A 104,269-nucleotide genomic window follows, 5' to 3' on the forward strand; every position below is an offset into this window, starting at 1 on the left:
ATGCAGGACCATACCAGACAGACATAAAGAATAAAATAAAACAGAGAACATCACTGGTTAATTATTTTCAGTTCAATACTTAAAATCAGCAAGTACCTGCCGCATTTTGCTGTCCCATAAACAGTACAAACCTTACATGAAGATAAAACAGCAGTACTAGAGCACCCTCTTAGCAGCGGGGTTCTTTAAAATTAAGATCTTAACTTTAAACAGGCTGTATAAGGTATTAAGATCGTTTAAATATTTTTTTACGGAGGCATTTAATCCAGACACTTTTATCAAACGACGCAGAAGTCAAAACATTCGGAAGAGTGAAAAAGATCTATTGTTTGCGCATGTGTACCTGAAATAATGGCGAGACCACGTACGTGCGCATGCAAATAACGTTTGTTTATGTTTATTTTGTTGCTTTGAAACTGTCTATAGCTAACACTTTTTAAAATTCTTATCCCAGTTCATTTCTCTTCACCTGCCTTTTTCTAGGAAGTTGGTAATCCGGGGTTAAAAGCAGTCTCATTGAGTTTTGAAAATTAATAATGCAGGATTAATCACAGTGTAAAAGACAAGATCAGATAAGACCTTTGGCATGGCAAACTGGCATGGCAAACTGTTTGTCCTGTGTAAGTTACCGTAGTGCTTCGAAAGGGAGGGGGAGTGAGTAGTTGGTTGCAATTTGCAACCTCGCCACTAGATGCCGCTAAAATATTCACATTGCTCCTTTAATTATGTTTTTTTTATTCTAAAGAGGCCCCAATCAAAGCTGTTCAAACAAAATGTATATGATTTAGAGAAATATTTGAGCAATCTTGGACTTAATTATATTTGATTGTGTACATGTACATATTAATATATAAACAAACAATTAAAATCATTTTTACAAATGAGGGCAAAACAAAGTGTTGCAACATTTATTTGTAAACAAAAGCAGCAAACACAGTGGGTAAAAATAAAAGTGTGAATGAAAATTTTAATTAACCATTATAAATTGATTGTTTACAGTGCATTAACAAGTCACAAAAGGCAATAATTTGACAGGACATCGTGTGATTAAATATACAATATGATTTTTCAATGTGTGGCCAATATTACTACACCTAAACTTGACCTTAGTCCCAACCCCAGCTCGTTCAAACGGTGTCTCAATAGTGCATGCTGGGATTTGTTTTTTTTTGTCTCATTGAACAGGAATTTATCAAAAAGAAAACTCATTATCTTAAACATCTTCAAGATAATTCTGTGCATATTCAAATATCATTAACCATATTTGAATTTGTTCTAAAACTTTGGATTTGCATCATTATTGTTTGTAGCATCAAACCTTCTTGTCACACCACTCAATCTTAAAAAAGCAGGAAAATTTAAATAGCAAATAAATCAGCAAAAAAGCATTATTATTTTAAATCATATTCAATCATAATTACATCTTGTTCGTGTATAAAACAAAGAACACATGCTTAATTAGACACATTTTAAATAATAATAATATAAAACATTTCTAAAACATTTTTAATTAAAAAAAATTGCATAGTGCTGAGGTGTAAAACACTTCCCGGAAGGTTGTATTAATGGCCAAAATAAACAGACTCGAGTAAACAGACTTGAGATTATGAGAATGAACCCCATGTGTTTCCGAAAAGTGTTTTTTAAACGACGCCATAAAATTAGTTCATATGTAAATGTTAGTGAGGTGAACCTTTGTAGTTGACACCTCAATGAGTGGATTGCGAGTTTTTTACATTTTTGATCTCCAGTTCGAGTTGTGTTATCCTAACGTCCTTCTGGTTAAGCAGCTCCCTCAACCTTCGGATCTCGTCCTGGTGCTTATAAAACACTTGCCGGAGCTATATCCAAAAACAGATACATCAACTTAGATAAACATGGACATTGTATTACTGACAAGAACATTAAGGAAAGAAAGATCACACTTCTACATACTATATTAAAACCTTTTTTCACTGAAATGCTGATTATATGTAGCATACCTCATTCTCTGTTTTTGGCGGGGAGCACTGCGTACTATCCAGTTTTCCGTTGCTGACGTTGGCTGTAGATCTGCTGTTTTCATCTGGGGATGGAGGCAGTGAGGTGGAGAAGGATTTGTGTTGCTCGTTGTTTTCTTTAGTATTCAGCTGTTCCTGAAATTGGTGCGGCAAACCTGGTCGACTCTGAGAATCATGCGTCTCGATCGAGCTCAACTCTGCATAGTCCAGTTTACTTCCAGGCTTCAGTGACATCATCACCGGACCTTCATGAAATAAGTGAATAATCAAGAAATTATAACATATATAAATTATTATATATATATATATAATATATAAGAAATATAAACATAACAAAAACAACAATAACAATGCAAATACATGGAGCTTTTATTTACTTTTTTTTCTGATTGCTCCACACATACGCAAGTCTCTGCGTAAAAGTTTCGCATTCTGAAAGTCTAGTGTGACCGTGATATGATTCTGTTCTAAAATGCTTTTTAAATGTTGTGGTGCATGTGTGAAACACAATTTATCTTTATCTAACCTTTATTTAGACCACGGAGCCACTCGTCTGCTGTCAGGGCAGGCCTGTTCCCGGCTGTCATAGGGTAAATGTCCTCTTGATAAGACTCTGACTGCAGAAAAAAAAAACATCATTTTTAAACACTTGCCAGATTATTAGGGACCCTATAATCAGAGTGAGTGCACATTCTGTAACCAATGTGAAAACCCTTCTCTCTATCAACCAATTAACAAACCTAAAGTATCATATGTATTCGAATGGCATTATACCCTTCTTGGCACAATCATGGATAGAGGTTCAATGAGACTTTTGATTGTCACTAGCTTGTAGAATCTGAACACTTCACAGGAACACACATCCAGTCCTCGCTTTGGCATTACACCTAAAAAAAAAAAAACACACTCTTGATTGCAAAATCCACATCATGTGCAAAACCATTTCACAGAAATTTTAACATGCAAAGAAAGTATTTGGACACTTAAGCCAAATAGCCACTTAATTTAATGTCTTTAGTAATACAAGGACATTTAAGTTTGTAAATGCTTTTTTGGGCCTTTGTAAACATGTCAAATGAGAATGTTCAGTTCACTCAAAATGTATGTGACACATATGTGACCCTGGACCACAAAACCAGTCATAAGTAACACGGGTATATTTGTAGCAATAGCCAACAATACATTGTATTTGTCGAAATTATCGAGTTTCTTTTTATGCCCAAAATCATTACGATATTAAGTAAAGGTCCTCTATTTAGATATTTTGTTAATTTCGCTAATTAATATGGCTGGAAACATGCCTACAAATTTCGCTTGCCGCTGCCAGCTCTTTGGGAATTACCCATTAAAGTTTGGTGAATATTCACCTCAGGTTCATGACTGGTTTTGTGGTCCACATTTGAACGGCCACATATTCTATAACAAATCTATATGTGTGTTTATTTATTTTATGTGTATACTTCTGCTAAATCAACATCATAATGACAACAGATAAAATACAGTAGTGTTTTTCCAACCTGAAAATAAAATAAATGATACACAAAAAACCTTGCTTTTAAACCATTTTTCCTATTCAAATGATGTTGTCACTGTGCTTGTATGTGTGTGGGGAGTTGGAATAGGTGGTCAATGAGGACATTTGTAAAACAACATGGGTAGTATATGGGTTTTACAACATAATCATGGTGTTGTCAGGAACTGAAAGCCCAAAAAATGGGTTGGTTATACTCACCCATTCCCTTCTGTGGAAGAAGAGATCGGTATTCAGTCAGATAATGCACATATGGCTTCTCTGGGCTGATTTCATAGTATCTGATATTACCATCACCCTGAAGTTAAAGGGAAGATTGTGTTTTTCATTAAAGGAATAGTTCACCAAAAAAAGTGTTCTGATGAACTCAAGATATTTAAAAGAATGCTTGTAACCAAACAGTTCAGAAAAAAATGCTATATACATTTCATTGTTTAGTTGAACACAAAAGAAGATATTTTGAAGAATGTGGAAAAGAAAACAGTTCTGGGGCACCTTTGTCTACCATTTTAATAGTAAGTTTCTACATTATTCAAAATACTGTATTTTTAACAATCCTATTAACATGGAACTAAAAAAACAATTTGCAACTCCGGGCATATGTACTTACCTTTCCAGCTATGTACAGCATGTGTGTGTCAGGGTCATAGAACGGAAAGAGAACCCCAGAGGAGCCATCCAGGTCCTCTGAATAGGATGGCTGAGAGAGGTCCTCCTGCAACACACAAGTATATATATGTATTTAGGAATCAAAACACGTTTCATACTTGTTTTTATTAAACTACATGAGAATTTATATAAATTAAACATACAAGTACAAAGAAATGAACTGTGCAGAATACAATGACTGCTATATCATGACTGTTTCAACAGAGGGAAAATTAGGACCTTGTGATTGATGTATTATTTATACAGCCTCTCACATATTAGGTTGATAACAGTCCTCCAATGTAGTATTTGTTAACATTAGTTACTGAACAATGAAATAATGTGAAAAAAAGAAATTATATTGCTATTAACAAGGATTTTAATAAATACATTTTTTACATTTACATTTAGTCATTTGGCAGACGCTTTTATCCAAAGCGACTTACAGTGCACTTATTTTACAGGGACAATCCCCCTAGAGCAATGTGGAGTAAAGTGTCTTGCTCAAGGACACACTGCTGGTGGATGCTGGGATCGAACCAGCAACCTTTGATTTACTAGTACAGTGGTTTAACCCACTAGACCACCATCTCACACCATCTTTTTGTTTTCTAATGCATGAACAAATTTTAATGACTAATGTAAATGTTACCTCAATAGTTAAATGTAATTAAAGAACTGGATAAAAACATGATATGTATGTACTGAGACAGCCAGTATTTTGAATGTGGTTGAGCAGCTCTTACTTCATCCCAAAGTGCAATCTGACGATGGTTCCAGTGTGAGTTCCCTGTGGAAAGGAGCATTTTCATGTTTCCTAGAAATAGCACTTTACTGGCTTTGTGCGTCTTGCAATTTGTCTCCTGTAATCACACATCACACATGAGTTTAAAAATAATTGAACATTTCCTCTTTCTCTGTCTTACACACTGTTTACTGGTGAAAAAAAGATCACAGACCAGAAAAGTAAAAAAATGAATCATCTTAAATCAGGAAATAATTTCCTTGACTGTCTTGCTGAGTCACACGAAGAAAAGGTATGAAGACAAGCTGATGCTTGACCCCTTGATGACACATCACCTAAAGTTGCTGGTTTAAGATGTGTGATGTTTATAAAAATGTACAACAGGAAGTACATTTCAGAACAGTCATACATACCTCAGACAAAAAAAATTGAAATATATGTCCATAGGGTCATGGACTGGTTTTACCCTTTACTATATGAGATATACAATCAGCATGCCAAGCACACTAAATAAGGACATTTAATAAGACTAATGGCCACACACCTGTAAAAGGACTCCAGTGCGTGGATCAATTACTCTGATCTTCTTGTCTTTGCAAGAGGTGGCTAGTCTGCTGCCGTCTGTGTTAAAGGACATGGACAGAACCACATCCGGGTGCAAACTGATGGACTTCACAGGGTTCTTGATCACCTGCTCAGGAATGTCAAGATTCCACACCATAACCTGTACATAGAAACACAAAAAGGTCATACACAAATGTCACGTTTTAACTATGGTTGTAAATCAAAAATTCTGATTAAGAAGAGGCTTCAGATTATTTTCTATAAGCTAGAACCGGACAGTTACTTCTAAGAAACATTGCAAAGAATGTGAGATGAAGAACGTGTTAAACAAGAAAAAGAGACAGATGCGGTTTCCGTTTCATCAATGATTCAGGCGATTTAATTATAGTAACCTGGTAATCTTCACCTTCCCTAGAGACTGAAACACCATAACTGCATTTTCGCAGTTCACACAAAGATTTGTGGGAAATGATGATTCGTAAGGAAATCTACATTTTACCTAATATTTACATAGCTATTCTACTCGCACTTGCCCCCTTACCAGGCAAACAGCATTCAAATAAGATTGTGAATGAATGAATCCAAACCATTGCCTAAGATGCATGACTGTTTCATAATTATATATCTAATAATAATTACAAATACTATTAATAATTATAATATAAATACACATCATATACAAAATCTTGATTCTATGAATGACTGACTAAATGTCAAGATTTAATTACACTAAGAGATTTTTTACATCAGACTTTGGTACATCAAAGTCATCGTTCTGAAGCAGAGCGTCACAAGCTTATATGAATTTAAAAGATAAACGTTTTGTATGATAAATGAGAGAATAGAATTCAATAAGTTCACATTATAATTACTATTTACTATTTATAATCCAATTTTATTTCTTTTATTTTGATGGTTTAGTATCGTATCACATAATAATAATGTGTTGTATGAGTTTACTGTGCAAGTACCTGGTAGTCATAGCCAGTGCTGAAAATAATGTTGTTGGCGTTGGGGTGCCACTCAATAAGCCCAACACGGCGTGAATGACCCTGCAACTCTTTCCTAGGCACTATGATGTTCTTCATAACTCCGTGTTCAGGGATGTCCCAGATCTTTACCTGAAAAACAATTACATACATGCATGATTATCTATAAACAGGTGAAAAGCTGAACTCAGCTAATGAACAGTGGGTTCAGATGGACATTAATCAGATCAGTTTTCCTGACACCAGTGTGAATTTGAAGTGTATTCAGTATGTTCACACTTACTGTGGCGTCCTCTGAACATGATGCTATACAGAAGTCATTAAAAGGATTCCATTTAATGTCGAGCACATTGCCTCTGTGACCAGAAATCTTTGGATGTAGAGGATCGACCTTACCAGTCTGTGAGAACAAAGATACACACATATTTATTTACACACACAGCTACATACTGTACATAAAAACAGTAGTGGCCAAAATTGGTGTCTTGAGGACAAAATGTTTAGCGTTTCTTTCAGACAAAATAATTGGGCAAAAAGTATATCAGGGAATATGGGTTTCATTTGAATATACAAAAAAGTTTGTATATCAACCATAAGTGTGTTTTGTTTTTGTTTACTGTTGTTTTTAAATGAAAATCTCAGCAAACCAAACTTGAAGCTACTGTAAACGACGGAACAGGATAAAACACATCAGATCCACTCTGAAAACTAGCCTCAATAACATATGCAAATTGTACTCTTGCTTTGCATCTATTTATATATCTCTACTTCAAAACAAGACAAATATACTTATTAAGTGTAGGATTTTTTCCACTGAAGAACAAAACCAAAGTGCTTACAAGTTGGGGCAAAAATCGGAGCATGCCACATACTGTATGTCTGCAGAAGACAGCAGAAGCAAGTCTCAGCAAGTGGAGCATCCTTTAGTAGCCCAAAGACAATTACGCAATCCATATGACTCAGTCAACAAGTGACGGAACTTGACTACATCATTATTAAGATCTTAAAAGACAACTTTATAAGCACTGTTTCTTGTTGCCCTGAGATATACATTACATTAAATTCAGGCTACTACAGCTTTCATGTAGCTCAGTGGTAAGAGCACGTAACAATGTAACAAGGTAACAATTTTTTGTGTGGAGTTTGCATTTTCTCCCTATGTCAGCGTGGGTTTACTCCATGTGCTCCGGTTTCCCCCAACAACCCAAAGACATGCAGGTTAGGTTGATTAAGGATTCCAAAATGTACCCCCAACTTGTGTATTGACTGACTGTTTCTCGCCGTGAATATAGCCTGAGATGCTGGAATGGCGTTAAGAATGAATAAAACAAACAAACTATATGTGTTGCTACCAAACACTTATTATGTATTAAAATACATCTTTGTCAACGGATGTAACTGATGTTTGGGGGTGAGAGTAATGATTCAAAATGAGGCCTGCAGCATGTAAGCTGTGTCATTCCTGAGACATGAGGTAATATCTCTCTGAACATGACACGGTTAAAAAACCACTGAGCAGTGAGGAGTGTGTGTGCGCGGTGTGCGCATGTGTTCAAAATTAAATGAGTCTATTTAGATCTCCATGAAAATGTGTCCTGTTTGCTTGACCTGAAGAAAGAACATGTGAATTAGACTGAAGAAAATCTGATAACAGTGAGGCTAACGTAAAGGAGTTAAAAAATATACACAAATATATATTACTTTTATATACAAAAGAAAGAATTGAAACAATTCATCAACCATAAACTATTCACCGACAGTTACCAGGTTATTCTTAAAAGAATGCAACATGACTAGAATTTTAAAGAGAGGTAGGGCGCTTACGTGATGGATGGACACCACCAGGAAAGCCCCGCCCCCTGCACATTCAGTGATGACAGCGATAAAGTGAGGGTTGATGGCACAGAGGTGGTTGTCATGAACGCTCCGGGTAATGGGCACACCATCATAGCAGTTCTCTTTTGTGGATGGTTTCCCAAACACGTGGCGATACTTGGAGCTACGGTACTGAGGACGCCATGTCATCTAGAGTAAAACAAATTGATCAATAACAAGTCCTGGATAAACATAGGTAACAATAATATAATATTTTAATTGAACATTGCACATAGAGGCAGTGTACATAAAATGATGATTCATCAATTATTTAGCATAAAAAATTAGGATGAAGAGATCTATGAAGAGATGTGGTCTCCATTTTGTCTTATGTTTATAGCAACAGGCTCATTCTCCAGACATCGCTACCAACAAATATTGGTGGTTATGAATGTTAAAACATGTCTCAACACATGCACCATGAGTGTATATTTTTTCATAAATTTCCTTGTCTTTCTTGAAAATGCTCATTGATAACATAAATCCAGTTCTTGGATCCCTCTTTGGAAGCCAAGAAATATTGCACACCAGATTAAGAAGATATTTATAAAAAGCACACACTAGAGCACTACAGAAACAGGAAATATAGATTGAAATGACCATTTGTGATCAGAACTGGGCTTTTCTACAATATAGCAGAAAATGAAAAGGTACTATTATTTCTTTAGAATTCAAAGGGCCTAAGTTCTAACCATCCTCTACCCCTTATGTATTTCCTTCTACTTCCTTCTTCCAACTGAAATATCCATGTGGACCGTTTTCTATCATCTTTACCTACAGGAAACAGCAGAGAAAATCCCTAAATGCAAAGTGCGTTTGACTTTAACAACTAGTCTGAAGTTCACAAAAAATGTCTGTTACAATCTAGATGGCCAAGAAGATAAATGCATAGTGAAACCAGTAAGTCTGTTTTTGACTACGTAATGTTCTCCTGTACTGAGATAAGCCTCAAACCTTCCCAGAAAACGAAAGAAAACCTGTTGTTCCAACAGTTGCTAGATGTGTACAAGTCATGTGTGTAATTGAATTCTGTGGGTGAAGATCTGATTAGAGAAGAGGCTGGTGTGAGCAAAAATCTTTATTGCATATTATCACATTGGTGAATATATGATTTTACATTAAAAATTATTTTAAAAAGTTAGGCCTATCGCACTATAGAAAGTATTTTTTATATTTGAACAATTTTACCCATTCCACTTATCTCTTTTAAGAATTTCAAAGAAATGAGAGTCTTATCTGTGCATGAAATGGCAAGGGAGCAAAAACAAGTATCACACCACTCATATAACATATTCATGAACGTGAATTGACAGTCAACAAGAAACATACAGTACTGCTCAGATTAGATGACGATACGAAGTTTATAATAGTGTTTGCATATTATCAAATTATTTTGTAATGTTTGAATTGACCAGCTTTGGAGGGCTGGTGTAATGATTAACAGAATGATGGATCAGCCAGCATGGGTGTGGTGGTAGGAAACAATATATCGAATTGATAGAAATCAGAGAAATACCAGATAACCGATAAACTTTTCAATTAAAATAACTAAAATAACCACACAACAAATAGCAGACAGAATGTAACAGCTAAACTTCTTGACCTAAAGTTTAAAAGTTACAGGATTTTCCTACATTCACATCCCCTACTGGAAATGATAAATGATAATGACAATATAGTACATACTGTATACTGAGCATCGTGACATAAATTCACGTTTTCCTCCATCCCTGTAAACCCCTTACAGGCAATTTCTGAAACAAAACCACCAATATAAAAACTACTCACCCTGTCTGTGCCGTGAGAAAAAAGAAGTGCACAAATTAACACTGGAGGTAGTCCCTGTTTGCCACTTCCACCGGCAGAGTTATAACTCCATTTTATCTCACGTGTACATTTTAGAAGAAGCAAATGTAAAACAAAGGAAGGTCATCAATACAAGAGCGAGAAAATGAGACCTGAAAACCAGATGTCAGGCGTCTGCCCCGCAGCATAAAGGTGGACAGAATGCAAGCAGCACGTCCAGTGTTTGTTAGCAAAGCAGGTAAGAGATCATGTGTGCACACTCCCTAAATGGGTGGTGCCTTCCAGCAGAAAGCGGAGCAGAGCGGGTTGGTATGAGGGAAAGACAGATCATAAGAAGTTCCCCACAGGCAAAATGACAAGCTGTTCTGTAAGTAAAACTCCGAAAAAATCTGACATTAAGTCCCAATGTCTGCATTTCTGATGCAATTGTTCAGGCAATGTCACCAATATCCAACACACCTTTAAATGTTGCTATAGTAGCGATGTAAGCTTTGGCACTCCAAGAGTCTGGAAGGAGACTGTAGTATAAACTATCAGAAATATTTCCTAACGTCTATATTGGCACCTTGCTTTAGTCCTCCTGAGCTCAAAAGACACTTGAGAGAATATATTGGCCTACGTGAAACCTAAAAATTTCAATTCTGTCCTCATTTGTCATTCCAAAACAGAAGATATTTAGAAGAATGTTGGTAACCAAACAATATTATACCCCGTTGACTTCCATTGTATGGACGCAAAATTTCTTAAGATATATTTTGTGTTTCATAGAAGAAAGAGTCATTGGTTTCAACCATTTCTTGGCAACATATTTGCCATTCACATTTACAGTTATTATTAAATAATGCACAACAAACATATTTAGCATTATTTAGCATATTAACATTATTTAAGTTTACACAAATTAACAGGAAATGATCTGCAGTTATTAAAGTGATGGGGCGGCATGTGTTACAGGATATGTGGAGTGTAAACACGCACATGGACGAAGTCCAGTCCACAGGTCAGGCTCGGTCTGACAGAGCAGACGGAACCTGGAACAGTTTCACTTTTATCAAATAATATCAGAATATACCTGGGTAGCAAAGATGTAGTCTGCAGTCGAACATCGATCACTAAAAAAATAATCTTTCACACCGCCATTAACAATGGGTTCATGCTCTGTAATAAGAGCAATTTAAGAGAAGCTCGACAGGAAACTTCTGCAGGCCTAAAAAGATGGGAAATGTCCAGAGATTACAGACATTATGGTAATGGCTAGCAAGGAGAGGAAAGCTCTTAATGCATAGATCTTTTAGTTTGGAATCAGTAGAAGCTATTTGATCTTAATAGGGGCGATCTGCATTTCTACAAAACAGCACCTGGTTTCAGTTTCTGGGCCATTAAGACCACACCAAATTGTATGTACATCCCTGAGATCCTATATATGTGACATTGTCATTAGTTTTGTCTTGGATTACCCTGGGAATGATCTGTTGTTGTGTTAATAGTTCCTAAAATGCACCTTTGCTTTGTCTGGTTGAGTTTCACAATGTAAGTGGTGTTTATCCTGTTTTACATTTATATTATTGCAAAGGAGGCCTTTTGGTGAGGTATGTTTTGGAAATAAATAACAATGACAATAAAGTTTACTGTATATGGGTAGTGGACAAATATATTGTGTGTCCTATGTTGTTTCCTTTGAATTTTATTTTATTTTAAAATGATTATTTATTAATTAATATTTATAATAAACATAGCATAAGTGAGATTTATCTTCATTGTTCGTTTATTTTTATCATACCATAGGACACATTTAGACTTTTATTTGTCAACAATTCAATACATATAGAATACGTCCTCTTTACATTAAAGTGAAATAACTTTTAAAATAAATATTGAGATTTAAAAGTGAACAGAAATATATTAAAAAATACTATTTATTAGACTCTATACAAATGTCATGGCTATGAACGCAACAGGAGTTAAAGGGTGGTTCACAAAACTGCAAATATTTCCAAGTTCCAGCAATTTCCAATAAATTTGTGTAATGTCGTTTTGCATGTGCCCACCCCTTAGCGTCTTCAAGCAGTTTGCTTTGCAAATAGGGTAATGGAGGGAGATGAACTACGTTTGTGCTCTGTGTAAAACCTATTGGTTGGATAGATGAAATCATAAAGTGAGTTTCTAAAATCCTGTTGAGATAGGCCTATAGAAAAATGTAAATTCTCTACCAATGTACTAAATCTACAGGCTATGACTCATTTGTGATGGTTTGCTTTTTCTAAGAGTGGGAATGTTCGATTTGACTTTCAAACAATACATTTGAATAACAATATCCTTCACAAAATGACACAAATGGCAGAACCAAAATAGTTTTCCTGGTAGGAAATTTAACAATAAAAACATTTAAACAGATTTAAAAATCTTAATAAAAAATAAATAACTTTATAATAAAATGTGTTTTCAGTCAATACACATTGTGACCTATATACACGTTTAAACCTTTAAACCAGGCTATAACCAAATTTAAAATATGGGTGGAGTCAGAAAAGTGTGTTTTAAGCCTATAGGTGTATACAGATTTGCACTTTCCGACAAATGTCACATACACTTTTTTGTCATGATTCCACTATCATGTCATGTTTATTCTTGTTGTTTGAGTGGAGTCATGGCATAACCTATGGTTTTGTGTGAGATTGAGTGATCTTTCTCGTGTCTCGTCATTGTTCCCTACATCTCGTTCCTCGTCAGCCTCTCCTTAGTGCTAATCCCCAGCACCTGTTGCTCGTTATGATCCTGTGTCTGTCTTCCCTATAAAGAGTCCTCATGTTTCATTGTCCTGTGCGCGTTCATTGTAGATGTACCTGGTCCTCGTCTGAACGTTATTCTATGCTTGTCATCTTGTTCCTGTTTCCTCCCTTATAGTAAGTGTTAGTTTAGTGTTTGTTTCAAGTGTTTGTTTTATAGTCTAGTTAGTTAGTGTTCTTGTCCTTGTTAAAGTTTATATTGTTATCCTGTCTTGTTTTACCCCATCGTGGGTCTTTGTTTTGTGTTTCTTTGTTAATAAATTCCCTTGTTTACCCCCACGTCTGAGTCCTGCCTGCAATTGGGTTCTCACGCCATGTCTCAAAGAGAGATTCATGACACTTTTTTTAGACGACACATTATTGTTCCAAACAAACTTACAGTACTAAAGCTAAACTTACATTTATATTTACGCATTTGGCAGACTCTTTTATTAAAAGCGACTTACATTGCATTATTTTATACATTTGTTTCTAAGTATGTGCAATTACCTGGTATTGAACCCTCAAACTTGCGTTGTTAACGCAATGCTCTAACCACTGGGCTACAAGAAAGCTTAAAATTTGTTGCTTGAGAAAACAATGATGTTCATTACAACTTTCAGACAAGCTTCCAGATTCTTAACTACCCTCTTGGCTGGATTCGGTGTCAAAAATAGGTTATTCATTTGTATCCCTGCCCCTGACATAGAAAATGAGCTGTATTTGGAGGACTGTGTGCACCTGCACTGCATCAATGGAAACATTTATTGTAATGGCACGAGTATGAAAAAATATATTTACATTTAAGCTTTTAGCAAGGCTTTTTTTCCAAAGCAACTTAAAAAGTAAAACGAAAAAGTTTGTTCATAAACAATGTCTATTCATGATATTCACTCACACAATCTTGCCATCTGCTAATCTATACACTATGACATTCAGAAGAGAAACCCTAAACTAAATCAATATGTTTATTGACTACTAGAGGGAAGGGATGTACTGCACAAACAAACTGTATAAAGCATTACAAAGGGCAGTTAGGTCAGTAAGATACCATCCTATTAAAAAACCCACTTAGGCAGAGAGGATGCTGGGAAATGCTCTGATGTTTTTTTTAGAGTGGATGCAGGAAACAAAGGGAGGTTTAGTAGACGTTAATTTGATTTTGATGCACTGCCACTCTAAGAGACAGTGAATCACCATTAGAGAGATATGCAATTATATGCTACAACACTGCATTCCAGGTCCTGTACATACAGTAGTGTATGTACTGAATTTGACTGTAATCTTACTTCTTGATCTAACAGTATGAAGTTTTTTAGGCAAGGCAAGGCAAGGCACTTTTATTTATATAGCACATTTCATAAACAGTGGCAATTCAAAGTGCTTTACATAGAAGAAATTAAAATAATAAAAAGAAATAAGAGTAATTAAAACAGTTTATAAAAGTAAGATACAGTACAGTACAGACAGTCGGACGAACATTGGCACAGTGCTCATTCATTAAATGCATAGCTAAACAGATGCGTTTTGAGTCTGGATTTGAAAGTGACTATTGTAGGAGCACATCTGATCTCCTCTGGAAGCTGGTTCCAGCTGCGGCTGGCATAATAGCTAAAAGCAGATTCGCCATGCTTTGAGTGAACCCTTGGTATTTCTAGCTGATATGATCCTAGTGATCTGAGTGATCTGTTGGGTTTATATTCATTGAGCATATCTGCAATGTATTGAGGTCCTAGGCCATTGAATGATTTATATACCAGTAATAATACTTTAAAATCAATCCTAAATTTAACTGGGAGCCAGTGTAAAGACCTGAGGACTGGTGTGATATGTTCATATTTTCTAGTTCTGCTCAGAATCCTGGCGGCAGCGTTCTGTATGAGCTGCAACTGTCTAATGGTCTTTTTGGGAAGGCCAGTGAGGAGTCCGTTACAGTAATCCACCCTGCTGGTGATGAAAGCATGAACAAGTTTCTCTAAGTCTTGTCTGGAAACAAAGCATCTAATTCTTGCAATATTTTTCAGATGGTAGTATGCTGATTTGGTTATTGCTTTGACATGACTACTGAAACTAAGGTCTGACTCTAGTGTCACACCAAGATTCCTGACTTGATTTTTAATTGTTTGACCCCTAGAGTGAAGGTATGCGTTCACCTTGAGAACTTCATCTTTGTTTCCAAATGCAATTGCTTCAGTTTTGTCTTTGTTTAATTGAAGAAAGTTTTGACACATCCAATTGTTGACTTCATCGATGCATTGGCACAGGGAGTCAATGGGGCTGTAATCGTTAGGCGATAGAGCTAAGTAGATCTGTGTGTCGTCTGCATAGCTGTGGTAAGCAATTTTGTTCTTTCTCATTATTTGGCTCATTGGGAGCATATACAGGTTGAACAGGATTGGCGCAAGAATTGAGCCTTGAGGGACTCCGCATGTCATGGATGTCCACTCAGACTTATGATCTCCTATACTCACATAATAACCTCTCCCATCTAAGTATGACCTGAACCATTTTAGGACTATCCCAGAAAGCCCCACCCAGTTTTCCAGCCCCACCCAGTTTTACATAAATGAACATTTTAGGGGCACTTGATATTATTTCATAATCTTAAAAACCTATGTATATGTCTGAGTGTTTTTGTAAAGAAAAATTGTGCAAACATAATCTATTCTTTCATTACATCCAAAATATTTTATTTTAAACAACTTTTATTGGGTATCCCCATATAATGAAGAAAAACAGGAAAGTATGGACGTTTCGTCACTTTACCACGCAAACACCATGGGCCTATCTAACTACAAACAAGCGCAGATCTGTGATCTTGCTATCTGAGATCTTGCAACGACTGGGATTACGTGCGATTCATCAAAAAAAAATTATGCCACCAATCTAATCAAACGAATGATCGTACCTTGATAAACGCGGCGGCTGAAATCAATCGAAATTTACATATCATGCCCCTATAAATTCTGGGTGTAGACGCCTCGTCTTTAGATTTTACGACATGAAGAAATATTATCCAGCCAAAAAGAGGAACTTTTCCGATTTACATATTAAAGTTTAATCTTGAAATGCGGTTCAAAGGAAGCAAAAAACGGTTTGGAATCATCACACCACTGCTGCGGTTAACAGCGTTGGTGTAGTGAACTGAACTTCAGCTGAGGTTTGTATTTTTTATTGGATATTTATGTTTTGTAAAAATGACCGAACATTTTTTTTGTTTGTTTCACTTTTATTTTTACACTGAAAGTATTGTTGCTGTTTTAAATTACTTAGGTTTTATAATGCATTTAAATATAAAAAAAATATCTGACTTTCAGTCTTGAAAAACTTTGATAAAGTAACATTAATGTGTTAATGTAAAAACAAATGTAGATATACATTACTGATCATAATGTTTACAAGCAAATCTTTTTATATAGTTTTCTTTATAGGTGAAGAAAAATGGTCTGTGGCAAAGGAGACAGATGCATGCTTCTATGCAGGATAAAGGTATAAAATATAATGCTTATAAAAGCAATAATGCTTTTTTCTCTTTTATATCTGTCAGAGGCCAGACCAGCGATCTTTAGCCCCAACAAACCGGTGTGGAGCCTGCCACACAAAGTAGGTATAGATATTGTACAGCTTTCCTGTAGCTCAGTGGTAATAGCATAGCACTAACAACGTCAAGGTCGTGGGTTCGATCACGGGGGATTGCACATACTTTACAAATGTACAGGATAATGCAATGTAATTCGTTTTGGATAAAAGCGTCTGCCAAATGCAAAAATATAAATGTTCGATAACCAATTAAAATTCACCTCCCACATTGCAGCAACCCCTCAACTTGCAGGTATGTGCTCTACAACATCAGGAAAAGCAGGCCTCTCAGCTGGTCATATAAAGACTGGACAACTGCAATTATCTACAGGCCAGCCTTTCAACCAATGCAGTCAAGCCCTTACATATGATCCAGAATGCACCTGCACGTCTAATTTTCAACCAGCCTAAAAGTGTAAATGTAACACCCCTCCTGATTTCATTTCACTGGCTGCCAGTTTCCGCCCGCATCAAGTTTAAATCGCTGACACTGGTCTTTAGAATAACAACGGAAAAGTCGCCCCAAAAAAACCTGATCTTTCTATTTGTCATTAATCCGTTTCCGTTTATCAGAAGGGTTAAGCGTGCACAGACCTTCACCCTATCTTAAAACTTGCATAAATGAATCGAGACCTGCCGGAGCGCACCCACGTGGGTGGCAAAACACTCAGCAAAATGACAACTTACAATTTCAGGAAACGCAATTCCGTGCAACATTTCAGTCTCCAGGAACACCTGATTCCTTTGTAAGTTGTAGGGAAGTCGCAAGTAATTTCAGAAAATGGTTGCGTGTTTTAGACCCGGTGTCCTTGTTTCTGATATTCTCCTCAACCATTTTGCTGGGTGTTTTGCCACCCAGGGGAGCTTGTCCCAGGGCGTGTCCCAGGGCGTGTCCCGACACGTTCACGTGGGAAAGTGACACCAATGCATACCCTCTATAAGAGATCATTTTAAAAAAGAAGTCACCCTTGAGATAATGAACCATGTTTTTTGTGGTACAAGTGTAGTAACCATGTTTTTTTGGTGCATTGATTACTTTGCGCAAAACCATGGTTTTACTACAGTTACCATCATTTACTATGGCTTTTACAAAAAACATGGTTTTCAAAACAATTTTTTTGGTTTTAACTGGGGTAAAAACATGTTTTTTCATTTTTAACTGTAGTAAAACAATGGTAAATTTTTGAAGGGGCGTGGCACTTTAAGACACTACTGCTATAATGTCAAGAATACATTTTGAGAAATCCTAAAGAAAATGTGGTTGTTTAAAAGATTCTAAAATGCAACTAAAAACGTATAAATAAAACATCTACAGTCACAATACAGTTTCTACAGTAATGTGTTATTTAGTACTTATGCTAAAAAGTGCAAAATATCCAATAAGAGTTAGTAAGTAACCCTAAACATTTGGACAGTAGTTTATGTGAATAAATAAACTTCACATTTTCAAAAACAGATACATCAAATTTACTACATATGTCATGTTGACCTACAAAGTACTACAAATAACAGCAAAATACTTATACAACACGTGTTGTTAAAGTACAATTTTAAATAACATTATATAAATAACATTCCTGATAATAGACAAATATATCACCATGACCTATATATTGGGTAGATATTAGATTTTTTTATTATCTAATCGCCCTATTCATTTTTTAAATTGGGCCAACATTTTTATGTCCACATTCCATTCCATTCCATTTTCTACCGCTTATCCGAACTACCTCGGGTCACGGGGAGCCTGCGCCTATCTCAGGAGTCATTGGGCATCAAGGCAGGATACACCCTGGATGGAGTGCCAACCCGTCGCAGGGCACACACACTCACTCATTCACTCATTCACTCACGCACTCACACCCTACGGAGAATTTTTCCAGAGATGCCAATCAACCTACCATGCATGTCTTTGGACCAGGGGAGGAAACCGGAGTACCCGGAGGAAACCCCCGAGGCACGGGGAGAACATGCAAACTCCACACACACAAGTCGGAAGCGGGAATCGAACCCCCAACCCTGGAGGTGTGAGGCGAACGTGCTAACCACTAAGCCACCGTGCCCCCCTTATGTCCACATATCACCTAGAATTTTGTTTTAAAGTTTTAAAGTCCACAGGGGTGTAAAAAATGACCATAATAAAATGGGTCATGTGAGGTGAATGAGATACAAATATTGTATGGTAAGTTAGGGTGACCATACATGTCATTTTTCCCGTATGCGTCCTGGCCAGGATTTCTATTACTGCATCCTCCAAAGGGCGCATACGTCATCCGGCTGTCTCATTTCAGTACAAAAAATGTTATAACATTTAGTACCATCATTGTAGTTTCATTCTTACTATGAAATGTAACTGTTGCTTTCCATAAATAAAACTTGTAATAATAAACCTCAATGACGAATGTGACTGACAAATGCGACCTGCGATCCTGGCAAGTGCGTATCCTGGAAAAATGGCACGTATGGTCACTCTAGGTAAGTACTTATATTTTATTCATATTTAGCACCATTTAGCTGCCCAAGATTAACGTAACATTCATGGTTTGAAGTCTGTTTAAATGCTAAGCTTCATTCTACAAACTAGCCACGTAATACACAATAATAATATATTTTGTTTCTGCATTTTTGTGTGTGTCACTTATTTACTATAGTTTCATTTGTGTTATTTCGACCAAAATGCTTTTTAATTGGCACTGTGCATTAAAAAACATTTCAGTCGAGTGCTAACTATTGGTACTTATAGGGACTGTTACAAAGCAGCTTTTAACCAGTAATTTAACTTTTAACGGAAAGTTCACTCAAAAAAAAAAAGGTCAACACTGATTCACCCTTGTGTCAATAAAACCTAATATTTTGAGAAGTCTCTATACAATTAGTCACGGGAGACTGGGGGTGTTTGTTTGGTTACCAATGTTCTTCAAAATATCTCCTTTTGTGTTTTGCAGAAGAAAGAAGGTCATAAAGGTTTGGAATGATATGAGGGTGAGTAAATTATGAAACTAAAGAATTTTCATTTTTGTATGAACTGTTCGTTTAACTACACAGATCTCACCTTTCCCTTCCACATTTGGACTTGTTCACTTAAGATTTTAAGAGGAAGCATATTTTGAATATACACACACAACACTCATGAATTAAGGACGTTGCATGTCTGCCATTAGATTTTGAGATTGATAAATCTGTGTTGGTCAGAAAAACAGACATAAAAATATAACCTGGTGGTGACATTACAATCTAAAAAACACAAAACCAAGCTGTGTAAGAATGCAATCAACTTGCCTACAGTCATTAGTACAGACAGAACTCTGACTACAGCAAAGTCTGGTACTTTTTGCAGCTTAAACTCATCAATAAACTGCCCACTCGGACAGAAAGAGACATTTGACTGACATGTAAAGCAATCAATCACAATTCATTTAGTTTTTTTACATTTTACTAAGGGGTAGGATTATTAGACATACTATTAGCCCTCTTCAAAGTTGCTTAAGGTCAGCCAATCAGAATAATGCTTATCTTGATCAGTATAGTCTTTTATTGCCTACAATGTATGTGGCCATGTATTGTGAGGATGAGTCTCCAATACACTACAAACTCCAAGAAAGTGGAGGCTAAAAAAATGCTGTTATTTAACAGACCGTTCATCTGAATTGTTCTAATTTACAAAACAGGAAAACATGCTACTAATCAAATATATTGCAATAATCATAATACACTGCCAACAGGAAACATCAAATAGAGAAACAAAAATCTTCAGCCTGTGTTTGTGAAAGATCGGTTAACAATAATCACCTGATTGCAAAGGTATAAGGAAAATACATTAATATAAAGGAGTGCCCCAGATGGACAACAGTAACAGCCAATGTGTCCTGGACAAGACCCAGAATGCAGCAGCACTCAGGGCTAAGCGACATGTTTGCACACGACCACACCTCCCTTTAACATGTCTTACCCTGAGGACTTTGACACCTGGCAACCTTCATAAGCTATCTTTACCAGCACTCACTCTCACACGGGCCATGCCATTTCCTCCATTTAGAATCATGTAATCCTGAACATATATACAAAAATGTGTAATGAAGTTACGATGTCATGATGTTCACTTGTCAAATCAAACGTACTGGGAGATTTTATTATTTGCACAATGCGTAAATAATTCTGCAGGGTAAATCGCAACAGTCCAGAGATTCTTATCTATACTGGAATGAAAAACAAGATAGTAGGCTGTAACGTAAGAATTTGAAATATGTAATCCAATGAGTTCACAAACGGAACAGGTGCACATTTTTAGTATAACTCACAGGTTCACACCTGAAGTAGCCCATCAGTCAATGATCTTTACATAAATAAGTTACTTTTCTTATACATTCTCAGATCTGCCTTACAAAACAATCCATTATTTTATTGAAACGTCCATGTAAACAGTTTACAGATGTTTATGCTTCCGAAACTCATACGTAGTAAACAGACGTCATAAGGGTAGGATAAAGTTTACATTGGAAAAAAGCACAAATATAGAACAGGGAAAATGGGTTGCATAATAGGATACACAGGAATTATTAAGCAGGCAGTCATTTTATAGTGACTGTGCCAAACAAAGCATGATGTGAAAAGCATAACTAGCATAACTACATGCACTTTCATCAGCTTCAAAATAAATAAATAATAAAATGAAATTAGTTTTAAGATAACGCTGCCTTGAACACATTCGATAGAAAGAAAACTACAGGCAAGTAAGAAATTAGTTTTCTTACCTTTGTGATGATGATCAAGTAGTATGAGGTAAAATGACGCTACAACCCACATGTACTAAATCCGCGTCTTTTTAAACATTTGTAAATGAGTCACTCACAAAAATGTGTCACAGACAGAGAGAGAGAGAGAGAAGAGAGAGAGAGAGAGAGAGAGAGATAGAGGGTGGAGGGAGGAGTTCATAGATGCCGCAGTGTTTGAGGTGAAGCGAGAGAACTGAATCGGGTGGCAACAGTCCTCCTAGTAGGATAAAATAAACTCTCTTACACAAGGTGGCGCTTGGAGGCTCAGAGGATCAAACCTTTAGTTTAGGTTTATTCAACCCCTAGTACGTCTTTTGGTTTTATTAGAGACAAGTGTTGATAAAATACATAGTATGAATTGATGCCATTTATTGTTACATAAAAAAGAAATTGAATTGTTTTTGAACGTTAATCCTTTTACAGTCATCAGAAACGAGTATGATTGGTGAAGCCTTTAAATCGCAGTTAAATGTAACAGGTTCCACGTGACCTTTACGCATATTTGTTAATGCAACACAGTGAAGATTTAAATATGAGCAACCTGTTATGTATGACCATACGACAAACAACTTCCTGCTTAGAAAGCCACGCCCGTTTCAAGCCTCGTTTTCCGATAACCATTGTTCCCGTTTGTTCGATTTCAATGCGTTTGATGCGGAGCATGCGCCGCTGCGGTGGGCTGGAAGATGATGAGAGAGATGATATAACCAGTAGCCCGTCTGCCATAACCTATTAAAGCTACTTGACAGCAGGAGTTTTAAGATTTATTGAATGGCTTTTTGATAGTGAAATTTGAGATTTATTGCATCGCAACATCGTTGATTTTTCCATAGATTATATATATATATATATATATATATTTAGATATTTCTACAGCTTAAAATAATTTATTGTTTAATAAACCATTTATCTATTATTTTACATGTGTAGTAGCTTTACATATTATCATAACATAATCTATAATCATTTATTATACATCTATTAAAGTCTACTATAATATACTATATATAAATCTACTAAAGTATTATTCTTTAGGCTGTTTTTTACTCAAGTATAATAACAATTACACTATGATTGACCAATCATTAAATTTGAGATGCCTCAAAGACTAAAGTTCAGTTAAATACATAAAGAGATGCATCACAGATTGTCTGATTCATTTGTATGACTTGACTATGTTGGATTCTTGGCATTACAGATTTCACCATATCATTCATGTAACAGACATACTTTTTTCCAAGTGAAATATTTAACGATCAATAATGATCTATTTGTGCTTATTTAACATTTACTGAATAGTGTGTATTCTATTTTAACCTAAATTATCTTCCTTAAAGAACTGATTTTGATTCCCATCTATATCTACTGTTCATCCCGACTCCTAGTACTGACACGCTAGTACAGCATCTAGGATAGGGGTAAGACTTAGTAAATTAGTACATAAGAAGAAAAAACATTATTGATGAGCAAAATAATGGCAATCACAGCTCTCAAAAGCAGTAACTAAAGAGCCAAAACATCACAGAAAAGCATTTTAGAGTTTATTTTTATGTGGCTTGTTTATCCATAAATTAAACCAAATCTAGCAAAAGCTCTCCAGTCTTAAAGGAACCTGAAATATTGGAGGGTCTTCAACAGTGTTGTCCAATCAGAACGCATGGGAAACATGTAGCTAGTGTGAAAACAATGCAACAAATTTAAAGAGAGTGTTGATTATTTGTTAATAAGCTGAAAAAAATACAAAAATCAGTTGACATCAAGGGACAAAAAAAAACATGTTCTTATGGTGTCCTCTAACTGGAATGCGCTATTTAATGGCCAGCAATCTAATGTGAAACCGAAATTAAATTGGCCAAAACTTGATATACATGTTTATCACTTTGCACCTGAGCAGAGAAGGCAATTGTGCAGAACACATACGTCAATGAAGTCGCTCATCACTAACTCAACTTCTCAAGCATTTCAGAAAAACAGACTGAACCTTTTTTTGCACTATGTTATACAAAAGAGGAGCACATATTTTATTTTCTCTTCTTAATTATTAGTGTAAAGAGCAATCCAGTCATCTCCTACATCTGTGTGCGGTTGGGATATACTCACTGGAGTTTTGATTCGAGTTTTGAAGCATTCCTCTGTGTTTATTATCCTAGATATTAGTTTAGATGCAATTTGTTGTTTCTTTAAAATTGAATGGATCAAAAAATGGGTCCAGTTCATTTAGGTGGGAAAATGAAATCCCTGGATTGCTTTCCTACTGGCAAGCAAATTCTTTAAATTAAAAAGGTAGCCTTGAAAAATAAAACAGTTAATCAGAAGATCAGATGAAATGTCCATAGCCTTCAAGCTCTTTTGCTAGGCATGTAAGAGAGAAGTTAATGTTAGCAGTCTTTCACTTCCACTAATAAGTCAATACTTTTTATTCATCATCATCCTCCTCATCCTCCTCCTCCTCATCATCATCATCATCTTCATCAAACTGGTCTTTTGTATCCAGATCATCCTCATCTTCAATCTGCAGGGAAAAAGTAAAACCAAAAGAATACAATGAAAAAATCTTATTGGAAACGGATTCAAAATACAGCGCAAAAGAATATCTAACAAATTAAAATGGACCCGTATTAAACTAATCGTGAGTTTTCTGAGCGCAAGTTTACCGTCTCTCCCAATTCCTCGAGTTTCTGTTTCAAGGACAGAATCTTCTGATCCTGGTCAGCAAGTAGCATGAGAAGCTCATCCTGCTCCTTTTTAGAGTCCTGCACCTCCTTCTGCAATTTGTTCTTCTCCGCCTGCAAGATGGCCACTGTGCTTGTGGATGAAGCAAGCTCTTTCTCCATTGATTCTTTGCTTTCCAGAAGCGCTTTAACTTCCTCCTATTAAACAGTGAGTATGACGGAAGTGGAGACAAAAACAAAGAATTTCAGATTTTCTAATCAGACAATCAATAGACTAATGAACACGAATGAAGATGAAATTGATAGTAAATAAAGCACATGACAATAGAGGAGCACTCATTATTTTGAGTAAGACACCTTGAGCTTTTGTGTTTCAGTGTTCTGAGTGGACAGTCTGCTTTCTAACTCTGCAATCTTCTCTGAGTAACCACTATCTTCTCCAGTGACTGGGACTGTAGCCTAAGAAAAAAGAAAATGCTGATCTAAAATCATAAACCAGGTTAAATGACCAAGCTTGCTTAGATTGTTTTGTTTGCGTGGCTGTAGGGCAGCTGTAGAATATGGGCAATTCTAGCATTAAGGATGTTACATTGGTATATAGATTTTTTATTATTAATAAAAATACATATTCCAAGTTCTAGAAACGTTTTTGCTTATTGTTTACAGCAAGCCAATTTAATTAAAAGCTCTGGTTATGTTTGAGTCTGAAATGCAACAAATGGTTCATGGATGGTTCATGTCTGCGGCTCAGAGTACAGTTCACTAGATTAGAGCATCAGTAAATAAATAACTAACACACTCACCCTGGTCTCATATCTTCCAATAAGCTCCTGCCTTTCAGTCTGAAGCTGTGTGATCTCTGCTGTCTGGCTCTGCAGCTGAGCTTTCAGCTTCTCCACCTGCTGTAACCAACCACAGAAAATGTCTATTGAACTCCATTCAATGCATTCTGTGTAATTGTAAGAGCAGCTACAGAGAGGTGCATGATGTTACATAATATACATTGAAAAATGAAAGGAATGATTGGCACGTTACCCTCAATATTTCTGTGTTTTCTGAAGTTGATCCCTCTGCTGATGGTACCCCCTCAGCTTTCTGAGTGACAGACCAACATTTTCCTTACATACAACATACATAATGATACAACTAGAAAAGGCAGAAATGCTATTATAATAGCATGTACATGCTGGGGTGTAGGATAACAGACTGCACTCACACGTACCAGGCTTGTAATTACATTGTCCTTTTCAGTGAGTTGTGTCTGCAGTGATTGGTTTTCTCTATGTAGATCCTCCAGTTGTTCTCGGAGTTGGCTCAACTCTTCTAGCTGCAGGCCGTTCACATGGGCTCCATCTACCTGACTACCTGTCTGCTGATTATCTTTACCTACACAATGTATACCATTAGTGGATTAGTAAAAGAATTTGACAAACATTTTCCTGTAGCTCAGTGGTAAGATCATTGCGTTAACAACGCAAGGTTGTTGGTTCGATTCCAGGGGATTGCAAAAGCCTATGTAAAATGTATAGGATAATGCATTGTAAGTCGCTCTGGATAAAAGCGTCTGCCAAATGCCAAAAAATGTAAAAAAAAATTACATCTTGTTAAAAACACCATATACAACGTGATGTACTTTCATTTTCTAACACTGGAATACTTTTAAATAAGTTAAATAATAATTAAATAAACGTGTTTACTAACACTTCAATATATGCTTTGTACATTAATCATTACATTTTAAATAGATATAAACGTAATTATATTTCAATGTGTGATATAATATATGATATGCTATATTTTCATATTTGAAAGTATGTGAATACATATTTAAACAGTATATAAACTCTGCTCATGACTTTCTGGAGAGTCTTTTGCACTTAAACATACAGGTGTACAACACAGAACCAAGTTCCAAAGCGTACAACATAAATAGGGGGAAAATAAGAAGCGGCTGAGATAGTGTTACTAATACTGTAAAACAAGCCAAGTACTATTTTATTTTGATTCATTACAATTTTAGAAGAACAGAAGCAAACTTCTACAGATACTGCTCTTACCTAGTTTGAGTTTAAGGATGTTGTACTGGTCCTTGTGCTGCTGGATCTGAGAGAGCTGTTGTGTTGTGGTGTTCTGGAGCGTTTCATTCTGTAACATTAGTGATGCCATTTGCTCCTTCATCTCTTTTAACTGAGAGTCCTAAAATCGAAGACACATTTTTTTTAGACAGCAGACAAACGATATTCATAATGCAGAAGTCACTATGTGTGTAATACATATTTTAAATAAAATCAGCTATTCACAATTTCACTTTTTAAACGTCATAAATTGAACTTTAGGTTACTTTGTATGTAGAGTTATAAAAAAAGTTGTTTTAAATTCTTCACACTGACATAGAATCTCTATTCCACAGTGCTGAAGCACTGTGCTTGGAAAGCATTGACTTCTTAATAGAGTGTATCAACATACTTATTTGTTGATTCAAAAATATATCCTCGATTCTGATTACCAACACTATTGTTGACATAGTTAACCCGTCATGGAAACTTGTGAGATAAATTTATGATGACAAAGCAAAGATGAAGCAACAGGCAATCAAAGAATCATGGTTCCATTCTGTGCTACAGTAAAATGTGCCAAGGTTCAATGAAATTCAGATCATTACATATATCATATTTGCCATCAGAAGTGTCTAAGGTTACCTGGAAACATGAGTATATAATATAAAAACTGTATATAGTGTTGTTACCTGTTCTCTGATCAGCTCTTTGTACTGCGTAACAATGCTGTCATGCTGTTCTATTGTTTTTTTCACCTCTTCTTCTTTTTTCTCTTCCTCGCTTGACTTAAGCACAGCTTTTGTGATCACGCCTATTAACAAATAAGATTAAAGTGCATGTTATGTTCCCTTTAATACCACACTTCAATGTTTGTGTCCAATTTAGTACATTACTTATTTAAGCTGATCCGATTCTAGAGACCACTTTCTTTTGTTGAGGTGAGCGACTCTGATTTTGTGACTATAAACACACTACACTGTATTCTAATAGGGTTACTTTTGATTTTAGACTCACTTTAGTGTGCCTGATTATCAAATGTAGTTATACAGATCATGTGAAGAAGGCACATTTAAAGCTCAGCGAAAGGGATAGTTCACACAAAAATAAATTAGATTACTCTCTCTCTAATTTCTTCAAAACCTGTATAAATGTCTTAGTTTGGTTGAACACAGAAAAATATATTTGGACGAATGCTTGTAACCAAACAGTTCTTGACCCCATTGACCACAACAATAGGAAAAATAACAACGATAGTCAAAAGTGCCCCAGAACTAGTTGCTTTCCTACATTCTTCAAAATATCTACGCTTGTGTTCAACGGAACAAAAAAATTATAATGTAATTTTCCAACTATGGTTGTCAATCGGGTCCAAGCCCTGTTTGGTTACAAGCATTGTTCCAAATATCTTTCTCTGTGTTCATCAGAACGAATACATTTATACAGATTTGGAACAATTCAAAGGTGAGTAAATCCAAGTTTTTTATTTTTGGGGAATTGTCCCTTTAATACAGGACTCAGAATTGACTTTAATCCCATTTACTGTGATGTGTCACACAGACAAAATATGATGTCCACTTGTTAACAGATTGCCCAAGACAGATCTTTGTAGTAGGTGTAAATAGGGCAGGTCCTGAAGGTCCCGTTCTGATCAAATCACCCAAAATATATACCGGGGTAAGAATCTGTGAATCTGTGCCCAGGACTCCAACACTAACCTTCTAACTCTTTGACAAGTTTGGTGAACTCATGATCAAACAGCATGTGCTCTGGGGCGGAAAAGGCTGGTTGAGGTTTCTGAGCAGCACGGGAATACAGTTCATGTTTGGTTACGAAGCCCAGCTTCTCCACAAAGTTTTCCTTCCCTATGCGCTTCTCAATCAACTGTTTCAGCTTTTCTCTTTGGAAAGGAAGAGAGACATGTTATATTGTACATACGGTTCAGTAATTGACAGATATGGATTACTCGCTGTAACGTTACAGTCACCCATTATTTTAATCCACTAATTAAAACAAATCAGTATATTATTCATATCAATTTGTATAACAATTTGTAACATATTATAAGACAAAGAAGCTGAAAAAGAGAAAACTTCAGAAAAGAATATAGTAAGAACTTACTTTGTGTAATTCTCTAAGCTGTTGTCATTATAGTAGATACAAATCCCCAACAGCAAGGCACACAGACCCTGAACCAGTCGCTCATCTTCACCCAGGTTTTCAGAGATCTGACCTGTTAGCTATAGACTTCATTTAAAGAAACGTACAAATCAGACTTTAGATCTAAATCATGTAATTTAACACGGCACTAAAAAAGAAGACAGTAACTTCATTATATTTCATTCAAAATCATGGGCATATCCCCATTGACTATGTAAGTCATGGTTAAATACTCTGAATTGCTCTGACAGTTATAAACTATTTTCAAATTCAAGTTAGTTATTTTACAAATATAATGGGAACAGTGATACAGAGTAGGTCTGTTAAGTCGATCAGGTGTGTATTGACAAAAGGATACGAAGGGAACATTGTCTTGATTGTGCAGGAAATGCATGACAGCAATGGGACAGTTACAGATCCAGGTGCAGAGTAGCATGAGAAGACCCACCTTTGTCTGTACCCTACTACCCTGTACACACAAACACACACAGAAACACAAACCATACAGTCTTAAAGAACACAGCGATATTTTTACATTCAGCTAATATATATTTTTATAGACATCATCTTCTATAATGATGATAGATAAATGTTAGATGTTCAGGTTGCCTCAAATGACCAAATCTGCATATGGGTCAAGGGGGTTGAATTTTATTTACCATGTTTAAAGTCATAAAAAACAGGCAGAGGGAAACTATTGAAGTGAAAGGATTGTAATTGTCAGCACTGCCATTTCAAAGTTGAGTGGCCCAAAATCCAGACACCTACATAGACCAATATCCATATTTTATCACAATTGTGCCTTATATAGACAGGTATTTAACTTTTGATCACTTCTGGTTTACCTGGAATTAGTTAACTAGATGAAAATCTGATAGCGACAAAGAACATTTAAAAGCTTTATTTGAAAATAGTTAAGTGGTAAATCTGAAATCAAATTAAAACACTACCGCCAAACAATGGGACAAGATATATTTTATAAAAGCATGTAAAAGTATCACATCAAATCTTCTTTAGAATGCGGAGAAGATATCTTGAGAAATATCTTTGTGTTTCACATGCATAGGACACACTTGTGGATCTAGGGGGTTGAAAATCGTTGAAATCTTATTGGCCCACGAAGAGCCCCTGTCCTCTCAGGGCCTCTATAGCCTACACCTGATATGTGTTTTGGTTGATCGGATCACAAGTGGGTGACGTTAAATACAGGTGTAAACGTGGTTTGAAACGCTTTGAGCTTGTTGACTTTCTACCATTTCCAGAAGTCGATAATGCATTCCAACGGATTGTGTTTGAGGTGTAGACACTCATGCGGTTGAAGGCGTTCGAGAAGGCCACAAAAGACCGCCTACACCAAGGCCGCATTTACACTGCTGTTCTTGATGCTCAATTCAGTTTTTGAGACCATGTCCAATTTTTTTTTTAATTGACACATATCTGATATCTGCATTTACACTGCACATGGCGAAACAACCCAAGGTAGACGAACTGACCAAAAAAAAAGTAAAAACGTCATTGCACCGCCGCTTATTTAATTTCATTTTCATACAGAGATCTCGGAAAATGAACGCAATAAAATATCGGAAATATCGGATCTGAAAATATCGGAATCCATTTGCTTTATTCCTGCTACAGGGTCAAGGGTCATATCTGATCTGTGCCACATTAAAGGAGAAAAGCAGAATTGGTTCACTTGATACATGCGGTATAAATGCGGCCTAAGCATTTTTTTAACGGCCCAGCATGACATCATGCTGCGTATCCGAGCATTTTCCGCATATTTTATAATATAAAACTCATCAGTAGCAAGTTTAAAGTATCCCTAACAGTGAGATGAATCAAAGTTTAAAATTAAAGTTAATCTAGATTTACGGTTAAAATAACACCTGGATCGAATGATAGCTAAATATAAATCTGATTATTTTTAAACAAGGTTCACAGTTTGATGCACTAGAATAAATAAATAAACATTAATTTAATCTAGATTCAGGAGCTGTGTCCACCAATGCGCTTCTGTCTGCGGCGTACGGTCTGTTTTTTCAATTGTTTCCAATGGAAACCGCACATTTTTTTAAAACACCAGCCGCTGGCTTTTTTTCTCCGCGCTCAGCGTGACCGGGCAGCCAGAGTTGAAAACTACTCAACTTGGCGAAGAACGCTGTGCCTGCAGCTGGCGTTTTCAGATGCATAAAAGCACCTCGGGGGACACAGGGGCTTAAGCCTAATCCTTGTTGGTGCAACCCACCCTAAATCTCTTTTTATCATCAATACCCATCATTCTAGAACTCATCTCCAGTGTTTTGTTCAGAAATCTGGTAGTGCCTACAGCAATTGAATAATGCAGAAAAATTATGCATTATACTTTCTTGTACTTCAATTGCCGCCCTACTGTAAATTGTGGCCCCTGCTTTTAAAAAATCCAAGATCCACCACTGATAGGACATAAATAAGGTCCGTATTTTGTAGATGTCATACAGGTTTGAAATGACATGAGGATGAGTAAATACAAAATAAAAAATCCATTTTGAGTGAATTTTTGTTTTTTATGCACATATCAGGTGAAACTCCCCCAAAATGTCCAAAATTAACCTAAATTTACCCTATAAAGGGTTATTATTGATCTTATCAAATTTTGTAGTTTTAAATGTATAATTCATAAACTCGTTATTAGCGACACTGGTGGCCGTAAATGAACGTCAGCCAGTATATGACAATGGCAATAAAAAACAAATAACACATGAAATTTCTTATATATGTCCTTTTATGATGCAGTTCCAGACTAATTTCTAATGTAATTAAAAATGCTACTTTAAAACTTAATCTTATATATTCAGCTAAGCAGAAAGAGGTGAGAGATTTTAAAGGGGTCCTATCATGCCCTTATACAAAATGTTCAACCATTTAGAGAGTGCTTTGGACATATCAAATCCCTTAACCCTAATTTCTAAGGTGTAAAAACTGCTGTCAGTTTTGCCTGCATGGTGATGTTTTAGGCAGTGCTTTTACTATCTATGTATAAACATTAGTATATTTAATATAATAATATAGCGACTTTGAATTGAAGAAGAAGCATGTTATAGTTTAAATGATCGGTTTCTTTTAGTTCTAAAAAGTATTTTCTGTGGGAGAGAATATCTTCTTTTGGAGTGGACTTAGTGCGTTATAACGCTTCAGCACTTTTTATGCTCAAGTAGCAACACTACATACATAAAATTCTGAAAAAGCATAATAGAACCCCTTTAATGAGCTAAAAACAAATCAAAATGTCTGTATTTTATAGAACAAGACTAAAAAGACCACAGCATGCAGTCAGCAATTAAAAAACAAAAGGTAAAAGCCAGGCCTGCCAGGGTAAGTTAGGGCACACAACAAACAGGACGGAAACAGCAAACAGAAGGACAGCAAACATTTCATATTGAATGTGAGTGATAACCACAAGCTACCATTCTGATGATATCCTAGTTTTTAATGGGATCTGAGAAAATATCCCAAAACTACATACTGTTCTTGAGATAACCAGTCCAGTCCTGTTGAAAAAACCAACTAAAAAAACCCCAACTCAGACCAGCATGAATTTCAATGCAGGTTGAAGTTACTTTGGTGTTGGTTTAACTGGTGCATAGTCATCATGATGTACACCAGGAATTTCAATGCAAGTTGAAGTTATTTTGGTGTTGGTTTAACTGGTGCATAGTCATCATGATATGCACCAATAAAACACTGTTGACTGTTAACCTGGAGACAAACTAGCACACCAACATCCGAAACATAACACGTGTTGGTCTTTTCAAGAGGGAGCATCCAAAATAGCAGAAACACTGATGGCAGACAGATGGAAGAAATTCTGAGGCAAAAAGTTCCCTTTGAATAAACGTTAAGGTCAAGAAATATAAAATTCAAGTGGCTTTTGCGCAGCCAGCCTTTGGCCCAAAATAAAGCTACAAATATCTGATAAGTCACACACACGCTAAAACATTAAGGTTAAGAGAGGTACCTGGGATAGAATATTGGTGCATTGTTGCAGAAGGGAAACAGGTGGCTTGCCCAGACTGGTGGCCAACTGTACCCGGAGCAGTTGTTCTTTCTGGGTGAGGTTATCTTGCAGTGCGTGAGCCAGAGCCACAGCGGCACACCAGTTTGACAGAGAGTCGGATGAGAATAAGCCTCCACATAACAGCTGTCCCGCTGAGATAGAGTTAGCTTGGGGACGGAGAGACAAGATTCTTGAACAGGATCCAAATAAATCAAGTTATTTGAGAGTAAAACATACAAGAAACAAACAGGCAATGTAGCAGAGAAGAAGAAATTGTAAAGTGTAGATTGGTAGGCTAATTAAGCGAAAAAGCAGATCTTGTGGGATCTGATCACATTTTACCTGGTAGCATTCAGTGACCAATCATCTGATTGCATACATCACTTACTACATCAAAGTGTTTTTGAATGTTTGATAAATTACAAGAATGTCTTTCTCAGTTATATCTGAAAATGATGTGCAGATACCCTGGGATGGAGTCCTTTTTCTCTCTTACTGTTGCCATGTATAAAAGTCAAACTGAACTTGTGAGTCTGTAAAACCCCTACCATCTATAGTGGAGGGCAGTAGTGTGGATACTATCTCCCCCTGGCCTTTATGGTTCTTGTAGAGGAAGCACTGGAAGCAGTAAAGCACAGCACAGCGTAGAACAAACGGCTGTCTCTCGTTCACCATAGACATGAGAAGAACCACGATTGCAGGCCTGAAGAAAACACCCAACATGTTCATATTTCCCACTCTTTAGAAGAAACCACAGAAAATGTTTTATTGGGCTTCAACAGAGGTGTGGTAAAGAACACAGACCTTGGTGGATTGGATGGAGCATTAACAGATGCAAAGTAATCCTGGTTGACATCAGAGCCACGGATGACCTCTGACACGGTATTAATGGTCTACAACAAAACAAACGGTAAATAAAAATGTTCAATGTTTAAAACATCAAAAACTGTTTTAATGGAGTAAAAGATCTGGGTAGTTAGTGTGAAAAAAGTCAATGAGACTTATTATCTGAGACCTATCTGACCTCTGTGAGGATATCAGCAGGAACACCTGTGGCCATGAGGATGGTGCATAACTGTTGGAGGAGCCCGCATTGGAACATGGCCTTCTGACAGCTGGATGTGCCCCCTGGAGAGTTTACTGGAGAAACCATCACCCGCACCAGCTACATATGGACCAAAAAAGAGTGAGTTAAGTGTGAATTATAGTCGCGCCTACGCCGTAGCCTGACGCGCACCTCTCCAAAAATGTAACAACGTGTCAACTCTACGCTGATCCTATATGGACCGCAAGTGCTGGGATTGGTCTGTTTGAACCCCTCCATCACGTGAAAAAATCTGCGATAGAGTCATGTTTATTTAAAAGCATTTCCGAATGAATTATCTATGCAAAATATTTGTACTTCTGTTTTAAACATCTCAAATCTGAAACAAAAGTGACTTGTTTACTTGGAGCTATCAATGCTAATACTTCGCAAACGAGTGGATTCTTCTTCGGCTCTTGTCTTGGTTACACAAGCAACACGCGCGTGGACACTGACGCCTAGTGGTCGTTGCCTTTCGACGTTGACAACGACGTAGAAGTATAAATGTAAACCTACACCTAGGCTACGGCGTAGAGGCAACAGCGTAGGTCCTACACAGAACACAAAAATTGGGCTTAAGAACAACCTGCACGACACAGGGTGTCATGCTCATATTTTGTACCTGAAGCATTAGATGGAGGTTGGTGACTTTCTGTGCTGACCAGCCAGAGTTGTCATCCCCCACTTCAAACCACGGTTTCATCCTTTGGATATAAGATCCTTCTTTGAAAAAATTCTGATTGGAGCTATTGTTCTTTAGGAGGTTGAGCAACAATAAGAGACAGTCCTCCACCACAATACCTGTGAGATTAGGATGGAAGTCAATGAATGGCCTTTAAAAACACACAAGTTTCTCTTTCTAAAAGCCAGTTTGTATATTTCACTATTTACAATATATTAACCATTTACCTCCATCACTTGAACCCTCCTCTGTGATAATATCAAGGAGTCTCTCAAAAGCGTTTTCAAAAGCCACGATTTTCTGAATTGCAGCATTGCCTTTGGTTAGTTGCTGAAGCAGCAGAAGACCCTTAAGGACGAAAAATTATGTTTTCATTTAAATAAACTTATTACATTAAGTAAAAGGTTTTGTTAAAAAATGTCAATGAAGTGAGGATTATAACTTACATCATTTCGGATGACTTCCCTGGAGTCAGCAAGTAGATCCATTAACCTGGACACTCCTGCCGCGTGAAGTAACATATTAGTTATTTACTCACTATATGAAACTGTAGCAATGGAGCACATTCAGTTGCGTTTGCTTTTTTGATTTAACTGAAACGAATGCAATTATTTGACAAAGAAGTGAAGTGCGCTTCGAAAACAAAGGACACATTTGCACACTGGCAGCTGAGTTTGGAAAAAGACATAACCATCAAATCAAAATCATCCTTAGTGTTAATTAATTATTACTTTACAAATAAAATATGTATTTTTTGGAACATATTGGATGTAAAGCAAACAAACGATAATGCGTTAGTAACATAAGTGCTAACTAGATCATCATACATGTATGATTCCATTAGGACACCCCAAATAAGCATGCTAAAAACAAACAAACTTCTGAGTCAAATCCTTGAGTTGTTTTATTTAGAAGATCAACATATTTTTGGACTCACCCATGGGGCTCACCAGGATGATGCCTTGGGCCTGAGCACACTGGTTTTTCAAAAGTGCAGTTAAAAGCTTAACACCTGGCCATCGGACATGAAAGTCAAATTCCTACAACAAACAAAACAGTCAAACAACTTTCGAAGAATAACATGTAAAATGCCAAAATACATTGTTCTTAAATAATATATGTTAACCCAAAAATTAAAACAAGCCTTTTCAAGCCCTAAATTAAAATATGGTGACATTGTGATTCATTTAAATTATAATGTTTTGAAATTTTTGTCTTGTTTTGTTTGTATTATTTGAGGTTAGGGGCGATTATATTTGTTTTCATTCTCCTGTATCTATCCTTTTGTTGTCAAATTAGTCAGAAAAACTTTAAAGGAGGCATGAATTAAAATCACAATTTTAACCATAGCTCTTGTTATGTAAGAGGGAATTGTATTCACCCGAACATCAAGTCTCAGAACTGAAAATGCCCTTGTTACTGAGATTACATCTGTTATTGACACCAGGCCCAGCGAACGCCAGGTTCTGGAATGCACCTATCTATTACGACATTGATAGGTTGAACACCGCCTCCATAGAAAAATATCAACGACTAATTCTCTAGCCCTGCCCACTGGTTTGCTCATGACAGTTCTGAAGTGGCGCGGAACTAGATAGAGCGAGCAAGCAATAAACAAACATGCTGTTAAAGATAGCTAAATATTGTGCCACCGCTGGTTGTGGAAGAATACGGTAACTGCATAACCTTCCTTCGGATTCCGACATTAAAAATAAACTTAAAATAAACCCCACATTACTAAATACGTTCCAGCTCATGTGGAAAAAACATGGAGCGTTTGTTCGTTTCATTTCTCCAAGGATTCCTTCATGAACAAGGCAGAGATCGACACCGGTTTTGTGGAATGACTTAAATTAAAAGCAGTGCTGTGTCGTCAATATTGGATCCGATAGGAATGGAGCAGATCTCTGGCGTGAGTAAAAAAAAAAAAGTACTATGCGTCACTAATGCTTTGTTAGAGATTGCTTGATGTGCCCTATGCACAATATCAGTATTACCTGGGGACCTCCAGACATTTTAATAATTGCAGATGTCTGTTGTCTGTGATCTTAAGCTCCTGCGAATCAGCATCTCTGTGATTTGTTGAGCTCATATATCATTTTTCAAGGTTTTATCCACCGTTTGCGAATAATGGAGGCTGTTTTTAGGTGTTTTGGTATTATTTTGGGTGCTTGGTGATATCCATAAGTTACCGGGAGTCACCCCTTTGTTTAATTATTATGGAAACTCTCGTTACATTTGAGTCCCGCGGTCGCGGTGATCTTTTGTCCAGTTCGGGATCACTGGTCTCAAATGCTAACAGATACGTTCATATATCATTAAACACAATACAACTATAGGCTATACAAACTATACGCAAAGCCTTGCCATCACTGAAATAAGTCAGTATATTTGAGTAAAATCATCCCTTGCGACTGTGTCACATGAAATAATGATGTGGGGAGGTCATTTATAAATCACAGGAGGTCTCCAGATAATACTGATGCAATGCGAAAACTGTGAATGGTGCCAATGTGTAATCTAACATTAGGTCTCTAACCATGTTTACAGATTGCTCCAACAACACAAACTGCTATCCAATCAAAGCAGAGGGTATTTACTTGTAAAGTCTTCAATGCGGCATGCCCATTAAAACCGAGCGTTTGCAGTGCTGGCCTCAAAACCAGTGTAGAAAATACCCTATTACTTATTGATCTTTTTTAATGTAAAATTTACGTGAACGTCATAACTAGACCCCATACAACAGTATAAAACAATAAACAAGGCCAGTTCATGAGACCTTTAAAAGGAAGCCATTTAAATCTGGGACTGCATTAGTGTGAGGAAAGTATGAGATAATTTGAAATATTTCATATAGATTCCTCTATAACAAAATATTCCAGTGGATTCTAAACCTACCTCCAACAGTGTAAGGAGAAGAGTGACATTATCTGGTTCCTGGATAAACTTGTCAGTAAACTGAACTCCCATATCATCCTCCTGCTTTTGATGGTTCTCCTCTGAAAGAGAATACAGATCATTTTTTATTCTTTTAGTTTGTAAATTCAACCCAAAAGATGTAAGGATGAACAGATAAAATAAATTTAATATATTGCTTTGAAGATGCAGGGAATAGCTGTCCAGCTGGATGGGGATACTTTGTGCTAAAGCCACCTGATAACATTGCAAGAGCTGGTAAATAAGCTATTTTCATCGGAAGGAAAAGCAGAGAAATGTGTCTGTTGACAAAGAGTGTATTAATACGATGGGGGAAAGACCAAACAGCACATCAACCCACAGGATAAAGGAATAGCAGACCCAAAACGAATACTCATATCTCTCATGACCTTGCAAACTCAATGGACTATTCAATGATGACTTATAATACACAAAAAACACGTTTGATGTTACACCTGAAAAGATACATCTTATGGCACTATATTTTATTTGAGTGCTGTGACGACAATTATTCACTGACAATACGTTTAATGAATAATCAATCTAAGGTCTCTGCTATAATATAGCTTTGGAAGACTGGAAATATGCTGCATAGATTCCACAAACTCATTTTTGGTGCTTTATAAATATTAAGGACATTGCTAGTCCCAATTCCCTTTCTATTATATGGAAAAGAACAGGTAGGCCATCCTTCAAAACTTTACGTCTTTTTGTTGCATGATAGAAAGAGAGCCATATGGTCAAAATGAGGGTGAATAAGTCTACAGATCTTCTTTTTATGGGTGAGCTATTCCTTCAGGAAACTGAGACAGTGGAAAGGGGTAAATGTATACAAAAAAAGCCAAAAAAACAATAACAAGAAACAACCAACCCTCAAACCTTAACCTCTTCCCAAAAATCACGCTCACGCAGATAAACATTTCATTACTTTACTGACAATACTTTCATTTTCAGGCTCAAGATCATTGTTTAAGCTTGTTATTAAGTGAACCACACATTGTTTATTGAGTTACTTAAATTATTTTAAACTTTTGAACTGATGCTTCATTAACTCAGTTAATATAGTAACTCGACCTTGGCTTGAACAGCAAACATAAAGATCGGCTGTCAGTTACTGGATATACAATAGATAATTAAACATGAAAATCTACATGAAAATTATAGATTGAGCAAAATAAATTGTGGATTTGCCTAATATTTGATCTAGGTTTTTAAACAACATTTTTACACAAATAAAAGTGAACCCAAAAGTTCTGAGAGTACAATCTGAATTTACCAAAACACGCAAGACGAATTGCTGCTGACAGATCTGTTATTTACTTGGTAACACAAAATCTATTACATGAAACTCAGAAAACATTTCGAGTTTCCGTTAACTGTAAACTTTTCCAATAAAATAGTGTTGTAGGATAATCCGCAGAGCGTTAAACCTCTATGAATAAAACTGGATTAAAATCAAATGCTAGAGGACAACTCTATGGTTTTCAAGGCATGGATAGGATAGTTGTTAGACAGCATCATGCACAAAAAAAGTGCTTTACCTTCAGATTCATCTGGATTAAACATAAAAAGAAAAAGGAGGAAGATCAGATATACACCAGCATCAGACTGAAAGTATGACTGAATAAATAATGACAATGTTTTTTAAAGATATACATTGAAATAAGGAAACAGGATTGAAGTTTTATTATCCACACTTTAAACCCTCCAAGCCATATCTGGACAAATTTTGAAAACAGCAGCCTACCTGGTTCCTCCTCTTCATCATTGCAAACAATATTGTATAATGTGTCCAAAGCATATCCCAGGATTTCAGTATCCGAGCTGTTTCAGAAAATTGCAGAAAATTGCCAGAAAAATCACAATGTGTATTAAATTAACCTAAACTCAATATCATTTAAAAAACCAATATATGTTCATGTTAACAATGCATGTAATACATTAACATAAAAAACACACCTGTCAGTCCGCAGAATATGAAGCAAATGTTCCATTGCCTTTGTGCCCACCTCCAAACGGTATTTCTGTAATTAAAAGACTACTTGACACGTGTTTCATAGAAATAATCTTTGTATATATTTGCCAATATTTAAATATTACATAGATTAAAGCAGACGCTTGAATTTTTCTTTTTTCTTTATCTACACACATTGCATCTCGATAGAATAATTACTTGATTGTAAGCCAACTTCTGCACCTAAATAATGTGATGATGCGTAAATTATTTTGTTCAGCGCTGATATAAAGGAGCTAATATAGCACTCCTGATCTCATTACTTTTAATAACATTAAGCATAATCACAACATCGTGACATCAACACTCGCTAGTCACCTTTGACAGAGACTTGAGGGCTCGGACAGCATCTCTTCGATCCTCCAACAGGGTGGATGAAGCCACACGATCACATAGCTTTTGAACCTGATAATGAACAGACAAGACACACAAGAACGGTTAATAGAGCCCTTGTTGCCCATACATCACAAAGACATGAGAGGTGATCTGCATCACATAAACACAATTCATTGACACAGATTAAGTGCATACAAATAAACAACAAAATCACACTCAATCCAATTAAATCACAGGAATAAAGTTATTTTCACTAAACAAATCATCACGAACAGAAATGAAACTCACTGTTTCTGCTCCGGTCGGTTGTGGGCCTGCTGACTGTCCTCCGATAACTCCAAATATGTAATTCATCTTTCTGTTCGCGTGAGTAATAATAACCTCCAATTGGATCTTTAGAATAAAACCTCAATTAAGCCAAAGAGACCCCCCCAGGACAGGTAGAGAGTAAATGCTATTAAAAACAGCTGCTGCCCGATGTTGATCTCACAGCCCACCTCTACGCAGCCCGGAACTGACTCACACGCGCATGCGCAGAAAACGTGGCGATACGTGGCTGACCATAGGATCAACAAGCTTTTAAAGGAACAGTGACACAGATTTACAATCATGGAATAGCTCTTTATGATCGAGTTTCAGTACTTTAATAAAATGCTTTTCCTCCGTCTGACTGGTTCAAGAGTTTGTGACTTGCACTCCTGAATAAAAACCTGTTAACATCTGGAATTTGTTTAATTTATTATTTATTGTATATGCTATTTTTTGTATTACTAAATTAACATGACATGAGGGACAACCCTTGCGCATCTTAATGTTAATTTAAAATCTCAATCATAAAGCAAAATATTACATAATATTATCTAACATTAGTTAATGCACAATAAACTATCACAAACAAAAAATGAACAGTTGTATTACAAATGTATACATATTGTATAATATCGTTTATTTTTAGTTAATGTTAGCTAATGTTAAAGGATTGTTCACTAAAAACAAAAATTCTGTCATCATTTGTTCATCCTCATTCATGCTTGACTTTTTTTCAGGTTTGGAAATACACATAATTAACAATTTTTTCTTTTTGGATTAATGAATGGGTCCTTGTTATAAAGTGTTACCCAATGTTATATGTACATAATAAAATATTGTCAAATGCTGAACAAACACACAAAACACAGTTGAGACCAGAGCCGTTAAAAAACAGAGTTGCAACATTCGCATAGACGTCTGTTGGAAAAATGGAATGCGGAAGTAACTCGTTCCATGGAGGGTTCTCCAAACATTGCATTGAAGCCCTATCGTTTCACTGTTTCCCAAACACATTCGCAAGTTGATAAAAACATCTCTGTAAAACTGGTGTTTTATTTTAAGGATGTTTTTTAAACAAAATATTGGTTTCCTAAATAAAAATGGCTGTTCCGTGTGTCTGTACGTGTAGCTGAATGATTTTCTATAAAGACTGCTCATTAAATCAAATGTCATCTACCATCTCCGTAAATTATATAATAAAATCTCTTATCTCTTTTGTTTGACTCATTCATTTTTAGCGTTCTTTGCGGTGCATTTACTTGCAATCATTGATTATTCATTGATAAATTACTTTGGCATTTTTATATGAATGTCTTATAATTTAACATTGATATGATCATAGAAGCACAAGAAACAGATGAATGCATGCATACTGTTAATGTATTGCGCATTATGTATTCTTCTTATATTAGATTAGCTTCTTATCCTAGCTAAATTACACACACACAACTGATTAATACTGTCGCTTTAAAGGGCCAGTTACATTATAACGATAACTATAACAATAACTGTAACAGTAACTGCATTTACGTCCACACCAGCCGGCGATAACAATAACGTTGTGTTTATTTTAAGCCTGCACGCTGCAGTGTTGCAGTCATTAAAATGAATGTAGATGACCCGCTGCAGAAGCTTTCGTTTTCATTTCCGAACGTCTTTTCTCAAAAATATGACAGCAAAGGCTGGATGCTCTCTCTGAAAGCTGAATGTGCGCTAGTGTCCGTGTAAAGCATATATATTTTGCCACCTTGCTTAGACTCATAAGTGTTACATATATAATATCCCACAGTAAACACATCGCTTTCCAACTACTAAGTCTTTAATTCTGACATAAAACCCACGTTGCCAATAGTCACCTATAGTCAAACATTATCCGCCTGAAACTGTCTGACAGTATGTTTTATCATTCATCAGCTAGAAAAAAAGTTGTTCTGAAAGTGATCCAAACGATATCGTTCATTATCGTTAGTTATGGTGTGAACCACTCCATTCTCCTGAATTAAGAAAGATTTTCAAAACTTATTTTTTTATAGTGATCGTTATAATGTGAACAGCCCACAACACTCATTAGACAAAATGTTATTGTAGAACGTATCAACATAGTTATCAGTGCATACATTGTGTTTGGTATTAAGTGTAATTTGTTGCAAATACAGCTGCTCACACCGTCTCTCCCACTTAAACCCGATCAAATAGACTGAACATTTGGAACCATTTAGCGCTCCATAAACCACGTGAACACGCTACGGCATATCAATATGTGTTGCATGTTTTTCAACGGCTGTGGTTGAGACCATGGTGCAGGTAAGCACATAGACATTACACCAGTTCTATTAAAGTAGTTCGTCATGGGGGCCAGTTCATGAAAAGAATCCTAAATGTATGGCTGGAGAGATATGGCTTGCAATATGAGGGATGACACAACCACTATAAGAAATTTGTTTTATTTTTTGCTATATTCCGTTTAAGTTTGACTGGATTCTGTGTTTCCGTCCTTTACAATACAATAGTAATATATTTGCCAGCATGAAAATAACTTTAATATACTACAGTATTCACTTATAAACTATGTTAAAAAACCTGCAGTAGATACGTTGAACCATGCAGGGAAAAGCAAAAATAGTAGTAAAAAATGTCTACTTAAATGTAAGTAATATTTTTTAGAATAAGTTCTATGTTTTTATATGTTTACTAGCACATTTACTTTAGTTTACTAAAGTAAATAATATACTTTATGGTTGAGTTATTTAAAAGAATCAAGACGGATGGTGTGGTAAAATGAGGGTGTAATAACTTGTACATGTTAACAGGACTTTTATTTTGACGGGTTGCCTCAGAGGATGTTTCACAGTTGCTTTCTTCTCACATGATGGAACAGAAACAGTTATGTGCATGCGTTCTCTTAAAGCTTCACGAGCACACGCAAAACAATTGCAGATAACATATTTAAACATTATCTGAATATTTCTAAAGTTATTCATGAATTTTGTTAGCTGTTCGGTGCTACTGTCTGGTTAAGAATAATACATTTGCTAGATTCTTTGCGTTATTAGGGGCTGTATCCACCGAGGAGTAATTACGCGTCTGAGAACGGCAGGAGCTTGGCTGAAAACGCCCGGTGCATGCGCAGCTTTCTGCTCAAAGATGAGCATGTTTTAACTCTGGGCGCCTTGTCGAACGCCGGCGCTGATTGTGGGGGAAAACGCATGGCACCACCGCTGAGCGAAAAATAAAATCTTTTTAAAAATCGTGAGATTACCGTTGAAAACAACTGAAAAAACACGCCGTCCGCAGGCGTAAACGCCTTGGTGGACACAGCCCCTTATACAGCAAAATGTGTTTTATGCCTAGACCCACGATTCAGTTATCCCTAAATATGGGAGCCCGTATGTTGTATGTTTACCCCATAAGACACACAATGTTTTTACTACATCGAAACATGTTAATTTGTTGTATTTTGAAAATCGATTACAAAAAAGCCAAATTCAGCGAAACAACTTTAAGCTACACAGTCGCTGTTCTCCTACGCGCTTTTCTCCGCCCTGGCCTTTGAACTTTTCAAATGGTGGTCCTACTCGTGCTAGCAAAATGTCATAAATGAAACTAATAAAAGTTCTCGGCACTGTCGACAGTCAACAGTCCGGTCCCGTCTCGAAATCGGTCCCCTTTAGGACTCCGCGTGATTCTGTTGCCTTAAAGAACTTCCATTTTATTTAAAAAAAGAGAATTTGGCTGAAAGGTTTTCATCCCCGGACCTATGGAAAAACTGCAACAATTTACTGATAAAAAGTAAACTGACAAAAAATGTTAGATAACATCTAAATATCAACATGCCAAATTTGTTTAGATTTTCAGTGCAGCAGGTGACTGCATAGAAAAGTGCAGACATCTACTGGCTATACTGTGTTAACATGATTTCAAATAATGCATCTTTTCGCCAGTTGGCAGTAATCTGTCACATTTTCATTACGTGTCAGTTTACAAAATAAAGATTGTGTACTTTACTAAAGATTGTGTTTATAATTGCGCAAGAAGTGCTTGTTGATATTTTTCACCTGAAGTTTTCGTTGTTAACATTTATTTATTAATTCCATTAAAAACTGTTAAAGATTATTGTTATGTAGGCAACATTGTTTTGCTACCAAATAAGAAAATAGATTACATTTTTCCAATACCAGAAATATATTAAACTCAGGAATTAAATGCACAATTTTCATTTTATTGTGTCATGTCTTAATACATTCAAAGCTGAAATAAAAATACAACAACAGTACAAAAACGCTTATTTTCTTTGTCCACTTAAATAGAAAACTACATAACATCTTAAAACCTCCTAATAACTGGATGAAAACCAACTGAAATATTTTACAGTAGCATTTAAAGATGAATTAATTCAAAGAGGATTTGTTTAAATGATATGAACAAATGATATGAGTACCGTACAATCTGCATATTTTCAGAATTGAAAGCACAGTTATATGACCTGTCTGTACAGCATGTAATGCTCTATTTGTCTTTCAAAGTATTTGGCTGTTTGAAGTGCTGTAAAGTCTAAATAGAAAGGCCATTGTGGCATTTATTTACACAGTTATTTTTAAGATCCAGGTCCAAAACTCAAAACAACCACTAAGCAGAAAAGATGGGGGAAAGAAGTCTCAGGTGGGACATGCTGGCATACTCTTTTGAATTGTCCAAGTGCCCCTGCAACCAAAATTTTTGTAGAACAGAGCAGGCCTTCAAAAATGGAAAAGAAACTAAAACAAGTGCAATGTCCCTGATGAGGATTGTCCAAGAAATATTGCAAATATCTAATATATGCAATCTACCCTACATGGAAGACATAAAACATAAAAAAATAGCGCAAAAATTACAAAATCAGTGCAAGTATTAGACTGCAAAATGAAATCAGTGCCCACTGCAATAATGGTTTCTCCAATTCACATTTCCTTTACAATAACCCCGGAGATTTTTTTTGTGTCAAGGAGGCGGGTGTAAAATTTCACTAAAGTCAGTTCAAATAGCACTTAACAACAATTAAATCCCATTCCTGTCCAGAAAACGACTTATAACAAACATTTTGGCAATGTTCTTTTCTAACCAAAAACAGAAAAAGTGTTAAAAAAACACTCACAAAGACAATGCAGAACAAACAAACATCAGCAAAGTTTCCCTGCAATCTGTATGGCACTGTCAATTTCTCATAAAAGTTCAAACTGAAATCCACATCATAAAACAAAAATAAGATAATAGGGATGAATCTTAATGTTGGCAAAGTGACTCTGACTTTTAAGAAAAAATATTCTGTAAAACAAAAACATGAAAACTTTACAATTATTCAACTACTGCTTCTTACACTTATCCATTGGCAGAGTACATCAGGTAGAACAGGAACAAAGAAATATGTTTGTTAAAAATATATCAAATCAAAATGAGTGGTCAATGTCTTTCCACTTTCCAAAAACAGTTTCTGTATGATTCCAAATACTTAGAAGTCAGTTGAAACATTGTTAGCTTCTAACTGCTTTTGTAATCTCTTCCTTATTTCTCGTAAGTCTACAAAAAAAATCGTACAAATATATTCTTAAAGGCCATCTTTCAGTCTGCACAATTTACAACAACAGCAACTGGAAAGTAAATCTAGTACAAAAATGTCTCAGAGCGAGGTTAAACTTTAAACTGTGAAAACTAAATCTAACCGACATAAATCCTCCAAATTTTTGTAATTGTTACTATTTGATGATTACAGAGCAGATGAGCTGCAGTAAAATTTAAAAAGTTAATGGGTATATTGAGCTATTAGGTTTCTCAAGATGTTAATCTGCTTCAGGTGAAACAGCTGACATTCCAAATACCAAAAAAAGGTAAACCCCCCACAAAAAAAGAAGTACAATGCATACAGATTTTTACATTGACTTCTCTGTATAGTAATAAACAAACATTGTACTATTTCCAGACTACAGGGGGTGCTACTCTCAACGCCGCGGAGCATTAAAACGGCCCTCACTAAGACCAGTGCCTCTGCCAGTGCCCACGCCTGGTTTAGGTACAGCGCCACCTCGCGAGGGTGGGCCTCTGCCATCACGGTCTCGCATCATACCACTTCCAGCAATGCCACGTGCTCCTCCAGGGCCACGATCAATACGCCTTGTGTCCCTACGATCTTCTCCCCCTCCACGAGTTTCTCGTTCACGCATGGCCCTCGTCTTTTTCTCCTCCACATTGAGACGCACCTCGCCGCGGAACATGATCGGCTGAGCACAAATAAAGGGAAAGAGGACAGGAGGGTCAGTCAACAGCACAGAAATGTCCTTAATGTCTTACATTTAAAGAAATAAATTATTGTTTACTTTGGCCCCCAAAATTCTTTGCACCGGTTCTGAATCATCAAAGACAACAAAGCCAAAGTTGGGTATCTTTCCTCCAGTACCTTTGGTGTTGATTCGTAACTCAACAACATTTCCAAATGCTTAATAGGGGAGACAATGAACAAGACACATTTTACATCATACATTGAATAGAATACGGTAGATAGGTTAAAACAGGCCAGAATCACCCTTAAAAATATGCAAAACTTACTCATGAAGAAGTCTTTAAGTTCACTCTCATCAATATCATGAGGAAGATTTCCAACAAACAGCTGATGACTGTCTGGATACCGGACAAGTCTTCTCCCATCAATTTCACTCGACTCATCTGCTTTCCCTGAAGACCATACACCACAAATAATCAACCATGACACCAATCACTCTGTGTTAGTCAATAGCAGCTAATAAGATGGATTACTATAAACAAACAGCCAAAGGATACTTGCAGCTTACCTTTATTTACAAAGCTGAAATGCGGTTTTCCAGTTTGAGATTCCGAAGATGATATGCCGTCTAATGTTGCATGTGATGAACAAAAACATAGAGATCATCCAAAACATTGTATAGACCATAAATAAGACAGGACTTAATGGTGACGACAATTAATTTCAAACAACGTTTTAATAACTGAACTACTTGAAAGTCAAGAAAGGTTTATTAATACCAGATCTAGGCCCTCTTAAGTTTACAAATGGTCTGTCACGGATACGTTGATCACGAGGGCGGATGGAAGCTGATGATGCATCAGTCTTGGCCTCAAGTCTGGGCTGAAGAGCAGTAAAATGAAATATGAATCACTTGGGCCACAATAAGCAATAAAAAAAAACATGTCCAGAAAGATCTACAGATCCACCTTCAGTATTAAAGATGCTCACAAAGAGTGTAAGAGAGAAGAAAAAGAGTGTAACAAAAATCTAAAAACATTAATTCATGTAGTGTATTTACCTGCAAGTTTGGTGCTTTAACAACTAGGGGTGAACTTCCAGAGGCTGGAACAGACCCACTTAGGGGCAAATTTTTGCTGGTCACAGACGCCCAAGAGAAAGTCTGAAATGATAAATCACAAATATGTCCCATACAGAAATTTAAAATATTAGACATATTGGTGTCTGGTTTTTATATTGCTGCTTTAATGTTTCAGCTCTGCGAGCATGCATAGCTCACATATGAGGTGTGAAAACTTTAACCTGTTAAAATCCGCACTGAAAAAATATGTGCTGCTAACACGCAGCTCACATGAGCACTGCGAAACCAGCCTAGCAGCTATACGTGACTGGAATTGTCAAATGAGGCACATTTTGTCCAAAATGACATCACCTGTTTATTCTTCAATTTCGCTTAAGGTCTTTAGATTATAATGTAAAAAAAGGTTATTGTGTAGAAATGTCAAAATGTATATACCTTAGGTGGCTCCTGTATGTTAGGTGGGGATGCTACCGGAACTGGTGATGGTGCCTTCTCCTCAAACTCCTCAAGATCTTTCTCCTCATCCTTGGTCTTCAGCTCCTCAGGCTTGGGTTCCTGTGAAACTTCAGAGTCCAGCTCCATGCCTGGCTCCTCGTGTGCTTCTTCCACACCATTGCTACAGCTGAAGGTGAGTAAAGTCACCATTACTAAAAGTGCAGTAATTTAAACGGAGCAAAGACCTTTTTAAAAAAGGCTGTAGAGAGATACACCATACAGATTAACCATTGAAATTAAATATCTATATAGTTCTTTTACAACGAACTAAAACTAGGTAGTGCAGAAGTTTAAAGGGATATTTCACGGGGTAAATAAAAATTCCCCATGTTTTACATCCTGACTGAATATGGCTTTCTTCTTGAAGAATAATGCAGTCAAAGTTACAATGCTACGCATCATTTTACTTCGAAGCGGTAGAATAAGAATAAATGGTCGTCGACTTTTTCAGGCTCCAAAAAGTGCATCCATCGATCAAAGAACTGCTCAACACGTCTCTTTGCACTTTTTGGAGCTTCAAAAAGACGACGCCCGTTCACTCCCATTCTAACGCTTCGAAGTATAATGATACGTGGTGTTATAACTCCAACTGCATTATTCTTCATGAAGAAAGTCATATTCAGTCAGGATGCCTTGAGGGTGAGTAAAACATGGGGAAATTTAGTTTTGCTAGTGAAATATCCCTTTAACCCAAGCTTTGGACTAGAAGGCCACATCACAAAGAAGTTATCTGCCCTACTGTGTCTGAAATTGCTCTCTGAACCCACACTTCATTATACTCTATATACCACATGACATGAGCCAACTATATAGGGAAGAACTAAACGAAAGAGAAAGCAATTTTGGACACTTCTAATAATAGAGAGAACAAAAACAACGGAGTAAACCACATTTAATAAAACATTTAGTGTATTTAAAAATAAGAAAAATACAACCCCATGGTCTATCACACTTATTCAAAACATGTATTTATGTTTATGAAGTAATAAACAGTCAACAAGAACTAACACAAGTTTGTGCTTCCTGTCAGTGTGCTCAAGATTACTCCAGTCATGTGACCATCTCTCATCGGGCAATAGTGAGTTAGCAAGTGTAGATTGGATGTACACTCAAAATTAAAGAGTGGATTGTGGGTTAAATGTGTGACCACTGTACTCTGATGACTAATTTTCACTCCGCGTTGCGAAAAAAATGAAGGACAGATGGTTTGGACTACCATCGGAAGTCTGTGACATGAAAAAACAAATGATGCGTTTAAAAACAATGTTAGATTGGCTGTATGCGAGCGCGAATGAAACTCGCTTATGGCAGTTTAAACATTCACTTATATGCGATGGTGCGGCTTAAGGGGTCAAGTCAAACAGCTTGTTTGACATGCATCCTATGCTCATATTGCAAGTATATATATTGTTTAATAACTCCAGGTTGGTTGTCCAAACCATTGCAGTCTATCTGTCTTTCCGATTTTCTTCCAACCTTCGCCTCACTTTCGATTTCAAAATGGCAGCAGCGTGAAATCAGTCTATCGCAGAAATAGGGGGCGGTTTGCAACACAGCTTACCTTACCACTTTCCATTTTTAAGAAAGCAACTGGCTTCTAAATTTGAACAAAAAATATATATGCCATGCTGTAGTTTTCATAGCCTAGTTTAAATGGTTGATACTGTATGTAGATTACCTCACAGGATGGGGTTCATAGAAGTTTGTTATACTTTGACTGTCCTGGAGGGGTTCAGGGGATGGTTGCCTGTCTTCCTGCTCATTTATTTCTTCTTCTGATTCTGTCCAGGTGGAATACAAAGAGAAGACCTTAAGCAGCAGTTCTTCACAACTAACAATGAAATAAAATGCTAATAATAAATAACATTGTACTATATGGTGGCATCCCTTATACTGTTACGATATAAGGTACGAACAGCATACATATAATAATCAACTGACCTTCTTCAAGTTCAGCCTCGGAGTCCCCAAAAACCTCATCCTCATAACGGAAGATGTCATTGTGAACATAAAACTTATTTGCCACAGAACCCTAGACAAATATAAAGACAACGATAAAGAAAATGGTCAAGTAAAATTCACATGACTTGCAGACATTCCCAGCGTAATCAAAGAACAAAACATATCAAGTTTGTTGTAAATTCATAGCACTGTGGACTGGTAATTTGTATTGCTGGGTAACTTATAAATCTTGGAATTTTATTTTACACTGTTGTTCTACCATTCTGCTTTCACTACCAATGTTTTCACCTTGATATGGACTAACATTTTTCTAAGTATTAGTGGTTTCATGTTCTATTCATGCCTATAAAAAGTGATTTTAAAGGCACATCTTGAAGATACGTACATAGCACATAATGTACATGGATGCATATGTATATAGTCATCGTTCATACCTCTGGGGCCAGCACAAATGTTTGTAGGAACTTCCGCATAGGTTGTCCATTATTGGAAAGTTCTCCCATCACCTGGACAACCACACCATCATTTAGAGAGGCATGGGCATCAACGTGCCGGATTTTTGTGTGACACTCACTGAACTGTAGAGACATCACCTTCTTATGTATCTCCTATAGAAAAGGAAAAGAGATGCTGCTGGTTATCATTATAGGTTACAGGTTTTACATAAACACATAAGAAACATCAAGACTTACCGCTTGCCCATAGACTGCCTCTGAGAGCTGTCCATTCGAATCCAGTCCACCATGGACATATGATGAGTTTCGTCCATAAAATCTGAATCAAGAGCAAAAAAGTTTTTAAACAGTTGTCCAAGTAACGTTAGTCATTAAATATGAAGAACTGTTCCGAAGTATACCTATGCAGAAAGTCTGGTGCTTTATTGAGCAGTGTGTAATATTGTCTCACAAACTCCCGCCCTACCAGCAGGGGACTAGGCTTCTCCATCACCATTTCTTTAGTAAAGTCAGAAACTCTGAAGAAATTCAACAAAAGATAATAACAATGGTCACAGTTAGAGAACACATAAAAATCCAATGCTTAAAAATGAAAACTGACGTTCCTAGCTATTTTTAAAAACTAAAGTGGTATAGATGTAGCCATTTTCCTAAACGCTCCGAGAAGGTGTTAAATATATCTGGTTTGGTGTATTATGATGATGATCAAAAAGAGTGCTGCGTGTGTGCAGTGCATCAAAAAAAACATGACGAAGAAACTGCTTTTTGTACATCCTATTTACCCTCTAACTATTTTTAATATCAAAATCAAACGTATGATATATACAATGATATATACATGTATGTTTTAAAATGTATTCATTTAAATGTGCTTTAGATACTAACGATACAAAACTGACATAGATCAGGATGTATACATTTTAATCACTTACCTCTTTCTTCTGTGGTCTATGATTTATGTGATTAAACAAACAAGAATGATTTGTCTCAGAAATAACTGCGTCAGCGTCCGCTGCTTGAAATCACAGTGCGATATATTCCATCTATCCTGTGTTATTATTGGGAATGCTGCTGTTTAGATTCTTATTGTCTAACCCCTGCGAACTGGGACAAGAACCCCCGTCACACTAAACCAGCCAATCAGTTTCTTACACTCTATAACATAATTATGACGTCGCTTCAACGCATTATTCCGATCGTTGTAAACAACGTAATAATCGACACGATTTACGGCTAAAGTGGAAAAAATATGTCTCGTATGTGTTATTTATAAGATCATGGATTTCTTGGGTTCATTATTAGACCTCACGCGCTGATACGTTCAATGAGGACATACAATTGTACGGAAACATTTCCTGGTGTTACATTTATTAATGTACGACTATGTCCAACTAATTTATATAAAGGCAATAATACGTATTTTATTATGATAGGTACAAAATACACACTGATATTTCTAAACTATCAGAATTTAATGTTTATTTTAAAAGTGTAGCTTCTATAAAGCGGGATCTGACTGCCGAAACATGCTTCCGTCGGAATTATTTATTGGAAACACATCGGAAAGAAATATAAGACGCTAGCGTCTAAACATTATGCAAACGTTTCCTCCAGGGGGCGCTGGACGGCTCAAAGATCCTAGTTCTCCAGTGACACTTGAAAGTTTATGTCCCTCTTTGTTCTTTTGTCTATTGCATATTACTGTGAAATAAATATGTGGTATTATAATTATTGTTAGATAGGCGCCATACATATCAACAGAAATACGCACGCAGTACATATTTTTGTTAGCTAGTAACCCTTGTGATTGGCGTGCGAAGCGTCTGTAACGTTGAGAAAGGTGTCGGTTGTCACGTGACAAAACTGTGCACGTGCTTTATTTCACGTGCACGTGCCGTATTACAATTATTTACAATAGAAAAAACACAGTGGGAAAAACGTTATTGAAATCGAATTATTCATTGAAAACGGGTACAAACGGGAGAAGATGGTAAAGTTTACATGTATAGCATTTGACTAATTTTGGACTGCGTTCCTGCCTCTAAGCCCCGCCCCCTCTGTCATCTCAATTGTTGTTTCGTTTAGTTTGTTTCTGGGCTGGTCAGTCAGTCCGATTCAAGCACCAGAATAGTATCTGCTTTATGATCAGTGTTAATTGTTATAAGGGAGCGATTTTTCACTGTATAAGTACGTTTTATATTATCGACAAAGCTTTAAATAGTGAGTCAGCTCAAGTGACTTAGCTAGCTTAGCAAGACTAGACATTAAGCGATAGAAATGCATTAGATTATATTGTCACAGTTAATACATAGAGTTAGTCGTGCTCTTGTTATAAATCATATAACTCTACTAGGCGCTAACCAAATGGCTGGAACAGTAAGTCTAGAACTGGACCCTATCTTTCTAAAAGGACTGGGATACCTTCACTCCAAAAGCAAAGACTCAGCAGAGAAACTGAAGGCCCTCCTGGACGAGTCTTTATCCAGGGGCAGCGATTCCGTCTACAGAACATCACTAAAGGTGATCAGTTTTTTATTATTAATTTATTTAAATACATGGTAGGTGCGTTTCATTTTAACTTGCTTTCCGTTTATTAGGAAACTGAAGTAAACAAGGTGTCGTTACCAAAAATGACCAAACAAGACTCCAAGTCCTCCTCAAGTTCATCTTCATCATCTATCGCCAGCAGCAGCAGTAAGTCAGGCCCCTCAGAGAAGACCAAGAAAGAGGTAGAGAAAAGGTCCTTGGAAAAGGTGGGTATCAAGAAATTGCTGCTTATTTGTAAGATTTGTTGTTTTGTAAATAACAAAAATGGAAATGTTTTAGTAAACCACTAATTAAAGTTTACATGATCTATGTAGGTTAGGGTTGAACCTGGGGATGGAGCAGAGCCGGCTAAAAAACCCCGTATTGACAGACAAGACAGCCATTCCTCCCCTGTTGCTTTTCAAACTAAGGATGTTCCATTACCAGATTTCCCAGACAATGATGAAACCAATGCTGATGACTTTGCCATGGAAATGGGCCTTGCTTGTGTGGTTTGTCGGTGAGTGATGATGTGACACAGCTTACAGCAGGGGCTGGTTCAGGTCCCAAAAGTGTCTAAGCCATCAGCTATCACCATTATGATCTTGATCAAGACATTTACACGGTTAAATGTACCTTTAAGTGTGATAAACTTCATTTGATGGATTCAACATACATCAACAACAATGACCGTTAACTTATGTAAATGCAAAATTCATCCAGCTTTTTTCTTTATTTCGTCTCAGACAAATGACCGTCACATCTGGAAATCAACTTGTTGAGTGTCAAGAATGTCATAATTTATATCATCAGGAGTGTCACAAACCTCAGGCTACTGACAAGGATGTCAACGATCCACGACTAGTGTGGTACTGTGCTCGATGCACAAGACAAATGAAGCGAATGGTGAGTTGTTAAGTGATTTTTAAATGCGCTTCACTTAACTTCCTACGTGATATGATGTACACTTATTCGTTTTTTTTTAATGTCTCAGGCTCAAAAGACCCAGAAACCACCACAGAAACCGGCCCCTCCTTTGGCAACAGCGGTACCTATGTTGAAAGATCCACTAGTGAAAAAGGCTGAGCTGAAGCCCAAACCTGAAACGGCGGGTTCATTCCAGGCCTTTAAGAGAACAGAGGTGAAAGTGAGTATATTCACAAGCAGTGAAGATATATTTCAGAATTGTTATAAAATCTATATAGTAATACATGATGTTACATTTTTCCATTAGACATCTGCAGTATCAGGAAACTCTTCTAGCAGCAACACGTCTTTGCCACCAAGCGGGGGCCTGACAGGATGGGCCGCCTTTACCAAGACCTCTAATGTCGGACCCTCCAGTACCAAGTTAGGTACCAGTCAACAGGGTGGTAGTAAATCTACCCCACCTCCCTCAGGCTCTAAAGCTGTGGGACTCTCTGCATTGGCAAATGTTAAACCAGGTCTGGCAACCAAACCGACAGGTAGTGGTGGTGGTGGAACTGGTAATGGGAACAATGGCTCCAGCACGGTGCCCATTAAACCACCCCCTCCTCTCACACTTGGCAAACAGGTGTTGAGCCGCTCGTCGAGTGGAGACAGTTTAGGGAAAATGACGGTGACTGGATCTTTATCACCTGGGGCAGCACCGTCTAGCAGTCTTGGAGGTAACAGTGGCTCAGGAAGCAATGGAGGAGGCAATGGGGGCAATAGTTCTAGCAGTAGTAACAACAACAACAATGGGGCAAAAGCCTCAGCTGATGGAAAAGCACCCACCTCACAGGAGTCTCAGCTCAATGCTATGAAACGTCTGCAAATGGTCAAGAAAAAAGCAGCACAGAAAAAAATGAAGAAATGAGTGGGGAAATGGAAGATTACGTTTAAGAGAAAACAAATCCTGTATGTGAAGTCATATACTTGAATGTAAATGTTACTGGTCTTCTCAATGGTTCGGTTTAAAGTTGTGCCTCATTTTATTTCAAAGCCAGCCACATACTGAAAACAAGCTGCTCCATTTTTATGAAACGTTTCAATAAATAACTTCCTTTTTTAGAAATGTCAGATTTTTTTACCAGCTTTTTGCTTTACTTAAAGCAACTTAAGGTTCTAAATATCAAATCCTTAAAAAATGTAACAATGCACAAGCAAATAGACAAAGGTCAACTACATGATTGTGAATATTTTATTCATTTATAACATAATCTTTTATATATTATTATAACTATATACAATAATTAGTGATTCTCATCTCTTTTTACAAAATATATTTTCTGATTAATAACAAGGTCTCAGTAATAATGACCATAGTTTAGGCAAACACTGTTGGTAGCATTAAATAATGTAGTGCAAAAATCTGTTCTGAGTTGACCTTCATAATTAAGTTTAAATATCGTCTATATTTAATTTAAAATACAGTCTTTATTTTAATAACATTAATATTGACATAAAAATAAGCAAATAAGATTGACTTTAGGCGTATGACATTTTTCCAAGGTAGTTTGCAGGAACGTAGCCTCTCTGTCCGTTAGCTTCAGCAAGCCACCAGTCTTTGTTGCCGCCGAGGTCTGAAAACTGAAGAATACGTACGTGCTGGTTCTCTTCAAGTGTGAGCTCTTGGTCACAGCGTGCCTTGAAAGAGTAAACTGCATAGAACTGAAAATTAAAGTAAAGTTAGTCTGACATGATCAGTAGGTGGCGCTGTATATCCATGTACAGTACAGTAACATTATGAACTCTAAATTAACCCAATTTCTTTCTTTATTAAATGTTCTTACTGTGAAGTAGTCATCATTAGTCATTTACAAACAAGTTGAAATTTCGTATGTCAAAATCTGAACTTTTGCGCACCTGTACGTCCCATATAAATACATAATTATGTTTTGCTAAACACGCAAACATAAAACGTCATATTTGTGTGCCTTACGTGGTTGTCCTCAGAGGTGTTCTGCTCGTCCAGTGGTTCAGTAGAAGGGGACGTAACGTTGCTGTCTGAAGTGCTATACTGATTGAAGCTACGCATACTACTGCTTCTGCTGCTCCTGCTGCCTGACACGAACAGACTCAAGTTGTCAAAGTCATCCGTTCTCTCGGTCACCTCCCGCTGGGGGTTGTAGGCTTTTAGGAATGAAGAGTACACATAGCCCTGCGTACCTGCACAGTGCACACACACGCACACAAATATGTCATTATCAGCAGCAGCACGAGTAACGTAAGAAGAGCACAAGAATGAAAGCTAAGTGCAAACAGAAAAGCGTTGTCTCAGTATCAGCTTTCACTAAATCTATGAAAAAAATAATAGATAAAGATAATCGTTCTAAGGATTCCACAAAGTGGGCGAGGTAATAGGCTAAATAATAGACGGTTTCATCTGACGCACATGCTGAAATTAACTGTGTTTGATTATAATATAACAATTTATTATATATTTCATTTAATATTTATTTTATTGTACATCAGTTGTATTAAATTCATTAAAAAATACTAAACAGTTAATTATTTTACTGTAAGTTTGGGTCACATAACATTTATGCTGTTGCTGCTGAAATGGTCTATAAAATATATTAGGCCTACTTGTGGTATATAGTCATAGTAGGCCTACAGTGTTCAAATATCTTCACCTGTAGTTAATAGAGACAATAAGTCACCTGGCATACTTAGTTACAAACAGAACGTTGGTTCTGTTGTGAAGCAACAGTCTCTGTGGAGTTAATGAGAGGCTACTTGAAAGATGTGCGATGAAAGAAAGTCCATAAGGGATTTTATTACGATTCGCTGTAAGGTCATGGAGAGCTACCTTAGATAGGACAAATAGAAGATTTTCATGACTTGATAATGCTTTAGTTAATATTACATTTGCATTCAGGAATTTAGCTTTTACCCAAAGGTTCATAAAACAGTAAGGAAAACAATAAAGGGATTCATTTTAGGGAAGCAATAATATGAGAAGTGCTAAACAACATATTTCGACCATTTCTAAGACAATATATTGTGTTATGCTGTGAAATATTATTATAGAGTCAATACTGTAAATCTAGGAAAATGTCAGTTCTGCATGATTCAACTTGATACATCTGCTTGATGTTAACCAGACAGTGTAAAAATGGAACAAAAAACATCCCTGTTCTTAGATTTAGGATTTTTTCTTTATTATCTCATCTTCATAAATTAATGTTATGGTATTTGAATACAAAAACAAAGATTAAAACATGCTTACATCCAGTATCTACTAGCCAGCGACTACTGCTGCCCATAGGGTCTTTCTCTTCCAACACAGCAACAAGCTCTCCCTCTAGCAGGCTGATGTCTTGTTCTTGACAGGCATTGCAGTTACGCTTCAGCTGGTATAGTCGATCCACCACATACTCCTCCAGGAGCCGGCCTCTGTGTTCCTCTGTTTGTCTGGGGATCTCTGGGGCCTGTGAGAGTTGTCAGACATTTAAGCACTTTAAACAGATTCTTCTTATTAGCTGGGACCTTAATGGCAATGTAGGTAAATCAATGACATACTTATGATGTATAAAGCAACTTACTATTTTCCTGTCTCGCTTCTCAAAGCTCACTTTGCGTTCCATCAGCTTTTGGGAATTTTCATGGACAAAAGTTAGGTTGCTTAGCTCCTCCATAATAGAATTTTGGACTTCACTTAAGTTTGACAAGGGAACCTACCAAAACACATTAAACAGCAATTACACAGTGCTTTATATGTATTTGCATGCTTGTGGCTGTATTTTTGTGGCTCATCTGATCTTTCAGGTGTTATTTAACAAAAATTTAGTCATGCAAGGATTGGGAACTTTTCAGGTTTTCTGGGAAACTATACAAGATCATTTTTACTAGGAATACAAAAGGGTAATGGCTTTTGGTAATACAGTGGTTGCAGGTTTGGATTCAGGAGTAACCTGATAATAAGTTCTTAAATCACCTTTTCGCCCTTGAGCAAGACACTTGACCCTGACCATCTCGGAAACAAATGCTCTGTCAGTTGCCTTGAACAAAACTCTACAAAACAATTTTCCCATTCGTTTTTCATAGCGCATCATTCATTTACACTTGCTTAATCTCACCGGTAAATGTTGGACGGGTGGTTGGGCTTCATCCATCAGCTCTCTTATAAATTTCGCTATAAAAATCAAGCAGTTGGTGAGGACTGTCCTAACAGCTTGGTTGAAGAATCGCAGCTCCTCAAGAAGTTGGGCATTGAGGGCCTCATAGTCTTTTTTGGCCAGGCCCTGTTCCTCCTTAGAGGACCGGGAATCCAGTTGGCTGCAATAATCCAACAGTTTATCATAACGCTTCTGAATGAGCTTCTGTGGTGAGGCAAACATCCCCAGGAGAGTGGAGAGTGGAGCCAAAACCCGGAGCTCCATATTATCTTTCTGAAACACAAAACCATACAAATCTTTTGAATACTAAATGAACAGTTTTTTTCAAATACATGCATTTACATTTACAATAGAAACATTGAATAAATTCTCTGTAGCAGAGTAAACCCTACTTACAAATTTTTTGTATGGGTCATTGCCATTTTTCTTTACATGAAAGCCATTTGTGTCTATCTTGTCGGGATCCTTCAATATAGCTTCCAGGTCCTGTGTGTTCTGCATTGCAATGGATATCATTTCCTACAATATAAAGAGAAATACAAAAGAGAGAATGTATGACCTGGACTTTTTCACGTCTCCAAAAAAAAGAGGTAAAGGAAGTCACATTTGACTATTGGTGTTTATACCTGAGTGAAGAGTAAGTAACAGTTGAGGTTTTTGACTAGCTGTCTCACAGCTTTCTCAAGGCTACGGAAAATCTTTTCTTCCCTGTCAAACCCTTCGTCTCTCACCTGTGAAGGGAAAGACATAAAAAAATTCTACATTACCTTTTAAGACATATGATTATTATAGTTGTCTTGTTTTTATATACAGTACCTGTGGCTCAACACCGGTCAGAATCTTGAAATAGCTTGTTAGCCGGTCAGATTTTTTCCTGATTGAGTGAATGTTGAATTTATTGAGTTTGCCCATCAGTGAGGTTTCATCATCAGACCTCTTGTACTTCAACACTGAAATAAAACAAGTTTAATCTAGTTCATGAGGCTCATTTAATTTAATTTTTGAATAAGTTTGATGCCGTTTTTCAGTAATATCAGCGTGAATACTATACTAGAATATTTACTGCTGTATGTACACAATGTATTAGAATTCTTACCAATGTCTTTCCTCCTCTTGAACTCATTAATGTTGATGTTTATTATCTTTGTAGTGGTCAGCGCTTCTTGTAAGGGCTTGTTGTCAGGGTGGTCAGTTGGTGTGGAATTCCACAATTCAGCCAATAGCAGAGGGTATTTCATGATACGCTGCACTGGTTTAATGAGCAGAGAGCCCATATCAAGCAAATTAGGCTTTCCTCTACAAAATAACATGAATAAATAGACTTATTTAGACACTTTTTCACCTAGGTACATATTCACATATGTGTCATATGTTCCTGTCCTAGACAATCATGACACTATTAATGCCAAAGTCATGGGTCTAAAAGGATAGTCCACCCAAACATGAACATTCTGTCCTGAATAACTTTCCAAACCTGTATACATTTGTTTGGTTGAACACAGAGAAAGATATTTGGACGAATATTTGTAACTAAACAGTAGTAGGATAAAATGAAATGGTATAGTCAAAAGTGCCCCAGAACTGTTTGGTTTCGTACTTTCTTCAAAATATCTTATTTTGTTTTCAATAGAACAAATTATTTGATGGAGTAATTTTCCTACGATGGTAGTTAATGGGGTCCAAGAACTGTTTGGTCATAAGCATTCTTCCAAATATCCTTCTCTGTGTTCATTAGAACAAAGAAATTTATGCAGATTTGGAACAACTCAAAGTTGAGTAAATGATGAGAGTATCTTTATTTTTGGGTGAACGATCCCTTTAATTCTACATACCGTTTACAGCTTAAATGAAAACGTTTCTGTATATACAATATCTAATAATAAGCAAAAAAATTGTTGCATGCCTCAGTCATGATGCCCTCGATAAACCTTTGTAAAGAATGTCTAAATAAATCCTTGTTTCACTGGGTTGTGTTATTTTGTTTAAGTCATAAAACTGGTACTTACTCTTGATCATATATTTGCCTGTGAGGAGAAAGACAACAAAATATCATATACAATAATGTTATAACATTTAATTATAATATTTTTGTAGTCTTTCAAATGAATGCGTTTTATCAAAGTTACTTGAGTGCTGATATACATCTCCTAAAATGTTGCTGGATGTCCTCCTGTCCTTCGTAAGAGTTGAGTAAAGAATTAGCCTCGTCGTGATGATAGCAGTAAATTTTGTACACATCCTCCAAGACAGATTTGGCCTGAATAAACACTTCTCCTAAAATAGCCAGAATTTAAATTATTGGTTTATTAAGCTAATACTTGTTAAGAAATATATGGATGCGTTATATGTGTTTAAAAGTTACCAATGAGTTGTGTTTCAGGGTCAGGTTCAGCTATGGCTAGTTGCAGGCTGTGAAGCAGCTCAGCCGAAACATCACACACAGACTCAAAGTTGGTGAATAGTCGATCCACGTCCACCACCTACAGAAATCGGAGCCCATTAAAAATCAAAGTTTGCATAAATCGAATAATCATATAAATATATTCTTTAATGAAACAGTGAACATGCCTGAGCTTCTCTAAGAGGAAGCAGAACCTCTCTTATGCAGAGATCCAAGTCCTTCTGATGATCAGCTTCTGTCCTAACCAGCTCTTCGATGACCTTTGACCGCTTTATCATCCTCCTGTGCCGGATCTCCTCTGGATCCATGTTCGGAGAGGTAGGTGATGAGAGATCATGGGGGGACATTTTTTCTAAAGTGGCCGAAAAAATAATTGTACTTAATTAGATTGATAAGAAAATATCTGTAAAATATACAAACACATAAAAAATTCTGACCCATAGAATATTTTTCATATCATATTTATAATTGCAGGTTCACGGCTGAATAATTACACACATAACAACAACAAGAGTCTTTTCAGTTGTATCCTTGTAATGTGTCATAAATTAAAAATATATCTCTAAACCAAACAGATAAAAGATGACACCGTATATCTGGCTGCTACCAGACTACAAACAAAGCAGGCATGTGCTTTGGGAAGTGAGATGATTTTTTGTTTCCTGATCACCTGCATGTACCACTTCCTCCTTTCAGAGAGAGAGGCTACAGGCAAAGGTGGGGCCAAGTGTCATATTACTTTTCAACACAGTGATGTAATGCTGCATAGCCCGTGAACGTCTTCTGTAGCTACCTAAACACAACCATAACTACATTCTGAAAGATGCACCTTAATGTTCACACAGACAGATCTTTCGATTCTATTCTAATAATTTTGCAAAGCATTTATATGTACTGTATTGTGAATAATTTTGGAATGCAGTGCTTCTTAAAACATACATTTTAAGTTTGAAATTGTAACCAGCCAAGAAACCCGAGACCTTCAGAAACTGTGACTTCTTAACTTTGAAATATTGCATACAATGCACAAATATAATTTGAGGAGCACATCTTTTTGGAGCAAAGCTTCTGACACAATGGAGGAGTTGTGTTTCACTCTCATTCACATTGAATCACATAATGTCTGCTGTAATAATCCCGGTAATATACTCATAGCTGGAACAAAATACTTCATTCATGACTGTCAAGGGAAGCAATTGAATCACCATAAAGTCATCTTAGCATCTTTCATCAGTAATAAATGAATATCTGAATCTGGTGAACCTGCATCTTGGCCAACTTTCACTGGCAGGATATTCCCATGAATAGAAAACACAGAGCCTGTCAGAAGACTTCATTGTAAACCGGCCACTCAGAACAGATCGCATTTCCGCAGGAAAACATTACACGACTGATGTATAGCTCTGTAATGTGTGTCTGTGTTCTGTCAATGTTGATATAGCTCCAGTACCTTTGTGTTGTATCAATAATTATTAGCCTATCAAGGATTCAGAGAATAAGTCACCCACCCTACCTGGTTCGATTCAACAACACAATGTAAACACACATGATGCAAAAATTTTATATCTCACACACGCACGCAAACACAAGTGAAACCAGACCTGCAAGTGCCTAGAAAGACCTCATGTCTCATGTGATCAAGTGTTTGCTTTGGACTTATTCCACTTGGACAGACGTACAAGTACAGTATCCGAAAGGCTTACATGGATAACATGCAAGTTTCTACCACACTTTCATACTAACTTAAACAATATTCTTTTTCATTGTTTAAGTATTGACTTGATGTCTGGTTAAGCCAGAACACAACTGTGTTTTATAAGCAATTCCTTTTTCTCAAAACTGTATTTGAAAAGTCCTCTTTGCTGTGTCATATGACAGATGGTTATCAATGGCATACACTACTATGCAGTAAGAATAAATAGATTTAAGCATCCTTGAGCAAATGTAAATATATATATATAAAATGAATTCATGGCTTAGAATAGTTCATTTAACAACTAAAATATCAAAAAATGTTCTTTAAACAGGGTGCAATTCTAGAGGCAGATCGCTTATGCTTCTACAACTACAATGAGATGCTGTACAATGCTGTAAAAATGCTGACATACACCAAAACAATATGCTGCGTGTGTGACATTCAAATACATCACTGAACACATGACATGGTTTGTTTGTTTGTTGGAGTAATCACGAAGTATCCAAATGAAACAACCACTCAGTTTGTATTTTGTAAAACTCAAAGCTTGCTAAGAAGCTTGTGCGACAAGACTGTCTTCATAGCTATGACATTGCCTCATGACTCGGCCGGCCTGACAGGCTTCATTCCCTGTTGAGTGCAGGTAGTTAAACTAGATAAACTAGCTACCGGAACAGCTGATGTCACTGTCAAATTGTGATTGTGATGACATTCTGAATACAGACTGTCATGACATTCATTTATTCAGTGAATATAAATAAACGCATGAATACATACTATTATATCTTCCATATATTATATAATATAGTCTCATTTGTTATTCTCATCCATTAAATCAGAAATGTAATGACAATGCAAGTGACGATGGCAGTGCAGAAACAACAAACCAAATTTGAAAATGATTCTTAGATTTAGAAACTTCCTGATAAAGTAAACAACATAGACATTGAGACTGAGGTTGTTTACAAATGTTCCACTACCATGTTCAGCAGTGACCGAGGTTCAGTTTGCATATGTGACATCAGTCCACTGGGAATAGAGCCCTTTCTGTACTGTAACAACGCAACAGGTGCTTAGCATCAGTACGCACATATGCTCTTCTCTTCTGTTTAACTCCGGACAAAGATCTAATGGAATCTGAGATGACGGCCTTTTGTCCTTGGCTTCAAGACTTTACTACAAAATTACCTATCGCAAGTTCATTCAAATAAGGCAAAAAAGTTACCTGCCTGGAATGTAATAAATTACCTTTAAGTTTAGCACTGTACTCTGTTTTGTCAGATTGGGTCCTTCTCACCAAAGTCCCGATGTTGATGTCACCTTTACAATCACTATCATCCACAATGGTATCTGTCCTCCTCCTCTCCAGGTATCTTAGAAAAGGTCTATTTCTTCTTTTAATGGTTTTATCCTTTTCTTTCTTGTCTCCCTTTCCAAAGTCTCTTTCAATCCCAATGGCCTGGTTGGGATCCATGTTGACCCCTTTCTGATCCCTTTTGATATGCTGTCTGGAGTACAAGTGAGAGAGAAAGAGGGAGAGAGAGAGAAAGGGGAGAGTCTGGGAAGAGGAACAGGTGCAGTGTTGCTTCTATGGCTGTGTGCACCAACACCATGCAGGTAAACCCTCCCCCTCTTCTGTTTCCGGGTATACCTGACTCAGGAGAGCTGAAGCCACACCTCTTTCTCATTACTTCTAAGGGAAGAGTTAGAAAGAAAAGATAGATTGGTCTTTTGAGAGTCTTTTTAGAGGCTGATCTCCTCTAAGGCAGAGAGAGGTGGGAAAGCTCATTTGATTTAGTCTGTCGAACGTCTTGCAGAGTTACTTTGAAACTGCAAAACAGATTTGCATACCTGTCGGACATGTAGAATATGACAAATAACCAGAGTAAGCAGACCAACACTTACAGAAGAGAAGCAAAAACTTCACACCAAAGATAACTTGGTTCATACACAGAAATTTGTATGTTGAATGTATAAAAATGTTTTATTCATGCATACCTTAAATGTTGTTTGTCAGAATTTTGTTCGAAATCATTCAATCCCTAAAGATTACTGAAACTCATTTTAGGTGGGAGCAAAGTTAATATTACACAAGAAGGAGGGTCCGATGACTTAATATTGAAGGACATGACAAAGGTCGACATGCCAAACAGGGCTGTAAAGTTTTCAAATTGCGTCAATATTTACAAAGCATTATGACAGTGCTGGTGTATATATAAACACCAAGGCCAAACGAAATGGAAAATATCTAAAAGGGAATTGTGAGGGGGTACTTAAATCAGAGATTGTTAAAATACTGTAGATCAAATGATCTCAGATTAGATTTATTTACAATTTTATTTTCAGTCATAATATTGTATAAACATGAATGAAAAACTGCCATTTAAATTCTGCCTTTCCCAAAAACTATTTATTCACAGGTTGCAGAGAATTTGTGGTTTGTCAATGTTCCGGTTTGCTAGTTCTTGTTAAATAGGACATTGTAAAACTGATTAACATGCATGTGGTTTTATGTTGTCGTTTGTTTCCTACGCAGTGATGTGACTTTATAACTCACATTTCATTAAAGTGAAATCTGGTTTATCGGGTATTATGGGCTGCAAGATAAAGAAAGAATGGATGCATTCTCCTAACCACAACAGAGAAAAAACAGACAAAGGATCAGACAGTGTGTTTCTTTTATCAAACCACACAGTACACATACACACACTTGCACACACGTTGAGTAATTCCAATTCAACCAAACCATATGTCTTTGGTCTAGGGGAAACAAGACTTTAAAGTTCTTTTAAATTCAATTCAACTCAAAAGTATTTGTAAAGCGCTTTTCACAGTTTACACTTTTGCAAAGCAGCTTTATAAAGGACACAATTTACAGAACGCGTAAAACAAAAAAATAAAAATGTGAAATATTTAGTTCAGAATTCAGAGCTGGCAACCTCTGAAATCCTTGGGGTAACGATTTCTTACCGCTACAACTATGTGAGAGGCTGGATCCGGTCTGGAGCTGGCATACAGTATTGGCTAAGCAGACCAGATGTTCTTATGTCTTACAGGCAGAGGATAATTATTACCTTTTTATCCTAAAAAATTAAGTGCAAAGATTACCACACACTATGTGTATGCTTGGCTGAAGAGATATGTCTTTATTCCAGTTTTAAACTAAGAGTGTGTGAACTGAAATTGTTGTCAGGGAGGCTGTTCAGTTTATGCGCCATAGGAAAAAACTCTACCTCTTATGGTGGATTTGATATCCTTGAACTACTAAAAGTCCATAGTTTTGACACGAGGAATTCAATTTTATTATTAAATTATTCATATATTAAGTGTTAAATAAACAAAGCTCTAAAATTCTCAAAGTGCTAGTTTATTATGAAAACCTGTAACAACATTTCTCACGGATTAAACTATTTACATCATCACTTTACATTCATGACAGTTTTTTTAGTGTGTCGCATTGTTCTGTGTTATGTTTCTTTTGTTAAGATGCACTTGAAGAATGTGCCACAATGAGTCATATAGCTATGTGTGTGAACAGATTCTTATTCTAGATCACGGTTACTCAAATCTACACTGGAGGGACAGTGCACAGAGTTTAGCTCGAACATCACAGCTGATTTTCTAGTGATCCTGAACACCTTGATTAGCTTGCTCAGGGGTGATCAAGGTTGGAGCTAAACTCTGCAAGGCACCTTGCCCTCCAGGGTAAGATTTGAGGAACCCTTCTCTAGATGGCTTACCAAGAGCTATCTCATAACATATAAGTAACATGTGTTCATAATCACTTTACCTACTTTACCTGATGAACCCATTGAAGCCAGGTTGCTTTCTTCTATCCATATTCTTGACTTCTCTTCTGTCACGCTTAAAGCATGGGAAATGTCTTATTGGGGAAATAAAATGAAATGTTGGGATTATAACACTTAAGCCTGCTGGTTCCAGACAAAAGATAACAACCGTGGCAATTTCTGTGGTTGTGGCTTCTTAATGCTGGTCCTGTAGTACAGTGAGAGAGACTGAAAGACAGCCCTTGTCAGGGTCTTGTGATCAAAGTTTCTGCCAATCTCATATTAATCTTGAGTACCTATAGAGTAGTATTGCATAGTATTTAGTTAGTTCACATTCATAAAAGATAGAAAGAGCTTTACGATTGTTTCCGAAAACACACGGCATGCTCCTTCTCCTGCTCTCCTTGCTGCCGTGTGGCCGTGCAGCATGCTTTTCCAGAAGAATTGTCAATAAGAGACCAAGAAAAGTTATAGTTTTATATGTTTGAAAAAAACTTTGTGAAACCTGTACGATCGCTGGGAGGTGTATCGAAAGAAATACTACGTCATACGCCCAACTCATTTTTTGACAATTTGACCATGTTAAGCATGAGAAGACAGCACGTTTAACATTGTAAAGAAGTCAGAATGCATGAAACATCGTTGCACGGGCGCTGTAGCCTGTTAACTGTCACTCGTTGTATTGCGTGAATATTGTGCATCAAATTTCTTATCGAATCATGACAAACTATATATCATTGGAAAGGACTAAGACTCTAAAATACAGTTCCCTTTCTGTCGGTCTCTCGACGTTGTGTCGAGAACGACAGATGGGGTTCGCCCTTGAGAACCAATCAACTCTGACTACTATAGAAAAGGCCAATGAAATTTGGCGAATGAAATTTGCATGCCGGGCTCCGCCCCCGGATATCCGGTATAAAATGAAGCAGGCGTGCAGCATTCATTTACCTTTTGTTCTTCAGAGCCTTCGCTCATGACTACGAACAGAACAAATTCAATGAATTCTTCTTCTTCTACATTGCCTTATCTACGACATAGAGCAGCGGGTCGTCCCTACCTGCAGCGACCTTCCCCTGGGCGTCTCGGCAGTTCCGGAGGTGTTCGAATTTTTTTCTAAAAAGTCCTTTTCAGGACTGACTGAGCATTCTCCAGCGCGGCATGTCTCGCTGTTCTCTTGGGTGCGGCACCCTCATCGAGGAGGGGGATGGATACAATTTCTAGGCGTCCAGCACGCTGAAGCAGCGTCCGTTGACACAAAAGCAGTGGCCCAAACAACCTTCGCGTAAACCCGGTGTCAGCCCACGTCCTGCGTGGCGACATGTAGGACTGGCATCCGGGGTGGCGTATGCCTGCGAAAGCACCTTCCCACCCTCCAAGAGGTTGGGACAGTGTGCAATCTACCTTTTCTTCTTACCCAAACACATGGCTAAGAAAATTGGTACCTCACCAACCTTCCTTCTTACCCAGACACTGGTTAAGAACAGGCATTCCATCCATTATTAAGCAAGCACCCCCTGGGGGTTGGCTGGGCAGAGCAGCCTTCCCCCTTAGGCCGGGACACCATATGACCTATCACAGATAGTTCTAACCGGCCTGGTGCTATCAGACGCAGTAACAGCCCCCCCGTTGACTGTTCTGTCTGCTATACCCTCATGACAATGGTTCCCACTCATGGTTACCCATGAGCTTCCCCAGGTGGACCTCCACCTCACGGTTAACTACCCAGTCCACACGTTCCATGCGTTCTCCTCCAAGGACGAGACCATACTTATATCCACCATATTCCTCCCCAGGGGTAGGAGGTTGCCTCTGCAGCGCTTCTCTGATTAAGAGTTGCACTCACCCGGTGTAACCGAGCCGGACGGCCTCTCGACAGTAGAGTGCTAAGGCCCCGTCCGTGAATGGTTACCGGTCAGGGCTGTACCCATCTTTCTCCAAGAAAGCTCTGGGAGCCCCCGACCACCACACTGGAAGGTTACAGTTTCACGAAGCTTCGAGCTGACACGCCCAGGCCTTATACCGTCGCTTCGCTGAGATTGTGACACGTTACAGCGTTGTGGCGTTTTCCATAGATAACCCCATCTGTCGTTCTCGACACAACGTCGAGAGACCGACAGAAAGGGAACGTCTTGGTTACGTATGTAACCTCAGTTCCCTGATGGAGGGAACGATACGTTGTGTCCCTTATACCACAAACACGTATCGTATTCTGCTGCAGTCGTGAGAGGCTCTCAGGCTCTTCAGAACAAGAGGTAAATGAATGCTGCACGCCGGCTTCATTTTATACCAGATATCCGGGGGCGGAGCCGGCATGCAAATTTCATTCGCCAAATTTCATTGGCCTTTTCTATAGTTTTCTATAGTAGTCAGAGTTGATTGGTTCTCAAGGGCGAACCCCCATCTGTGGTTCTCGACACAACGTCTCGTTCACTCCAAGACGATTTCTTTGTTTTTTTTTTAATTATTTATGTAGTGAGAGTAATTGTGCTTAGATTTTTGTTATCCGTTTGCGACCCGTATTTTTTTAATGTATTTTTTTGATCAAAGAAAAACAAACACTTTTTAATTTATTTTTTACAATAAACCTAAAAACATACCTTTTAATTTATTTTGTGAGTGTGTGTGATTTTTTTTCAATAATCAGCTAGTTTTCTTTTTTCAAACGAGAACAAACGTAAGTCTGTATTACAAAGAATTCATGAGTTACCGCCATTTTAGTTCCAACATGCGTTTTCATGCGTAGGCTCAAAAAGGGCTCCGACAGTCAACAGTGTTTAGGACTCAGGCACATACTCACACACACTCTGTGCATGCTACATTTTTTACATAACAACAATTTATTTTGTTTGGTATGTGTTAAGGAGTCTGGACATCTATATCTCTCTCATTCAAGATCTTCCACAAACAATTAAAATGCTTCCAGTAACAGCCTTAAAGGGATAGTTCACCTAAAATTGAAAATTCTGTCATCATTTACTCACCCTCAGGTTGTTCCAAATCTGTATCCTTTTACTGCTGAACACAAAGGACGATATTTTGAAGAATGTCAGTAACCAAACAGATATAATCCTCACAATTACTGGCATACTACGGAAAATACATAATATGGGTGTCAATGGGGATTAGATATCTTTGGTTAATTGTATTCTTCCAAATATCTTTGTTTGTGGTCATCAGAACAAATACATTTTTGCAGGTTTGGAGAAATCTGAGGGTGAGTAAATTTGGGCTGAACTATCCCTTTAAAGCTTCCATTTAAATAAGTGCATTATTTGCAAAACCCACACAAAGTAGACCTAGATCTTGCAGCAATGAATTTTGGGACAATTAAACAATTTAGTGTTTCTAAATTGCTTGCATGTATAAATAAATATTCTCACTGTAGGAATACTCACTGGGATGGTTTCATAACAAAAAGTACTCCTTCGCACCTAAAGTGTGCATATTAGTTCCTCAGGTGTACATATCGGTACAAGTGTGAATATTAGTGCTTTTAAGATACAAACAGTATAAGTATTAGTACCATGTTTGTATATATTAGGACCTTTTGAAATGGAACCATTTGTTCTGATAGTTCTGATAGCAAAAAGTGTGTACTTTTTCCACTGGTAATCTAAACATGATCACATTCCCACTCATTTTGTTAATTCCTTACGCACTTAAGCATGCTAATTTATTAATGAATTCAGTCTCTCTCACTTATTCACACTAGATTCACGACATTAAATGTCATCACACAGTATGCTTTTCTGTTAGCCAGTTTTAAACAGAAAACTATCCTGTTTGTTTATTGTGTAATTATTAGCATAAAACAAACTTACAATTGATAAGATGATACTTTGTAACTATAGGATGATCACCATTAAAAAAAGAATGAACAGAGACTGTGTAACAAGTGTAACAAGTGTAACTCTAAGTTACAATTCTAAATTGTCTCTCTGGTTTCTGGTTATATGGTTTTGATCTCATGCCTGTTTTTGGATCAAGCTGTCTGTCCATCACTTTAAATCTGGTTGCATTAGTTCTCTGGCCTATGTCTGGTTTTGGACAGTTTGCTTGTGTTTTGACCCTTCGCCTGTTGTATGGATATGATTCTGGACTTGCCCTGATGAACAATGCAATTTGGATCCTCAACCTTTGTATCTCTATACATTTGCTACAGATGGCATGATGTCACGTAAACCTTACAGGAAATAAGGAAACTGCATCTAGATAAGGGAATTGACATTTACCTGCATAACAACATGTGATACATGCTCCGTATCCATCAGTCATGTCTCTATTTAGAAAAGCAAACAAATGACTGGGGTGTAAGATAATATATAAACATAAGGTCTCTATCATGTTTATGCAGAGCATTCCTAAAAAATTCTGGGCAATTCCAACGTTATGGATGTGACATTTTCAGTCAAAATTTCTTGGAGACTACCAATATATATGATAGAGTGCAGGCATCAGAAAATGCTCCAGTTTAAAAAAAATCAATGTGTTATGGATGTGACAAATTTTTTTTTTTTAAATGGGAATTAAAACAGATGCAATAAAACCCAACAAATGAAGCAGGAAATCATACACCGCAAAAGTGCCCATTAATATGGACCGTTATGAATGTGACAATTCCAGGATGGATGTGACAATTCACCTACCTGACTACACTCCCACACACCAAATATTGACATCTGACCTCTTAACTATCAGTATGGAGAAACCCTTAGAAAATATAATTTTTTTCATCTTCAGGTAGATATTTGCATGGAATTGCTCTGCAACATTGTCAGGCTGACAACAACCTACAGACAAGCCTTGTCGGCCTTTTAAGTGATACTAATGCATTTAACATGTTGTGTAGTCTTTTCTGTTTGATTTCTATTTACCTTTGCAATAAAACAACATAGTTCAGTAGTTATTTTAAAAGTGTAAGAAAGTGTTGTCAAGGAAACTGCATGAGGGTCATTGGCTGGCAAATCCATGTTAAAGGCTTGATTTACTAAAAGTGATAGAGAACAGCTCATTCGTTAACATTTATTTCAAGCTATTTCAGAGCAAAATAAATATTTTTAAAAGCTGCAAACCTGCATAGCAATTTGTTCTCTGCGCCTGCCACCTTGTGGCAGGACATGGATGAACGCAACTGTCACGAGTGTTTCCCTGTTTGACATGGGAAGTTTGTAATGCCCGTGGCCAATTTCTGATATTTGTTTACTGTAACATGTATAAAAATTTACAGTAAAAATAAAAATGAAGGATTTTCAGTTTGACAGGTGACTCACCTCGCTCCTGTTATTTGTCTCATCTCTACATACATGTATGCATCATAGATTTTACTAACTGAATGGATCATTTTGCACGTGATGGTTCCCAGGTTTAAAGAGATTGAAAGTTTCACAGAGAGTTGCATCATCAGTTTTGATCAAAAAGCTTTATACTTTTAGATGTTGTGCATATTGTGTTGAGAATTAAACATAACCTTTTGCAAACGTGCCAAAGCACAAATCAATAAGAAACTCAAGTCTGATGTGAACAAGAAACAAACTGTTCAGTGACCCAACGGATTGTTTTGGGAAAAAAAGTCTCATTTGAGAAATGAGTCAAAGCGATTGAGAAAAACTGCCTATAAATGAAGCAGTTACAATTTGCAGACTTTTACTGGCCGTGAACAGGGGGTGGTTCGGTGCCTTGAGCCACTGCCCATGAGGCTTGAGCTATTCGAAATTGAATATTAGCCAAATTGACATCCTATGTCCTCTCAGTGGAGACATTTAGGCATTTGGCAGACGCTTTTATCCCAAATTAAATCCATAGACGTCTGGGCTAAGACCTTGTCAGTTTTTTTTATTTTTTATAATCTCATTATATTTATGCCTTAGTGTGTAAATCGATTCATGGCCCTGTGAGCTGCAATAAACAGTCTGTAAAAATAATTAATTATGTTATGAAAATAAGATATAAAGTATTTGCTACTGTATATAACAGAGGTTTTGCCCTATTTTCTCATTCGAGCACCTGCCCTTTAACATGTATGTGCAAGGCCCTGGTTCTGATGTTCCAGCAGACAGTTGTGACGAACAGTTCAACTTAGAGTTTAGAGAATGTTAAGTCTAATTTGAAAAATGAGCCAAAATGATTGAAAAATTTTGAAAATTAACATTTTTGAAAAGATGGGATAAATAACAACCGGCCTTTTACCAGGCTAATATGGGAGATTTATATTTGGAGTTTACAATATGAAACATAGCCCTACTGTGTGTGTTATAAAACAAGTCACAACCAAATCAGTTCATTTTGTTTTTTTTTACATCTGGATACTATTCTTATGACAATTTGTGTGGTATATGTCATGTGTGGATTACAGACGAATGTGTTATACAGTAGGTGGCGGTAATGCTTCTAAGGAATAAAGCTGCTCATCGACCAAGAAGAAGAAATCATAAACCTTGTAAATAATGCGCTTATTTGTTGCTACAGCGACAAGGTTTGTCCTTCTTTGTTCCCATCCTTCTCAAAAGATTAAGTGTTTAATTCCAGTCGTTTCCCCTCGTTTGAGAAGAATGGCGCATTACCTAACGGAGATGAGAGGACGACAAAATTCGCCTGACTACAGGGTTTACTTGAGTAAGTGTTGGCCGTAACCACCTTTTCAGTGTCCCTGTCAGAGCTTTTTTGAAGCTCAAATGAAGAACCTTTAATAAAAATATTGCACAAATACAATACACAAAGTACCGAAGTCTCACGTTTCGCGACATTAAACGAATACATTGATATAAAGTTGATTTTTGACTGATACAAATTGTAGCCTATCACTTTTCTTGGTAGAAACCTCAAATGGAAAGTACATATCTCCCTTCCATGACATTCCTCTGCATGTTGCTGATGAACAGGTTTGTGTTGGATTGTGTTCTTAAAGCTTTACTATTTGGTCAGGTTACATTTAACTCTATAATGAGATAATTTAATAATAACAATCTTACATGTATTATTCTATATTCTAATGTAATGATGTTTTCACACATAACAGGAATGTGGTGTTCCTCCAAAGAAACTTAAAACAAACGAGGTAATATGTAAAGAACTAACACATTTAAAGCCTTTTAGTCAAATACTATGTGCTGAATTTTTTTCCCAACAGATCCTGTTTAATATGGTTGTAGAAATACCTCGCTGGACCAATGCTAAAATGGAGGTATATGTATTTTTATATACTTTACTTTGTATACCATATAAAGTATATCACATCTTAAAATATTTATTCTTCCATTGATATTATGAAATGACATTGCTCAGCACACTCATGATAATTGTCATTCGTACATTATATCAATAATCTGCACCCATGTTTTACAGAACCAATGAACACATGCTTTTATCTCTCATCTGGTTTAATTCAGACTCTTAAGTAAATCATGCAGCACTTCAAATCTTATTAATGTTAAATAGTATTTATCTCGTTTTTACTTACCCACAGCATTTACTTTTGAAAACCGTGTGATGTAGTTAAAATCTTACAGTTTATCATTTTGGCTGATTTCTGATTTAACATTCTCTAAACTGTAAATTCAATCGTCACAACTGTTTGCTGGAACTTTAAGACTCTATCGCATGCAAAATGTAGTAAGTGATTCAAAACATTTAGTTCTATCTATTTTGTCAGACAATTGGCCAGTGCCACCAAAAAGCCTTTTTCACAATGGTAGTCATGTGAAAATTATTGTTATATACAAATTTAATTTATGCGCTAATTTTTTTTAGACACTTTTTTTCTATAATAAACCAACATGTTATAAAGCTTAAAGTAGGTAAAGATTTACTGGGAATAATCAGTACTGTAGTACCCCAGAAAAATATTTATAACATAGATTTTTGTGTGTGTGTGTAAATGTGTCATGTAAACTGTAAATTAGCTAGTTTATTTTTACTGAAAAGATTTTATAGATGTTACAGTAAACGACGTGTTCACAAAATGACATCCATGAAAATCCATGAGTCGCGTTACCATCCCCTACAGTAATTACTGCAACTGTAATATCTTCAGAAGCAGAATTCATGCCATCTACCATTTGATTTTGTGGCCGATGTTTGTATACTTTCCACCTCCATGCTGAAAAAGTCCTTAAAAAGCTCTAGTGATAGTGCTCTGGTCAAATTCCATATACATTATACTGTATGCTTCCAAATTTGCTTGATTGATTGGTTGATTGTATTAAGTGTTTTACAGCAATTGGCAAACAATTTGTCAATTAAGCGGACATTACAAACTTCCCATGTCATAGAAATTCACAGAATATACATGCATGCCTTACAGATTTTGATAACTATATGGATCATTTTGCACCTGATGGTTCACTTGATGAAAGAATGTTGAGAAGTTTTGAAGAGATTGTTAGTTTCACTGAGAATCAGCTAACCAGTTTTGATCAACAAGCTATATGCTTTTAGTTATTGTGCATATTGTTTGAGAATTATTCATAACCTTTTGCTAAAACCTATGCAATTTGCCTAAATCAATAAGAAACTCAAGTATGATGTGAACAAGAAATTAACTGTTCACACATCCGAACTAATTGTTTAGAAAAAAAAATCTCATTCCAGAAATAAGCCAAATTGATTGAGAAAAACTGTAACATTATTTGCCACAAAAGGAACAGGTGCCAGTGCCAACTACAGGCATATTAGTTAAACTGTAGACTGTTATGTTACTGATAAAAATAATGTATAAATTTAAACTTGATGTTTGTTCAGTGTTTATTCAAATGTACATTGAAATGCATATCTATGTTTTTATAATGTGTTACTTGAGATTGAGAGGTCAATAGGTAACACAATTGTATGCTGAGCACGACACTTTGTATTTTGCATTAAAAAACGCTATTTGTTTTTTTTATTTGTAGATAGGAACGAAGGAACCATTAAACCCGATCAAGCAAGATGTGAAGAAAGGCAAGCTGCGATATGTAGCTAACATTTTTCCACACAAAGGTTTCATTTGGAACTACGGTGCGCTTCCACAGGTGACACACATTATGTTGGGAGTTTTTTCAGAAAGTTGCACTACATTTGTCTACAGAAAACGTATGTTTCTGTAAATAGCCTTTACGTTAGAATTTTTTTTCCTTAATATCCAATACAGTTGGAAAAATAATGTCATTTCTTAATAATACAGACATGGGAGGATCCTAACCACACTGATAAAGAAACCAAGTGCTGTGGAGACAATGACCCCATAGACGTGGTTGACATCGGCTCCATTGTGGGTACCATACCCGCTTGTGTGGAATAAATACAGTGTCTTGAACATTTTTTTCTTTCTCACGTTGTTTTCTGTTCAAAGCACATGTAATCTATAATAATTTATTGCAGTGTGATATTTTTCATTGTTTCATTCTTATCAGCTTCTTCAAATTTCATTAACCAGGTATTTGTTTTTTTTGGAATTTGTGAGATTCTTCTTATTATTACATATTATCAATAAGGACAGAGTCTATACAAACCGTATATTGTATAACATTCCCTAATACTTTATACACTGTAAAGTATTGAGTAAGTTTTAAATCTTACCTGTTTTATTCTGTAAGCATATATCTCTGTGCCACAGGTGTGCGTAACCGGGCAGGTGATTCAAGTTAAGGTTCTCGGAATTCTGGCTTTGATAGATGAAGGAGAGACTGACTGGAAGGTAATAGCCATCAATAAAGAGGACCCTGATGCATTGAGCCTTAACAGTGAGTACTTTGTATTTCTTGCACAAGTAAACCCACAGCACTTGACAATAAAGGAGATTCTGATTATATACTTATGTAGTTATTGTGCTGTTTACTTTTGTGAAAGCATAATCTGAAGGAATGCATTATTAACAGGCATTGGCGATGTCAGAAAGGTTAAACCGGGTTATCTTGAGGCTACTGTGGATTGGTTTAAAAAATACAAAGTGCCAGAAGGAAAGCCTGAGAACAAGTTTGCATTCAATGGACAGTTTAAGGATAAGGTACTCACTAACGATGAAAAGTTTCAGCATTCAATGTTTTAATTTATTTAATATTGAAGGATGTTACTGTTTGATATCAATTTAGGACTTTGCCATAGAAGTCATAAAATCAACACACAACTACTGGAAAGCATTAGTGTCGAAAACAACGACAAACGATGTCGTAATTGTTTGGTAAGTATACATTTAAAATTAAGTTGTAAATGACAAAGTTTTCTTGTCCTACACTTTTTTAGTCATTTGCATTAACAAGTGTTAAGATAGTAACGTTGTTAAATTTCTCATTCTATAGTCAGAACTCCTCCTTGTGTGACAGTCCGTACAAATGCAGTGATGCAGAGGCCAGTGCAGTAGTCAAAGCTGTAAGTATTATCTTCCTCATACGCAAGCTTTTTCCGGCCGTTTCCGAACACAAAAGAAGACATTGTCATTTGTTATTGTGTTATAGGCTGCAGAATATGCAGAACCCCTACCGGTGTCTCCTGATGGTAAATGTATCTCTTTGTACACACATTATATACAATTAATATGGTTTATTCATAGCATTGCTCATTCTTATATTTGATTTTCATTTTTACAGTGGACAAATGGCACTTCTTGTCGAAGTAAACCTTTTTCTTTCATAAAACTATTTGCTTGGTGCTCTTAAGAATCCAGAAGACAAAGCAGGCAGTGGTTAAAAATTTCAATATTTAAGTTTCATTAATGTGTTTTTTAGATCGTTGTTTATCACCAAGGAACACCAATACTTGCTATATATTCATTTGTTGTCGTGAAGCATCAGTTAAGCAAGTAACTTGCATGTAAGCAAGTAATTCATATTTTTTTAATTGCCAGACCGATTTTGCTGGCATGTTTCAACATTTACATTGTAATGTTTTTGTACTTTATATTGTTATTGTACTTCAAAATACAAGTATTTAAGTGCCAGACTCGTCTCAATTTTTTTTTTTTACATTAATGGTTATGCATTTGCACTTTTAACCAAAGCGACCTACAGTGCATTTTATCTATCCCTGGCTTTTAAAACATCATCAGACAGATGTGTTAAACAGAAACAGGGAAAAAATTTAAGGAACAGATAACATATTATCCACACAAAAATTTAAATTACTGTCAAAGATGCCTGTGCCAAATCATAAGCAATGGGTGGATATTTTTTATAAACAGCTGAAATACATTACCAATTAAATTTTGTTAAATATAGAATACAAAATAAATTTCATTTTCAATCTAAGATGTTCTGTGCCAAAAAAATCTGCGGAAATCCTATATTTCCTTACAAAAATAATTCTATTTTCATATACAAGACAGCTAAAAGTACCTTGGAAGAAAAATAAAAACATGTAATTGTATGAAAAATAACTAGGACAACGTAAATACTTGAAATAAATATAAATTTATTAAAAACACCCACAATTCAGCAATATCAGGAATGATAACAAATCAACAAATAACTTTCAAATAAACTGCATTCAATTCTTCAGTACATTACGATACTTACAGTATTCAACGAAATTCTTAATTCATTATTTTAAGCATTACAAATTTTTCAAAGAGTACAAGGGAAGCGATACAAAAAAGACAGAAAATAGCACATTTAAATCTTTAGTGTCTAATGTTGAAAATACCAATGTGTGTCCATAAACTGCTAGATTAACGTTAGAGTTCTGCACCCCCGTATGTTAGTTGAAGTCAGAAAGTCTTTCAAGTAAAGTTGACTCCACTCAGAAACACTCCGAAGCAACTTCAAGTATGGCTATTCGTGTCACCTGCTATTATCTAAACACTCTTCTCCTGCTTCATACGTTGCTACTCAAGCTGGGTCCTGTACTTTGAAATTAAACAACTAAACTACTGAATGGAAGGTTCTCCCATAACTAGTGAGTACATCAGAGTAATTTCTTGTAAACATAGCTGTTGTAGGCAAAAAACTCTAGAAACCTGCATACGAACAAGAGAGTTTGTTACAGGCTACATTTCGCGATTTCTAATAGATGTGTTGGGAGACAGTACGTGTAACACGAAATTGACTATTTAACATTAAAAAGCTGGACATAGAATAAAGAATGGACTTAGACTAAAGCAATGCAAGCATATGGTTTGTACAACGTGGCAATTTATTTCATATACATTACAATAGTCCGCCTATTTTAAATTTACATAGATTTTTGTAGTATGTAATTATTGTTTTTATTTTAAACAAATGAAGAGATTTTATTTATATAAATGTTATTGTGGAATGAATTTTATTACCATGGACTTAATAAATATAATTAGCTTCAATAAATGTGGATATGGGAGGCATTTGTATATGTTTAAAAGCTGTTAAACATTATATATATGCAACTAAATGTGCATATAATGACTGACGTGGTCTTTAAGTGAGGAGCACATGCATTACTTTATACATTTCAATGCCTTTTCCTTGCCTTTTTCCTTTAATGAACTTGGATTTGTCCTGGCAAGAATTTGTGAGCGTTCCACTTTAACACGGTATGAAAATGCATGTCATTTTAATTTTTTTAACAAAGTTAGATGTGTGTGATATATACAAGTAATTCATAAGGATTTTCAGATGCAAAGGAGAATACCTGAATTAGAGAGGATAGCACATACACAAGTGATGTTTACGCACAGCAATAAGCTGGTGTATCCCTGATTGAGCAATTCCATTGAAACTCGAAGTTCAATTAATACTTTCTAGTAGATCAAGTGTGGAGAAAGTAAAAACTGAACTTTGCATCAATGATGGCCTTAAGGTTATATTTGCTACAAAGTATTTGCTAATATAATAAACTAAACACAATGGTATTAGAATTCTATTGCCAAACTAGTTCTGAGGTATATGAAAAGTAGATTCTCTACATCATTCAAAAGCCTTCTTGCCACCCTTTAGAGATTCTCACATTATATTTACCGTATAGTAGGTCAAGTAGCACCATTTGAAATAAGATCTGTTCAAACCCAAAGAAATAGTACTCTTCCTTACTAAACTAAAATCTAAGCATACATTAGAAAAGTATTAATTTACTGTACACATTTTTATACAGCTAAAGTAGCATTATATAAAATCACCCACAGCAAGCCGAGCCAGCTGCCCTAAAATCAGTGTCACTGATCTATATGTAACCCTGTTATGTGTTCCTTGATAAATGCGTTGAGAACATAAATATTGACCATTGTTTTCCATAGACTCAGTATCAGTTAAACTAAGCTAAGAATCTGTATTCAGTATTGCGAAATGTATCTCTTCCTGTGATTTCTTTGTAAAAACATTACTGTTACAAAACGTATCTGAAATGGCTCAATATACAAAAAAAGTAAAGTAAAAAGAATTTGTTACAATTGTAAAAGCACCAGAAAAATTCTGTAAAAATCTTATCAGTTGTATTTAAAAACTATATTTAAAAACTAAATTGAATGCAGCGTGCATGATCGAGTCTCACCCAATGATGGAGTGCCCTCCATTAACTGAGCTTGACAAAGCCTTGTCTGAACAATTTACAATAGCTTTAAAAGCTTGAGGTTTATAAGTTTTACAGGCCCTCCTGAAAAATGACCATCAGACAGACATATTTACAAAAAGAAATAAAAAAGGAAGTAAAAAATTATAGAAAACAAAACAAAAAATAACCATGAGAAGTGAAAGGTCTGTGCTGGGTTTAGTGGATGTAGCATGAAAGCTCAAGGATTTTTTACAGTCACCAATTGTCTGTGGAAATTGCTGGGATTTTTGGCACATTTAAATGCATTTAAATAGAAAAAGCATATGTCAAGTCTGAAAATATATAGCAACCCAAGTCGGAACCTGAAGGTATGTGCCAAGTTTGTTGTAGGTAGCTTGGAAACGCTATGAGCAGTTATTTGCAGACATTCAAAAAAGTTTTAAATAGGATAACAGAAAGCTAAATGAGAGTATATTGGCTTTGTCAAGTCAATATAAAATTGTCTTCCAGATTGGAGGGCAGAAAGTAATTTCCCTCACTGTGAAAGTGCTTCTAAAACACTAATTAAGGAAAGTTGCATCCCAAATTGCCTGCTATACAGTATGCACTGTGTACTCTAGCATCTAGTATATGAATTTTAGAAGTGTAGTATCATTTCAAATGGCTTTTTACTAACCAGAAATAGAACCGTTTCCCGAATGCTAATGATGTCAAACACATTACACGAGGGGCGTTAATAAAAATCAATTTGTACATTGTACTTGTGATGTAATTCTTACTTGTTTTGTCTATCATGACCTTAGTCAGTATCAGACTAAAGCTCAAAAGTCCCTGCAGGTGAGTTTTTATCGCACAGCGAATATCTCACAGTCCCGCGTCTCTTCCGCTACATGATAAAAAAACTGCAACCGTTGAGTGAAGTAAAATAAAAACAAGGTTCTGCAAAAGGTTCTTCGATGCCATATAATAACTCTAATAACTCCATAAAGAACATTTAACATTCAAATAACCTTTCTGTTTCACAAAAGGTTCTTTTTAATGGAAAAGGTTCTTTAGATTATGAAAGATAAGAATGAGATTCTTTAAAGAACCTTTGACTAAATGATCCTTTCGGAACCAAAAATGCTTCTATGACATTGCTGTGAAGAACCTATTAAGCACTTTTATTTGTACGAGTGCTGCTTTCAACTTGAGTGCATCATCTGGGTACATAAAGTGCACTTATTTATTTTTGAAATTGTGATAAAACACACTACTCACACTATTTATACTCTAAAATTGCGTAGAATAGTGCATAAGTAGGCGATTTGGGATACACCTTTTGTTGATTTGGCTATTAAGTTTTTTTAATTGCTCATTTTAAACAAAGTCTTCAATCACTGACTTTTAGTTAAAATATACAATGAGTTCCTGTCTTTGAAAAGGCATTTTTAAACACTCCCTAGCACCATGAAAAAAAAGATTAGCCCCAAAAACCTATCTTTGTTTCCAGTAAATTGTCCAGATTTGATGGACTATAAGCACCATGGAAGAAGAACAGTGTGTAATCAAATGAGAGTAATCAAATAATAAATAAATACTTCTGATTGGTCAACAATAAAGCCTGACCTTCTAAGAGCTGGACAACCCTAATTTGTCAATGTTATCAATGATCTCCATCTGCTCTGCCTTTCCATATAGTGTGATATTAAATCTTATGTCACATTCCTTGCACAAACTGAAAAAGCACTCTGGGTCAACTAGCCAATAGCACTGAGGTCTGCGACACTATTTATTAGCACCATTTAACTTGTTTGATGCCATCTGTTCTCTTAAGTTAGGTTTTAAAACCTAAAGAGGTTTTACTGAAAATGATTGTAAGGTCCAGTAACCTTGGTAAAGGCATAGGGAGATGTATTCACATATGAGTTGGTTGTGCAGGACATTGACCTTTCGTAAAGCTTGAGAACAAATTTCTTATATGGAGGCTCCGAAGGTTCAGAAGGTTCTGTATGTTCTCGTTTCGCCTTCTTTCCACTGCTCTTGATGGATGTGTTTTCAGCACCATGTTTCTCAGCATCTTCCTCCTTCTCCCGGGCCTTCTCTGCCATCTTTGCTTCCCACATAGCCAGTCCGTGTTTCGCTTCATTCAAATTCTTATGCTGGTAGAAGACCAGAGAGATGCGGGTGGGATGGTTGCGATCAGGTTTCCTGACGGGTGTAGTTGCATGGAGCTCACGCTTCGCACACTCAATAATGATGGAACCATGACTAGGCGCCAATGCCACCCCCCCGATTTCAGGGTCAAGGAAATTATGCTCACTGTCGGACCACACATCCTCCTCTTTTTGTTCCAGAGTCTGGGACTGTGGTTCTTGTTTGATTTGAGGGTTAAGGATATTTTCATTCGAAATCTTCATGTCTGGAGGTTGGTTTGGGTTGACGCATTCGTTGCCGAAAGGAGGAAACACTTGGGAGGAACCATTTGCTCCATGCATGTTTAACTTATTATTTTGCATCCTTAACGTGTCTAGGTTTGAAGGAAACATTTGATGATTCTGTGACATGTTGGGTTTCGGATAGGCTTCAAACTGGTTGCTTTTGCTGGCAGCGGCATAGTCCAAATGTGGATGGGTTGAGGGAGGCCTTGGGAAGGCCTCAGGTGGCAAATTGGGGCTATAACCCTGATAATGTCCCATAGAGTGCATGCCAGGTCTCACATTACAGGTGCCATAACCATTGACTGGCATTCTAGGCTGTCCGTAGTGAGGTGGGTAGTTGACCCCATAATCTTGATGTGCATTGTACTGCTGATCCAAGTAAGGTAAATTCATTTGAGCCTGATACATATTCATACTATGTTTTATATTTGGAGAGTAATAAGGGTGGTAGTTGTCCATGGGCATTCCCCCATTATGTTGGTAACCAGGGTAGATGGGGTTGGGTGTAAGTGACCTTGAATATGGGGTGGATGCATTCATGTAAGAGTTGGGCACATTCACTGGTGGAAGATAAGGACTGGTAGGGGAAAGTGTTTGAGGATGCAGGTTTACTAGTTTGGAAGTGTTTGGTAAGTTTACTTGTGCATTTGAGAATCTAGGGTATGGTGGACCAGTGTAAGACGATCCAGGATTTGGGTGCGGAATCTGCTGGTGCTGCTGCTGATGGGTCATGTGTGCACTTTGGGGATGGCCAGGATCCGTTTTCATGTTGCTTGGACCTAGATGAACAGTTATGTTACTGATAAACGGGTATAAACATTCCAAAACTTGATTAAAAATATAATTTATTTTTCATGAACGTTTTATAATTGATTCACATATAAAACTTGCTCCATCTAGTTTATAGCTCTTTCATACCTGAAGGTTGGTTCTGGCCCAGGTTCTCAGTAACACTTTGTTTCTGCCTAGTTTGCTGGGTGTTGTCCATTTTGGAGTTTGGTGTGTTGGGGTTGGTCGACTTGTTAGCTCTCCTGGCTTCCAGCTTCTTCTGCCGGCAAGACTTGGCAGGCTCCGACAGCATACGCACCTGTCTGCGAAAGGCACTGAGTACTTGAATAGCTCCAGTTTTGGTCTTTTCAAGCTGAGCTTCAGCACTCCCAAACTCATCAGTGGATGAGGCCTTGTATAAGGGAAGTACGTGCAGCTGCTCATCCTCTGGAATTTTTCCGATCTCACGATTATCCTCTCGTGTAAGCGTGCAGACCTATGACAAGAGTGGAGAGAGGGTGACTTGTCAGCTTTATTTTTTGGTAATGTATCAACTTCTTGGTTCTAGCTACCATTTTTTCCCCATCTCAGAATATTTAACCAAATATCTTTTGCATTTGTTCACAATCATTAGGTCACTCGCAGGTATGGCTTTGCTTAATGAGTAATCTTGCTAGGGCACGTACCACAGTACTGCCCCCCTGCATGTTGTGTAAGTCTCTGTGGGCATGGGCACAGAAATCTAGACAGGCTGTCACTCCAGAAAATGGGCGTCCTTCTTTTTGCCCCAGACGGCAATCAGGACCTCTATGTTCATGCTCCACCTGTCAAAATTACATTTTATGTAACAAAAAAAGTAACAACTTGCTTAGGTAAAATATTTAAACATCACGCTTGGGTATTTTGTAATGTATACCTGATTGGTGTAAGCATCAGGAGCCATTTTTTTATACACTGGGGCCACGAAAGTTGCAAGACCCTGGAGATTTTGCTCCAGTTTCTCTTCCTGTAAGGGAATCATACTCATGTCAGCTCTTTTCTTTATTGTGTGTTTCTTACCTTTTTACTGTGTGTTTCTGTGTGAGCATCTCACTTCTTTGGGATCATCCCCAAGCAGTTTGAACTTTCGAGGGACTTTACTCCTAGCAAATTTGCAACCATTATAGTACATGCTCCAAGAGCAACCAAATGAGAAAGAGGCTCCACAGGCATCAGTTTCAAAACCCTGACATGCACATGTTCTCCTGTGGACAATGACAGAACAGTAAGTTAGATGATGATGTGTGAATAATATTCGAAACATATCCAGGATATAATTTTTTGGTCAAACCATTAAATATGTATCATCGGTTTTATTCTGTACGGTCCAGGGGTGTCATTTGAGTATGGCAGGGGCTGGCAGCTGCCATACCTTGGCTTGTCTGGTTAGGTCAATTCAAAGTAATATTTTAATGGAGTATTTATTTTAGTATTTAAACACAAAAAAATTAGTTTGGCCACCCCCCCAAATATTTTTAAAACCAACACTTCTTTATCAGCAACTTCATTGGTGTAGTGAGAAAGACGCGTGACAATTGATTTTAAATCCCCCTCACTCTTTGAAATTTTCACATCACATGTCTGATCGTACTGCTACCATTTGTTTTTAAACTATGACATTTTCATCAATGGATTATAGTGTGTTGTGCTTTATGATATGTGAGGATGGCTGCTGCAGTAGTAACATGTATGATAGGGGATGAAATTAATAAAAATTTGCGAGACAGTCATGTCGAGGTACAGAAGTAAGATGGGATGATGTCATGAGAGTCTGCTATACATTGCCTTTAGGTTAATTGACACCACTGGACTGTCCATAGTAAGTAACATGTATAAATACCAAGACTCAAGTTAAACAGTAACAATATGAGTAAAATATGGATTGATCATAATGAGTTTTGGTCAGTTATTGCGTCTGTGCAATGTCAAGCATTTGTACTTACTCCTCATTGAGAGCACATCTGCGGTTGGTTAAAGCACCATGTTTTGTTAAAGTATCACTGAGTTCTGAGTAAAGAGAGTCGGCCAGGTTGGTTGATAACCCTTCCCAAATCATGATAACCACCACTATACAGGATGTCTCACAAGAGTGACCAGCCCGCTCTCGCACCAATACCAAGATTTTTTCATCCACACTTGCCCTCCGAATCACCTTCATAAAACATAAAGAGGCATACAAGCAAACATTTAGAATACATACAGGAAGCATTAATCTGAGATTTATGCCATTTTGTTTTCCATAGAGGGCACTGCAGAATAGAAAAATGAGCATGCTTTGATATTTTTTCGCAGATTTGCTGAGCATAGACTCAAGGTAGGGTTGATGTTTTACAATTTCATGTGACAATATGCAAACAAAGACAGTATCTTGTCCTTCGGATGAGATGTTAAACCGAGGTCCTGACTCTCTGTGGTCCTTTAAAATCCCAGGATATCCTTTGAATAAGAGTAGGGGTGTAACACCGACATCCTTGTCAAATTCGCCTATTCGCCTCTATACATCATTATGGGCTCCTAATCATCCCCACATGTACTAATTGGCTTTGTTACTCTGTCTCCTCTCCACCAATAAGCTGGTGTGTGGTGGGCGTTCTGGCGAAATATGGCTACCGTCGCATCATCAAGGTGGTTGCTGCACATTGGTGGTGGTTGAGGAGATTCGCCCTTTCCATGTAAAGCGCTTTAAGAAACCCAGAAAAGTGCTATAAAAATAAAAAAAATGAATATTGTATTCCTTCCTATATTAACGCGTAATCACGGCAATAAGCCTTACTACTGTATTTGTTATGGGAAGCCCAGTTCTTTTCTATGATGTAACGTGTCAAGCCTATCATCCCACCCGGCTGGGATGAAAATACACTCAACACATTTAAATATTGAAATCAGAGATCATAACTTTTGTCAGTCAACACATTATCGTCATGATCTGAAACGTTTCTTACATATAAGTTTTGCAACTAAAGTACCCAAATACAGGCACAGTGATGTGCAAACTATGATATTTTAAGTCTTAAAGATATAAAGGGAACAAAATAATCTTCATCAGCGTTTTACAGAAACTGGATGATCCATGCATAGGCCTAATCCAATCCAATTCAATTTATTTGTTATTAAAGGAGCTGCCAGATTACTTCATATATTGAAATCCTCCGTTTACGTGTGCTCGTAGCATTAGCACAGCATCAGTTGTCCACAATGTTCTGTAGCCTCAAGGTGAACGCTTGCTCACTATCTTCACTTCATCGGTTCTCAGTCGGACGGGTCAGAAAGAAACAACTTTTGCTTTGCAACCTGCTTGTGCTCATTAGTTCTCCATTCACCCCACTCAAGTTCAGTACGGTTGGAGTACCTGAATAATTAGATGGTTTATTTCGAGTCAGAAGGACTTTCAGACACACAAGAATGTTAGTAATACTTAATTTGTGATCGAGTGCATAGTGGAGACGCGAACTGTTTAGAACGATTCGGTCCGAATTGGTGAACCGGATCGACCGGTTCACTGACAAGATCCGGTTAAAGAATGATTTGTTCATGAACCAGCCATCACTTTTTACTATGGATGAAAAACAGGTGGCTCATAAGCTGTTCTGTCAAAGAAATTCTGATAAAACATTTACTGTCAGTGTCATACCCCGGATAGCAAAAATATTTTACCCATTTGGCGATGGGGCAGCCCTGCGAGCTTTTCCCTTCTTTGCCTGTCTACACAACCTTCTCAATCCTAATGGCACTTCCAGTCAGTCCAGCCCTGTCAAGGAAAATTGTGTAAAATCAGCTTTTTTACCTATATTGAGGTAATGGATAATACATAGAAAACTAATTGAAACTTAAGAAGGACTATATAAATACCTTTTCTCCATAATTTCACGAATGCCTGCAACAGTTGATGCTGCTCCTAAGTGTGTATAATAAGGACCTTCATCCCTTTCACAAATTTGATCTGTGGAATAAAATATCAGAAAAGGGTTGTCGAAACCTGGAGAACCTTTAATTACTGTCCACATCATATAAAAAGACTATAACGTAAAATAATAGTAAAGTATTAAACATTTAGTATCTAATATTACATTTTTACACACAAGACTGAATAGAGGTATGTAAAACATCTTACCAACACAATGACATGAAGGAATATCATACTGTGTCTTCAAAGGTGTATCGAGGAGGTTTTTTACTGGTGTACCAAGCAACTTCATGGGTGACTCCAGAAAGTATTGTAAACCATTTTGATTCTTTTTAGGTGGGGTAAAGTTATTTGGTTTGCACTGCTCCTTGATGTTCCCCTCAGTAATGGTTGAGAGCACCGTCACCCCTCCAGCCATTTCCACTTTCACTTTATTGGGTGACTTGATGACCAAAGATTTTCTTTCAAACACAGATGAGAGCTGATACTGTTTTAATTGCTGTTCCATTGTATCTAGAATGCTCCTCTGCTGGCTTTGTGCACATTCTGAAGAATTACCCTCCTGCTTTACTATAATTGAATTTTCACTTTTCAAGGCCAGCATATCTGGCCTGATGTGATCAGAGCTTTGCCTCCCCTGCTTCTGCAAAAGGTGCATTCGTAGTGCTGCATGCTTCTGCATATCTGCTTGAACACCTTGGCTCGACAGAGACCCTTTCTGGATTTGGGCACAGGGCTCTTGAACTTCAGCTTTGATTTTTGTTTGAGAAGGTGTCTGTGGAGCATTCAAAACTTCTGACACTTGAGAGTGTGGATGGCGAGACTGGAAATATTCCAGATCATTGTATGTCCTGTGTTGGAGAGGTTGCTGGTAGTTTTGATGTTGTTTACTGGTGCTCTGTGAGCACTGAGGGTTCTGGAGGTTTTGTTGGATCTGTGTTGCATCACCTAGCATAGCTTGAACTCCGTTAGATGGAAGATGCACATTTGACCTAGAAGGGTCTGAAAACGTAAAGTTGTTATTAGCTAGGGGTAACATCTGTGATTCTGAGTCAGGGCATCCTTCCATTTTAGGTCTTTTCAAGATGGGTTCATCTGTCTGACTCTGTGAAACACCTTGTGATTGTGGATCTACTTGTAAACCTTGTCCATCCTGAGGCAGCTGATAGGGAAATGTGTTGGTGGGCTGCTGTTGAGGCTTAAAAGGTGGTGAACCAGAAGACTGGTCCAAGTCATTCTTGCATAATTGCTGAGGTTTGTTAAATTGTGTGTTAAAGTGGCCATGCACATTAGAATTTCTTTGTTGACATTCAAGGACAGAACTGTGGGGCAATTGTGTAGGCAGTTGGGATTTTTTGTAACAATCTTGAATCAGACTTTCATTTGTGCCAAAAGTGGGCTTGCTGAAATTTTGTGATGGGAAGTTAATTGAGGGCACCGGATTGATTACTTGGCTTTGGCTCTGTTGGTTTTGCTGCATTTGGACCCCTTGTGAAGGGCAAAAATCCCATGTATGAGAGTGTTCATTAGATGGCCGTGGTCCTGGAGCTGAGTTTAAATCAATCCAGTCCATCTGGGTGGATTGATTTGTACTCTGTAATATTGTCTTAACCTGACCTGTTGGAGGCTTATCATGTTGCTCATTGCTTTGACTCTGAGGAACTGCTGTGCAGGCCTGGGATAGTAACCCTCTGTCTTCTGTTTGAGGCTCACAAGTCTGTTGCTTTAGCAAAGACAAGTCTCTTTTTTCCTGGAAGTTTCCATCAGTCAGTGGCATTTTAAACTGTAGGTTCTGCTGACCAGTTTGAGTGCATTGTGCCTGGGGGCTGTTCAATGAAGTAAATGTACCATCCCTTTCAGTTGCTAAGGGTGATCCTGACATTAGTCTGGGCAAAGATTCCTGGCTCAAATCCTGTTTGAACTTTGTTAAAAACTCTATGTCATTTTGAAGGCCTTCTTCGCCGTTCTGGATGGGTGAACAACCATTGATGCCCGTCTGTGATTTTAGATTGGACTCCACACCTGCCTGACACACAGAATGTTTTCCTATCTCTGGGAGATCAGACACAGGATAGGTAGCCGTCCTTTGGCTTTGGTCAGCTGTAAAACTGACATGGTATCCATTCTGAGTACAGTCCTGGTTGTAGTGCACCTCTGGGAGTACCTTGGCAAGCGGCTTGGAGGCAGACGTTTGGGGTGAGTTAGGAATACCTGAGGTAAATGAAGGTAAAGGAGTTGCCTGTTCATTCGGGTTGCTGGTGACCTGATGTACTTGAGATGAGTTGGTTTGATGTGCAATGGACACATGCTCTGGGTAATACTGAGACAACGTTTTCTCTAAGAGGTCACCAGTTGTACCCTTTACTGAATGCTGGGTTTTTTGTAGCACCATTAGACATCGGAACCTGTTTGTTCCTAGACAGTGAGAAGATATCCCCATTGGGAAAGTTACAGTTTCTCTTGCTGTGATTTAACTCACAATGCCCTGGCTTGTGCATGGGGAATCCCAGGTCTTCATCTCCATTTATCTCCAGATCAGTGCCAAGTTGTTTTGGTTGCTGACCAAGAGCATGCTTTGTATCTCCATTCATCTCATACATGCTTTGATCAAACATCCCTTGCATGTTAGCAGGTCTGCTGCCAATCTCCCATTGCCTTTTCATTGTGAAGACCTCTGTGCTCGGTTTAAAATGGCTCCAGTTGGTGTCCCCATTGAACTGCTGGGATAAGATATCAGGTGACTGATCTCCATTCTGCCTTTTGGCGATCTGAGTGTCTGTCTGCGGAGTGGTACTGATTTGTGTGCGTGTCAGACTTTTTTCCGTCTCATGGCTGGTCTTGTCTGTTTCCATCTGTTCTGTTCTGGGTCCATTCACTAGGCTGCCCTCTCTGCGTCCTACAACATATCAATAGATCAACCAGATGAGTCATGCAGTCAAATTTTATTTCATTAAAAATATAATCTATTGTAATCTCAATTGACCATGATTTTTTTAACTGTTTGAATACAGATCAAAAATAATTTTACAGCATTTTCTTGGGATAGCCCAACCTTTATGGGTTTCAGTGTGAGGTTGCAGTATATCATCTTAGAAACCAGAGTGCCACTAAACCTTACACAACATCCTCTTCTCTTTGTGGTCTTCTATTTGAACTTTTATGGTCATTGCCATGGAGTTGTCACTATGGATTAACATTAAGTCTAGCCCTAACATTCAGACTATATCATAAGCTTAATAACAGAGTAAAGGCAGCATGTTGAGCTTTCGGGTTCGTCTGTCATTTATGTTCCTTTAAACATAAATAAATATTAGTATAAATAAATAAGTAAACGTAGTATTGTTATATATTCGACCATGTGTGGTTAAAACAGAAATGTCAAAATGTCTTAAAAGCAAAATTTAGAATTTGTGTGCAAATCTAAACATCAGCACAAAAATGGCCTTGCATGCTGGACATTTAATTCATAACAGATTCTGCAAAATGCAGGGAATGTTTGGGCATGGGTCCTAAATAGCATGATTAAAGGGAAGTTAAAAGCTGCTGTGGAATGGAGCAGCTTCTCTTTTTTTGGACCTTTGAGTGGTGAGTGATGATTTGGCCTATTTCCACACAATCAACCGGAAATCAAAAATTTCCACAAGTCCTAAGGCTTTCCATCTTATTTAAGTTCTCAATCACCCCTGCTTGACTTCAGCCATGCTGACTTCTGACTAATTCTGACACTCAACCAGAAGACTGGAGCTCACTAGGGAGACTCAGTAAACATAAATGGTTGTTGCAAGATGATAATTCAAATGTTAAAAACTGCATGCAAGGTACTCAATAAGTAATTGGACATTATATTTCTCTGTTACAAATACACCACTGATTTGACAGTTTTTTTAAGCCGCAATGGAGTAAGCTATGGCGGGTTTGAGTATTGTTTCGGACATTGGGGGGCCTTAGAGTAAACAGATTGAGAACCAATGTCTAAAGCCATAATGTGACTTTTTTTCTGATATTTATTTGAATGAACATAATTATATATTTAAAATAAAAATATTATACAATTTAAGTCTAGTTTATGAAACAATCCATCAATCTGACCATTATGACAATTTGGAAAGTGATATATAAATATAAATTTATGAAAAAAAAAATATTCTGTTTGATTACATTTCAAAGTTAAATTTACTTCTATTTGTGGTAAGTTAGATTCCTGTATGATCCTGTATTCAACAAATACATAAATCTTGTCCTTTTAAATGAATCCATTCCAGGGTCGCTTCAGAGTTTTGCTGCAGCTGGGAAATGCCAAGAAGCTTGACACAGTTGGATAAACCCACACTGAAAACAACACACAAAATCTCTCAGAGCAGGAATAACAAAGCAAGAGATAGCTCCTGAATGCTGTCAATAAAAATCACATATTTCTCATAGTAACGACATAGAAATTTTTGTAATCAAAATGATTTTTGTATTTGATGTTAATTCTTTTTAATTCTTTAATTTAATCAAATATTTGTGCAATTACAATGATCAAAATGTTCTATTCTGCCCTGGTCCTTTTATGTTCAGTACATTGTATTGACAGCAGTCCCTAGTAAGTCTTGAATAGCATTAACACACCAAAATAAACAATTTAGAAAAAATCCTTAACATCATGATCCCAGTCTTGTTTCTTGACAACTAGGAGTGGCATAATTTCGGTTAGCGGTCTGTCCTGTTTTTTGACATTCCTTGTTCAGTTGTCATACTCTGTACTACCAAAGAAGATCTCTTACTTAAGATCTAAGACCTTTACTTTTTATAAATGTATGAAACTAACCAGTGTGTTGGTTGCACTGCCAAAGCAAAATCCATGGGGTAGAAAACACATAACTACTGCAGCTGGCATATGTTAGAATTTATTGTTAACGGTTAACAGTTCTATAGCCTCAAGGTTGTCAATACACAACAAGCCAGTGCGGAGGGACATTTTAGTGCATTTAAGTTTATTTCATGCTTCACACCGTTTACAATTATACATTTTCATAGACCAGAGCCTTATATATAATTCTGGTTTTTCTTCTTTGCCACAATTATGTAATGTGTTTTATTTAGTATTTTTGGCCTTTTATCAGCAAATATTGATATATGATTAATATAGATATGAATTTAAAAAATTGAAGCAGGGAGTAAATTTCAAAACATTTAACTTGAAATAAAAAAGTAAAGCAGAGACCAAGAGTAAGAGACATTTGAGGTCAAAATTTTAAAACATTTAACTTGAAATAAATATATTATATCTTTATGAGATCATGTTTGGGCACCCCAAATCTATTTATGACACTTTAGTCTACTCTGATACTCTATACAGATACTGCGTTGCACTTGAAACTTCATCCTGTGGTTCCTCCCACTGTAATCTGATCACCTAGCTCATGTGCAAGTATGCTTTAAATGTCACGCAAACGCATGGTTGTAAAAGTGTCTTTCTATTGCTCTTTCCCCCTTAACATTTACCATGCCTTATTTTGTAAACCTATGCATAAAGAAAATAATGCAATGATGTCAGTTATCATGACAGTATATGGTGCGATTTAATTACTGGAATTTACCAACCTTTACTTTTAAATGTATTTAATTTGCAACAAAGATACAAAGGAAACTAGAAGCATCATAATAAAGATCAGTCTTTTTCCATTTCAATTGTCAAGCTGCCAATGGAATTAATATGTAAGACTCCACTCCCACATAAGTCATATAGCTAATTAAATCTATGATTCAGGAAACACAATAATTTAACTCTAAGATGTGCACACCATAGTATCAGCTTTAACGGTGAACCCAAAATTCATCAAGAATTCATTAACAAGCCATCACATAGAAGCATTAGAAGGGAAACAAAAAGAGAGAATGACTTTTCTGAATTGAACAAGAATCTCCCTTTATACGAAAGATCATGGTGACATTAGTATTGATAATTTGTAGATTGTAACAGACATACAATAAATCTAATTTGATATTTTTTTCCTATGTACTCTTTGTTTATTGCCATTGAAATTTTAAATCCTTTTTGCTGGATGAGAGATAGATTACTTTGAAAGCTAGGCATATATACACTTCTGTTTGTAATTTTACCCTCAGCGAGGTCCCAGCTGAAGAGACAGGTCTGTGTTGGACCTGCCATTGTCCTTTGTTGGTAATAGAAGACAGATGTGCCTCCGCTTTAACAATGCAATAAGTCTTTGTGCTCGGGCAAAACAGTCTTGGTATGATCTGCGTTAATACAACCAATGATTATTTGGTTCTGTGTCTTCCCTTACAACATTAACCTTTCAGAAATAGAGAATCAGAAAAAAAGAGTAGTTTAGCAGTGTCACTTTTTGGCCCCCCTCAACTGTAATGCTTTAAGTAAAAAGACATCTACAAAGAACATAAATGTGAATGATTATATATGCATTGCCTGAAACAAATTTTGTTCCTTTAAATTTTTTTGGAAGTAAGCAAAATTGATTTTTTTTGTTGTTAGCAGTTGGGTATCTGTATTTGTTTTCTTACGTTGGCTGACTGCTTCTCTGAGGTGATGTTTAAGTAGAGGGAATGATTATTAACTCAACATAGGTTCAGTAGGTTGAATGACTGTGTAACTCTGGTTTTAGCAGACTGAACCTGCTGACCCTTCGCTCAGATTCAAACATTGACAGCAAACACAGTAAACACACCCTTAAAATACCAGCAACCTGAGCCTTCCTTCCCAAAACACAATTTCAAATCATACTTCCAACATATACTCCTCTTAACCTCGTCTTCTCTTCTTTGACTGCCATCCCCCATTCTTTTGTGTCTGCACCAGTCAATATATCTGACTAATTTGATGAACTGTGCCCGGTGCAAAGCAAATGTCTTTCAGAGAGCTTGGTAGCCATGGTGATCATTATATTGTTGCTACTAGGCCATCTGCTCTAAACATTAACCGAGCATGACTGACTGACATAGATAGAGAGAGATGGAGGAACGCAAACACGTGCTGGGCACATTGATTTTTCTAGGATCTACAACCTTTTATAAGTGTTGTGTTTACATATAAATACAGTGACATATAAGCTAAAAAGCCCTAGCCGTTGATTACTTTCGATTTGACTCCTCTTTCACAGTGACTGGAACTTTCAACTGTGATGATGATGTTCTGAGATGTTCCAGCAATGTTCTTGATTCTTAGGCTACCCAGGATTATTAGTTAAGCCTCATTTTTAGCTCTCAAGATGGTTAAACACTGTAGGGCCTAACACAGAATATTATGTAAGGTTGCTTGAATGGTTTCCTGCTGTCGGGTTTTCAGATGGTCAGCATCCATACAGAGTCAGAAGTGAAAGTTCAGTAGCTGATAACTGTTGAATGGAGCAATTGCACATGTTCATTTGGGACTTGTATCCAAAACAAGAACAAACTATTTCTTTAGTTTCATTAGAAGGTTTCTACCAGTGGATTCACAAATTTAAGTCACGCTTTGTCATTGCCTGTATTGAGTGATGTTTTTTTTACCGATTTAACTGAATGAGTTTATATTAACAACATCATGTATTGCATATAACATGTTCATTGCACTGCTGTTTCTGCTTCCTTATTCTTGTTCCTTTAAGTGGAAAAAGTTTTTTTTTTCAAACATGTCTTTTCGTAATATTAACTGAATCAAAACATTTACACTATTAAGCAGGAATGACACTAAACTTGTAAGTAGAGGTCAGCAAAGACATTAAATTGAAGCCAAACCTTGTACTTTCCTAGATCCTCCATAATGGGTATAAGGTTGCTGTAGTTTACTTTGGTATTTTTCAGGATAATGGGCAATTGTATTTAATATGCTTACTATAAATACATCACTGCCAGAAGTAAAAAATATCTCTGCATTTCATTACTCGTGACACTTTAAATAGACCAGCTGGACCTTATATAGACTTTCTCAAGCATTCCAATTCATTCCGTTTATGCATTTTGCAAATGCTTTTATCCAGACCAACTTACATTGCATTCAAATTATTCATGCATTTCTGAGCTTTCCATTAAAACTAATTTATGCTCCAAAGTGTAATCTACAGGAAGGCCTCAAGATTGTTTCATTCACATAGTTGGTAAAAATATTATTTTAGATCAGTGTTCACGTTATGATTCATGTAGTATAAGAACAGTTTACTGTTATGGTTAAGCCTACACCTTAAACGTATAGGTGATATCCTCTATTTCATTAACATTGAATTGGTCTTATTTAAGTAAACAACCATCTAGTCTTGGGCTAACATGTTTGGCTGGTCAGGGAAAGTCAATCTTGCCAAGGCGGTAGAGTTTTAACTATATCCCCTACCATACCATATAATGTTATTAGGCTAAAATAATGGAATACATTCACCTTAACCAGTTTCAAGCCAAAACCCAACATTAGCAGTAAAAAAAAAAATCCTATTAACTATCAGGATTGTTGTTCCAGGGTCAACAAAGATGTTAACATCACACTAAATCAGGTTAATCGGTATTAAAGGTAACAAATACTGATCCTTGTAAAATAGTTCACTTTAATGATATTTTTTTTCTTTAATGAACAATTTGCAAGTCATTATTGTGCAGTTTTTGACAAAAATATCGTCAGTTTTTGGCATTATTGAGGCACACTGTCTGTCTGGCCCAATTTTTTTTATCGACCCCTGGTCATTAATAATCTTCGAGAGTGGGTTAGAATGTCATGCAAGTTTTTGAACAGTTTACAGTCTTGAATGACTTTGAAAGCCAGCTGTTCTTCTGATAAACCTGACAAACAAGGTGACAGTGTTTTAATGGTTGTGTATGTAAATGATACACTTCATTCTTGCCTTTTAAATTGATCATTAAGTTTGGAAAATATAGGTGAAAGATTACTTAAATTCTTTCAAATATGAGCTCCTTAACACAATACCATGTAGGTTTAAGATGCTGATCAACCAAAGTCTTAGGAACAGAAGAACTTGATAGCTCAGTTCTCAAAGGTAACTTCCCCCACAAAAATATTGTACATTTCTGTAAGCCAGTAAGTTCAGGTGAACTAGTTTGTGAGGTTATTATTAAGGAATGTCTGTCTCTTCTAGTAATCCAAGGAACTCAAGAAACTGAAGAAGGTATTTTAGAAAAGAAGTTTATGAGAAGGATCCTTATACAATGAATTACTCTTTTTGCTGTGGGGGTGTTGGGCTAGCAAGGGACCTGGTTGTGATTAGTGAGTCTGCTGGTATTAGATGTGTATAAACAACCACACACACAAAAGATTTCACAGACCTCTGTAAACCATTCGCTACTCTTCTTGGTGGACCTATATCTGAGTCTGAAGAAACTTCACTGTGTTTCGAAATGACAGATACTTTTGTGATTCATATGTCAATTCGTCAGAGTTTTGAAAGTTTTAAAAATTTTGGCATGTGATTTTTTTGCTTTAATTTGTTTTTTTTATTCACACATTTTTTCCTTCACATGTTCACAGTTCAATGAACTGAATCCATGAAAACCAAATGTATTATATGTTCTTGTTAAATAGTCACTTCTTAAACATTCAACTCATTAATGTATTGTATATTATTTGCATTTTTATTATTTTACAATTTTGTATTTTTTGCTTTTCTTTGTATTTCTTCACTAAACCTTAAAAATGTCAAACTCAGCCACCTTCTCCAACCACATGTTGACCTATTCCATTTTCAATTGTAGGTTCACCTAAAAAATGAATCCATCATCCACCAATCCAACAGTTTACAAACAACTGTGCGTTTCATACAGCTAAAATATTCTCCCTTGACCAAGCCGTCATTGAAACAAAAGTTCTGAAATGCTTCTCAATTTCCGTAATCATTGGCCTGGTTTTCCAGTGACCTCCTTGGCTGACGTAAATACTGTACACCTCCCTGCCTTACCCTGTGACCGCTGTCTTTGAGCCGTGAGTTTATGTTTGTAAACAAACTTGCCATGTGCGCACGCACGTGGAGCGCGCTGTTTGGAAAATTTACCTCAATCTTCATCTGTGACAGCGATAAGTGCTCTAATATCCCGTAATACTCCACACCGTTGTAGCCCACTTCTGACAACCAATGAGACAAAGACAAAGTTTTAACTGGTATCATATTACTGCCCGCAGTCTGACCTATTAGGACAATTTACTCCCAAAGAGCTTAAAGCAATGCTAAATCAAGTGCAATAGAAGCTGTAAACTGTCAGTTATGGCTATGAATTGCTACTTTGCTCACAGAATGTAAATAGTTACATTTGTAAGTTGTGGTAATAGTTTTAAACTCATAAAACCTTGTTTTTCACCCAAGATTTTATCTCAGCGGTTGGAGATAAAAAGTAAACTGTAGTTCATGTAGGTGGAGTTCTTTACCCTGGGAGAGTTTTTATTGTTTTTCTTAATGCTTCTTGTCCTTCTTCTTACTATTTATATTCAAAAGAAACATAGAACAAAATAAACAGTTCTCCTGTGCATTGGTTTGCATGCTGAGTACTTGGCTCTTATTTATTCTAGAGAATTTATTCAAATGTGTGTTCAGTCAAGTAAACATTTCACTTGGAATTCCTTGTATTTTTTACAAAAAAATACCTTTCTTGTCTTATAAAATAGATCTACAGATGTCATGATTCTCAAACAGAAGAACATGATTGTTTACAACTGTTTGCTTCTAAAGGCCAAAATAGTATCCAACCCAAAAAAGTTCCACCAACTGTTAATGTGTGCTAATTGAAAATCTTGTTCATTTTGCATGCGCTCGACCAACTACCTGTAAGGTGTTGACATGGCAATCAAACTTGTTATCATATTAGATTACAGGCAAATAGATGTATTGACTCAAGTGTGTTAATACTTGGATAAAATGAATTATTCCTAAAATATGTGCAGTTGTAACTGAAACTTATATAAAGGGAACTTGGTTTTCTACAGGCTTCCATGTAGTTATATTAGCATTTGCACCACCTCTTTATCATGTTTATTGACAGCACCCATTAGGCCCTGCAGGCATCTAAGGAGAATGTTGGAATACGCAAGCTAAATACACAAAATAAGGGGACAGGACTTTTATCTGTATTATTCCAGAAGCCAATTGTGATGCAAATCCTAATGGGGCTGTTAAAAAGAAGCAACTCATTAGTACAGATATAAAGGGTCACTCATGTAGCCTGTGATAACTGTTAAGTTAATACAGCTTGTGTTATGTGCCAATGCCCCATCCCCCAAACTAAAACAGATAAAGGCTAGATTTCCCCCCAAATCTCAAGTAGATTTAAATATATGACCAATCACTCAAAACAATAGACTGTGCATAATATTAACATTACATAAAAACAATATTGATCTGTAAATTTAATATGTCGTTTAATTAATTTAATACACAAATATACAGTTAAACAAAAAAAATCTTGTTGATATCAGACCAAATTGTGCTCTTCGGTTGCCCTCAGCTAATGGTGCTGCGGGGTTGGGTTTCAGTTTTTTAAAGCTCCTGCCTGACCTTGTGGGCTTCCACCACTACGCTCTGTTTTTCACTACTCAGAACTGCTCTAGTCTTTGTGTCTGCTTGTCATTCACCGTTGAATGGCTTGAAAACAAGCAGCTCCACTATTCCCAGCCAAACAGTCTCATTGACTCAAACTTCACAGCAAATTAAGAATAAAAAGGACAAATCAGGTTAAAGATTTCTTTGTCTCATTCTCATCAAATGAAAGTATTTTTTATAATCATTAAATAAAATGCTTTTTAGTCCCTATACTCCCTTTCTTGTCTCTTCACAATGATGTCAAAAACTGGCCAGTGGACATTAGAAAGATAAGATAATGTTGTTAGCAATGTGGCTGTTTTCCTCTCAGCACAACAGATGCATTGGGAAATAATGTCTGAAGAGGAATTGATCAACATCCTCACAAAAGATCACAGTTTTCTAACACAGGCACATTCCTAAAGTTGTCCAATACAAAACATCTTAGCTTAAGAGTAAATAATGAACACAGAATGAAGTTAAACGCTTCAAAACCTCTTACTCTCTCCACACAAACCAACAAGACAGAAAAAGAGAGAGGGAGAGAGACAGAAAATGTCAGCCATGTTGGTGTAGCTTTATCTAATATCCACACATTATTATGTCAGCTCACGGCTGTTGAAAGAACAGCACAATGCAAAGCATGAGCTTGGAGCTTTTAAAGAGACCCTGGGGGCCAAAGGAAACCAGAACAGAATTACTGTCTCACCTTGTTTTAAGTCCCTCCACTTTGTTGAATTCCACCAAACCGTCTAGATCTCCTCTTAAAAAAAATCCTAAAGGGCAGCCATCTTGCTTCCTTCTGTTCGTCTATGAAACAGACTTCCTCCACATCAATATTCATGGGCCAGTCTGACGTCTGCTCTCATCATCATGGTGAGAAATCCTGAGTCGATGTTGGCGCTTGAAGCGCGTCCAGACACAACCCATAGACACACGCTCTCTTTGCGTGTGCTCAGAAAGTCAGTGCTCAGAGTGAGACAGTCCAGTGTACAGATCAGAGGAACTGAGCTCGCCTTGCCGGCAAGCTGAAGTAATTGCCAAATCTCTTTCCTGCTGAGTCCTCTACACACAAAGAGCTCGAGTCTCTTTTCTTCCCCCTCCTTTTTTGCTCTTTCTTTTTTTTCAGCCGCACACAATAGTGCACATTTTGCTGGCTGCCCCGAAGCACCGGAGTGGATTGGACAGTTCATGGCTCCACCGTCCACCCTCTCTAGCCGTCATTGAAAGAAAGGAAAACCCCTTGTTTAAATGAAGTATGTCAGATGGAAACAGGAAATGAGTCTTTAAACCGAAAGTGTCTCACTCATGCTTTTCTGTCTTGCTTCCTCCTGCTTCTATATTCGGTCCGTCACTTGCTTTTCTTCTAAACTGGATGGTGAAAGGATATTCTTTTATCTCTACTGGTAAAACACAGACTCATCCGTGAAGCCCTGCCCTTATTTACATGTGCTTGGTCTTATTTTTGGTACACAGCGGTTTGTCGGCTACTTTTAGACAACACTTAACCCTCTAAAAACTACCCAGAGATTCTTGTTGATATATCGGTCAAACAGGGAGCTAGGGAATGAGTTTTAAACGCAATCGTGAAACACATTCCTAGATAACAAATTCTCATATTTTACCTCAAACCTTCTCGTAACACCGTGCCCCTGTGTGTAGTCATGTACACGTGAAAGCCAGCACTAACCCATCTCCTCCTACACCCTCCGTTAAGAGCTTTTAAACATCCCTTTTTGTGCTGTCTGGATTTTAACAGGTGGTTCTTGTCTGAAAGAAATCTGCCTTCGGCTTCTCTCTTAAATTCTGAAAGGGAGACCCCACCTCTTTCATGTGGACCACTGCCTAGCTGGAGTGACGTTTGTTGACTCAATAGTTTTGAGGCAGGGAGCAGAAAAGAAGATTTGTTTTTACACAGCATGGAGGAAGGGCAGTGGGGGTAGGCAGGAAAACTTGCGCGAGCTGTAATCACCAGAACTCGCCATTCCACAAAGGGGAGGTCAGCCACTGTGCAGCAGTAGAACAAGCTTTCTTGGGATGATCTATAACCTAATTGTTAACTTATATCGTTGAATAATCCAATAACTGATTGTATGATGCTATTTATATAAGCCTACTAGACAATTAACATATTTATTATTAAATAGCTTATAAAGTACTTTTATAAAGTCAAATTTACATAGAAACTTTAAGAATCTACAATCTGTTCTATGATTGATCAACAAGGGAAATGTTTTATTTTAAGCCTGATGCAATGTTAATAGGACGTTGTTAAGATGTTAGTACTTGTTAATAACTAATAATATTGAGAATCAAACAGTCTCTAAAAATAACAAACTCTGAACACCGATTTAAATATAGTTGCAAATGACAATGCTGTGTTAAGCAAGCCAAAGCAGAAATGTTATGGTTTGTGAAGAGGTGTCAGAAACAACATATCATCCTTTCACGGCACCCCTCGCCTCTTGGAGGGAAAACTCTCACCTTGTGTGTGAAAGAAGGGCTTACCCCACACTGCTGGGGACAATGAATAAACGGACACACTTTAATCATGAGTAACCTCACATGTCTGCTAGATTACAGATGTTAAAGAAACATTAAACTGACATTTTTGAGAATGGTGGACTTGATGTTTTAGCTCTCAGCAAATACTCAACAGACATCCAAGTCAGTTCTAAACATAAGAGATCTTACACGTGATCATTTGACATGGGTATTACAATTTTTTTTTTTATGCTGTCGTTTTTCTTATAATGTATGGGTCTCAAATGGTAAAGATGCTAACATCCATAATTAAATTATTCAAATTTTATTTTTATTTTTAAATATATCGATACGTTTGTATCACTTGGGTCCTTGTGTAAGTCACGAGTAGTTGTAATACAGTTTTCTTCACAAGACATGCAATAAGCAATGAGATAACATTATCAAAATGCCGAGATAAATAGGCTCACATTTTTTTCTCTTTCCCAAAAATTTTGTTTAGCATCAGATGGCATTTATTAACCCACTGGAGTTATTTGCATTACTTTTATAATGGATGGATGTGCTATTTGGACTATTCTGCTTCACAACTTCTTCCTGGTGGAACATTCTTCCTAACTCTGTCCGGTCAACCAAATCGCTCACAATATTCAAAAAACGACTTAAAACCCAACTCAGACAAACAGAAAAAGAAGAAGAAAAAAACTCTAACCCTTTCTCTCAACAGGTAGTGGTCTAGCTTTTGTTGAAACCAGTAACTTTGTATTGGCACCATGTATTATGGCTCCTGTATGACATATCGCTTGTTGCTCCCTAACTCTTTGTAAGTCACTTTGGATAATAGCGTCTGCTAAATGACTAAATGTTAATGTAAATGTATCACTATTTTGAGCTACATATAAGAAAATTATGTGATTTCATCATAAAATTCTAGGATGGCATGATGATGTGTAATTTAAGAGAAAATTCAATTTTTGGGTGAACTATTCCTTTAGTTTTAAATACGATGGTCTTAAATGAACGCTTCTGCAAACACACAGCTGTCAGATGTGCCGTATTTTAATAAGAGTCCTTCACTGCACTTAGAGAGACTCGTTAGTGTTAGACCTTCATGCTGTAATTACAACAGTCCCAGCAGGAGAGTGGGAGAGCCGATGTGGGGAGTTAAGAGACAATACAGACAAGCTTGTGAGTTATAGCAGGTACAAACCAACTTTTCGCCTACAAACAAAACCATCTCAGAGATGTAAGACATCTACAGAACTAAAAACCTTTAATTTTTTGTTTTGCATGTATGTCCCTTGATTACACATTTTTGTATTTTACTCTGTTGTAGTTACTCTTTTCAATGGCCTATAGCAGTAGCAAACCGTGCCATTTGAGCCTTGGACCTCTGTGCACACGCAACCCAACACCCCTAAACACACGAAACCTTATTTTACCTTACTGTGCTTTCCTATAGAAGTGCTCATACATCATTATACTATCACACTTACCACATGATACAATTACAATGCTACTCCAGACTTGAAATGCAACAAGCCGAACAGCACAGCAAGACAGCTATCACCAAAATAATACGCAATATAAAGACAAATCCTTATTACATAAATGCATTATGATCGGAATAACGGAATAATGGACAGTGTTGCACACACACATGACCAGCTCTGCCTCCCAGTCATATAACCTACACAGACTAACATACACAATACCAGTTTAAAGTGACACCAATCATGAGAGCGCTCTCAGCAAAGAATACCTACACTTGAAGACAGTCAACATAGATTCACCTGCGAATAAACTGTGATTATAATAAATCTTAAAATTAAACTGGTAACGTTACAGTAAACTAAACATATGGAACTGACCGTAGTTAATTTACCATTTATCTGATAAAAAGTCACTGTTATGCAGAATAACAGCAACTATGCATAATATTCTAAAATTTAAGACTGACCAGTCGAAATCACTTGTTTCAAATTAAGTGCACATCAGCAACCAGAATGAATTGAGGCACGGCAGCCTAATAAATCAAAAATAACTTAGAGAACAGCCCCGAGATGTAAGTAAAAGTGAGTAAAAAACAAAACATGCACGTTTAGAAAGATGATATGATTGGTCAGTTTTACTGTCACACAAACTTTTTGTCTGTGGCGAGTAGCCCATTGCGCAATCAGCGTCGTCAAGGAAACAAAGGAAGCAACACTACACAACCTGCCGGTCATCAGCACTATTTAGAGAGCGTGGAAAGAGGCACAGTTTCATCTCCACAAGGCATGGTCTCTAACATGTTGAACATTTATTCTCTCACGCAGAAACCAGCGGCTGATGACCGGCATACCAGACACACTACGCAGCCAACCTGCTCAGATCTACTTACCCCGGAGCACATCACCGAAGAGTCACATCCAGCTTACTGAACTTTCCCTACTGGCTCTTCATGATTCACCTTTGTAAATAAAGCACCCTCCAGGGCTTGTTATTGCAGTTCTGTGTAAGTGTCGTTACTTTGCTCGCCACAGTTGGTGGAGAATGCGGGCGAAGTAAAGTCACAATACACAACCAGAATTTCATTATACCTCTCGTATCTTCCTAGGCAGCAACTTTCTCTCTTCTGCCTCGACATTGCGATGGTTATCATCAGATATCATCACTCGCCAGCAACAGTTCACGGAACAGTTGATCCGATGGCAGGAATGGACGGAGCAGACGATAGAGGTGCTTAGAGAGGTAGTGGCTGCACGGTTGCCCCTCCCAGACTTACGCTCAACCATCCATCACCACCTCACCAAACTCTGCAACCTGGATGACATTGAGGCGTACCTGCATACCTGGGACACGACCGATTCACTGCAGCCGTCATTTGACGGGACAAAGAAGGACTACGAAGCCTTGAAGCGGGAGATCCTGGCCAGGGTCGGGTTGACCGCGGCCCAGCAATTCCATCAGTGGTCCTGCACGGAGAATGTGCAGATACGAGTGCAAGCCACCCAATTGATTGGCTAGCCCTCCTTTGGCTGCTGGCCGGGGAACCGCGAAGCGGTGCTGAACGTCCGCCTCCTGCGAGCGTTTCAGAGGGCCAATGAGCATGCGGGACTGGTCAAATTGGTGGAGCTGGCGGAGGCATCTTTCACCCGCGACACTGGAGAGAGAGTGGTAGTGCCACCCCGGAGGGTGAACCCCGGATGGTGACCACCCCTCCAGGCCAGTAGAGAGACCCACAGCACCCACTCCCCCGGACGAGCCAATGTCAACGGAAACAGCTGCCCCAGGACCACAAAACTGCACCGTTGGAAATGCTGTTGAGGACCCCGGTGCAGCCATCTGGGAGTGGGGGCCGCCCAGTGAGTCACCGATCCGCCAACCCGTCATGATGGCCACTGAGAGCGAGCGGGTGCTAACCTAACCTGATCTCTTCCACCAGGTAACTGCGAGTGGCCCCTTTGGGAGAGAACAGATGGAGGATGAGCGGCTGCAGAACTGCTGGGCGCAAGTCCCGTTTGTAGAACAGGAGGTCCGCCAACCTGATCCGCACCCCCACTTCATCATCAAAAAGTGTCTAGTCCACTGTGTCGCCCAGAGGTGGGGGGAGAACAAAATGCTACTGGTAGTCCCGAGGACAGCTCTGATAATGGATGGATCTGTTAGGTTTGCTGCTGAAGTCTGCCCGAGGCCACGAACACATACTTGTCATCGTGGACTACGCCACCCAATATCCCCCTGAGAAAAGCCACGGCTAAAGCCATCGACAAGGAACTGTTCCTGCTGTTCAGCTGCATGAGAATACCATTTGAGATCCTGACTGACCAGGGAACTCTGTTCATGTCCCGGCTGATGGCGGACCTCTGCCACCTCCTAAAGGTCAAACAACTTTGGACATCCGTCTACCACCCCCAAAGGATCAGTTGGATGGATTAGTTGAGAGGTTCATTAAGACCCTGAAGCGCATGCTATGGCGTATGGTGGCAGAGGATGGGCGCGACTGGGTCCGAGAGGTGCCTCAGGTCTCCACCGGGTTCACCCTCTTTGAACTCCTGTTTGGCCGGCAACCCCGCGGCCTACAGAAGGTGCCTAAAGAGGCCTGGGAACCGCAACCAGCATCCCACCGCAGCGTGATTGAGCACATGCAGTAAATAAGGGACCGCATAGACCGAGTGATGCCGCTTGTGAAGGAACATCTGGCCAAGGCCCAGCCCACCTTGCATCTACTGTTTGATTTCCTCGCTCAACCTAGAGAGTTTCAGCCTGGCGACCAGGTGTTAGTCCTTTTACCCAAGGCTACACACACTTTCCCATTGGTTTACTGTAATGTCAGCCAGCAGTATTCTAACAGAAGGCGCCTGACGTAAGCACACATTCGTCTTCTTGCAGCATGCGCAGGGTGTGTAGACAGCGTATGACGTTGTAGAACTATATCTGCTCT

General features: G+C 37.2%; 7 protein-coding genes across 15 annotated transcripts; 2 read left to right on the top strand and 5 right to left on the bottom strand.

Moving 5' to 3' along the window:
- Nucleotides 1–894: 894 nt before the first annotated feature.
- Nucleotides 895–21,450, bottom strand: coro2aa (coronin 2Aa). Of its 3 annotated transcripts, none has more exons than XM_056764137.1 (12): nucleotides 21,254–21,450; nucleotides 8,302–8,502; nucleotides 6,761–6,877; nucleotides 6,460–6,609; nucleotides 5,469–5,648; nucleotides 4,926–5,042; nucleotides 4,142–4,246; nucleotides 3,733–3,829; nucleotides 2,775–2,887; nucleotides 2,527–2,617; nucleotides 1,983–2,245; nucleotides 895–1,841 (listed from the first exon to the last, which is right to left on the bottom strand). In XM_056764137.1, the coding sequence occupies exons 2-12, from the start codon at nucleotides 8,500–8,502 to the stop codon at nucleotides 1,710–1,712; spliced, it is 1,566 nt and encodes a 521-aa protein (XP_056620115.1). In that variant the 5' UTR covers nucleotides 21,254–21,450; the 3' UTR covers nucleotides 895–1,709. The 3 variants fall into 3 exon arrangements, with proteins under 3 accessions (XP_056620115.1, XP_056620097.1, XP_056620107.1); XM_056764119.1 differs by lacking the exon at nucleotides 21,254–21,450 and adding an exon at nucleotides 17,190–17,332; XM_056764129.1 differs by lacking the exon at nucleotides 21,254–21,450 and adding an exon at nucleotides 10,141–10,672.
- A 1,352-nt stretch (nucleotides 21,451–22,802) lies between these two features.
- Nucleotides 22,803–39,758, bottom strand: uso1 (USO1 vesicle transport factor). 4 transcript variants are annotated; one of them, XM_056763922.1, is made up of 24 exons: nucleotides 39,535–39,758; nucleotides 39,229–39,315; nucleotides 38,856–38,920; nucleotides 38,644–38,720; nucleotides 36,858–36,958; nucleotides 34,897–34,999; nucleotides 34,406–34,461; nucleotides 34,187–34,307; nucleotides 33,900–34,078; nucleotides 33,218–33,358; nucleotides 32,998–33,086; nucleotides 32,742–32,896; nucleotides 32,155–32,360; nucleotides 28,519–28,629; nucleotides 28,122–28,240; nucleotides 27,719–27,900; nucleotides 26,693–26,814; nucleotides 26,004–26,142; nucleotides 25,169–25,332; nucleotides 24,982–25,041; nucleotides 24,750–24,845; nucleotides 24,304–24,405; nucleotides 23,929–24,144; nucleotides 22,803–23,786 (listed from the first exon to the last, which is right to left on the bottom strand). In XM_056763922.1, exons 1-24 carry the CDS (start codon nucleotides 39,598–39,600, stop codon nucleotides 23,691–23,693), a joined length of 2,853 nt encoding a protein of 950 aa, XP_056619900.1. In that variant the 5' UTR covers nucleotides 39,601–39,758; the 3' UTR covers nucleotides 22,803–23,690. The 4 variants fall into 4 exon arrangements, with proteins under 4 accessions (XP_056619900.1, XP_056619892.1, XP_056619884.1 ...); XM_056763914.1 differs by having other exon boundaries at nucleotides 24,750–24,848; XM_056763906.1 differs by having other exon boundaries at nucleotides 25,163–25,332.
- A 3,995-nt stretch (nucleotides 39,759–43,753) lies between these two features.
- On the bottom strand, nucleotides 43,754–51,136 carry g3bp2a (G3BP stress granule assembly factor 2a). The gene is made up of 13 exons (XM_056764159.1): nucleotides 50,731–51,136; nucleotides 50,200–50,316; nucleotides 50,036–50,117; nucleotides 49,778–49,951; nucleotides 49,323–49,413; nucleotides 49,060–49,162; nucleotides 47,322–47,508; nucleotides 46,866–46,967; nucleotides 46,585–46,687; nucleotides 46,374–46,433; nucleotides 46,132–46,257; nucleotides 45,903–46,021; nucleotides 43,754–45,806 (listed from the first exon to the last, which is right to left on the bottom strand). The coding sequence occupies exons 2-13, from the start codon at nucleotides 50,292–50,294 to the stop codon at nucleotides 45,528–45,530; spliced, it is 1,521 nt and encodes a 506-aa protein (XP_056620137.1). The 5' UTR covers nucleotides 50,295–50,316; nucleotides 50,731–51,136; the 3' UTR covers nucleotides 43,754–45,527.
- Nucleotides 51,137–51,772: 636 nt separating this feature from the next.
- Nucleotides 51,773–54,368, top strand: ints12 (integrator complex subunit 12). The gene is made up of 6 exons (XM_056764164.1): nucleotides 51,773–52,318; nucleotides 52,396–52,551; nucleotides 52,660–52,844; nucleotides 53,071–53,230; nucleotides 53,319–53,471; nucleotides 53,559–54,368. The coding sequence occupies exons 1-6, from the start codon at nucleotides 52,163–52,165 to the stop codon at nucleotides 54,162–54,164; spliced, it is 1,416 nt and encodes a 471-aa protein (XP_056620142.1). The 5' UTR covers nucleotides 51,773–52,162; the 3' UTR covers nucleotides 54,165–54,368.
- A 102-nt stretch (nucleotides 54,369–54,470) lies between these two features.
- Nucleotides 54,471–63,590, bottom strand: arhgef38 (Rho guanine nucleotide exchange factor (GEF) 38). 3 transcript variants are annotated; one of them, XM_056764027.1, is made up of 15 exons: nucleotides 63,504–63,590; nucleotides 62,754–63,195; nucleotides 59,977–60,161; nucleotides 59,771–59,888; nucleotides 59,535–59,682; nucleotides 59,415–59,432; nucleotides 58,505–58,704; nucleotides 58,225–58,358; nucleotides 58,035–58,139; nucleotides 57,805–57,927; nucleotides 57,370–57,681; nucleotides 56,836–56,967; nucleotides 56,520–56,721; nucleotides 55,230–55,456; nucleotides 54,471–54,958 (listed from the first exon to the last, which is right to left on the bottom strand). In XM_056764027.1, exons 2-15 carry the CDS (start codon nucleotides 62,977–62,979, stop codon nucleotides 54,776–54,778), a joined length of 2,313 nt encoding a protein of 770 aa, XP_056620005.1. In that variant the 5' UTR covers nucleotides 62,980–63,195; nucleotides 63,504–63,590; the 3' UTR covers nucleotides 54,471–54,775. The 3 variants fall into 3 exon arrangements, with proteins under 3 accessions (XP_056620005.1, XP_056619988.1, XP_056619997.1); XM_056764010.1 differs by having other exon boundaries at nucleotides 62,754–63,198; nucleotides 63,504–63,564; XM_056764019.1 differs by lacking the exon at nucleotides 63,504–63,590 and having other exon boundaries at nucleotides 62,754–63,345.
- Nucleotides 63,591–71,692: 8,102 nt separating this feature from the next.
- On the top strand, nucleotides 71,693–76,202 carry ppa2 (inorganic pyrophosphatase 2). 2 transcript variants are annotated; one of them, XM_056764282.1, is made up of 12 exons: nucleotides 71,693–71,905; nucleotides 72,107–72,171; nucleotides 72,309–72,347; nucleotides 72,420–72,473; nucleotides 74,179–74,298; nucleotides 74,451–74,537; nucleotides 74,883–75,009; nucleotides 75,145–75,272; nucleotides 75,358–75,446; nucleotides 75,565–75,634; nucleotides 75,721–75,760; nucleotides 75,853–76,202. In XM_056764282.1, exons 1-12 carry the CDS (start codon nucleotides 71,737–71,739, stop codon nucleotides 75,879–75,881), a joined length of 1,017 nt encoding a protein of 338 aa, XP_056620260.1. In that variant the 5' UTR covers nucleotides 71,693–71,736; the 3' UTR covers nucleotides 75,882–76,202. The 2 variants fall into 2 exon arrangements, with proteins under 2 accessions (XP_056620260.1, XP_056620269.1); XM_056764291.1 differs by lacking the exon at nucleotides 72,309–72,347.
- Nucleotides 76,203–76,652: 450 nt separating this feature from the next.
- Nucleotides 76,653–98,444, bottom strand: tet2 (tet methylcytosine dioxygenase 2). Its single transcript, XM_056763800.1, is given in 11 exon segments — nucleotides 76,653–81,920; nucleotides 82,060–82,405; nucleotides 82,596–82,733; nucleotides 82,826–82,915; nucleotides 83,003–83,153; nucleotides 83,892–84,100; nucleotides 85,603–85,696; nucleotides 85,798–85,888; nucleotides 86,060–88,220; nucleotides 88,222–88,748; nucleotides 98,069–98,444. Coding segments are annotated over 10 exon segments (5,121 nt in total). The 5' UTR covers nucleotides 88,705–88,748; nucleotides 98,069–98,444; the 3' UTR covers nucleotides 76,653–80,562.
- Between the last annotated feature and the right edge of the window lie 5,825 nt (nucleotides 98,445–104,269).

This window comes from Triplophysa dalaica, chromosome 2 (assembly GCF_015846415.1).
Source record: "Triplophysa dalaica isolate WHDGS20190420 chromosome 2, ASM1584641v1, whole genome shotgun sequence".
NCBI lineage: Eukaryota > Metazoa > Chordata > Actinopteri > Cypriniformes > Nemacheilidae > Triplophysa > Triplophysa dalaica.

Bases quoted from the DNA above. Each gene is read 5' to 3' on its own strand.
- coro2aa (XM_056764119.1), bottom strand. From the start codon at position 17,219: ATGTTGCACGGAATTGCGTTTCCTGAAATT. The intron at 4,247-4,925 runs GTAAGAGCTGCT...TGTGTGTTGCAG, and splicing joins AGATTGCACTTTGGGATGAA to GAGGACCTCTCTCAGCCATC. The intron at 1,842-1,982 runs GTATGCTACATA...TTTTGGATATAG, and splicing joins CGCCAAAAACAGAGAATGAG to CTCCGGCAAGTGTTTTATAA.
- uso1 (XM_056763897.1), bottom strand. From the start codon at position 39,600: ATGAATTACATATTTGGAGTTATCGGAGGACAGTCAGCAGGCCCACAA. The intron at 35,000-36,857 runs GTAGGTTTAGAA...TGTTTGTTGTAG, and splicing joins TTCTCCTTACACTGTTGGAG to GAATTTGACTTTCATGTCCG. The intron at 25,333-26,003 runs GTAAGAGCAGTA...TACATTGTGTAG, and splicing joins CATCCTTAAACTCAAACTAG to GTAAAGATAATCAGCAGACA.
- g3bp2a (XM_056764159.1), bottom strand. From the start codon at position 50,294: ATGGTGATGGAGAAGCCTAGTCCCCTGCTGGTAGGGCGGGAGTTTGTG. The intron at 49,414-49,777 runs GTATGAACGATG...ATATTTGTCTAG, and splicing joins CATTTGTGCTGGCCCCAGAG to GGTTCTGTGGCAAATAAGTT. The intron at 46,258-46,373 runs GTAAGCTGCAAG...TATGGTCTTCAG, and splicing joins TTTCAGCTTTGTAAATAAAG to GGAAAGCAGATGAGTCGAGT.
- ints12 (XM_056764164.1), top strand. From the start codon at position 52,163: ATGGCTGGAACAGTAAGTCTAGAACTGGACCCTATCTTTCTAAAAGGA. The intron at 52,845-53,070 runs GTGAGTGATGAT...ATTTCGTCTCAG, and splicing joins CTTGCTTGTGTGGTTTGTCG to ACAAATGACCGTCACATCTG. The intron at 53,472-53,558 runs GTGAGTATATTC...TTTTTCCATTAG, and splicing joins TTAAGAGAACAGAGGTGAAA to ACATCTGCAGTATCAGGAAA.
- arhgef38 (XM_056764027.1), bottom strand. From the start codon at position 62,979: ATGGATCCCAACCAGGCCATTGGGATTGAAAGAGACTTTGGAAAGGGA. The intron at 56,722-56,835 runs GTAAGTTGCTTT...CAACTCTCACAG, and splicing joins AGAAGCGAGACAGGAAAATA to GCCCCAGAGATCCCCAGACA. The intron at 54,959-55,229 runs GTAAGGCACACA...TTTAATTTTCAG, and splicing joins ACACCTCTGAGGACAACCAC to TTCTATGCAGTTTACTCTTT.
- ppa2 (XM_056764282.1), top strand. From the start codon at position 71,737: ATGCGCTTATTTGTTGCTACAGCGACAAGGTTTGTCCTTCTTTGTTCC. The intron at 71,906-72,106 runs GTAAGTGTTGGC...TTTTCTTGGTAG, and splicing joins TGACTACAGGGTTTACTTGA to AAACCTCAAATGGAAAGTAC. The intron at 75,447-75,564 runs GTAAGTATACAT...CTCATTCTATAG, and splicing joins AACGATGTCGTAATTGTTTG to TCAGAACTCCTCCTTGTGTG.